At 38.3% G+C, this 142,724-nt stretch overlaps 8 protein-coding genes, 2 long non-coding RNA genes and 4 pseudogenes across 13 annotated transcripts; 9 read left to right on the top strand and 5 right to left on the bottom strand.

Annotated features, from left to right (window-relative positions):
• Positions 1-9,038: 9,038 nt before the first annotated feature.
• Positions 9,039-10,412, top strand: LOC121779511 (dnaJ homolog subfamily B member 6-like). Its single transcript, XM_042176847.1, has 4 exons — positions 9,039-9,206; positions 9,435-9,528; positions 9,839-9,915; positions 10,242-10,412. The coding sequence occupies exons 1-4, from the start codon at positions 9,102-9,104 to the stop codon at positions 10,293-10,295; spliced, it is 330 nt and encodes a 109-aa protein (XP_042032781.1). The 5' UTR covers positions 9,039-9,101; the 3' UTR covers positions 10,296-10,412.
• An 18,254-nt stretch (positions 10,413-28,666) lies between these two features.
• On the top strand, positions 28,667-29,643 carry LOC121780429. Its single transcript, XM_042178059.1, has 2 exons — positions 28,667-29,132; positions 29,236-29,643. Exons 1-2 carry the CDS (start codon positions 28,918-28,920, stop codon positions 29,354-29,356), a joined length of 336 nt encoding a protein of 111 aa, XP_042033993.1. The 5' UTR covers positions 28,667-28,917; the 3' UTR covers positions 29,357-29,643.
• Positions 29,644-35,217: 5,574 nt separating this feature from the next.
• LOC121778132 lies at positions 35,218-36,458 on the bottom strand. Its single transcript, XR_006045621.1, has 2 exons — positions 35,513-36,458; positions 35,218-35,427 (listed from the first exon to the last, which is right to left on the bottom strand). It is a non-coding gene; the product is annotated as an uncharacterized LOC121778132 (long non-coding RNA).
• On the top strand, positions 35,255-37,692 carry LOC121778131. Of its 2 annotated transcripts, XR_006045620.1 has the most exons (5): positions 35,255-35,394; positions 35,470-35,546; positions 36,487-36,915; positions 37,011-37,167; positions 37,341-37,692. It is a non-coding gene; the product is annotated as an uncharacterized LOC121778131 (long non-coding RNA). The 2 variants fall into 2 exon arrangements; XR_006045619.1 differs by having other exon boundaries at positions 37,011-37,692.
• Positions 37,693-55,650: 17,958 nt separating this feature from the next.
• Positions 55,651-56,124, bottom strand: LOC121778983. The gene has a single exon (XM_042176348.1). It carries the CDS (start codon positions 56,122-56,124, stop codon positions 55,651-55,653), a length of 474 nt encoding a protein of 157 aa, XP_042032282.1.
• Positions 56,125-59,591: 3,467 nt separating this feature from the next.
• On the top strand, positions 59,592-60,734 carry LOC121778982. The gene is made up of 3 exons (XM_042176347.1): positions 59,592-59,678; positions 60,063-60,144; positions 60,453-60,734. Exons 1-3 carry the CDS (start codon positions 59,592-59,594, stop codon positions 60,701-60,703), a joined length of 420 nt encoding a protein of 139 aa, XP_042032281.1. The 3' UTR covers positions 60,704-60,734.
• A 1,408-nt stretch (positions 60,735-62,142) lies between these two features.
• LOC121778130 lies at positions 62,143-64,072 on the top strand (annotated as a pseudogene).
• Positions 64,073-64,373: 301 nt separating this feature from the next.
• Positions 64,374-66,892, bottom strand: LOC121778981 (annotated as a pseudogene).
• An 18,678-nt stretch (positions 66,893-85,570) lies between these two features.
• LOC121778129 (mitogen-activated protein kinase kinase 5-like) lies at positions 85,571-86,799 on the bottom strand. Its single transcript, XM_042175437.1, has one exon. It carries the CDS (start codon positions 86,649-86,651, stop codon positions 85,719-85,721), a length of 933 nt encoding a protein of 310 aa, XP_042031371.1. The 5' UTR covers positions 86,652-86,799; the 3' UTR covers positions 85,571-85,718.
• Positions 86,800-89,747: 2,948 nt separating this feature from the next.
• On the top strand, positions 89,748-91,852 carry LOC121778127 ((R)-mandelonitrile lyase-like). The gene is made up of 3 exons (XM_042175436.1): positions 89,748-89,952; positions 90,038-91,547; positions 91,667-91,852. The coding sequence occupies exons 1-3, from the start codon at positions 89,871-89,873 to the stop codon at positions 91,707-91,709; spliced, it is 1,635 nt and encodes a 544-aa protein (XP_042031370.1). The 5' UTR covers positions 89,748-89,870; the 3' UTR covers positions 91,710-91,852.
• A 126-nt stretch (positions 91,853-91,978) lies between these two features.
• Positions 91,979-93,925, top strand: LOC121778128 (annotated as a pseudogene).
• Positions 93,921-100,239, bottom strand: LOC121778125 (ribonuclease E/G-like protein, chloroplastic). 2 transcript variants are annotated; one of them, XM_042175425.1, is made up of 12 exons: positions 100,053-100,239; positions 99,534-99,761; positions 98,186-99,447; positions 97,776-98,093; positions 97,595-97,636; positions 97,236-97,360; positions 96,043-96,190; positions 95,435-95,507; positions 94,991-95,103; positions 94,590-94,709; positions 94,313-94,468; positions 93,921-94,228 (listed from the first exon to the last, which is right to left on the bottom strand). In XM_042175425.1, the coding sequence occupies exons 2-12, from the start codon at positions 99,715-99,717 to the stop codon at positions 94,058-94,060; spliced, it is 2,712 nt and encodes a 903-aa protein (XP_042031359.1). In that variant the 5' UTR covers positions 99,718-99,761; positions 100,053-100,239; the 3' UTR covers positions 93,921-94,057. The 2 variants fall into 2 exon arrangements, with proteins under 2 accessions (XP_042031359.1, XP_042031360.1); XM_042175426.1 differs by lacking the exon at positions 100,053-100,239 and having other exon boundaries at positions 98,186-99,458; positions 99,534-99,709.
• Positions 100,240-103,352: 3,113 nt separating this feature from the next.
• LOC121778980 lies at positions 103,353-112,943 on the top strand (annotated as a pseudogene).
• Positions 112,944-119,615: 6,672 nt separating this feature from the next.
• On the top strand, positions 119,616-138,044 carry LOC121778124 (HEAT repeat-containing protein 6-like). 2 transcript variants are annotated; one of them, XM_042175423.1, is made up of 27 exons: positions 119,616-119,852; positions 119,937-120,044; positions 121,465-121,640; positions 122,322-122,565; positions 122,649-122,716; positions 122,801-122,870; positions 122,948-123,301; positions 124,433-124,512; positions 124,651-124,702; positions 124,904-125,057; positions 125,420-125,507; positions 126,010-126,112; positions 126,314-126,401; positions 128,380-128,474; positions 129,409-129,588; positions 130,352-130,603; positions 131,194-131,289; positions 131,769-131,863; positions 131,939-132,002; positions 134,015-134,105; positions 134,180-134,253; positions 134,784-135,029; positions 135,119-135,192; positions 136,504-136,610; positions 137,070-137,188; positions 137,397-137,474; positions 137,618-138,044. In XM_042175423.1, exons 1-27 carry the CDS (start codon positions 119,688-119,690, stop codon positions 137,825-137,827), a joined length of 3,531 nt encoding a protein of 1,176 aa, XP_042031357.1. In that variant the 5' UTR covers positions 119,616-119,687; the 3' UTR covers positions 137,828-138,044. The 2 variants fall into 2 exon arrangements, with proteins under 2 accessions (XP_042031357.1, XP_042031358.1); XM_042175424.1 differs by lacking the exons at positions 119,616-119,852; positions 119,937-120,044 and adding an exon at positions 121,711-121,987 and having other exon boundaries at positions 121,513-121,640.
• Positions 138,045-142,724: the final 4,680 nt, after the last annotated feature.

The raw sequence follows: 142,724 nt of genomic DNA, 5'->3' as shown, positions 1-142,724 counted from the left end.
GTGCCGGTCAAATATGTGATATTTAATGGCGGACGGAGGGAGTAGACATTTTTTGAAATACTACTTGTTTGTCACAAATAAGTTTAACTTGTAGGTATAGTCATCTTCATAAATTCCGACCATGGTTATGCTTGTATTCATGGGTATATTTACCGCCAAAAATTATCTAGGGACATTTGTATACTAAGTATTTCGACGATTTTAGCTTCTTTTTATGGTGCTTGACAAGTGTTTGGTATCATCGTAAACTACTCGATATGTTGGAGAAGATTACGGAGATCTCGTAGAATATTCTCCAAATTACCGAAGATATGCGGAATTATGTTATACCAAACATAGAAGATGCTAAATCAATGTAATTAAAGTCCTTACCTTGTATAGAAGATCATAGGCCTATATTATAGTACTCTATGTACAAGAATAATATGAATGAATATACAATCCCTTTTTGTACCGATTCCTTTAGACATGGCATCAGAGTCGGCTGCCTCTCGGCTCAGAGAGTTATCATCATAGCCGGAAAATATACCAATCCCGACCCTTATTAGCCAAGAACCAGAGCAACCAACCCTACATCCAAAATGTCAGAAACGAATGATACCAAAACCAACGATAACAAAATCAATCCAGAACCGACACTGAAGAATAGCAAGAATGTCACGGTGGCATTCAAACTCAACGGGAAAAATTACCCGTTATGGTCTCGACTTATGAAAGTCAAGATAGGAGGAAGGGGCGCTTACTCACACATCCGGGAAGAGCCCCCGGAACCCGGAAGCCGGGAGTATAACAATTGGGAAGAGGACGACTTGATAGTGTTCTCTTGGATCGTCGACAATATAGAGGACGAGATCATTGCTGATTTCGCCCATCATCAGACCTCGAAAGCACTTTGGGACAGCCTCGCTATCACTTTCGAGAACAAAGCGGACAAATACCTCATCTACGACCTGGAGGAGAAAATAATCACGATTAAACAGGGGAGTATGGACCTAGAAACGTATTACCGGAAGATCCACGGGCTGTGGATCAATGTCGACCAATGCCAAAAGCAGCCAGTCACGTGCTGTGACAAAGGTGTGAACCAATACCGAACCCACGCAAACGAGAAACGGCTATTCAAGTTTCTCGCCGGACTGAATCCAGAGTACGATTCCATCAAGCGCGACATTCTCAAGGAAGACCCTTACCCATCAGTTGAAGCCGCATACGGGTGGGTGAAGACGGAGGCGGCTCGACGTCTAGTCATGCCACCGGCATCGTCATCTCCTACCCGCGAGGCCATCGGCGGAGAAGCCGGGAACACATCATCTGGGGATGGAATTGGGAGCGGATTCGCGGCCCAGAGTCAGCGACCGCCATATCGGAACGGAGGACCGCCTCGCTCCACCGTCGCAACCAGCCGGTCGGGAGGACGACCGGACAAATCCGGCCTCTGGTGTACTCACTGCCAGAAATCAAAGCATACGTACGAGAGGTGCTTCAAACGCCTCGGATACCCGGAGTGGTGGGAAGAAAGGCAGAAGGCGAGGGCGGCACAGCAGCCGCAAGCGAAGATGGCGGTCGGAGTCACCGAGGAGGGTCAACCGCGAAATCAGAACGGAAATCGTGGGGGGACAACTAGTCACGGGTCAGGAGACAACCCAGAGGGTCCAACCGACGGCGGCCACGTCCGGGGAGCCGGCAATTTCGCCGGAAGAGAAGGAGCGGCGCCGACGCATGGAGGTATCGGGTTTGGTTTAAAACCGAACCCTAGACCCACTTTGTTTTCAATTAAAACCCCTAGAACCTGCATATTAGAATTTCAACAAGAATTCTAAATACAAATATCAACCCCATGTTTTGCAGAAAGACCCCCCAGAATGCTCAAATTCGATTTCTGACCCCCAACATGATAGAATTTCGAATAATAGCCCCCAATTGTGTGATTATGTGTCTAAAAATTCATTTGCTCCCCTTGAAAGAATTTCCGCTGCATTCAATGTGAATAAAAGGGCTAGTATATCGAAGGGTTGGATATTTGATTGTGGGGCAACGGATACTATGACCCCGGACAGGAATGATTTTATTAACATGAGTACGGTTACCAAGACTTATATTAAAACGGCTAGTGGGGAATTGATTACGGTAGAAGGGTCAGGTACTATTGAAATATCTACTACTCTGCGCCTTGAAAACTGCTTATATGTTCCGACTCTATCTCAACGGTTGATGTCTATCAGTCATGTAACACGGGAATTGAATTGTACACTTATGATGCACCCTGATTTCTGCATTTTACAGGATATTCGGACGAAGAGGATACTTGGGCGTGGCACTGAGAAATGTGGACTTTACTAGTTGAAAGAGATAGCTCAAACTGGTAGTGCGATGCTGGCTCACGGGTCCATGAAACAAGAAATTTGGCTGTGGCACCGAAGACTAGGACATCCTTCCCCTGGTTACTTTAAATTACTATTTCCAAAACTTTCTATTCCTCATGATTTCTTTTGTGAAACCTGTGTTTTGGCGAAAAGCCACCGACAGTCGTTTAAGCTTTCAAACACTCGTGTGAAATCTATTTTCTCTTTGGTTCATTCTGATGTGTGGGGTCCAGCACCTTTTATTGGGGGGAAGGGGTTTCGATATTTCGTTATATTTGTTGATGATTGCACTAGAATGACGTGGATCTATTTCATGAAACATAAATCTGAAGTGTTAGATAAGTTTATCTTGTTTTTTAACATGGTTCAAACCCAATTTCATACTTCAATCAAAACTCTTCGATCCGATAATGGGAGGGAATTTGTTAACAACCCTATGACAAAAAATTTTCAAGAAAAGGGGATGATCCATCAAACTTCCTGCGCCTATACACCTGAACAAAATGGGGTAGCCGAACGAAAAAATAGGACAATCCTAGAAATAGCCCGTGCCCTCATGATTGAATCCAAAGTTCCCCCGATATTTTTGGCCAGAAGCCATAGCCACATCCGTCTATCTCATGAACCGCCTGCCCATAAAAATCCTGAACAAAAAAACCCCACTTGACATCCTATCCTCTCTAACCCAAATTCCACAACATTTGAACCTTACACCCAAGATTTTTGGTTGCACAGTCTATGTCCATATTGACAAACACGAGAGAACCAAATTATCCCCATGTGCTACCAAGTGTGTTTTCGTTGGGTATGGGGTGAACCAGAAAGGCTATAGATGTTTTGATCCCACCACTCGGAAAATAACCACTACCATGAACTGTAACTTCTTGGAGACCGAATTCTTCTACCACACCCACCTTAGTAGTCAGGGGGAGAATGAGTCTAATACTTCTGTGGACTATCTAAGTTGGGTTGTGCCACTTCCAAATTCTTCGATTGAGGAGCCACCAGAACCAGTTGTCACTACCGCCGAGCATGTCTTGCTAAGTGAGTCCTCTCAACCGCAATCCTTCGATCCTGCTTCGCCGATATCCGAGGTAATATCTGAACCGAATGTCTATACGGTTGATACTGACCCGATAGATGCAGAAGTATTGGAGGAGAACAACACAGTTGATAGTGACACTGGAAGATATGTCCTTCCCCCCAGAAGCACGAGGGGAATTCCACCAAAAAGATACTCCCCGGAAAAGATTGGAAAGAAAAGTCGATACGAAGTAGCAAACTTCGTGCAAGGAAACCTGACGAAAATGGCAAGGGCATTTGAAGCTGCCCTATATGATGAAGAGGAAATTCCACAAACAGCCACAGAGGCGATGGAGCATAAACACTGGAGAGAGGCCATGCTGGCACTGAAAAGGAACAATACGTGGGTCAAAGATAGGTTGCCTGAAGGAGTTAGAACAGTTGGCTGCAGATGGGTATTTACAATAAAGAGGAAGCCAGACGGCACAATAGAAAGGTATAAAGCCAGACTTGTGGCAAAGGGATACACCCAAACCTATGGTGTCGATTACGCTGAGACTTTCTCACCGGTGGCAAAGATCAATACTGTACGGGTTCTCTTCTCAATTGCTGCTAACAAGGATTGGCCACTTCATCAGTTTGACGTGACTAATGCCTTCCTACATGGAGAGTTGACAAAACCAGTATTCATGGATCCCCCGCCCGGGTTCACTGACGAATTCCAGGGAGGAGAAGTATGTAGACTGCAGAAGACCCTTTACGGGTTAAAACAATCCCCGAGAGCCTGGTTCGGGAGGTTCTGTAAGAAGTATGGGTATAGACAAAGCAACTCTGATCACACGTTGTTTATCAAGCGAAGAGGGGAGAAAATCACGTGCCTGATTATATATGTGGACGACATGATTCTCACCGGGGATGATACAGAAGAAATGGCGGAGTTGAGGAAAAATCTGTTCAGCGAATTTGAGATGAAAGACTTAGGATCGTTGAAGTATTTCTTGGGTATAGAAGTGCTGCGGTCAAAAAAAGGAATCTTCATCAATCAGAAGAAGTATGTGCTGGATTTACTCGCTGAAGTTGGGATGATAGATTGTAAACCAGCAGATACTCCAATGGTCCAGAACCACGGTCTGCAGATAAAGGAAGGGGCAAAACAGACTGACAGAGGAAGGTACCAACGATTGGTCGAGAAGTTAATATATCTGTCACACACAAGACCATATATTGCATATGTTGTAGGGGTCGTGAGCCAGTTCATGCACGCACCCCAAGAGGAGCATTGGGAGGCAATTCTACGAATTGTACGGTACTTGAAGGGGATAGTCGAACACAGAATTCTTTTCGAGAAGCGTGGGCACCTACAGATACATGGATTCACTGATGCTGATTGGGCCGGGAATCCAAATGATAGAAAATCAATAGCGGGATACTTCACCTTTGTAGGAGGTAACCTTGTAACATGGAGGATCAAGAAACAGAAGGTCGTAGCACTTTCAAGTGCAGAAGCAGAATTCAGGGGTATTAAGAGTGGATTAACCGAACTCCTATGGCTTCGGAAACTTATGAAGGAACTAGATCTTTTCTCATCAGAACCGTGCAAGTTGTACTGCGATAACAAGGCGGCAATAAGCATTTCAGAGAATCCAGTTCAACACGATCGCATGAAACATGTGGAAGTCGACAGGCACTTCATAAAGGACAACATCGAAGCAAAGGTAGTTGAGATGCCTTATGTCAAATCTGAAGATCAGTTGGCAGACATATTGACTAAGGCGGTGAACTCGAAGTCCTTCCGAGAAGTATTGTGCAAGTTAAGTATCGGGAATCCCGTCACTTAACTTGAGGGGGAGTGTTGGAGAAGATTACGGAGATCTCGTAGAATATTCTCCAAATTACCGAAGATATGCGGAATTATGCTATACCAAACATAGAAGATGCTAAATCAATGTAATTAAAGTCCTTACCTTGTATAGAAGATCATAGGCCTATATTATAGTACTCTATGTACAAGAATAATATGAATGAATATACAATCCCTTTCTGTACCGATTCCTTTAGACACGATATGTAATTTCTAAGAAAACTTGTATATACTTACATGGTTGATGAGAGGCCAATTTTTAGTGATTATGGAATCCTAGAAACCATTTATTCTTGCTGCTTGAGTTTGAATCTTGGCTCCCAATGTCAAATTGTAAGTCCACAACTGTATGTATTCGTTATTGTTGCTCCGTAAAGCCTCCTTGTAAGTCCGAATCTGTAGTCTCCAAAATATATTAGTCCTCAATTTCTAGATTCATGTAAGAGTTACAAATAAATACTAAATGAAAAGCCCATAAGGGCAGTGCAGTTGATTCTGAAGGGGCAGAATTGCAAGAATGATCAAAGATCGATTCCCACTACTGCCATGTAGTTGCAACATCTATCAGACACAAAATGTGAGTCATTGGGAGGTGTCCTCCTGGCAGGACAGTGGGTTACGACCCACCTCTTAGCGGGCCACTGAGTACCCTGATTGAACACCCGTCACAATACTATCATGCCGGAATATGAGAACCCTTGAGGTTGGGGTTTTAACCATTTTGCCAGAATAAATACATGAAAAATCATGAATCCTCAAAGCTGCCCTTTCTTCTCCCACCTAATTGAGAAGCTTCTAGAGACTAGTCCATACATCGTCATTATGTGTCATAGTTTTCTATTTCAGCCTACCCCATACTAATTGTTCCACTTTATTTTTACCATATTTAGTAGTTGACTATATATTCTACTAACTCATTTTCAATTATATTTTATAAAATTAATTTATATAAGTAGGACCACATTCTATTAATTTTTCAATCCACTTTTTATTATATTTATTAAAATTGGTGTTCGGTCAAAGCGGGATATATATTAAAAGACGGAGGGAGTGCTATTTTTTTTTGACAACTTTTGAAAGTATTCAATGTTCCATCTCTCACTATTTTCAATATCTACTTTTGTGCAATTTATATATGAATAACCAATGCACGTATATATAAAAATAATTACGAAAATCACTCTTTCTGGAGGCTTCTAAGCGGAGAGGTTGTTGATCTCCTTCTAAAAAATAAAAGAGTGAACTAAATAAATCATCCCTAATGTTTCCATTTGTTTCATTCTAGGCCCCTGATGTTTAAAAATATCGCCACAAGTCTCTGGCGTTTAACATAATCACATATCATATATTTGTAGCCATTTTTCGGACCATAATACCCTTATGCCTTGCAGGGCATTTTAGACATATTACCAGTGTGTTGCAGGCATACTCTGCCCTAGGCTGGGTCTGCATCGCTGTCACATCAAATTTTGTCCATTTATTCTTCAGTAACTTCAGTTTAATCCAGAATACTCATGATTAGATAACATTCAACTATCACTTTTTTTTCGATTCCATTTGATTTGGTCACATATTTTGGTCTGCACTTAAATTACAGCGGAAATGGATAGCAAATTGAACAAAGCCGCTAGCCTTCCATGTCACCAAACGAGTAGACCAGACAACAACAGGTAGGGAAAAGTTTTGTGTTGTATTTCTTGTTTAGAAAAAATTGTTCCTATTTCTTGCTGAAAATCCCTTGTATCTGGTTGGTCACAGGGACGGACCTAGCGTATGCCAAGCCGCCGCTCCAGCGGGGGCTTGGCCGGTGCCGGTCGGTACCCACCAGGGCCGCCTCTGTCTGCAACTAAGCTACATCTTTTAAGTTTTTTTTACAGAAAGAATGAGGAATGAAGGAGAGGGAACAAAAGGGAAACGAAAGGGAATGAGAAGTAGTAATTATGAGCATTTAATTTACAGCTATGTAGGGGTCCACTTTTATTTTACCTTTACTTTTTTGTATATTTAAGTTTTTTAAAGAATACATATATGCTTATTAATCCAATTCATTTGGGAATAAATTGCAGATTTACAATACACTGATATAACCAAATTTGCGTCCTATTTACATGTGGAATACTACTACTACTATATGCTATTTTTTACATTTAAATGATAAAAAGTTAGTCAAAATCTAGTTAATTTATTTAAAAATATAATATTAAATTATGCTTTTAATTTTTTATTAGAATATATTTTTTTTCTGTTTCACTTATTTTAATAAAACATACTATCATTTTAAATATCATCAAAAGAAAACATTAAATTGAATGTTTATAATTTAATATTCTGATTTCAAACTTTATGAGATTGACCAAAATTTTATTGAGTCATTATTCTTTAATGAAAATTCAACATATCTCCAAATAAAAAAAGAAAATTCAATATTTTAGTGTTTGTTGGAGTAAATATCAATAGTCGGAAAAGTAAATTATAATGAATTCAATTACTACAATAATATTGTAAGTATTAATTTGCTTGCCATTGCACAATATATACCCAGAAAATAAATCATGTGTACTGAATGAAATGTTAGTGATTGATATTTAATTAATAAATTGTAGTAATTGAATTGATTATATAAACATAGAAAATTCAAACAACAATGACAAATCAAAAGAGAAATTAGAAAAGTGATAAGAAGAAGGTAAGAAACTTTTAGGCCGTCAAATCACGTCAAGGTTGCAGCAGCAACTGCAGAGTACAGGCTGCCACTGCAGAATATCATGTGGTATGACCATAATGCCCTTTTATGGCTGAAGGGTATTTTTGTCCGAAACCCGATATGTGATTATGTTAAACGCCATAGACTTGTGGCGATATTTTTAAACGTCAGGGGTGTGGAGTGAAACAAATGGAAACGTCAGGGATGGTTTATGTAGTTCACTCAAAATAAAAAAAAAACATCTTTTTAGGTCCATAAACTTTTGCCAAAGTATTATTTTAGGTCCATAGACTTTGAAAATATCATTTTAGGTCCGTCAACTACAAGTTAATATCATTTGAGGTATTTTGAACTTTTTCTGGACGAAAATGCCCTTAAGGCCTTCAAACGGCAATTTGGACAATTCTTTCGCCACTCATCTTGCACCAGAGACCTATAGTCCAACAATTTTTAACGGTAAATTTTTATATTTAAATTTAATTTGAATGGTAATTGATCTCATTTTGAAATTCATATAAATAATACTCCGAATGACAATCCAAATTAATAGCTATCCAATTTCAAAATAAATAAAGTAAATATAATTCACGAATCACCTATAGTAATTTCTTAAAATGCAGTTTAGATTTAAAAAATAAAATAAAGTATCTAAGTCCCAATTCACTATCCGTATATAATTGGTCATCTAATAATTGAAAAATGTACTATTTTTTACTGCAAATTTTAATTATATTTAAATTCAATTTGGATGGTAATTGAATTAAACAGTAGTAAAAAAAAATATTGGACTCCAAGTGTTTGACGCAAGATGAGTGGCGAAAGAATTTTCAAATTGCCCTTTGAAGGCCTTAAGGGCATTTTTGTCCGAAAAAAATTCAAAATACCTCAAATGATATTAACTTATAGTTGATGGATCTAAAATGATATTTTCAAAGTTCACGGACCTAAAATGATACTTCGACAAAGTTCGTGGACCTAAAAAGACGTTCCCTAAAAAAAAAGAAAAAACAATGTGGAGGTTTCGTTATGTTGTAATCTTGCACCCTTTGATGTAGTAGTAGTACTATATTTTGCAGATTGCCAGATATATTTTCTTAAAATTTGTCGACAAGATTGAATTTTTCTCGGATATTTCCTGTTGAGCTGAGAAATGGCAGCTGAGAAAGAGAAAAATAGTGATTTCTCTGGTGTTATGGGGCTGAAGAAAGAATGCACGCCAGCTGATCTGAGAAATGCCTACAAGAAACATGCAATGGTTAGAATTTGTAATTTAAATTTTCACGTGTTTTATTCTTAATACCAGTTGCAAGTTGAGAATGGGATTCTTGAAGCCTAAGGTAGAAATAAGTGAGGGATATTGGTTTCTATAAATGATTGCTACTTTTGGAAAAAAGGTCATGAATGAAGGTGAAGATCATGTTAAATTTAATTTTGCTGATTAAGACATGGAAAATTGAATTTTGTCTTGTTCTTTTCATGGTAGAAATGGCATCCGGATCGTTGCAGTGCTTCTGCAAATCAAAAGTTTGTCAAAGAGGCAAAGGAAAAATTTCAAGATATTCAGCAAGCTTATTCAGGTATTTGAAGCCTCCTCCTTTTTCTTGCTTTCTCTATCCTGCTTGCTACAAAATGGCATGTCTTGGAATAAATTGTGTTAAGTCTTTGGATGATGGGAACGAATTTCGGGAAAAAAGGATGAAATCCGGGGCTGAAATCTTTATTATTCTTCACTTGTATATTGAGAGAAAGGTGTTAATGCCAGTTTCAAATATTTTGATTAGTGATTGGTGATTTGCTGTTGATCATATGCTGAGACTGTAACATGATAGCAGCAAGTGTGCGTATTCTTGTACGATGCTTGGACTCATGAGATGCTTCTGTTGTTAGTTCTTTCGGATGCAAACAAAAGGTTTCTGTACGACGTAGGAATCTATAACAGCAATGATGATGATGATGAAGAAAATGTGAGTTGTAATTATGCTCCTCTTTAGTTAGTTTTTATCCCCAAAATCCCTTTCTTCTACCGATCATGCCTGCTTTTATAACATTTTTTCTTATTCACTTTGTTGCTGTTGCTGAAGTTTCCTTTAAACAGTTGATTAATGTGAACAAATTCTGGTCTTGGAATGTCGAAAGAAATGGTTGATTAAAAGAAACGGAAAAGGCGAAAATGCCAGTTGTAGCTTCTGCATTTGTTTTTACCAATTATTTCAATCTTGCAGTTGTTGAAATGAATATCTTTTCTTTCAATTGTTTAAAAATTGATTTATATTTTTGTATGTTGATGCAGGGTATGGGTGATTTCTTGAGTGAAATGGCAGGCAGCAATAATGAACCAAAATAATTCAAATGTGAATTCTTTTTACCAATCTTTGTGCATCTCTCAGCGGCGGCGATATTATAGCTCCGCCGCACATTTCGAGAATTGGTCTGCAATTTTTAAGTGATTGCTATAACAATGGAAATCGCGTTGATTAGAAAATCGAGATTTTGTTGAAAGAAGTGCTTCGGCATTTTATAAGAGCGAAGAGGCCTCGTATAAATTAACGGTTATGCCTTGGCCAATGAGGGTGTTTTAGTTATGGATGGAGGCCTGATTAGGCTATAAAATACCCTTCATTTTTTTTAAGAAATTTCATTTAAATGGCCTTTATTTCTGTATTATTTTATTCGTAATTTCTGATTATGACTGAACATTTATTTTGGGTATAGAATTAAAATAAAATTGGTGGTTAATGAGTTGTGGGGAAGAATAAAATATTTTGTCTATCCAAATCTATTATATCCATCCATTAAAAATTGGAAAATGAATAACATAAAAGATATTATTTCAAATAAATTGTAAAGTACTTATTTCGTTCCGCCTTAAGCGAGATATTTCTCTTGCACGAAATTTAAGAAAATAATGTTTATAGAATTAAAGTGGAGAGAGAATAAAATAGATCAATAAAGACAGAATAACATATGAGAAAAAATAAAGTAAGAGAGACTATTTGTTATATTTTGTCAAAATAAAATAGTTCACAACGTCCCAAAAAAGAATATGAATCACATATAGTGGGATGGGAGTCCTTTACATTATTATATGTCTTATTTTACTCTTTATCCATTTTTAACTATTTATTACAATCATTTTTCTAAAATTAGAGTTCAAACACGAAACACCTATACTACATCGGGACAGCGCGCGACAGAGGGAGTATTTGATAAGTTAGAGAGTGTAATTTCTATTTTTAGAAATGAGTGAACTACATAAATGGTACCTGATCTTTCACTTTCGCACATAAATGGTACCTGGTCTTTATTTTATATCGTTTTTGGTACCTATAAATCACATTTTTGGTACCTTATGTGATTTTCACCCCAAAATGCTCTCTAAACAAATACATTTTTCCATTTATGTCATAGAGGATAATTTGGGCATATACAAAACTAGTACCAAAATTGATATTATAATATTATCTTTCATTCTCCTCACTCTTTATACTATTATTATTAATCAATATTAATATTATTATTTTGATGTTATAAATTAATAATTAATTTATTTTTTAATATCATTCAAATATACTTAATTATAATTATGGTTATAATTATATTGAATTGTTATAATAATATTATTGATATAATACTAAAACTAGTAGTAATTAATAAATAATTATAGTATAATTATTTAAATTACGAATCATATAATATTATATAATAATAACTATTATTATTGTTATTATTTTATATTTAAATTAATAACTAACCAATATAGTCTTAATAAAAATATAAAATTGTGAATTGTATTCATAATGATATAAAGAGTTGAATATTTTTAGTTAGGTGTTTCTAACCCTAATTAATTTAATTAGGCATTTTTTTCTTGATTTATACTATGAATGCAATTAGATGTATGTATAAAACACTAAAAAGAAAGAAGAAAAAGAAGAGAAAAGAAAAAAGAGGTCACATAAACTAAGAAGAAAAAAGAAAGAATGGAAGATAAAATACTAAAGAAAGAAGAAAATGAAGAGAAAAGAAAGAAGAAAAAACTAAAGAAGAAAATAAGAAATAAGAAAAGAAGAAAAAAAAAACCACATGTTTGGTACCCATTTAATTGAATTTTCCAAAAATATCCTCCTTAACAAAAAAAATCACATGTTTGGTATCTAGGGTTGTTTTTGTCACGGAGTATCAAAAACGATATAAAATAAAGATCAAGTACCATTTATGTGCGAAAGTGAAAGATCATGTATCATTTATATAGTTCACTCTTTAGAAATACATCAATTGAAGTGAAATATTCCCAAAGTACTATCACTTTGAGTAAAAATAATCATCAACAATATATCCTAAAACATCTCCCACTACACTAATACTCCCTCTGTCCCACTACAAGTGATGTGTTTCTTTTTGGTCGTTGTTTTGCGAAGATGATAATAAATAGTTAGAGTGGAGAGAAAGTAAAGTAAGAGAGAGAATAATGTAGAAGAGAGTCGTATATACATTATTATCTTACTTACTTTACTTTATCTCTACTTTAACTATTTATTATTATTTTTGCAAAACAACTTCCGATTTGGAGAGCCTCACTTGTAGGGGGAGTATAAATTAACAAATGTACACTATTTAGAAAAATGAATACGAAATTTTTAACTCTTTCCCTCTTTTTTTTGTATTTCTTACATGTTCAATGTCTATTTTCATATATTTCTACTGTTAATCCCTGATTCTATCTGAAGATGTCATATGTCATTTATTTTGGGACTAAGAGAATATTTCCTGATATAATTATATTTATTCACTTTTACCACAATGTATCAAACTCCATTTATACACCATAATAATTTAGTTTTCTTTTCTACTCCACCTTTTTACTTTACTGAAGGAAATGGTTGAACCTATAATTAAGTTTTCTAGTACTACCTTTATCGTAATTTTGACATCTAACTGAAATTGCATATTTATTAAAATACATGTTAAATTATCATGTAAAGAGAGAACAATAAAGAAGTCTTACAATAATTTTTATGTTAACGTCATTTAAAGATAAAATAGGACTTACAACCTTTTTCTTTTTACACTCGCACAATTTAATGACAAAAATTCACAATATTATTTGGAAGGAAAAGAGAAAAAATATACAACCTCTCATTTCCATAGAGAAAAAGTGAAGAAACAAAAAGAAAATTAAATTAATGTTATAAATTAAAATTTCTTAATCCATTTATTATTTGGAAATGCCTACCAGATCTATGAATTTGGTAAAAGATTATTTATATAATTATCGGAGATTACAATATGATAATTTATTAATGTGAGATAATTGTTATACTCCTATATCGAAGCGTGTGGACTATACATTCAAAATGACGCCAACGATGTGGGGCTAAGCATGCACACGGTTCGAAAAGCGCCGGTTCCGAACCGGAACCGGCGGTTCACGGTTCAAGATTTCCTTGAACCTGAACCGGCCCGCCAAGGTCCCCGGCGGTTCCGGTTCCGGTGGCGGTTCGTAAATTTTTTTTCTTCTTCTCGTTTTAGTGTTTATTTCAACGAAACTACAAGTCACAACTTATAAGTTACAATTTACACTTAATGTTGGACTTGAGCCTTTGGGTTGAAAATAGAGTGTATTGGATGATTCCCTTTTATAGCTACATGTTCTTGGATGTGTTGCGCTTTCTTTCAATGTGGGATAAAACTCCTTATTTATAACTACATGATACATCTCCATCATCTTAGTTTATATTAGTTTATATCTTGACTATCTTCTATTATTATAACTTAACAACAAATATAATTACATAAAGTATTATTCTTTAATTCTTTATCATTATCGATTTGTTTGTGTGTAAGTTTATGTGTATGTTAACTAATAAATACTATTATACACATTAAGAGAATAATTATTATACAAATTGTATTAATCTAGCGATAACTTGTCACGACCGCACTTGCTAAGGATAACATAGTCGGGGAACCGTGACTAGGGACGGGGTATAAAAAGCGGGAAAAGAATTAAGGGGAAATAAAATCAAATATTGGTTGCGAGACATGACTAATCAAGTGCTGATACATAGAAGAAAAGATACTCGATCATGAAAACTCGAGTAATTGTTTGTAAAAATTTTAAAATATTAGAGTTTTGAACAAAATAGACTTGAGTCTTTTCAGATGCACAACGGAAGCAAATGAACGCGGTTCCATGTATGAAGACATGAACCCCCGAGAGTCAAAATCTGAATGAATTAAATGTCTTGTCTCAATAGCACTTCCTCCACCACTTCGCTGCTCAACCTGCACATTTAAAAATATATGCAGGGCTGAGTACAAAAGTACTCAATGAACACATTGCCGAAAAATACAAATATACATTTGAAAATATTGTCAAGCCATCATCACAGTAACACTCGGGGGGTTTATTGAAAAGACCCGAGCTTATGAAAATATTCACATTGGACTGCAGTCCCTTTTTCTTGTACTTAGCCATATCTGATCACATTGTGCCGTCGAGATGGTGTTCTCGCACGGTCACCTTCTCTGCCCATCATGTCAGAGGTTTCCATGTGCCGGGAAGGTGGCCACCTTCCACGGTCACCTTCTCTGCCGTTCACGGTCAGAGGTTTCTTGTGTACACTAGTCCAAGTAGGGACACCACCCTCATTAGGACCCGAATTCGATTCACATATATCATCATTCATAATTCACTTGGCCTTAGCCAACAGATAGGCATCATACAAAACATTTATGGAAAGACAACATCTTTAAAAATTACGAACATGTATTCGTGTTTTCACAAAATACGATTTGTATTTTTAGTATAAGAAAGCTCACCTTGATCGCTTAGTTTCCTTAACTTGAATCTTTCGTTTCGACTTTACTTGCGAACGAACCCTTTTGAATTTATCACAATAGGAAAATACTATTTTAGTTTTAAACTAATCTAATTAAATGAGAAAGAAAAACTCAAGGTTTAACCCTATTATTATTATTATTATTATTATTATTATTATTATTTTATGAACATTATTACTATTAGTATCATTATTATTATTAAGAAATTTCTAAAACTTACATTATCTATTACTAGTTCGTTTGCTATTTCGGCTTCAACTAAAAAAATTGGTGTTCTACACCTTACTTATTATTCTACAAAAATATAGCAACTTGGACTTTAACAAATCATTTTATCTTACTTAACCATTTTGATTTAAGCCCAGAAATGAATTAAATTCGAAATGGGCTTCACATACACTATGCATTGCAGCCTCAATTTATTTAGAAGTAGTTGGGCTCGAATTTATATTTGCATAGCCTAATTCTAATTAAATTAATGGCCAAAAACCATTTAATTCATTAGCCCAAGTAAAAAAAAACTAGCCCAACCCTTAAGCCCAATTAAAGAACCCTATGTTAAAAACCCAAGTCTTCTTCCTCCCTCATTCACCAAAATGAACAACAGCTTCCTTCCCCTCTCCCTCTCGTCGCCGCCGATCCGCCGCCCTGCCAGCGCCGCCGCTCCAGCGGCGTCCCTCTCCTCCCTCTCGTCTCTCTCCCTCTCCTCTCCCTCTCTCTCTCTCTCTCTCTCTTCTTCACCGTCGCGCCGCCACCCCCCTCCGTCTTTCTCCCGATCCGCCGCCGTCGCCGTGCATGCACAGGCGGAGGCTTCGTCGCCCTCCTCCCGGAAGTCCGCCGTCTGCACGCTCCCCCTCTCTCTCTCCCGGTCGGTCTCTCTCTCCCTCTCCAGCCTAACGCCGCCGCCGATTCCCGACAGGTAGGATGGTTGTTTTTGTTCATCCACTTCCTTTCTTTTCATTTGTTTATAAAGATTATAGTTTTTCTTTTTTTAATAAACTTTGTTAATTACATTAAAAATTTTCCAGATTCAAAGGAATGAAAAAGGACATAAGTGTTTTTGGAGCGTGGCTGTTATCGTCGGTGACAGAGTGCCAAGCTCGCTGCCGGAAGTTCTCCGGAAGATTTACATATTGCTTCAAGATAAGCTCCTATAATTACTTGGGAATCTGCCATTTTATGCTTAGATGTATCATAGTAACTATGTTCTTGATTAGCTATATTACCTATGTGCAACATTTGATACTATGGTTTGGGCAGAGACTAAGTTTACCTATATGTACTGTTTCAATATGTGGATAAGTGAGTCGTGGGTACTTACTTTTGTTTGATTGTGAAAGAGAGTTGTTGAATTTGTGCTTATTTGTGCTTTCGTCTGATTGTGATAAAGAGCAGCTGGATTTGCTTCCTCCTCTTGCCTCAGCTTTGTTGTGAGATTGATGTGGGGTAAATGTTTATGTGGGATTTGTGAAGGGAATTTAGGATATCTCATGGTGATGTGTTATGGTGAAAGAAAGTGATTTTCACAAATGTACCTATACATAAAAGATGTCAAGTGGCGTATCTTGCAATTATTCTATCAGAGAATGATCTCAATATGTGTAAGAGGATGATGGATGAGGATTTCTTTCCACAATTCATTAATGCAGCATTCTTTCTTTCTACAATTCATTAAGGCAGCATTAAATGCTGCAATGACAAATGATTCTTCTCTGATATGCCCATATTATATATATATTATTTTTTATATTTTATCAATTAATTATTTGAGTATTTGCTTACTTAATCATTTAATTTGGTGTAGGTATAATTGGTTCAAGTTCGTGGCCGTCCGCGTTGATGTATCCGCTTTCTTAAAACATATGATGTATAAATTAAATTTTGTCGTACTTTTGTTGGATGTATCGGACATTAAAATTTTGATTATGGGACTTTATTTATTTATTTAAATTTATTATATTCATATAAGTGTAATATATTTACGTGTTCTATTTACTTGCCTAAAGTCAAAACAAACAACAACGACAATCTATCGTAGCTCGGATTTAATCACATAAAAGTCACTTATATAGATAATCAAGCTAATAATATCTTTTTAGTGGGTCGTTACATAACTATAATATGAATAATTATTTATCTATATACAAATCATATTACTCAATAAGTGTTTATTCTTATCTATCAAGAATATATTCACAAATAATAATTTTATTTATATAAATTCTACTACATCTATTAGAATAACAACTATTATATAAAATCATACTATTAGTCTACTATTAATATATAAATATATAGACTATATTATACCATTAAACTAATCGTTCTTTAGTTATCTATTTTTATCATTATTATATCAATTATATTAATCATTATTTTTTTCACATTTTAATCAATATATTGAGAAAAATAAGCAACATACTTACATTTAAATCCAATAATTTGACCACGTCCACATTCTATAAATATACAAATTATTAGCAACATGCAACATTCAAATTTAATTAAACTATTCTAGTTGATGCTATTATTATCTATAAATTTGTCTTAGAAAAAGAATCATAACAAAAATAAAGATAAATTTAGTGAATAATAATATGTAGTAAAAAATAAAGAAACTTCAACATATTTTGTCCCACATTGAACGTGAAACAAAAAATATTCAAGGATGTCTCTATAAAAGAGAAACAACCTAGAATGGTTTCATAAATTCGCAAGCCCATCAAATATATATGAGCTATTATGAATTTCTTGTATTCATTTATTTGTAAAAAAAAATTTTAAATATAAAAATCAATTTTTATAAAAAAATATATTTTTTAAAATTTCGGTTGAACCGACGGTTTAACCGTTGAACCGGCGGTTCCGGTTTCGCATTTCGTTGAACCTGAACCGGACTGTGTGAATCGCCGAACCGTCCGGCGATTCGGAACCGCCGCGCCGGTTCCGGTTCCGAACCGGCGGTTAACTGTCGATCCGGTTCGGTTTGTGCATGCGTATGTGGGCCCCAGGCGCACGAGGAGGCCATGTTGTTTTTCGCCCACACCAAAATTTACGGCTCAGCCGATTTGTCAACAAGTGGGAGTGTGGGCCCAATGGCCCATACCATATCATTTCATCTCGTCTATGTACAGTACAATACAGGTGTACTATAACCATTACTCTTTAGATTATGATACTGATAACTCCATCCGTCCACCCTTAGAAGTCTCATTTTTAATGGCACGAGTTTTAGAAAATGTTAAAAAAATGGATGAAAAAAAATAGTGAAGTCTCACTTGTATATATTAGTTTTAAATTAAATATAAGTAAATGAGTTAGTGGAATATGAGATCCTATATTATCATTTATGATAAAAGTGAACTGGGACTCCTATTCGCGGAGGCAGAGAGTATTTAATATGAAGATGAGCTATTTTGATTTTATATTTTACATCTTTAAGTTTCTTAATTTTATATAAAATGTAAATAATAACAATATTCAAAATTAAAAAAAAGAGTAGTGTGAGTTTCTAGGACTATTAGCTTTTCTTGCGTTTTTAATTATCGAATAATTCTTCTTATAAATCTAATTATCATTTTTATTATTTTATTTATATACAAAATTACTACAAGATTACTACAAAATTACTACAAGATTATTGGTAGTCCTATTATAATAATAATAATTATTATTATTATTGTTGTTGTTATTATCTCATTTAGGTAAAACATTAATATATATTTTATTTATTAAAATTTATGTATTGTTGTTTAGTGTGTTAATTGGAAATAGAACAAAGTAAAAAGAATAATGTTTCATTTTTAGAAAATGTTCATTTTTGAATGAAAACAACGACAGAATATATTATAATTATATTATATTATTGCAAATCTTGATGTGATTTTTAAAATGATAGATAGTAGTACTATTTTATGCTGCGGTATCTTATAAAGTATTACTATTAATATTATTTTCTTAATTAATAATTAATTAGAAAATCTAATTACTTTGATAATTACGCCTATTATTTTGAACCAATATAAGATTAGAATATTAATATATTTATATTTGAAACAGAAAAGAGGTAATCAATTATCAATTATATTTCTAGAAACCATATTCCCGTAAATTATTTTCGCAAGCAATCAAATAAAGGAGCCCATCCGCAGTGGTGCTCTTGGGGAAGAGCACGCCTACGTGACGCCTCCTTATTGGGCTTGTTTTTATTCCGATAATTTTTTTTTCAATTCATTAAAAATAAAAAATAATCCGGAAAAAAGAAAAAAAAACTTTCGGATTCCCAAAAGTATAGCAATTTTTTTTACCGTTTTTTCAATTTTTTTTATTTTTTTTTAAAAAATTATCCCAAATTCATTTATAAATACCTACATTCATCATTCATTTTTTAGCCCATATCCATGCTCTTGGCAAGACATGAATGTTCTTAGATATTATGGGAGTACCCAACTTCAACTTTATCATGCCAATTTCTACTCCTTTTGTATTTTATTTTCTATTTTAGAAAAAGTTATACTACTACTAATTATAGTAACAGTTCAACGAAGTGGGAGTTATTAAAGTCAGCTATTCATATTATAATAAGAGCATCTCCAGTGGGCGGATGTCCCACTCAGACATCCACTAGGACATCCCGAAAACACCTCCTGCCACGTCACTAGGATTTCCCATCCCACTGCCACGTCACTAGGACATCCCCTGCACAATCCGCCCTTCCAATCGCCCTTCCCACTAGGACTTCCCGTAATAAAAAAATCACAAATTCACAAATAAAACAATTTACGTTTACGGAAATAAAATTTCAACACGAATACGAACGGGAAAAATTATCAACTTCATTAAAAAAACATACATGATTTGAAAAAAAAAATTACATAGTAATAAAACAAAAAAAAAGTAATAACATCAACGTCAACCCCTCCGCGTCCAAACCTCTTCGATAATATCGTTCTGAAGTCGAACATGGGCATCTGCTTGCCGCATGTCGGCAAATGCACGCATCCGCTCAACATCCCCATGAGGTACCCCCATATTCACATTCGCGACCTCCAATTCATTCTCACTATCACTAGACATTCTAGATAGACTTGAAATTAGAGATGTAGAGAGAGAAACTTGTTAACACAAGTGGTGCGAAAGAAATGAAGTTCAACGAGCCGTATATATAGAGTTTTAAAAAAAAAATATTTACCGGACGTCCGACCCACTCCACAATGGCGGACGTCCGCCCGCCCGTCGCCCGCACGTCCGAGGACACCCGACGTCCTCACGGGACGTCCGTATCCGACCTTCGACGCTCCAATGGCGGACGTCCCGGTCACCCGTCGCGGACGTCCGACCGGACGTCTGCCATTGGAGATGCTCTAACAACTGAACAAAGGTCTAATATCTTAGTATTTTTTCACAGCACAAGATTAATACATAGTAGTCACGAAGAATTGAATTATTTTCGAAAATATATTTTGACTTAAAATCTGCTTTGAAAAAGGTGAATGGTTCGCTGAAAATAGCAATATAATCGTTAGTGGCGGTGCTAGAATTTTAACATTGAACTTAAATTACTGTAAAAATTTATTGAGTATTTTCAATGTAAATTACGTGGAAACACTCGAAGTGAGCAACCGAGAGTTACACGAGAGAAATGATTAGAGAATGGGTAACAGAATAACAAATAGGAATGGATAAACCGTCTGATAAATCGTTGATGGAATGATTGACGCCACAAACGAATGTGAACGTTCGTTTGATAAGTTGGATAAAAGTCTCAATAAATTGAAAATTTAAGAGAGAATTCAAAAAAATGTATTTAAGTTATTATGTGGATCAATTGAAGTCGTTCTAAGAACTCATAATAACATATGATTATGCATTTATTCACATAATAAAGGAAAATATAGAACTAAATCTTGTTCAATAATTCCCTAAAGATTAACATTGCTAGCAACATCTCCATGTATCATGTATGTACTTGACCATGGATCTATAGAACCATTCCAAAACTCTAGATCAAATCTTCATGTGGATGAAGTTTATCAGAAATTTAAGCCTGGTCTTGAAGGGAACGATAGAAATTCAAAATCTAGAGAAGAGAAATTCCGATCCACTCTTCGTGCTATGGCGGCTTGGTGTTTTGCCTTTTTCCTTCAGTCTCCTATTTATAGAGTTGCGTTACTGGGTTATGTTAATTTTTAGGAATCTATGAAGGTCGGACAGAGCCTAACCTACTGGACTCCCACCAATTAAATTAACCCTTAATGTAATACAAGTCCAACATAATATTATCTTGTACCACCAAAGAAATTGATATTGATTGTGCGTTCAACACCAAATTATGAGTAATTCGGGTCTCCTCTTAATTAATACTCCCATTCGTCCGATAAAAATATGCGAACTTTCCATTTTCATCCGTCCCATAAAAATATGGGCATTTCTATTTATGGAAAGTTGTCTTTAAATCATTACCCATATACATAAATTTATTTACAACTTATACCACTTAAACACTAATAATAATATGGGTCTCATTATCCACTAACGCTACTTTCACTATTCTTCTCCTCTTCTCTCTTACTTTAACAATTGTGCATTAATTCCCGTGCCATTTCAAATGCCGATATTTTTATGGGGCGGAGGGAGTATATTTTCCGCGCTTAAGAAAGAAATAAAAATTAATCAATTCAAGTCTACTATGGACTAATAACTAATTAGTATCTTATCCAAACTAGTCGAGTTTCTGAATATTAAAACATTTTTTCAAAATCCTCTTGAAATATTATCAAATTGACTCTGACACATGATTTAGTGCAACAATAATATTAGCACCGCTAGAATTAGTTACCACAAATCTATATGCATCAATTTATTTACAACTTATACCACTTAAACACTAATATTATCAACTAACACTACTTTAATTACTATTCTCATCTTTTCTCTTTCTTTACCAATTGTGCATTAATTCTTATGCCATTTCAAATGCCTATATTTTATGGGACGGAGGGATTATATTTTCAGCACTTAAAGATAGAAATAACAATTAATCAATTCAAGTATGCTATGGACTAATAACTGATTAATAGCTTATCCAAACTAATTGAATTTCTAAATATTAAAACATTTTTTCGAACTCCTCTTGAAATATTATCAAATTGACTCTGACACATGATTTAGTGCACCAACAATATTATCACCGCTAGATATTAATTACCACTACCCAATATATCAGGTTTATTGGGTTTTAAAAAATCTGTATCTATTGAATAAGTAAAAATAGTGTATAAGTAATAACGAATGCTCAATGTTATATGCAAAGATTGAGAAATACTAATAATCAGATATTGTCTTTCGGTAGATTGCATTAAAGACTAGTCTCAACTTTAGATCGATTCAGTGTTATATTCCCTTTGTCCCATAAAAATAGGGATATTTGGACGGCAAGGAAATTAATGCATAATTGGTAAAGTAAGAGAGATGAGGAAAGTGATAGTTAAAATAGTGTTAGAGTATCTTCAATGAAAAGGGTAAATGAAAACGTAAAGGGAAATGACTACCGTATTTACCTCTTCTTCATAATATTTCATGCTCCAATGGAAAAGATATTTGAAGAGGTATTATACCTTCTTTCATTTTGAGAATGTATCTTTACCTCTTCTTGGTACAAAAGTTAAAAAATTAGTTATTTTTGTTTGCCCTTTTCATTTAACTTATTTCCTTGAAGTCCTTTACTCCCTTCGTTCACGAATAGGAGTCTCGTTTTTCCATTTTAGTCCGTCCACGAATAGAAGTCCCGGTTCACTTTTACCATAAATGGTAATAGGGTCCAACATTCCACTAACTTATTCCACTCACATTTCATTTAAAACTAATATATACAAGTGGGTCCCATATTCCACTAAGTTTTTCCCACTCACTTTACTTAACATTTTTAAAACCCGTGCTGCCAAGGAATGAGACTCCTAATGGCGGACAGAGGAAGTATTTTTTAAGAAGGTATAATTACCTTTTTGAGAATGTAAATGAGAAATATACCTTCTAAGTTTACCTTTTCCTCTTGGAGATGCTCTTAGTGGAAAGTAGAACCCACACTATTATTAGTAATGTTTAACGAAGGGTCATAGTGGTATAGATTGTAAATAAATTGATGTATATAGGTAATGTGTTGGAAAAAAATTCCATAAATGGAAATGAGTTATTTTTATGGGACGGGTGGAAAATGAAAGTGTCCCTATTTTTATTGGACGGAGGGAGTACCACACTAGTGTCGTTAGTTTCCTTAGGTAAGGAAAACTTGCAGACTAACATAGTAACCTTTCACGATAGGTTGTCACAACATATCTAGGTTGTGAAATCGTTTTACTTCTGTAAGGAATCGACTGAGTCACCTACTATGATGATATGTCCCACTACTCAGTCTACTTACAAGACTAGACTAATTTTACTTAAATACTCCCTCTATCCACCATTAGGAGTCCCATTTATTGGTGGCACGGATTTTAAGAAATGTTAAAAAAAGTGGGTGGAAAAAAGTTAATGGAATAAGAGTCTCACTTGTATATATTAGTTTTATATGAAATGTGAGTGGAATGAGTTAGTGGAAGGTGGGACCCTATTACCATTTATGGTAAAAGTGAACCGAGACTCCTATTCACGGTCAGACTAAAATGAAAAAACGAGACTCCTATTCGCGGACGGAGGGAGTACATTTTTAGTCATGAAACGAACATATACTAAGAAGTAAAATTCTATGATTACTGATAAGGCCAATTTCATGCATCGGTTATGGTGTTAAATACTATGATTTCTATGAACTAATACACGTTTTAAGTTTAGGTGCGTAGAGAATCTGCCAGGTCCAGGAAACTGAAGGAAAAATCTACCAAGCAGAGGAAACCGAAGGAAATGGAGTGAAGAAGCCAGCTGCAACCTGACCCAGGAGATTGCGGAAGCAGATGTGAGCGGAAAAGTATCTTTTTTGAAGGACTTTCTAGGAGGGCAAATTTGACAAATCATCAGAGAAATTACCCTAAATGTTCGAGTCTCAACTATAAATAGAGACACAACATGAAGAGAGGCATGATCACTAAACACATTCATTTTTTTCGCTCTTAGCTCATCACTTCACACACATATTTATCTGCACACTTAAGCAATTATGGGGTAAATTCTGGGAGTTCGTGGTAGCCTAGTCCAATTTCTGTGGTGTAACACCGTCCTCGTGAAGGGCGAAGATACAATTTACTGTTTTCTATCGTTTTGAGCCGATACTTCATCGTTTTAGAAGCTCGATATTTATCGTTTCTGTGTTAAACCTTCAATATCGTAGTTATGGAAGCTTATGTTTTCTATTTAACCGATTCTGATGTTTGATTGTTGGTATTTGCTGTTTTGGATGCTTTTCGCAATTGATGTTTGATTTGGAGTGGAGATCGGTTTGATCGGAGTTGAATTGTCGTTAAATCAGTTGAATCGGAGATGAGGAGTATGGTTTGACGTATTGGAGTTATTTTTGTGGTTGATCTGAGTTGAATTGTTGATTGGAGTCGTGGATCTGAGTCGTGATGTTCTGAATCTTGCATGGTTAAGGATGTTTACTACTTTCTGCTTGTTTTGCTCAGCCTAGTAGTTTAGATCTAATCATTTAATATTTGATCGTAATGTTTGAAGTCGGATTTGTGATTACTCTGTTTTGTGCGCTTGATGCTATGTTTCACCTCTGTTAAGTTAGATTGTTGGAGAAGATGAAGGTAGAAGTTAGTTAGGAGTCGGATCTGTTACTGGTGTTGTTACTTTCTGCAACTTTTCTGTCGACATAACTAATTCGGGAAAATGGTCCCCACTGCATGTTACGTATTGCCCGGCTATTTTTGGAAACTTGTTTACCTGGTCTAGTAGTTTAGTTGTTGAATATTTCTAGTTAAACTTCATTTCCATTACTCATGCATGCGCACGTACTTTTTCTATTCCCCAGGTCTAACAGATAGGATAGTCCTTTTTAATTTCCCTCAAGTCTAGTAGTTAAACAAGTCTTAACCCATGAGTTGCGTGACAACATCCAACCCCTTCCAAGTCCTCTGAACACTTGCTTACCCCGTCTATCTCTGTGGGATCGATCCTTACTACCCTGTACTAGCCAATAGTAAATGGGTTAAGGTTTTGATAGTAATTGAGAGTATCCCAACGACACAGTCAAATGAGTTTAGGGAGTTCCTAGGCCTAGCGGTTGAGTGAATCCTCTGGACCTGTTTGATCTGCACCTCGCACACATGCAATTTCTCGATATATCTCTTCCAATTTTCACTATCAAATACCTTTCGTGAAAGGTTGTGGTGTAAGTCCAAAAGTTTTTCTTACCAAAGAAATATAACAACACCAGTGTGGTACAACAATGAAGCGATCCAAGAAAGACAAATCTTTGATGCTATATGCTAAAAGATATCGTCTCGCCAGTTTGTATTTCTTAATAATGTATATAATACTGGTCATACGTTATTAGTCATGCACTACATTAACATATCAATAAGTGTATGTTTTTTTCAATCCAATAAACCTGTTATCTTGGGTAGTGGTAATTAATAGTTATAGGGTGCTAATGGTAGTTTTGTTATTGGGTTGAATTGTGTGTTAATGTTCTTATTTTTCACTTAGTTTTATATCTTTAGATCTAGATCACATCCTTGATATTTCTGCAATATTTTTCCACAAAAATGGTCGAATATGAGTATGGGAATAGAAAGAAGATCTAATATCGAGTATTGACATGACACATGGAGAGACACGAACCACGTTGATATTTTGGAGAATCAAGAGGTACAATTGATTATCCAATCAATTCAATTACGTTTAGTGTTTTTTAGTATGAATTAAATGTATATTTTCATGCGATCATTTCATGTGTGAATTAATTTTTTTTGGCACAAAAATATTAGTAGTGTTAGTAAGAAAGGGAAAGAGAGAATAAGCTAAGAAATAGAATAAAGTAAGAAAAAGAAAGATGGTAAAAAGTAATAGAGAGAATAAAGTGGGAGAGATAAGTGATTTAATTATTGCTAATAAAGGAAATGTCTCACTTAGATTGGGACATTTCAAAAAAGAAATACGTCTCATTGGGTTGTGACGGAGGAAGTATCCTAGTCCATTTCCACTGCATCCAACTCCATCTAACTAAGAAGGCTCTAGAAGTATTTTGAATCTTGAGCGGATTTGGGCTATCTAAATTTTCAAGTAAAATTTGAATCTTGAACCAATTGTGTATAACTTATTGAAGATTGGAAAGATTAAGGCTTTACAACTTTACAACTTGTGCTTTTGAAATATTATAATCTAACCAGTGCAAACAAGAAATATTTAAAATTTTTGAAACAACAATACTGAATACTAGAAAAATTCTATAAATACCTACATAGAGAGAAGAACACTTGGTCAATAATCGATGAAAATAAAGAATAAAGAATCTATTTATACATATATAGAAAGAAAGTTTTCACAAAATCCACCAAAATGCCAATTTAGCCAGTTTTGGTGGGAAAATGGGACCTGCATGAAGTGAGTGGGTGTCTTGCTTGCTATACTAATCTAACTTATACCCCCGGCCTTCCGTTCAATAAAAATTACACAACTTGACGCGACATGTATTTACTGTGCAATTGGTAAAATAATAGAGAGAAAAAAGAAAATATAGTAGAAGTGAAGTTATTGGATTGTGGAGTCTACCTCATTAGTAGTGTTTAGTTGTTCAAAAATTTACTTATTTAGAACTAGTCTAATTTTAAATAACATAATAAAATTGGCAAAACTACTCTATTTTTATGAAATAAGGGAGTAAAATGTATTGTAATTATCCATTGGTTACTCGAGCAATGTGCTTTATAATATATTGTTATCTAAAGACTTTTTATAATGTTGTTAAAAGCCTCCACCAAATATTAAATTTTAAGTCCAAATGCTAAATGTAATTTAAATCCTGGGCAGATTGTGTCTATTCAAATTCCAGTAAAATTTAAATCTTGAATCAAATGCCGATAACTTAGCGAAGCTTAGAAAGATTAAGATTTTACAACTTTACAGCTTATGCTTGAAAGATTTTAAAATATTATAATATTTGAAAAATAGTTAGCGTAAGAGACATTGTATTTAAGCAAAATCTTATAAATAACTATATAGTGAAGACAACTCAGTCAAAATGAGAGCAGCCAAAGTCATGAGTCATTTTATGTTACCTTTTGGCCATGTTTCATTTTATGTTACCTTTTGGCCATGTTTGGTCGCTCTCTGGAAAATAATCTAATTCCTTAAATTTTAAATTATTGTGTTTGTTTTGGTTTTTAATCAAACTTGAAGGCCATGTGTCACGACCGCATTTTCTAAGGATAGAAAACACGGTTGATCGCGACTAGGGGAGGATTAAAGAAGCGGGGAAGAAAGGGGAAAACACAAATCAACCATAGCTCGAAATAAATGGGAATAGCTCGAAATAAAATCAGAGTTATGAACAAAATAGACTTGAGTCTTTTAAGATGCACAACGGAAGCAAATGAACGCGGTTCCATGTATGAAGACATGAACCTCCGAGAGTCAAAATCTGACTGAATTAAATGTCTTGTCTCAATAGCACTTCCTCCACCACTTCGCTGCCCAACCTGCACATTTAGAAATATATGCAGGGCTGAGTACAAAAAGTACTCAGTGAACACATTGCCGAAAATTACACATATTCATTTGAAAATATTGTCAAGCCATCATCATAGTAACACTCGGGGGTGTTATTGAAAAGACCCGAGCTTACTAAAAATATCACATTGGGTTGCAACCCCTTTTCCTGTACTTTAGCCATATCTGATCACATTGTGCCGCTGAGATGGTGTTCTCATACGGTCACCTTCCCTGCCCAACACGTCAGAGGTATCCTTGTGCCTGGAAGGTGGCCACCTTCCACGGTCACTTTCTCTGCCGTTCACGGCCAGAGGTTCCAAGTAGGGACATCACCCTACCCGGACTAAAAATCGAATCGATTCACATATTTCATCATTCATAATTCACTTGGCTGTAGCCAACAGATAGACATCATAACAAAACATTTGTGGCAAGACAACATCATTAAAATCACGAACATGTGTTCGTGTTTTCATAAAATACGATTTGTATTTTAGTATAAGAAAGCTCACCTTGATCGTTTAGTTCCTTTAACTTGAATTTCTTACTCCGACCTTACTTGCGGAGATAGCCTTTTGAAAACAAACAACGTACTAATAAGACTCGAGAAATTCACATACTTATAGAAATGCATGCCCCTACTTTATTTCTTTTATCATTTGTTCAAGGTTAGAAAATTTTAGAAACTTGCATATTAATTAAATTAGGAAATTTAATTAATAGCACTTCTTTATTAAACTTAATTATTTCTGTGACTTGAGAACGTCGTCTCCCTCTTTCTTTCTATTTCCTTAGCGGCTGCCCGAGGCGTCGCGGGGCGATGCCGGCCGGCCACTCATGCCCATATTTTCACCTTTGACTCCTCGTATTTTCCTCCATGATATCGAATTAAAAAAAAACCCCAAAATTTATTTAAGCGCATAACTAAATTATCATAACTATTTCCCTTCGATAATATTTTTATTTCGGACTTAGGATAAAATTATTCATCCTCCGAAATATTCCGGGATTAATTAAATATTCCTCACTATTAAATTTGTTCATCGGCCCAAGGATTTAAATTAATCTGGCCCAATTAAATTTTATTCCCATCCCAACTAATAATTTAGTAGTTGGCCCAACCATTTTCCTCCTATTTAATTTAGGGTCCAAAACCAAAATAAAATGAACCCAAACTAACAAATCATCACTCTAATATAATAGGCCCAAAAAAAAAATTTAAGTGAGCCCACATGAGAGGAACCCACGTATGAAACATACCCTACCATTGTCTTCCTCCCTCATTTCACAGCCTCCATTCCCTCTCTCTCGTCGCCGTCGATCCGCCGCCCTGCGGCCAGCGCCGCCGCTCCGGCGGTGCCCCTCTCTCCCTCTCTTCTCTCCCTTCTCCCCCTCCTCTCTCTCTTCTTCTCTCAGCCTCACGCCTCCGTCATCCCCTCTCTCTCTCTCCCGATTAACTGCCGCCGCTACTGTGCATGCACAGGCGGCGGCTTCGCCTTCCTCCTCCCGGAAGTCCAGCCGTATCTGCGGCGGTCTGCATCTATCTCTCTCTCTCCCCGATTCTCCACACAGCCGCCGCTGCGGATCCTCCTCCGCCGCCGCCGCTGCTGCGAATCCGCCACCGTCGCGGATCCGCCTCCACCGCCGTCGCCGAGAACCTCCCCCAGCTGCCGACGCCGATTTCCGACAGGTAAGAAATACTCAATTTTTATCACCCCTTTTTTTTTGTTTTATTTTTAGGGACTTAAATCTTGAATTTCAAAGTTGGTGTTTTTTTTATTTATTTATTGTAGATCCGTCAAGGCTGCGATTTTAGTGATGGATTTGGGGTATTGGGCTGTCATTGTTAACGACGGGTTGCCGAGCTTGCTGCCGGAAGCTTCTCTGGTGGACTTCTATGCCCTTTCAAGCTAAGTTCCTATTATTATTTGGGAATTTGTCATTTTATGTTTTTGGGATGCTATAGCAACTATGTTCTTGTGGTGCTAAATTATCTATATGAAATACATATCGAATGCTAAATTGGTGTTTTACAATTTTGGATACTAAGTTTGTATTTTGGCAGAGACATGTTTTGCCTATATGTACTGTGTCAATATGTGGATAAGTGAGGTGTGGGTACTTACTTTTGTGTGATTGTGAAAAGGACTTGTTGGATTTGTCTCTTTTATGATATGCAAAAGTCCCGATGAATTACTTCATTCTCCTGCTTCGACTTTGTTGGAAGATGTTGTGGAATTAAATGGTGTTGTGATGTGTGTGTATGATTCGTATGTGTGTATGCTGTACATATACATCATAGATATGGATCTTGTGGAGATATCTTTCAAAATAAAGGATAAGGATGCAAGTGAAGATAAGGATACAAGTGGAGATATTATAATTCCTTCTGACATGCAATTAATGCATGCATTTATGGTGTATATGAAAAATTGATCCCTCCGGATCTGCTACCCTCTTTTTTTTTCTTTTTTTTTCCTTTTACTGGAAATATTCGTTCGAGAACGAAGCAACGATTATTTATAATTCCAAGATCAATTATTATACATGAAAATGACAGATTTCGAATACTACAACGATCACTTATTATTTATCTTTAGGATAATAATAATAATAATAATAATAATAATAATAAGGTACGAAAGTTCAGGTTGTTACACCATATTTGGTTGCCAGGATTCTGTCTAGGAAAGTAATCTGATTCCTTAAATTTTAAATTCATATGTTTGTTTCCGTTTTTAATCAAATTGGAAAAGTAATCAAAATCCTGAAACAAGGAAAGTTAGTACAACTTTCCAGGATTCTGAATCCTAACTTTTCTTAGTTATTCTTTTTCCCAGTTTTAGGATTCTTACATATTTAATGCAATATAGTATAGTTTTTATTATTATTATTATTATTATTATTATTATTATTATTATTATTATTATTATTATTATTATTATTATTATTATTATTATTATTATTATTATTATTATTATTATTATTATTATTATCATCATCATCATCATCGTCGTCGTCATCATTATTATTATTATTATTTATTACAATGTTTTAAAAATAAATTAAAAGTATAAACCATACTTAATTTCAGGATAATAAATAACTATAATTCAAATTATCATAATTATAACTATATTATTAATACTTATATTTAAATTTTATTATCATAATAATAATTTATTAAATAATTAAATATAATTATAATTATATAATAATTATTACTGTATAAATTAGTAATTAACAATAAAATTGTAGTAACATTTTAAATTATAAAATTTATTCAATTAAAATTTAGTAACTATAATAATAATAATAATAATAATAATAATAATAATCTTATTTATTATTATATTATTATATATTATGATGTATAATCCATATTTAAACTATCCATCATAATAATAAATAAAATAATATAATTATTATCATTTGTAATTAATAATTTATTAAATAATATGTATTATTATTTTTATAAATAAAAAATGATAAGTATATTTTTAGTTTAGTGTTTAAATCAATATAAACTTTAAAATCTTGATATTTTCCAAACACGAAAAAGTAAAGTTATTAGAAATCATATTCCCGAGATTCATTTTTCCAGGAATCATTTTCCTTACCAACTTTACTTTCCCGCCAACCAAACATGGCGGAAAAGTAATCAGAATCCGAGAATAAGGAAAGTTAGTACAACTTTTCAGGATTTTGAATCCTAACTTTTCTTAGGTATTCCTTTTCCCAGTTTTAGAATTCTTACATATTTAATGCAATATAATATAGTTTTATTATTATTATTATTAATATTATTATTAATTATAATATATTAAAAATAATTTAAAATTATAAATTATACATAATTTCAGTATAATAAATACCTATAATTAAAATTATCATAATTATAACTATATTTTATAATAATTCATAATAGAAAGTAATAATTTATTAAATAATTAAAATATAATTATATAATATAAATTGAATAATTAATATTAATTATTATATTTTATAAATTAATAATTAATCTAGTGAAATTTTAAATTATAAAATTTATTCAATTATAATATACATAAATATTATTTATAATAATAATATTAATAATAATCATATTTATTATTATAATAAATGAGTATAATATAGTATGTAATTATAATTACAATTATATTATTATATATTCCGATTATATTATTATATGTTCCGATGAAAAATTCATATTTCATAATAATAAATATAATAATATAATTATTATTATTTGTAATTAATAATATATTAAAAATTTCATATTATTATTCTTTTTTATAAATAAAAATAATAAGTATATTTTTATTTTCGGGTTTAAATTAAATATAAATTTAAAATCTTGATATTTTTCAAACACAAGAAAGTAAAGTTACTAGGAATCATATTCCCGGGATTCATTTTCTCATGAATCATTATCCTTGCCAACTTTACTTTCCCGTCAATCAAACATGGTTTTGTGATAAATATGTAGCCATCGGAATATTAGGGTCATCAAAGGTTTTAGGAGTTATTTCAAAGTTATTATAGATTCTTTTAATGAGTCTTAGTTTAAAATGTGCGAGGCCCTCAAAAGTCCATTCCAACCTATGAATAGGGCTGTAACTAGGGGTGGCAAAATGGGTAGCGGGTAATAGGTAATTCCCATCTCGACCCGCTACCCGCTACCCAACGATAACAGGAAATGGGGCGGGATCGGGTAGTGTGTTTTAGAGTTTTGCGGGTAGCGGATATACCTGTTAGTCCCGATAATACCCATTATTATTAGTAGTATTAGCCATATTCCATCTTTTAATACTCCTTCCGATCCATATTAATAGAGGTGTTTCAAATAGTTAAAGTGGAGAAAAATAAAGTGAATAGTTAAATAATAATAGCCATATACACACTCACTTTGAAAAATAAAAAATAAACAGTTAGAACGAAGAAAAAATAAAGAGAGATAATAATGTAGAAAAGAGTATTTATATTATTATTTTTCCAAAATTAGTGAAGAAAATGAAATGTCTCTACTAAGGCGGAATAGTGGGAGTATTTTATATATTTTTAGAGTTCTTTTAAAACATTTTTATATTCCAACGAACATACAATTGAAAACTCACCAGAACTAGCTATAGAGCGTCCCCTCACTTTTATTCCCAATCTATTCAACGTGTACCATCGATATTAATAAAGTAAATTAGGGATCATTGACGGTTATTATGGTTTTCTATTTTTTTTATTAGAATTTCGAGTCGCGTACGGGTACCAGCAATGTCGGGTACGGGATACCCGGAACGGGTATCGGGTAATTCCGGTATGTCATGGGGCGGGTATTGGGACAACAAATTTGGCTAAAATCAGGTACTAGTACCCGCGGGTAACCCGTTTTGCCACCCCTAGCTGTAAATAGACCTGCACAAATCGAACCGAACCGGCGGTTAACCACCGATTCGGAACCCAGAACTTAAACCGGTGCGGCAGTTTTGAACCGCCGGACGATTCTATGGTTCAGACGGTTCGGTTTAGATTCAAGATATTTGAGAAACCGGAAGCCGGTTTGCCGATTTGAATCGCTGGTTCAACGGCTCAAAGTAGGTTTCAGGCTAGGGTGTGGGCTTTTTAGGTGTAGTGTTGCAGAAATATGGTCAGAAACTGCAGTTTTTCATCAGAAACGGGCAGTTTCGGTCAGAAACCGTGGACTGAACCACCAGTTTAGCCCTAAACTGCTGGTTCCGGCGGTAAACTGGCCGAAATTTCATATTTCAATGTTAAATCTGATTTTCCCAATTTTTCTCCGATAAATACCCCCTTCCCCATCATTTCTACTCACCCCATTCTTGTGTTGACAAGAATTTCTCTTCTCAATCTTTATTTTTCACTTCCATTCTCATACTTCAATTTCAATTTGTCTTCTTATTGTGATGAGGACATGCCTCGCCCTCCTCCACCCATACTACAGAGTAGTAAAAAGTCTAAGTTATCATCAACTATGTCTATATTTGTTAAACATTACAAGGTCCTAATAGTGTCTAGTAGTCAGTGGCAGATCCATAAATGTTTTTCGGAGGGGGCTAAATTGTGTTCTCTTATACTTCGTTTGCCGTCTTCTCGTACATGTAAACGACAACTTCACTCATAATAATCGTCATATTTTCTTACTATATTTGAATACTCCCTCCGTCCATGATTAAATGTCTCATATCTGATCGGCACAGATTTTAAGAAAATGTTTGACTTTATAAAGTAAAGTGGGTAGAAAAAGTCAGTGGAATGTGAGACCTACTTTTACATATAGTTTTATACTAATAAAATGTGAGTGGAATGTAGAGTCCACTTACCAAATACAGTAAAAGTGAAATGAGACATCTATTGAAGGAAGGACGAAAAAGGAAAAATGAGACATTTAATAGCGGACAGAAGAGTATATCCAACAGACTAAAGTTTTAAATTGATTCCATATATTTTGCTCAAAAAAACTTTTAGTCATACACATTAAGTGTCTTAGCTTTTGTTCCAAATATTTATGGTTCGGTCAAAAATTAATAATTGATAATATGGTCGCTAAATTTTCTTTTGAAAACTCAAGTTGATGTTGGAACTAGTTTATAAAATTGTACAACAGTATAGCTTCAAATTTAAAGATATATTCCCTCCGTCCCGCACTACTCGCACTTATTTCCTTTTTGGGCGTCCCAAGTTACTTGCACTCTTTCCATTTTTAGTAAAAATTTTCACCTACAACCGTCATTTTTGACTTTTCTATACACTCATTCCTTAATCTCCGTGCCGAAAAGGAAAGGGGTGAGTAGCCCGGGACGGAGGGAGTATAAAATAAACTCTATTGATGCTTTAAAAATATAATCAAACTAATACTATTACTATTTAATATATGCCCATAATAATACGTCTAGTACTTATTTTTAAGAAATAACTCTCCTAAGAAGTGGAGTAATGATAGGGCTCGTTTCAGACATGGTTTTATAGGGATTTATTACACTAACATGGTTGACAATGTGCAAAAAAGTGGTGAATTTGAGTGTGCAGGAGCTATAAAGTGCAGAAGCGGCAAGTGCAGGAACAACTTGATCAACTCTGAAAAGAAGTGAAAAATGGCCAGAAATGAAGACAAGTTGGTCAGTTGCGTACAAGCAGTGAAGCCTGCCTAGCCGACAAGTTAATCAAGTGGAGTTCACCACATGAGGTGATGAGTCATAGGAGAGAGAAGAAAAGATGTCATCTCAAGGCCATAATTGTTAAGACATGATGGGCTTACCCTAGGGATTTGAGCCCAATGTCATCCTATAAATATGGAGAGAGTGCACACAGGAAGGGAGTTCGACACCATCATCACCTTCAGTCACCTCATTTTCACACTTCAGCATGGAGTAAGAAGTTAGCTGTAATACCCGTTTTTTTTTCCTTCTATCTTTTTAAGTTAAGATTTTGTTTTAAGAACGAGTGAGTGATAGACCTTGAATAAAATACCGTGTTGTTTCGATTGGTTGTGAATGCTTGAATTATTGTTGATTAATTGTATGGTGTAAGTTGTCGACGAGTTCGACATGAGAGTCGTCGATGGGAAAATTTGGGCGTTCGTTTACAATGTACTTGGAATAACACCAAAGTACTAAAATAATAAAACACCACAATTTAATCAATGTACTAAAATTATATATTTTTGGGCCTATCACTTTTATCTATTTTTTTAGCCCATTTATCCTTATTCAATTGGGCTATTTTTAATATAGCCATTTATTCCTAATTCCTCAGCCAACATAAATCTCTTCCTCTAAATCCTTCTTACACGTTTTCTTTATTCACCAAAACCTCTACTCCTAAAATCTCTCCACCACTCCTTAAAATTCTCCAACCAAATACTCTATTAACTCCCTTTATACATCTCCCACAATCTCAACAAATCGCCGTTCCTGCAGCTTTTCTTCCCTTCATTGAAGGTAATTTCTTCTTCTCCCATTGAGTTCAAAAATCTGCATATTGTTAGATTCCATAATCAAAATTTTTGAAATCAGAGTGTGGAGGAGAAACCTAGAGAATTGTGATCTTTTTCAATACCTTCTCTTCGGCAAGTTCTACTTCTTCCGTGAAGGTATATCCACTATTTTTTTTCTGAATCCTCTGCATCTCATTCCATGATTTAGCTTCACATAATCACACTCGGGAATAAATCCCTTTTGGAATTCTTGAAACTATTAAATGATGCTTCTTTCTAAAGCTTCGACCTTTAATGCTTAGAGGGGTGCCTTTTGTGTTTCTCTGCGATCCCAATTACTAAAATTCCCTTTTCTGCCCAAAAATATTAGAATCGAACATATTAGAAAAAAATAGAAATAAAAGGTTTAAAATTTGGGGAAAAGAGAGAGATGACCGGGGTACGAAATTGGTGCTTCGGTGAAGTAATTTTGGGAGCGAGCTTGATGTTTTGATGAATTGTTGAAAAAAGGCAGTAGGAGATAGAGAGAGGGAGGAAGAGCAGAGAGGGATTCGAGTGGAGAGAGATACAGTGATGGTTGGGAGTATATATTTTTTTTATTTCTTTCTCCTTTTGTACACGTAAGTGGTGTTGAGGGAGTATATTTAGTTTTTTTTTCTCTTTTATTCCTTAGTGAGTTGTCGGCAGAGAGAGTGTAGTATAGGCTTTAAAATTTTTGTTTTTTTCTTTTATCTCTAGTCTCAGTTATGTATTGGGCCTTTTTGATTTCATAAGTTGGGCCTCTAATTAATTTTAGTATTGTTTAATGCTTGACTTCTAGTTAAATATTGGCTAATTCAATTATTTGAATTGGGTCAGCAGTGAGAAGATTTTAGTGCTAAAATGGAAATACTTGTTGTTGAGTCGAGTTTTAATTGTTTTTGCTCAATTAATTAATTAATTCCTGAACTGATTATGGTCCGAGTTTCAAGTTAAAGAACTATGTTTTTCCCTAGGAAATGTCGAAGGATATTGTGAGCACACACGTAGGATGCATGCATTGTTAAATTTATTATTTTGCCAAGTCTAATTTTGCATATCATGATATTTCAAAAAGGGTGAACTTGTGCACGTTGTTGCGGTTGGAACACAAAGTGATTGGGGAGTTAAGCATTTGAGGTGGGCTTTCTTTTTAAATAAGGACTATGTCCTAAATATATTTTGGTGTGAAAAGGAGGTAAAAATGTTTGTCTTGCCATGTTTTGTGTTTTGAATGAACCTATCTGAAGTGGCTATGCCATGTATGTTTAATCGAATTCGGGTCCCAGTAGGGCCGCAAACCCTGCTCGGACTAGTGTACACCCCGTAGATCGTGTGCTATCTCTTTGGAGTTGGCCGGTCTAGTGACTTGGTTCGTGGCCACGTTCCTTGTCATGTATGTTCAGATATGGTGATGGTGAATGTGGATGGAAAATGGTTGGCCAACCGAACTTGTGAAATATATGTTTTTGGTGCACTTGGGTCTCTTTTAATTAAAACCCCCAAGGTAACTTGATTATGGCTTGACAAACTATGTTTTGGCATGTGTCCACTGAGTGCATCAAGTACTCAGCCCTGCATATTATTTTTCTTAATGTGCAGATTGAGTGGCGATGGACGTGGAGGATGTTGAGCAGAGTCCATGGATTGTTTTGTCATGGTTAATAATTGTTGGATTTGTCGTGTCTTCATACTTGGCATTTTCCGTGTCTTGAACGCTTCCGCTAAGAGTCCTTTTCTTTAGAATTGTTTATTCGTGGTGAGTCTAACTCGTTTGAAAAATTGTTTATTTTCCATTCTTTATTTTCTTAGAGTTGGTATTATTGTTAGGATAATTTTATGACGTTTCAAGGTTAATTCAGTTATTAAATTTTTTTGGTCAAATGTGTATGTTTTTCCCCTTTCTTCCCCGCTTCTTTAATCCTCCCCTAGTCGCGATCAACCGTGTTTTCTATCCTTAGAAAAAGCGGGCGTGACATTAGCAGCAGTCGGAGTCGTCGTTTCCACCTCTACTTTCATCTCTTCCTCCTCGCCAAGGAATGAGGGACCTGGATCTGCCTAGAAGTGTTCGTAGTTTGTATTTTTCTTACACCCCGAGGGGTCAAAACAATTTCCATTCTATTTTTAGTTCATCTTTTCCATAGCTTAGTTTTTTTTAATGTTTTTCTCCTAGTTGCTACTCTATTTATATTTTTGTTGTTGATCGCTCTTTAAATCCTTGTTTGGAATTCTGTTTTAGTTACATTCTTCGAAGATCGTTTATGAAATGGAGTTTTTAATGCAAGTTGTTTTGGATCTGATGCTCTCTGCTATAATTGCTTTCGTTAGTTTAAGTTTCGCCTTGTTTATGATTTTCTTGTAGGTAGATTTACGTTTTAGTTCGTCAACTTGCATGAGATTAGAGTAGAGGTTTTAGATCTGCTTTCTTTACGTCGATTTCATATGGATATGTGTTTAATTTGTTTGATTTCCGTTTTTATGTTTGTTGCTCTGTTTAGATCTGCTTTCGTTGTTTTTATTTAGCCGCTTAGCGAAGAAGAAGGTAGTAGTTTGTTAGAAATGTAGTCTCTGTCACCTTTTCGTTATTTACAGCTTTTTAGGTAGTGCGCTTATTTTGTGTCAGTGGTCCCTAGCTACTTTTACCTTTTTGTTCTTAGTTTAGTTGATCAAGTCACATGTTCCCTAGTTATGAGTCTGTTTAGTTTAGCTTGATCAGTTTAGTTTAGTCAGTTGAGCAGTTCCTATTCCTTAGTTTAAACTTAACCCACTGAAAAGCGTGGCCGCAGCCAAACCTCCCAAATGTCTCGAACACAACTCAACTCACCTCCGTCTCTGTGGGATTCGAAGCTTACTTCCATTTACTAAATCATAGTATTGTGGGTTAAGGTCTTGAAAGCCCTGAGTCTCTCCGTTCGCATACCCAGCGACCAGTAGTTGTTAGCCGACTTGAACCATCTATTGTCTGACTTGATCAAGTTGCGCAACTCTACCTGTTTTAATTTGCATGTTAACTCTGAGTACTTATGTGTAGATGTTTTCAAGTAATATATCTATTTAAAGTCTTCTATTAAATCAAAATTTATAATAAGCCTAATAAATAATAAGTCCACTAATTTTTTAAATTTGCCCAATTAATAGTAGGCCGAAATATGCAGCCCAATCACATGTCATCTTCTCTTCTTCCCTCCGTCCCCGCGCAGACCCCAATTCCGACGATAACTCCATTATTTTCGTATTCCAATAACTTTATCATCCCAACTCATCTTCCTTCTGATATTGGACAATTCTCCACTGCCGCTCAGTTGATGAGTCTTCTTCTCTCTCAATTTTTTTCTACGGAGGGGGCGACCATGGCTTTTTCCGGCCAAACCTTAGTAAAATTCGACTCTCTCGGCCGTCGGGGGAGGGGCGACCGCCCCCTGGATCTGCCAATGCTAGTAGTGTTGATTCTCTATCTCAAGAGATGACAACGGATTTTAATGTCATGTTGTAACTACTGTAACAAAGTCTACAAATTTAATAATGGTAGGGGAGATCGTACTCTCATCCGTCATATGAAGACAATTCATCCAATCGAATATGGGCATACCCCTACCACCACCTAGGTAAGTCAGGTAAAAGAACTACGTGGGCTTTGATTCCCCAATGCAATTGAGCATTGAGGATATGTAGGCACCTCAATTTAAATTTTAAATTTAAGTTGAGCTCAAGTCCTTTTTCCTTTATTATTTTTCATTTGTTTCAACGTTAAAAATATGCATAATTGTATTTGTATATACTCTAGTTGGTGAAGGAGACTTCTCTATAAGACTAAATCCGGGAAACTTTTGGCAATCCTACCATGATGGTTGATTGTTAGACTAAACTCAATATTTAATGTTGAATTGCTAGAAGTGTCATCAATTTAGTTATGTAGAAACATCTCCTTCACCGACTAAGAGTATATACTTATAAATTTATTATTCAAAACTTCAAGTACTTTTTGTAATTTGTAAATAGTTTCATTGTAGTCTCTTTGAAATTTACAAGTATATTTGAATTTATTGTTTAAGCCTTCAAATCTTTTGTAAATTGTAATCGTTATAAGTTGTAACTGGTAACTTGTAGTCTCGTTGAAATTGTAATTTTCATCCTTATTGTTTGAATTTTTTATGTGCCTTTTGTAGATAAATAAAAACTAAAAAGACAAAAAACAAGAACAGCCTAACCGGTCCGGAACCGCTGGTTTCGGCTAGGGGTGGTTCGTTACAGTATACCGTACCATGAGTGACATACTGTATATCGTACCGAATGTTACGGTATGACAAAACCCCATACCGATACCGTACCGAACTTTTCGGTATACCGGAGTTCGGTATACCAAAAATTCGGTAAGGTAGTTTTTGATACCATTACCATACCGTGTCTTCGGTATACAGAACTGCGGTTCGACATACCGTTATACCTGTTATACCGATAAAAAATCTATTATACCCAAAATATTCAAAAAAACAATTCTATTTTTTTATTTTCATATAATAGAGAATTCTATTTTTAAATTTTAGTATAAATATAACATATATATATATATATATATATATATATATATATATATATATATATATATATATATATATATATATATATATATATATATAGGGTTTTGATCTATGCAAAACTAGATTTAAATACAGAAACGCAGAACAATATCATAATTAGAGCACTTTTAGGTCATAATTAGGTAATTTTTAGGTCATGCTAACAAAGCATGACCTAAAACGATCTTAGCATGACATTAAACTCAAATATTATAATATGACCTAAAATTGTTTAGTTATGACCTTCCGTGTTTTTGGTTAATTATTGACCATTAGATCATCTAATCCTAGGGCCAAGATTTGGTCTGCATTTCTGGATTTAAACACATACTTATTTTGATCATCTCCCTATATATATATATATATATATATTATGTTATATATAATAATCAATCGGTATACCGGCATACCACGGTATACCGAAGTGTCGGTATATATCGGTGATTCGGTGTGACGGTATATACCGGTATACCTGAAGCAGCATATTTGACCGAAGATTCGTGTGTACTTTTATGCTGGGTCGAGCCCTCAGGTCCAGAGAATCTGCTAGATCACAAGGTCTAGGAACTAAGAGGATCCTGGAAGTCTCGGTCGTCGGACACACAAACCCCCCGCGCTTTCAAAAACCCTCAACCAGCTATACTATGGATTAGTATAGGGAAGCAGGGGTCGATCCCACGAAGATGGACGCGTAAGAAAGTATTTAGGAGACTCTAGGAAATTTTGGGTTGAGGTTTAACTACTACTAGACCTAAGAACGAAAATCAGACACTGGACCTAGGAAACTGAAAGCATCATGCTGACGCCGAACATCCTTATAACCACGAGATCTCAAACTAATTTCCTAAACCAAGTAAAGAACTTCCTAATATAGCTAGACAGAAAGCGAGTAAACAGTGGGGACCATTTTCCAGAAACAGAAAGTACGGAAGAAAAGCTGCAACTATCAAACTAAGAATTTAACTAAGAATGATGTGCATCTCATTACCTGAATCAAATGCGAACATGAAGAAAACAGAGCACAAATCCAGATTCAAACAAAATGTAAAAGTTCGGACGTCGGAAACTTGCAATTAGCCGGAAATAAAACAGATCTACATATACTAGACGGAATGAAACGAAAACACGAAAACTAGGCATCAAACTTTAACTACTCTATTTCAGATCCACACGTCGGATGCTCAATCCACTCCTGATCCAAGCATTCCGAACAAAACAACAAACAAAATCAACTCCATAACTTCCGATTCAACAAATCTGCCCCGATCTACACAAGCTTCCAACAATTCTACTCAAACTCAATAAACCAACGCGAGAAACAAACATCCAGTTCAGCAACTACGTCAACTCAAAACAATTTGCATCCATAATCGAAATCAACATCAGTAAAGTAAATACGGAAACAGAAAATGCATAGATAATGAGAATTCAACAGAAAACAGGGCCGAGCTTCGAACATCGAAGCTCGGTGAAATTCACGACGACAAATAAAATGAAAGCAAATAATTGTATCTTCACCCTACACAAGGACGGTGTTACCCAATATCAAACAGCAAATGAAATGACCCGAACCTGTACAAATTCCCGAACAGTCAGTTGGGTCATGAGCAAAGTGCCCAAAAAAAAGTTCTCCCCAAGTGTGTGGAAGTGAGTGAGCTAAGAGAACCAAGAGCAAAGTGCCCAAAAAAAAGTTCTCCTCCATTAGATTGTATGCTCTCTTCCTATAGGTGCGGGTTTGATCTTCTAGAAGCCTTCGCAGAAATCTCAATTATGCCCTTCAGCTTCGTGATCTCCTCCGTCTAGTCATTTTTATCCACAATGCTCACTTATTCCCCAGATTCCTTGGGTCATGCAATTGTCCTCTCTTCTTCCTGGATCTGACGAACTTTCTACACACCTGCTTTGTATCATTGTTTATATGCTTTCTTTTTATTTGTTTATTTATTTTTCAGTCTAGTTTAATAAAATCAAACAAAAAAAACATCTATGTCTTTAAATAGTATATGACGCTTAGTATATGATAGCCAGTTGCAATCTTATTCCTTGTGTTCGATATCCCGGTACTGACCTTTAGCTATAGTAGATCTACCCTGTAAACTTGCAGGTATTTTTAGTGCTAATAAATAGTGCATCAAGTTTTTGGCGGTGTCCGTCATTTAAATACACATTTATCTTTTTCTACTTTTAGTAAGTGGGCTCATACTCCACTAACTCATTTCACTCACATTCTACTGTAAAATTAATGTATAAAAATGGAATGCATATTCTTTTAACATTTTATGCTTTTTCTTTATAAAGTCAAATAATTTTCTTAAAATCTACACCGAGTCAAAATGCGTCTTTAATTGACGGATGGAGGAAAATTTTATTGTGAGTTAAATTCTCTCTATGGATTAGTAGAATGTGGGGTCCACTTGCCAAAACTAGTAAAACTTAAATTGGACTTTAATGTTGATTGGACGAAAATGACAAAATGAGATTACTATTAGGGATAGGAGGTACGCAATTTAAAATTTTTGAAACATTTAAAATATTATAATATTTGATAAATAGTTGGCATGCAATTCTATAAAAACCTACATAGTGAAGCCAACGCAGTAAACAATTGGATATTAATAAAGAATAAAGAATTTAACATAATACTATAATAGTTTTCCAAAAATCTACCAAAATGACATTTTAGCCAGTTTAATGAAAAAATGGGACCTGTATAAAGTGAGTGAGTATATTGATATATTGCATAATTTATAAAAATATATTGTTACTAAAGATCTATCTAAAGCCATTTGCTCTATACGTATTATGTTGTGTGAAGATTATTTACAAGTCTGTCAAAAACCTACAACGAATATTGAGTCTTGAGCCCAAATACTAAAAATATTTTGAATCTTGAGCACACTAAGACTATCTAAATTCTGCAACAAAATGTAAATCTTGAGCCAAATGTCGACAACTCGATGAATCTTGAGTTTAACATTAGAATTTGTATACTTTAAATCACCTGTGATTGACTATCGTAAAAACTCTCATTTTATTTTTCAATAAATAAAATATTTTTTTGACTTAATGTTGTTATGTTTTTACATTTAATTGTTGTTTTGCATATTTAAATTGATAAGAAACAAAACAAGTCGAAGTCTTTGTTTTAGTAAACCGATTGTGGGCATCGTTCACTTTAAGGTAACACGGTTAGCTCTAAACAAAGGAAAACAGTAGTATTTCACAACCTACTTAGGCTTTGACTATCTATCGTGAAAAGGTTGCAATATCAGTCCGTATATTTCCAAGTCTTAACAAAATAAGATGACATTGGTGTGGTATAACACTGAACGGATCTAATAGCAAAACAAGTCTTTATGTTATTTACTGAAAGATGAGGTCTTGATAAACTAATATTTCTTAATCAATATATTTAGCTTTGAGCATACATTATTGATTATGTATTACTTTGATTTATCAAACGGTACGGGTTTTTCGCAACCTAGGAATCCTAATATTTTGGGTTTTAAAATCTAGCGGTGCTAGGATTGCTATTATGTTGAATCGTGCCCAGGTAAGTCTAGTTTGATAAAGTCCTCAAGAGGAGCTTGGAATAAAGTTTTATTATTCGAAACCTAGCTGGTTAGAATTTTACTCCATGAATAATAAATAAACATTTCTTGTTAAGTCTACTCTTGGAGTAAATAAAATATTAGTAATTCATTAAGTTGATAGTAATTTTTAATATAATTTTTTTGTATTATATTTTGGTCAAAATATAATACAAAAAATCAAGTGAATTCGAACAACCGAACATAAACTAATTTTGTTTTATAATTGTGGTTTGTTCTAATGTAGTTTAAAATAAATTAGTAAGTAATTTATTTTAAATCAAGTTGGGTAATTTTGTATTCAATACATGTAAATTTATTAACAATTAAATCTCACTATAATATTTCATTTTATATAAATTTATTGATTTTAAGGTGTTTTGCTGTTCAATGTATTTATTAAATATTACTCCTTCCGTCCCTAAAGAGTACGAACTTTGAGTTCGGTACGAGTTTTAATGCATTATTGGTAAAATAAGATAGAGATAGATAGAGATAATTTTTTAAGTATTGTGTGTGGATAATGAATCCACCTCATTAGAGAGAATGCAGTTTTCAAAATTGAAAGTTCATACTCTTTTGGAACGAACGAAAAAGAAAATAGCATACTCTTCAGGGACGGGGGAGTATTTTGAGTTTGAATTTGATGTAGAAAATATATTTCGAGCTTGAATTTGAAGTACTCCCTCCGTCTCAAAATAAGCGAGTCGTATTCCTTTTTGAGATATCCCTCTATAAGTGAGTCATTTTCTTTTTAGCAAAAAAATCTCTTCTATTACTTTATTCTCTACCTAGTTAATTTTCTCGTCATAGCAATACATGTATAAATGGAGAATATAACATTATATCATCTATACATATATAATAAAGTTGGAAAAGTGGATAGATTTTTATGTAATGATTTAACCTCTTTATTCTTTCTCGCGATGTTCTTATGACAATCAAAATAATTCAATAAGAAAAAAAAACTATCGACAACCCTCTCTAGTTTATTTAAAAGATGAGTCCAAAAACTAAATGTTTCCTAAATAAAACTGAATATTTTCAAGTATATGAGAAAACAACTCTTTCTCTTGGCAGGTGGCGGCGGCGGGTGGTGTCGCAGCGGCCACGGCGGAAAGCGGAGACTATTCTCTGCGTGTTGGCCTCCATTTCTCTAGTCTCATCCATGTAAATCTGCCTCTCTCTGCACTCTACACTGCAAAACCCCAAATCCCCCTTATACATGTAGATGTCTTTATCAAAATCCAAGGGTTTGATGCAGAGATTGCACACTTTGAGGTAGCAATCATAGGATTTGGATTTGGAGATAGATTTGGATTTGGATTTGAGCAGGGAAATAGGTTTGACAACAACGTTGGAATTCGAGATTTCCAATTTTGTAAGAATTCTGAGGCCTTCATCTGCTTTGGCTTTGCTTGAGCTATCGATTGACAACTTATTCTTGCTCCAAATCGAGGAAAACATGATTATTTGAGAGAGAGAGAGAGACAGCGAAAGCTAGATGGAGAGAATATGAGGTTGAGGAATTAAGTTCGATATATAATTAGAGCATCTTCCTGACGGACTTGCTAAAAACACCTCATGTCACGTCATAAGGACATCTCACAACACTGTCACGTTATAAGGACATTCCACTGCACAATGACGGACATCCCCAAGGACATCCCGACGGACATCCACAATAATAAAAATTCACAAATTCACCAAATTAAACAATTTACAGAATTAAAATTTCGACACGAATACGGAGAAAATGCAACCACTTTATTTAAAACAAAAAAACATACATAATTATTAAAAAAATACATAGTTAAAAAAAACAACCTCAAGCTTCGATAAATGCGGCCCCCGTCTCACTTCTTGTCGTCCCCGCCGCCAGTCCCGTCGTGCCAGTGGCTGGTCCCGACATCACTCACTCGCAGGGATGGCATCCCCAAATCACGCCGCATACTTTCGATGACATCCTTCAGCTTCAACTTGTATAAGGGGTCAATCGCTGCATACCACTTTGAATGTGGGAGGAGAATAGCAAAAGTGCTCGTGCGTGCTTCTGGTGTTATGCTAGGTCGAGATGCCAAGTCCTATGAATCTACTAGATCACTTGGTCTAGGAACTCAAGAGAACACGGAATGCTCTGTCGTTGGGCACACTAAACTCCCCTTCAAAGATCCCTTAACCCGAATACTATGGATTAGTATAGAGAAGCAGGGGTCTATCCCACGAAGATGGACACGTAAGAAAGCATTTAGAAACTTTGGACAAGGGCGGTTGCTGCCATGCAAACTGGGTTGAGGTTTAACTACGACTAGACCTAGGCAAGAAATGTAAACACTAGACCTAGGAAACTGTAAACATGCTAAGACCAAACATCATCAAGACTACGGGATATTAAATTCCCTTCCTAGACCGTGTAAACGGCTACTCCGATCAACACCGAATTCAAACGATTCCAATCAACTCAGCTACGACACCGAATTCAAACCTCCGATTCAACCACCAACAAACTCTGATCAACCCGATCCAGTCATTACTCTGCACAGATTCAGTGAGCAATTGCGAAACGCATCCAACACAAGTAAACTAACTCAAACTCCAGAAAATCACAGTAGTGAAATCAGAAATCAACATCAAGACATAACAGAAAATTAAACTTGCATTAAACACAAAAATATTCGGTAAAAACAGAGAGCCGAGCTCCGAACAGCGAAGCTCGGTGAAATCCACAAAATACGAGGAATTAAAATGGAACTTGTTTCTTCGCCCTCGACAAGACGGTGTTACAACTCAACTGAAATGCGAGAAAGCGAAAAGTGAACCCAAAATGCAAACCCCCAGAATTTCCCTCTAAAGAACCCAAGTGTATAAAAGAAAAGTGAGCTACGAGCCACAAACTGTTAATGAGGCCTCCACCCCAGAAGGTTCTTTCCTCCCTCCCTTTTTTCAGAATGCATGCTTCTTTCCTTATATAGGCGCGGACATAATCTTCTAGAAGCCTTCGTAGAAATCTCCATTCTACCCTTCAGCCACGAGATTTCCTCCGTCTTGCAATTTTCCTCCACAATGCTCACTTCTTGGCCAGTTTCCTCGGACATGTGATTGTCCTCTTCTTTTCCTGGACCTGGCGAAATTCTTCTACACACCTGGCTTAAAACGTGTGTTAGACCCAGTAAATCCACGAATTTATCCCCTAGACCTATGCATGAAATTAGCCTTATCACACTTCTCCATGGTGTGTATCAGGGTCTCATCCTGCTGTATGCGGGCGGGTGAGGGGAGCTCGGGATCGATCTGGGAAGGAGCTGCCGATTGGACCTTGGGGGATCCGCTGGCGCTTCCCCTAGCCATCCGCATCGTGGTCTTTTTCCCAACCGTGCGACGGCGGCGGGAAGACGATTGAGGGGTCGGGAACTCTACCTCGGCATCAGGGAGTTCGTGGGAACCGGCACTGCTGCTGTACTCCCCGGAGGCGTTGATATTCGTCCGCTTCGGCCAGCCAGCTTCAACACCCCGAACTAAACTTGGCTGAAGTCTGCACCACAAGATAGACCTCCCAATATTTGAATTCCCCGAAACCCAATTCACTGTCGGGGAACTGCTGGTGAGACAGAAGTTTCACATCATCGGCGGACATGCCGTTGGTTGTCGTGCGGAGGTTGTTCTGGTAGATGCCGGCAAATCGGTTGAGCTGCCTCCTCAGCCGCTCCCATTGTTTCCGAGATTGCTCTCCATCGTGAGGCTTCCCACCTGGCGGTTTTAATTGGAGGTAGCTTTGGCTAATCCGCCACCACATTCTGTCAATATGCTGGTTAGCCCCGACGTAGGGATCCTCGACTACACTGATTCAGGCCTTCGCCAGCGCGACGCACTCCCCTATGCTCCAGATGGTCCTCTTTCTCCCGTCGGCTTCATCCCCCTCCTCCTCGGCCCCCGCCCCACCCACGTTCCCCGGACGCGAGGACGAGGTAGTGCCCTTGCCCTTCCCTCTCCCTTGCTTCCGCGTCCATCCTGCCACCGGTGGCATCTCAGTGGGAGACTCCCTGACCGGAGATAGCCTCAACTCCTCAAAAGAGAAAGTCTCAATGCCGGTGAACTGAGTCTCCAGAGGAGTACTCTGGGGGAATCACTAGACACAAAATCCATGTAGGGGCGATAGACATTGTCCCCATGTGATTGGGGGACCCCCTGCCTGCTCTCCCCCGCAGCAGCAGGCATGCCCTGCATCATCCGGGCATCATCATCCTAGGCATTTGGGGCATCATCCCCGTCATCGCGGCACTCATCCCGGGCATTTGGGGTATCATCCCACACCAAGGGGGTATATATTGTAGTACCCGGGCATCATCCCTACCATTTGGGGTTGGGGCATCATCGGCGCCATTCCGGGCATCATCCCGGACATCGGTGCACTTCCGTCGGCATTTCCCCCAACTCTAACGGGAAAAGTCGGCGTTTGTGACTCACTCATGGCGGGGGAATCACTATCGTAGTGCTCTATTTACCTTCAAAAGAAATGAAAGTAGAGAGAGAAACTCGTTAAACAAGTGGTGCGATTGAAATGAAGTTCAATGAGCCGTATATATAGAGTTTTTTTTAAATTAAAAATCGGGACGTCCGTCGTGGCACCGCAATGGCGGACGTCCCCGGAATGTCGCAGAACTCTGGTGTCCGCAAAGCACGTCCGTGTCCGTCTCCCTGCTGCCTAATGGCGGACGTCCCGCACGGACTTCCGACACTTCGATCTGGGAAGGAGCTGCCGATTGGACCTTGGGGGATCCGCTGGCGCTTCCCCTAGCCATCCGCATCGTGGTCTTTTTCCCAACCGTGCGACGGCGGCGGGAAGACGATTGAGGGGTCGGGAACTCTACCTCGGCATCAGGGAGTTCGTGGGAACCGTCACTGCTGCTCTACTCCCCGGAGGCGTTGATATTCGTCCGCTTCGGCCAGCCAGCTTCAACACCCCGAACTAAACTTGGCGGAAGTCTGCACCACAAGATAGACCTCCCAATATTTGAATTCCCCGAAACCCAATTCACTGTCGGGGAACTGCTGGTGAGACAGAAGTTTCACATCATCGGCGGACATGCCGTTGGTTGTCGTGCGGAGGTTGTTCTGGTAGATGCCGGCAAATCGGTTGAGCTGCCTCCTCAGCCGCTCCCATTGTTTCCGAGATTGCTCTCCATCGTGAGGCTTCCCACCTGGCGGTTTTAATTGGAGGTAGCTTTGGCTAATCCGCCACCACATTCTGTCAATATGCTGGTTAGCCCCGACGTAGGGATCCTCGACTACACTGATTCAGGCCTTCGCCAGCGCGACGCACTCCCCTATGCTCCAGATGGTCCTCTTTCTCCCGTCGGCTTCATCCCCCTCCTCCTCGGCCCCCGCCCCACCCACGTTCCCCGCACGCGAGGACGAGGTAGTGCCCTTGCCCTTCCCTCTCCCTTGCTTCCGCGTCCATCCTGCCACCGGTGGCATCTCAGTGGGAGACTCCCTGACCGGAGATAGCCTCAACTCCTCAAAAGAGAAAGTCTCAATGCCGGTGAACTGAGTCTCCAGAGGAGTACTCTGGGGGAATCACTAGACACAAAATCCATGTAGGGGCGATAGACATTGTCCCCATGTGATTGGGGGACCCCCTGCCTGCTCTCCCCCGCAGCAGCAGGCATGCCCTGCATCATCCGGGCATCATCATCCTAGGCATTTGGGGCATCATCCCCGTCATCGCGGCACTCATCCCGGGCATTTGGGGTATCATCCCACACCAAGGGGGTATATATTGTAGTACCCGGGCATCATCCCTGCCATTTGGGGTTGGGGCATCATCGGCGCCATTCCGGGCATCATCCCGGACATCGGTGCACTTCCGTCGGCATTTCCCCCAACTCTAACGGGAAAAGTCGGCGTTTGTGACTCACTCATGGCGGGGGAATCACTATCGTAGTGCTCTATTTACCTTCAAAAGAAATGAAAGTAGAGAGAGAAACTCGTTAAACAAGTGGTGCGATTGAAATGAAGTTCAATGAGCCGTATATATAGAGTTTTTTTTAAATTAAAAATCGGGACGTCCGTCGTGGCACCGCAATGGCGGACGTCCCCGGAATGTCGCAGAACTCTGGTGTCCGCAAAGCACGTCCGTGTCCGTCTCCCTGCTGCCTAATGGCGGACGTCCCGCACGGACTTCCGACACTTCGATCTGGGAAGGAGCTGCCGATTGGACCTTGGGGGATCCGCTGGCGCTTCCCCTAGCCATCCGCATCGTGGTCTTTTTCCCAACCGTGCGACGGCAGCGGGAAGACGATTGAGGGGTCGGGAACTCTACCTCGGCATCAGGGAGTTCGTGGGAACCGGCACTGCTGCTGTACTCCCCGGAGGCGTTGATATTCGTCCGCTTCGGCCAGCCAGCTTCAACACCCCGAACTAAACTTGGCGGAAGTCTGCACCACAAGATAGACCTCCCAATATTTGAATTCCCCGAAACCCAATTCACTGTCGGGGAACTGCTGGTGAGACAGAAGTTTCACATCATCGGCGGACATGCCGTTGGTTGTCGTGCGGAGGTTGTTCTGGTAGATGCCGGCAAATCGGTTGAGCTGCCTCCTCAGCCACTCCCATTGTTTCCGAGATTGCTCTCCATCGTGAGGCTTCCCACCTGGCGGTTTTAATTGGAGGTAGCTTTGGCTAATCCGCCACCACATTTTGTCAATATGCTGGTTAGCCCCGACGTAGGGATCCTCGACTACACTGATTCAGGCCTTCGCCAGCGCGACGCACTCCCCTATGCTCCAGATGGTCCTCTTTCTCCCGTCGGCTTCATCCCCCTCCTCCTCGGCCCCCGCCCCACCCACGTTCCCCGCACGCGAGGACGAGGTAGTGCCCTTGCCCTTCCCTCTCCCTTGCTTCCGCGTCCATCCTGCCACCGGTGGCATCTCAGTGGGAGACTCCCTGACCGGAGATAGCCTCAACTCCTCAAAAGAGAAAGTCTCAATGCCGGTGAACTGAGTCTCCAGAGGAGTACTCTGGGGGAATCACTAGACACAAAATCCATGTAGGGGCGATAGACATTGTCCCCATGTGATTGGGGGACCCCCTGCCTGCTCTCCCCCGCAGCAGCAGGCATGCCCTGCATCATCCGGGCATCATCATCCTAGGCATTTGGGGCATCATCCCCGTCATCGCGGCACTCATCCCGGGCATTTGGGGTATCATCCCACACCAAGGGGGTATATATTGTAGTACCCGGGCATCATCCCTGCCATTTGGGGTTGGGGCATCATCGGCGCCATTCCGGGCATCATCCCGGACATCGGTGCACTTCCGTCGGCATTTCCCCCAACTCTAACGGGAAAAGTCGGCGTTTGTGACTCACTCATGGCGGGGGAATCACTATCGTAGTGCTCTATTTACCTTCAAAAGAAATGAAAGTAGAGAGAGAAACTCGTTAAACAAGTGGTGCGATTGAAATGAAGTTCAATGAGCCGTATATATAGAGTTTTTTTTAAATTAAAAATCGGGACGTCCGTCGTGGCACCGCAATGGCGGACGTCCCCGGAATGTCGCAGAACTCTGGTGTCCGCAAAGCACGTCCGTGTCCGTCTCCCTGCTGCCTAATGGCGGACGTCCCGCACGGACTTCCGACACTTCGATCTGGGAAGGAGCTGCCGATTGGACCTTGGGGGATCCGCTGGCGCTTCCCCTAGCCATCCGCATCGTGGTCTTTTTCCCAACCGTGCGACGGCAGCGGGAAGACGATTGAGGGGTCGGGAACTCTACCTCGGCATCAGGGAGTTCGTGGGAACCGGCACTGCTGCTGTACTCCCCGGAGGCGTTGATATTCGTCCGCTTCGGCCAGCCAGCTTCAACACCCCGAACTAAACTTGGCGGAAGTCTGCACCACAAGATAGACCTTCCAATATTTGAATTCCCCGAAACCCAATTCACTGTCGGGGAACTGCTGGTGAGACAGAAGTTTCACATCATCGGCGGACATGCCGTTGGTTGTCGTGCGGAGGTTGTTCTGGTAGATGCCGGTAAATCGGTTGAGCTGCCTCCTCAGCCGCTCCCATTGTTTCCGAGATTGCTCTCCATCGTGAGGCTTCCCACCTGGCGGTTTTAATTGGAGGTAGCTTTGGCTAATCCGCCACCACATTTTGTCAATATGCTGGTTAGCCCCGACGTAGGGATCCTCGACTACACTGATTCAGGCCTTCGCCAGCGCGACGCACTCCCCTATGCTCCAGATGGTCCTCTTTCTCCCGTCGGCTTCATCCCCCTCCTCCTCGGCCCCCGCCCCACCCACGTTCCCCGCACGCGAGGACGAGGTAGTGCCCTTGCCCTTCCCTCTCCCTTGCTTCCGCGTCCATCCTGCCACCGGTGGCATCTCAGTGGGAGACTCCCTGACCGGAGATAGCCTCAACTCCTCAAAAGAGAAAGTCTCAATGCCGGTGAACTGAGTCTCCAGAGGAGTACTCTGGGGGAATCACTAGACACAAAATCCATGTAGGGGCGATAGACATTGTCCCCATGTGATTGGGGGACCCCCTGCCTGCTCTCCCCCGCAGCAGCAGGCATGCCCTGCATCATCCGTGCATCATCATCCTAGGCATTTGGGGCATCATCCCCGTCATCGCGGCACTCATCCCGGGCATTTGGGGTATCATCCCACACCAAGGGGGTATATATTGTAGTACCCGGGCATCATCCCTGCCATTTGGGGTTGGGGCATCATCGGCGCCATTCCGGGCATCATCCCGGACATCGGTGCACTTCCGTCGGCATTTCCCCCAACTCTAACGGGAAAAGTCGGCGTTTGTGACTCACTCATGGCGGGGGAATCACTATCGTAGTGCTCTATTTACCTTCAAAAGAAATGAAAGTAGAGAGAGAAACTCGTTAAACAAGTGGTGCGATTGAAATGAAGTTCAATGAGCCGTATATATAGAGTTTTTTTTAAATTAAAAATCGGGACGTCCGTCGTGGCACCGCAATGGCGGACGTCCCCGGAATGTCGCAGAACTTTGGTGTCCGCAAAGCACGTCCGTGTCCGTCTCCCTGCTGCCTAATGGCGGACGTCCCGCACGGACTTCCGACACTTCGGTCGGACGTCCACCGGGTTGGCCGCAGTTGCGGATGCTTTTAGTGAGGAATAGAATAGAATACACACGTTTGAATCAAAGGTGGAGCACGTGGTTTATGTGTATCATATAAAATACATAAGCACTTTTTCTTGTCCCACACCCGCAGACTTATTTCCTATACCTTTTCTTGTCCCACAGTTTTTTCCAAAATTTGGAGGACTATTTATAAAATTGATCGCAAAAGCTTTTTCCATGAAATCAGGTTCACAATTCTTTCGACCAAATTTAATGCTCCTAGGAATAGAAAGTAAGGCCAAAGTATATGATTTTGGGGACTAATAGGTATTATAGGTTTGTTTAGAATTTATTAATATTTCTCACACAAGAGTTCTTTAAACGATATCAATTTCATAGTATCTAATATTCTTGTTACGTGAAATATGTGAAATCAAATATTTTGTGTGGTACACTCTTTAAGATTTCTAATCCAAGTGATCGTATTCATTCATCTAATTAATAGTGCAAATATTTTAAAGAGAAGATTTAGTAAAATTAATTAGTCTCTGAAATCATAAAATTTGGTTTAATTTGATATATATTTCATTTAGAATTTTATCCGAAAAGTCATGAACTTATCAATTGTAATGAAATTCCCATAAATTGTGAAAAAGAACTGATTTTGTGGAAAATGCACTTCAAAGCTTAAAGATTTATGATTTTTGCTCCCAACTTTAAAGTTTGTGAAAATACCAAACTTCGCTCAAAGTTTATGATTTTATGGACAAATATCCTTTTTATATCTCACTAGTATTTCACTATTAAATTTATTATTTTAATATTATTATAAAAATTAAGTTATTAACTTAGAACCCCATTAATCAAATTTTCTTTTATGAAAAGAAAAGCTCAAACCAGATCATTGGTCATCTAGGAGTCTGTCAACTGAACAATCACAATCGCATCACGAAATACAAAAGCGAAGCAGCCTCTACAACTAATCTAAGCAGATTCAAAACGCAAAAATCACATAAGACTAGCTACACTACCACGTCAAGCTACGCCCACAAACCCAAGTACTTTCTCTCAACAAACAAAAATAAGCAAGTAAAAAGGTACCAACAAATCATACCACATTCAACAATCTCTACTTCTACTAGTCACTTCTAATCTCTTCCAGACTATCAATCATATGCGTCAATGACAATGAAGACACCAACCTTTAATCCATGTATCAATTTTCCACATGGTAATTATTTCTTCTCAAAATAGACCAAGAGATAATTAAAAATATGAATTTCCAAATTCGTCCTTTGATGTAAATTAATTAATAATCTATAACAAATGTAAATAAATGGTAAAGAGCGCGTAACTTCAGTATATTGAACTCTAATTAATTATTGTTAGGTTATACTAATGCACAAGTAAGTGTCATCTAATACACAAGTAAGAATATGACACACACTCAAATCGATTAGAGAATCACAAGTGAATCACCATTAATATTTGTTTCGTATTCCAAATCGAATAAAATCCTATTCTCTATAAAAATAAATAGATTTACAAATCCTATTTTCTATTATAAAATTAGAGTTCACAAAAGAGAAGGACCCAACAAATATTATAATGCAATTAGCCCTACACTTTATTCCCGATCAATTATTTCAAGAGAGAGTGGAATTGGTTAGGTGCGTTAAAAGTTTACCTTCACAACCTAAAGCCATGTGATTCTTGTTCATTGATGAAACGTGGAAGTCGTGGATATAACTTTATTATCAGGTAGTCACTCCTTTAGTTCCCAAGTTAATTCAACTATTTTATTCTATTATTGTTAGTAGTCTCCTGTTTTCAAATTATTTGAAATCATTTTAATAGTTCAGTTTGTTAAAGAAAATAATTATATGAGATAGTCTAGGATTTAATTATGAGATTATTTTATTTTAAAATGTGGATATAAATAATTATTACATGATTATACATCTTACATTGAGTTGGGAAATTCAATCTCATGAACATAAGTACATATTTAGTCCAGGGATATAATCTTGTAAATCGAACCCCCCATTAATCTAGTATACCACATTTTATTTCTAATTATTTTTATTATTCTTTGTTTTATTTTTTCTTCAGTTATGTATTATTTTATTTTTATTTTTATTTTATTATTTCTCTATTTAATTTATTAAATGTCATGCAAAACAAAGGTCTCAATTAATTTAAAAATGATGGAGTCTAGAACTTTTAATTCATTACTTCACTGCTTCATTTCAAACTAACTAGGGTGGTATACCACCCGTGCTATACACAGGCCAAACGATTTTCAAAAAATAAGAAAATATATTTAAAACAAATTAAATCAAAATAAAGAATATATAGAAAAAATGTAAATATTTATTAAAAATCAAGAATAGAAACTATTTAAATGTTGTATTCATAAGATTATAAAGATTTAAGAAACATACTTCTACTTCTACATCTATCAATCCACTGTAACGAAATGACATGAGGGAAAGAAATAGAAATATAATATGATATACAAACAAAAGATTGAGAAATACTAAATACCAATGTAAATAAATAAAATTATTTGAAAAAATAAATAGTTTATTATAAATTCGATCAACAAAACATAGAATTCAAACATGTTCTCAACAAAATCGTTACAAACATCTCTCTGACACCAATAATTCATACATTTTGAAAGACTTCTTTGTAAACAGCATTAAGAGTAGAATAACTTCTACTATCATTCTCATCCCCACAAACTAAAATCTTCAAACCTTCATGGCTTGTGACTCTAGATATAGCAACATAAAGTTGTCCAAGACGGAAGACCGGTTTTTTCAAAAATAATCCAACATGGGACATAGATTGGTCTTGACTTTTGTTAATGGTCATTGCATATGACACATCCAATGGAAATTGGCGTTGTTGGAATCTGAATGGTAGCCTTGGATCAGACGGTATCAAAGACATTCGCGGAATCAAAACCTTATGATCAATATTATGCCCCCCAAGACACGGGAGTTCCAACTTTCAACATCAATTCATGATTAGGTGTACCTGAACACTTCAAATTATTCAAAAATTCAACTGAATGTATCTCAACAGAACCATTCAATGTGGAATCTGAATTTAAAATGCTATCAAAGCTCAAATATACTTGACCCTGAGACTGATCCATCGAAATCATGAACTGGTTAACCACATCGACAACATCAAGCTTGGTAGCAAGTATAGTACGATTATGCAAACAATTGCTCAACTCTTTACGATTCATATAAGAAGGATAAATCTTCTCAACAATGGTTTTAAGAGGATCTCCAGCATTAGACAGTACAATGTCAGAGGGAAGAACAATAACGACTTCACCATCATTCGGACCACCAACAACTCCATCACCTATAGAAGCAACCCAAGCAGAAAATTCCTTCAACTTAGAAGCTTCAACAGAAGATTCGACACTCAAAAGTTTCATGTTTCTGGTCAACCTCAATATTGTACAACTACTCCAAAGATATGAAGAGGTATGGTGGCATTCACAACATTCTGTCGACTCCCTTCAGGAACAATAGGTAAAATTTGTCTAAAGTCACCACCAAAACTATAGTTTTTCCACCAAACGGTTTGTCCATACTGGACTCACTACACACACGAAGAATATCTCTAAAAGTCCTATCCACGGCTTCTATGCAATGTTTATGAACCATCGGAGCTTCATCCCATATGATAAGCTCGGCAAGATCTGTCCCTTGTTTTGTATTGCACATAGAATCTTCATTAACATTGATAGGAATCTTAAAGCGTGAGTGAGCGGTTCTATCTCCAGGTAACAATAAAGAGTGTATGCAACTGGATGCCACATTTAACACAATACCTTCCTTCGAACGTATCCCTGCTGACAACGACCTCCATATGAATGTTTTACCAGTACCTCCATAAGCATAAATAAAAAAACATTCTTCCTTCAGTTGAATTCACAGACGACATTATCGTATCATGAACATGAAGTTGCTCATTCGTGAACTTCGAAAGAAATTCCAAGTGTTCTCTTCCTAAAGCTTCACGATTATAATTGAACTCATCGGTAATCAATGTATTATGAAATATTTCAAAATACTGAGATTCTAGATACGGCATACCATGGTAATCATGCACACTTTTGCCAACATTCATTAACAATTTCTCAATATCCGCCAACACAAAATTCTTAATTTCATCATCATTTAGCACCAAACCTGGAGTAATAAATATATGTATTTAATTAGGCCGACATAAAAATTATTTAATAAATACAACAAAATGATTTCAATTCAACGTTACCTGGTTGATTCCTCGATTTTCTTTGGTTATAAACAACATCATCGGATAAATATTTCCAACACTTTTACCAAACCACATCCGGTCGAGAAACAAATTCCGATGACAACAAACTTACAGATAGAAATTTTATTGAATGGGCAGATAACCATAAAGAAGCCTCAACAATTCCATGAATATACTCCTTATCATCGTCCAATAATCCCAAAGCGAACCATGCATCTCGAAATGTATCATACTGAACACCATTAACAAATCTAAGATCTTCAAAGCATGTAGCTCCCTTAACGACATTCAACAAACATCTCAAGTTACCCTAATAAACATCCACGGTAACCATCACAATTCATGTGAATCAAGATCTAACAACAACATCATCAAAGATTCAAAATTCAAAATTATACAAGTCAGATGAAATTAAAATGTAATTAAGAAATGAAATTACATACCTCATACACTAATTATTAAGTATTAACTAAAATATAATTAAGAAATTAAATTACATTTAATTATAATAAAAATATAATTTATTAATTTTAAAAACAAATCGGATAATTCGGGTATACCGATCGGGTATCGGGTTACCGATACCCAGGTTACACTAAACCCGATACCCGATAATCCAAAATTTTAACTACCCAATCTCGATCCGATACCCGAAAAATCTGGTTCGGATATCTAATTATCCGACTTTTTCAGATTTGGATATCGGGCATTGGATACCCGATTTTCATTTTGATAGGCCTGGCCATTTTTTCTCTCTCCACTCCACCTTCATATTTCTTTTTCAAGAAATGTTTTTCATCAATCAAAAATTTACTGGACTAAGAGCATCCACAGCGGTGACACCACGCCGTCCGTCCGTCCTTGCCAGCGGCGCACCGCTGCTCGCCTCTGCGCTCTTGCCGCTGGCGCGGCGCTGCTCGATGCATCGAGCACGTCCGTGCCAGCGAGCAGCACACGTGTCAACACCTGATTGGCCAACGACAGTGCCGTTGGAATTTCCTTTTTTTAAAAAAGATCGGATTTTAATTAAAAAATCCGATTAAAAATAAAAAAATATTTTCCCACTTCCCCAAAAATTATATCCTTTTTCTCCTCACTTTTAATTTATTTTTCAATTTTTTTCCCCAAAAATTCACATTTTCATCTATAAATACCACCACTTCCACACAAAAAATTTCACACCACACTACACAATTCTCATCTAAATTCTCTCATTTCCATTCTTACAATTCTCAATCTTTCTTTCACTTTTACAACAAAAAAATATCCGGCTCCGGCGATCACCCCTCCGAGTCCCGCGGTTGGAACCACAAATGGTTCGGCTCGCAACCATTTCCTAGTCCGGAAATGGAATTTTCGGCCCCTCCTCAAACCCAATGTTCGCAAGCTCTGGGTGGCTATCGGCCTTACCCGGTGGACGACCAAGATGCTCCCGATTGGCAATACGGGTGGGCACCCGAACCACCCGTACCTAGAGCGGGAGGGAGCAGCAACTCTCAAACTCCTCATCTTCCTACTCGTGGTGTCCGCACCCCGTACAGTCCGAGGAGATGGATCAATTATTCAAAGCGTTTTTGTCTATCTCCGAAGATCCGGAGATTGGCACTAACCAATCGAGCACAACTAGAGTATGGTGCGCAATGCTATATACAGAGCCAACGAAGAAATCCAAAAGTTCCAGGGGTATTACCTCCAGGAAGAGCGGTCGGCGGGGAGCAGCAGAAGCGAGGTCGACATCATGAGTGCCGCGTTGGCGACCTACCACTTCCAACATTACAAACCGTTCAAGTACCTCAATGATTGGCAGGAGGTGCGTGTGCATCCTAAGTATAGGAGAGACGTATCATCCTCCTCTAGCTCCTCCAGCAAACGGTCGAGGTCGGTAACCCTATCCGACGCCGGCTCCGATGAGGTGTCCACCCGGCTCGCCGGAGCTAACTTGGGTAGCCCCGACGCCGGCCCGAGTAGTTCCCAACGCCGGCCGCAAGGAAGGAACAAGTCGACGACCAACCGCCGTCGCGCCGCGACTCCATCCGCCCCCGATCCCGCTCCCGCTCCCTTTGTGCCACCTCAACCCTCCACCAACTCGTTGTTGGGGGTTTTGGCCCAACTCAATTTGGCTGATAGGTCAACTATGACCCCTGAGCAACTTCGATCGCATGTGGCAATGATACGGGGTCTCCAAAGAACATTGGGGTAGAGCCGGATGAATAGTCTTCCACGGGGGTATTTTTAGCCTTTAATTATGTAATTTTTATTTTTTAGGAGTTTAATTATGTAATTTTTATTTTTTAGAAGTTTAATTATGTAATTTTTAATTTTTAAAATTTTAATTATGTAATTTTTAATTTTTAGAATTTTAATTATGTAATTTTTTTTTATAATTTGTAATAGTATTTCGGGTAATTTTAATTCATTTTAATATTGTGGAAATATTTTTATTTAAATTGAATAATAGAATGGTGGGACCCTTTAGCTTATTATTGAGGAAGAGCACGGATGTGGGTGTTGTGCTCTTGCCTACGGAGAAGGAGTAAAAGTGGGTCCGGGCCCACATCCGTGCTAGTTGGCAAGAGCCCGGATGGGGATGCTCTAACATTCAAATTGAATACTTCGAAAATGGCGCCGGAGCCCGAGGATCAGATGAACGACGAGAAGAATCCTAAGCCTCTCGATGAAGACGACATTGCTCTCCTCAAGACTTATGTACTCTTTCTAATTACTATGTTTTCCAAGCTGTTATTGTAGCTGAGGTTTCATTTCTTTTAGTTTATCTATCGCCTCCCTTTGTTTTTATTGATTCTGAATTGAGATCTCCGCTTTCAAAATTGACTAGGAGCTGCTTGTTTTTATGCTTTTGGGAACTGGAGTGAATGTAGATTGTGCATTTTCCTCTTACGATAATGTGTATGGTTGACTTATTAGATCTGAATAAAAAATTTTGGTCGAAATTTCAGAATTAACATTCTATCTTGTACTGTACTGTATTTGAAAATTCAACTGGTATAAACAGCTTTGATCAATGATTGAAAATTGAAATGCTGTCAAGTTTTTTGCTCACACTTAATTCTCGGGGCATGATATGGCCAGGGCCTGGGACCTTATTCTACAAGTATAAAGAAAGCTGAGAAGGAAATTAAGGAAATGGCAAAGAAGATTAATGACCTATGTGGTTTGTTTCCCATCCCAGCCCTTAGAGCATCTCCAATGGCGGCGTCGGCACCGGCACGCCGATTTTTCGCGGACGCCGGTGCTGACGCCGAACCATTGCGAGCGGCGTCGTCAAAATCGGCGTGCCCATGCCGATTCTTGGGCTGACGCCAATCCTCACGGTGCCATTGTAGGCCCCGGATCGGCGTCAGATTTTTAATTTATTTTTTTTTTAATTTTCCGAAACACTATATATACGCGCTTTGGACGTCATTTTCATTCGCACCGCTTGTTTTAACGAGTACTCTCTCTATCTTAATTTCTGTACAGACTCCCCCGGCTTCCGTGGTAGGTGGTTGGCCTCCGATGACCGGGTACTACAACATGTACCCGTTGCAGCAGATGATGCCACCGATGGCCGCCGGGTGAAGTGTGCCGGCTTGGCAGGGGGTACCGCCGATGCAACCCCCTATGCAGATGATGCCGGGGTGGGCACCTGGGATGCAGCCACCGGCGCAGCAGATGATGCAACCGCCGCAGGGGACGCCTGGTTTGGAAAACGTCTATCGGCCGTCTTTTGATTTTTTCACCGGTTCTTCGCACACATCGACCCCAACGGATGCACAGTACACACAGTATGAGACCTTCTCCTTAGAGGAGTTGGGTTTTGATATTAACGAGGTTCCGGAAACTCCCATTCAAAGCCGGGGAGTAGGGCGGGGTCGGAGCGCCCCTAAGAAGAAGGGCAAGGCCAAGAAGGTCGGCGAGTCGTCGCAGCCGGATGAGGATAGTCGGGTCCGGAGGAAGTGGACGGACGCGGAGAACGTTGCGCTGGCCAAGGCGTGGGTGAGTGTATGCGATGATCCTCTCGTTTCGAACAAACAGAGGATCGTCAACTTGTGGGCCAAGGAGACCGCACACCGGGGAGGAGTGCAGGAAGTGCTGGGACCGCATCAGGTCTGACGTCTCTCGATTTTTGGGTTTGTACGTCAACGCCCTCCGCATGCAGACCAGTGGCCAAACAGAGGAAGACTGCAGGAGGATTGCAGAGAGAGCCTACCCCGATACGCAGGGGAAGTACTTTGAGTTCACCTACTGGAACTGCTACCTTGTGCTCAACGAGTCGGAGAAATTCCGGGCAGGTGTCGACGCTGGCTGGCCGAAGAAGCAGAAACTGAACTATACCGGTGAGTATAGCGGCAGCAGCGGTGGTTCCCACGACCTCCCCGAGACGGCCCAGGAGATCCCGACCCCTCGTTCGTTCGGTCGCCGACCTCGCCCGGTTGGCCAAAGGCTGGCGCAACGGGATGCAAGGGGCGCACCCCGAGGTCCCAGGAGGTCCAGTCGGCATCCCCCTCGGCAGGTCCACCGAGGAGCTCAAATTCTTCGGGCGTCAACAAACGCGGGCTCAAATGGTGAAGACGTTAGCCGACTTCCGGACGGCGGTGGACCTCGAGGAGAAGGCTTATCTTCGCGTATTGCTCAGGAGCATGCGTGAAGAATTGGAGGGGTTTCAGAAGGATACCGGCGGGAGTAGCCGCGGCGTTGGTGACGACGGAGGCGGCGGCGGCGGCGTCGCCAAGGACGGCGGCGAGGAGTGATTTTTTATGTAATTTTTTTATTGTACTTTTTAATTTTTGTACTTTTTTTAAATTAATGTACTTTTTTAAATTTTAATAGTATTATTCAATTTTCTCGTATTTGTCTCGTAAATTAATATCCGTATGTTGCTACGATTGTAAATTAAATTATATAATTGTTATTAGTGATGTGGATAGGCTATGGGAAGGCTATGTGAGGGCTATTGGATGTCCAGTTGCATGTCCACATGATGTGGTAGGAGGATTTTAGTGCTGATGATGTGGCAGTGGGAAGGCTATGCGAGGACTATTGGATGTCCTCCACCATTGGAGATGCTCTTACCTTTTATTGCTTAGATATATATGCCTGAAAATGAGTGAAAGGTTATGCTATTGATTTTTGACATACATGCGTCGTGTGTAGCCTATCTAGCAATTAGTTGAATATAGGCTACCGTATGTAAATTGGTGTGCTGCTTTGTGCCTTTGTTCCTTGAAAGTTATGGCTTTCATTTAATTCCTATGTTAGGTATCAAGGAATCTGACACTGCTCCCAGCCAATGGGATCTCGTGTCTGATAAGCAAATGATGCAGGAGGAACAACCTCTACAGGTAGATTTTTTTCTTCTGTGATTGCTCAAGTTATTTCATTCCTCCTGTCTTGACTATATATACGTAGGCTATAATTGTTTGTAATGATTAGGTTGCTCGGTGTACAAAGACAATAAATCCAAACACTGAAGATGCAAAGTATGTTATCAATGTTAAGCAAATTGCGAAGGTATGCTTGTTTCCTGTTTGGTAGAACATATAAATTTTTAAATAGCAAGAGTGAAGGAAAGGAGGAAGGATTGAGGAGAGATAATATCTCTCCCATCAACTTGGCTCTGTTGTCTTTAGACACTGTGGTCAGGATGTTGAGGATTAGTTTTGTTCTTGCTAATCTCTTGCTATTTACTTGGGCAGTTTGTTGTTGGATTAGGTGATAAAGTGTCACCTACTGACATTGAAGAAGGCATGAGAGTAGGGTAAGTTTTTCCGTTCTTGGTTTATTTTTTGGAATGAGGATGAAGGAGTATTTATGTTTGTTGCAGGGGCTTAAGGATTTTTTGTGTTATTGTGCTCTCTCATAAACTGAATGCTGTGTTTGGTTAACCTCTGAAATATTTCGTTGTGTTGTTACGAAAACTGTTGAATTATGCACGTGTTTGAAACTGTAAAGGGCTGTTCATCTGCTGAGGAACTTGCAAATATTTGTTTCAGTTATAATTCTTTGAGCCTATTTTAGCTGACTGTAGTTGCCTTTATGAATTATTTTCTCTTTGATTTTTTTATGTGTAGGAGAGAGACACTTTCTAGATAAGCAGCTTAGGAGATTGAAATAGGTGTCTGCAGCTATCTTATTTTGGAAAACTATATAATGTGAACTTTGACTCTTATCTATTTTAACTGCAGCGTTGATCGGAATAAGTACCAAATTCAGATTCCCTTGCCTCCAAAAATTGATACTATGATGAGAGTTGAGGAAAAGCCAGATGTAACCTACAATGATGTTGGTGGATGTAAGGAGCAGATTGAGAAGATGCGAGAGGTGAGTCTGAGTCAGATATTAGTATACAAGCTGCTGTCAGTTCCAGTATTCCTTTAGTTTCCTTATTGTTGGACCAAATATTTATTTCTAATTAATTGTAAGAGTGGCTCTATAATGAGACTTCTAATTTTGTTAGGTTGTTGAGCTTCCCATGCTTCATCCTGAAAAATTTGTGAAGTTAGGTATCGATGTGTACTCTGCTATGGTCCTCCTGGGACTGGTAAAACTCTATTAGCCAGAGCTGTGTCAAACAGAACTGATGCATGCTTTATTCGAGTAATTGGAAGTGAGCTTGTTCAGAAGTACGTTGGTGGTTCGCGAACTGTTTCAGGTCTGATTTTCATAACATCCTGCTCATTGTGCATATCCCTCCAGTCCAGTATTGCTCCATTAATAATTTCTTATTCCCCAATGCAGATGGCTCGCTCGAAAAAGGCATGCATTGTATTTTTTGATGAAGTGGATGCCATTGGAGGTGCACGGTTTGATGACGGGGTTGGTGGAGACAATGAGGTCCAGCGCACAATGCTTGAAATTGTGAATCAGCTCGATCCGAGCTGACATAAGAAGTGTGTGCACTGAGGCGGGAATGTTCTCGATCGATCCGAGCAAGGAGGAAAACAGTGACAGAAAAAGATTTCCTAGACGCTGTGAATAAAGTGATCAAAGGGTATCAGAAATTCAGCGCAACTCCTAAGTATATGGTTTATAATTGATGACTGCTGCTCTTGTATTCATTTGATTTCATTTCAATGTTACGTTATTAAGTATTAACCACTATTTGTCTGCAATATTTGATGAAATTCTATAAGGGGCCGAATCTTTTGAAGTTGTAGATGAGGAATGTGGTTTGAATCTCCAAGCTTGTTTATTGTCTCAGAAATAAAATTCAAAAAGAGCCTGAATAAGGTTTATAGAGTGGATTTATTAGGATTTCACTACTTGTTTTAACAAATGGAAAGATCTCAAATTTACTTGCTTAAGTTTCATTAATTCAATTCCAGAGTAAAATTTGAACAGCAAGTACTACAAAATGTGATGTTATGTCACAACACAGGGAAACCATTCAAATACACCAATTTAATATGGATGAGTTTGGATATTTTTGTCCATCCAATCCGTGAGGACGAGCAATACATATAAAAGGAATGTTGATGCTAGAAATGATCATCAATGCTCGTAGCGCCCGTAAAAATCTCCAGATTATCGTATTGGCCCTCGATCTGTTTGTTCTACCTAAACCGACATGTGTGTTCACATCTTCAGTCGTCGCCTCTGCATCTTGTTTATGAACTTTTGATCGCATCACAGCGTTTCCCCTACACACGTCAGTTTACCAATGGAACGTCGTTTCACCTCTGGGCTGAGCTGCTCTCTTTCGGGACTGGAACCTTTTTCGTCTTCTTGATGAGGTGCATTGCCCCTTCTGCATCCCATATCTCCTCGTACTCCACATGCTCGTCTTCGTTCTTCTCTTTCGCAACATTGCTAAAGCTTTTAAACACATTTATTATAACAACCGTGAGACTACAAAGCTTTTGTGTTATATGGACTTCGTTCGTTGGCCAAAGCAGGATAACAACGACGGTCATTGCAACGAGAGACAAATACCTGAAACACATTCATTAGATTGAGAAAATATTAGATTGAGTCGACCACAAACACCAACGACCCGAGGAGATAATAGAACAATCTGTAGATGTGAGTTTGCATGGGGAGAAAGCAGAGATTGGTCATAAGAGCGTCTTCTGGCGTGATTCCATCCGAAACCGACGAATTCTTGGCAGACAGTAGCATAAAAGAAGGAGACAAGTTCCCTTGTTGCCAGCTTACAGGTCCTACAGTATGCTGCACACTTTGATGCCTTAAATGCAGACTTGGTTAAAAAATCGACCAAGGTAAGAAAAGTCGACTTCACCTCTATCGCGTGACCATTGTTATAGGCATGGGAAATGGTGCATTGATCATGATCATGACCAGAGATGAAGTGCCTGCAAAATCATCAATTAGTTCCCATCCTTTTTCAGTATTGATGAAGAAATGTAACACATACAGGTCTGATTAGCTCCAGTAGGGACTTTGTCGATTTTTCAGTGATATAATTCTGATACACGATCTCGCGATCATGATCAACGCGGTGAACGAGCTGGAGAGTGTATAAATCAAGCACAGTTAAGATGTAAATCTGAATGACATGGATGATAGCATATTAAAGTGTTTTTACTTGATTGATGATGGGCGAAGATCGGTGGGGGCCACAAGGAGTCCAGTCCGGCCGATACAAAGGGATGTGAGAGTCAACAAAACCAACCCTTCGGGTCGAAGATATATCTACAAAATACAAAGAATGTCAAGGGGAGAGATGCATATTTCCCTGAACATAATTGAATGATGTTTATACCTTTAGATACATTCGCTATGAAGCCCCGGGTATCCGATGTGAAGTTACCTCTACAAAAATATAAGATTAGTATTGTTCTGCTAACAACGGAACAAAGGTGTGGCGAAGTGAATTACCATCCAGAGTCTGTGCATCGATGGCAATGAAGTCCACCTCTCCGATTCTCACTTTAAAGTTGCGTGCACCAAATGCAGTCTCGTACCGTTTGCTGATCTGAGTAACATAGAAGATATTGTGAATAAGATAAAGACCAAGTGCTAATTTGTGGAGTAGCAAATAATGTATACCTCTGGTTTTTGGTAGTAGAAAGCTGAGTACCCGATGTCATGGTTTCCGGAAAGCTGAGTACCCGATGTCAAAACACGGCCAACTAACAGTTGTATGCATGACTCAAACTCGAAACATATATTAACCACTAGACCAACACACGCACACCAGTGAAATCTAATGTATACTACTTGTATCAAGATACCAAACTTACTCTTCATCTGACAAGCTGTTGCTTCCAACGAAATAATTACCCAAAAATAGAATGACGTCCGGATTGAAAGGCAATATAGACGAGAGGAATGCCCTACGCATGTATAAATCCGAATAGAACCGCACAACCTTCAGGGCAAGTGATTTTGGAGCAAGAGGAAGGGAAGTTCTATCCATGAGCTATCAACAAAGAAAGGATCAAAAAGACTCAACAAAGTGCATGGAACATAGATAATGCCACAACTCTTTTCCACATAAAGGTTACCTGACGGTCTGCTATAACACCGATTTTTATATAACTACTCGAATAATCAATTCCGTTCGGCTGAGATGTTCAGATACAGCACAGTCAAAATTCATGTATTTCCATTTTTATGCATGATAATAGTAATAAGCAACAGAAATCTTTCTTAACAGTAAACGATCAGTTTAATGCAAAATTGGTAAAGTAAGTATCTTGTTTACTTTTTTATGATAATATATCACTTTTTTCCATTTAAACACTAAAAAAACTAGACAAATTTTGATGGACAGACCAAAATGAAAAGAAAAACATGACTAGTTTTCGTTGATGATAATTGGAAATGGGGTTTACCGGAGAAGGGCGTTGGAGATGAGGCCAACAACATGTCGAATGCGAAGGAACCAAATACGCAAACCACTCTCCATACAGTAAATTCACTGCCCACAACAAGCTCAGAAACACTGTCAATTTCATATTTATCTATTCCACTACATCAATTTCTTCCTAATTTCTCACCTCATCTTATTATTTAGATCTACTCAATTAGTTGTATGTCCTTGGAATTAGCACATATGCTTTTAATCACGAGATATAATATCTCATTGTTTGGGATTCTAACGAAGAAAGTATCTGAATAATAGGAGAACCTTTTAGTAATTGTGTCATATTTTGTAGAAAACATTACATATTGGGGTTTTGAAATAATCATATAGCAATTTAGGATTTTGAAATACTTAAAAAGCGAACATGTATCTTAACTAACTAAATAAAAACATGGACGTATTATTACAAGCCCGAGCTTTAGATAGAAATTTCGTGCATATTGCAAGTGTAAAGGCGAGATCGTTGGTAAAATATAACCAACTTCTTATTGTGGAATAAATTCTAGTAGTACTTATAATAAGCATATAATAACCACTTTTTCATATAACTAATTATTTATAAATTTGAAATTGATTAATCATCCTCAAATTAGCTAAAGTGGCGGATGAAGAAATGAATATAAATAAGGGTTAAATTTTCAAATTTTTATATAAAAATAAAATTTTCAGGTAATTTAGATTATTAATACGGGCTTTTATATAAAACTATTTCCTTCCCAACTAAGTTGAGGCGTATTCTTTTTTGAGATGTCTCAACTAATTTGAGTCATTTTCTTTTTTGATAAAAAACAAAACATCTAATCACACCTAATTTATTTCATCACTTACTTTACTCTCTCTTTATATTTTCTACTTTATTTCTCTTTTTTATTTTTTAATACAATTTCTTCATCTCTGTGCCCAAAAGTTTTGGCTCAACTTAATTGGGACGGAATGAGTAATATTTATAAATTTTAAAACTTTATAATAGAAAAAAATTAAAAATTGGATTCATCAGGGGCTAAACCCAATCCCATTTACAAGTAGGTTCCTCCAACTCAACTTTAAGAAATTCAATATTTAAGAAATTTAAAAATTATTTTATAAAAATTAAAAAAGGTACATTAATTAAATATCTAAAGTTACATTAACTAAATACTAGAATTGCATAATTTAAATTGTTCGTAAAATTTAAGACAGATTGGTGTCAGGTATTTAATGAGAAATTGATTAAAAAAATCAAAAAGAACAAAAAGTAAAATATACTATATAGTAGTAGTAAAAAATAGTAACCGATGCTCCAAACCAAACCTCAACCACGAGCATCCCCATCCGTACTCTTGCCAACGAGCACGGATATTGGCCCGGACCCACTTTTACTCTCTGCTCTTAGGCAAGAGCACAACACCCACATCCATTCTCTTCCGCAAGGACAAGCTCAAGGGTCTCACCATTCTATTATTCAATTTAAATAAAAACATTTCCACAAAATTAAAATGCATTAAAAATATCCGGACTACTATTACAAATTACAAAAAAATAAAAATTACATAATTAAAATCCTAAAAATTAAAAATTACATAATTAAATTCATAAAATTAAAAAAATCCACTACTGGTGGCCGAATTTCTCCCAAATGTGTTTGATTAGGTCTTCTTGTAGCTCAATGTGGGTTCGGGTATCGCGCATTGTGTTCCTTGTTTTGATCCTCTCGCCCACCGTCGTATGCACACCTCGGCGTGGGGGAGACCTCGCGGTTGAGCTTCCGGCTTCATCCTCGTCGTAAAAGCTAGCCGCTATCGGTCCTTCGTCAGCTATAATCATGTTATGCAAGATAATACAAGTGTACACGATGTCAGCGATATTTTTCACGTACCACAGCCGAGACTGGGCCTTCACAATATTGAATCGGGCTTGAAGGACCCCAAAAGCTCTTTCGACGTTTTTCCGAGCGGACTCTTGACTCTGTGCAAAAAGAACCCTTCTCGGGTCTTGTGGGTTGCTGAGTGTCTTCACGAAAGTCGACCACCTTGGGTAGATACCATCGGCGAGATAGTAACCCATGTGGTATGCATTTCCGTTGACGGTGAAGTCGATCGCCAGTGCTACACCATTCAAAACATCATTGAAGAGTGGTGAAAAATAGAGCATGTTCAAGTCGTTGTTGGATCCGGAAACACCGAAATATGCATGCAAAATCCATAGGTGGTAGTCGGCGACCGCTTCAAGGATAAGTGTTTGGCCGCCGCCTTTGTGGCCGCTTAAGTGTTGCCCCCTCCAAACAGTTGGGCAATTCTTCCACCTCCAATGCATGCAGTCAATGTTGGAGGAAATCGGGTTTATAGGCTACTTTGCCTTTAAAATAACGTAAATGTACCAATTTTGTTATCTATTCCATAAATGGGAAAAACGCCACTCTCGTTGGCGTGTTTTAAGTGAAAACGCCACCCGTATTGGCATTTTACAACGTATGTGTCGTCGTATTGCATGTACGTTGAAAGACGCCGACGTGGTTGGCGTTTGAACGAAAAACGCCAATCCCACTGGCGTGTTTCAAAAAACGCCAATTCGGGTGGCGTTTTTCATGCCTTCCGCCGTGAAAAAAAGGCCAAAAATTATCCCAAGTTATACACGCCAATGGGATTGGCGTGTTTCAACCTTTCAAGGTAAACTTTCGTTCAGGCATTTCATCAAACACTTGGAGAGCATGTATGTGTAAATTAGGTAGTGATCATCTTTCTCTGTGTTTGGCGGCAGTTTTTGCTTTTTGAAAGTGATCTCTGTACTAGATATAGTGTAGAGCAGGTATGCATAGTGATGATGCTCATGGTTTCTAAACTGTCCGGTTCTGGTTCATAACCGCTGGTCCGGTTAAAACCGAGCACCACTAGGTATGCATAGGGATTGTTTGGCGTTTTCACTACTCCGCTTAGATCTTTCTGTGTTGAATTCTTCCATGGAAGCTAGGAGGCTTGAAAAGATTGCCTCTGCATTGTAGTCCTGTGATACTGTGACCCAAGCACGGATGTCAAAATGCTGCATCATAAGTGGATCATCGTAAGCACACTTTGCAAGAGTAGTTTTACCAATGCCCCCCATTCCAACGATTGAAATAACTTGTAAATTGGATGATTCTCCACAGAGTCGTGACTTTATTTCCACCAAACCTTCATGTAAACCAACCATATATTCAATCTTCGTAACTGGAGCAAGTCTAGAAGGCGAACCTGCTACGGAAGAATCACCATGTTGCGCTGCATCTGAGCTATTATTTTGAACCAACTGTTTGATGAAATGCCTGAACGAAATTTTGCCCTCCAAGTGTTTGATGAAATGCCTGAACGAAAGTTTGCCTTGAAAGGTTGAAACACGCCAATCCCATTGGCGTGTATAACTTGGGATAATTTTTGGCCTTTTTTTCACGGCGGAAGGCATGAAAAACGCCACCCGAATTGGCGTTTTTTGAAACACGCCAGTGGGATTGGCGTTTTTCGTTCAAACGCCAACCACGTCGGCGTCTTTCAACGTACATGCAATACGACGACACATACGTTGTAAAACGCCAATACGGGTGGCGTTTTCACTTAAAACACGCCAACGAGAGTGGCGTTTTTCCCATTTATGGAATAGATAACAAAATGGGTACATTTACGTTATTTTAAAGGCAAAGTAGCCTATAAACCCGATTTCCTCGTCAATGTTGCCAAGCATACCGGGAAAACCATGGACTGTTTCGTGAAGACGAAGCAACTGTTGGCAAAACTGGCCACTTTGCCAAGGACTGCCGCAGCAAGAAGAAGAAGCCGGCGGCCCACGTCGTTGAGAAGGAGTTCAAAGACTGGGATGAAAACGACCTCATTGCTGTGGTCATTGAAGAAGTTAACCTTGTTGATAACAAGGGTGGCTGGTACATCGACACCGGCGCTACTGCTCATGTCTGCTCAGATAAGAGTAAGTTTGCCTCTTACACAACGGTTGAAGGAAGGAAGATCAACATGGGGAATCAAGCATCTTCCGAAGTTCTCGGCATTGGCAACATGATTCTCATGATGACGTCTGGCGTCATTATCACTTTGAAGGATGTACTGCATGTCCCGGACATCAGCAAGAACCTAGTGTAAGGATCAATACTAGTTAATAAGGGGTTTAAACTTGTATTTGAGTCTGATAGGTTTGCATTGTACAAGTTTGGAAAGTCACTCGGAAAAGGTTATGTAACCGATGGACTTTTCAAGCTCAGTGTGGCAACTCGCAGTGTTGCAAAGTCGTTGGCTAATAATAATAATAAAGCATCTACTTCCTCTTACTTGACTGAGTGTTCAAATTTGTGGCATTGTAGATTGTGATATGTAAATTCAAAAGCCATTAAAAGATTAGTGTGCACACCCGAACTCCACATTAGTATGATATTGTCCGATTTGGGCAAAGCCCTCACGGTTTTGCTCTTGGGGTATTCCCCAAAAGGCCTCATACTAATGGAGTTGGGGGTAGCCCATTTATATGCTTGCAACTCTTGTTCATTCTCCGATGTGGGAAATGGTTTGCTTCACCACAATCCACCACAATCCTCCCCTCAAACCAAGACCACCAGACCAAGACCACATGTCTGTGCCCCCCATGTTACAGGTCACCAGGTCACCCCAGGTCTTGGTCGAGCTCACACAGAGACATCGGAGAACTTGCAAACACACCCACCGAACCCCGAGCCACACAGGCCCAGCCCGTGACCCAGGGCTCTGATACCACTGTTGGGTTCCCGGTGGTGCACACCCGAACTCCACATTAGTATGATATTGTCCGCTTTGGGCAAAGCCCTCACGGTTTTGCTCTTGGGGTATTCCCCAAAAGGCCTCATACTAATGGAGTTGGGGGTAGCCCATTATATGCTTGCAACTCTTATTCATTCTCCGATGTGGGATATGGTTTGCTTCACCACAATCCACCACAATAACCTAGCTAGTTGGAGTTTAATTACTCTATGAATAATAAATAAGAGTTTCTTGCTAAGTCCACTCTTGGAGAATAAAATATGTTAATTAATTAAGTCCATAGCAGACAATAATTAATTAATTGATGTTTCTATCTTAAGCACGGGAAATAAATTGAACGCGAATAAAGGAAACCCGGAATACTTGTAATTTCGAATTTGGAAAGGCAGTGCAATATTACTTCTGTAGTGGCTGCTTGTAATATTCCAATATAAGCTTATATTAAATTGTGGGTTCAATTTAATTAGTAAAAAGCTAATTGGGTGAGGCCTGATCCAAATTCTTCCTTAGATCCCTGACTGGACCCAATATGTGACTTATATAAATAGAAGAATAAAGGAGACAGAAAACACACCTTTTCCCACTCACAAATTTTCGTCCACTCCTTTGAGAGAGAGAAATCGAAAATTGCCTTCCTCCGTGAGCTGAGTTCTGTCTTCGTTATTCAAGTCCTAATACGTTGGTGAGATTTGCCCACACAAATATCGGCGTATAGTCCGGGACACCAGTCAGAAGATCTGAGGTCTTGTATTGAAGATCTTCACGTGGAGACGGAGCGAGCCATCATCGATTCTTGATTGAATCAATGAGGTAAATTGGCTAATTCCGTAGTAAGCATGTTTTAGGGATTTTATATGCTAAAGCATGTTTTAATTCAAGTTATGAGCATGATACGTGTGAAAATTGCGCGAATAGAATTTGTCTAAATAATCTGCTAAATAGATCAAATTCATGTGATCGGATATTGAACGCACACTTCCGCTGCCAACCCCTTCAATTGGTATCAGAGCCAGTCTTTGGCTCTGATTATTTGGATTTAAATTTCGCGAAATGCATGTATGCATGTGTTATTTGATTGCGAAGCATGTTCTTGGTGTTTTTGTTTAATTTTATGCATGATGAACTCAAGAACTATCGAATCAAAGAACTTGAATTGCTCGAAAGCACCACGTGTGATCGAGGTAGGGATGTCGAGACAGTGGGAGCCGAGAGCCGTGATCACGTGGCGACGCGCAGACGAGTGGGGGCTCGTACGCGCCGCCGGCCGAGACCACACGCGCCAGACGGAACCCGGGTCGAGGTCGACGTGGCGGTGACTGGCGCGGAGTGGTGGTTCGTCCGAGAACCACCAAGACACCGCGAGACACCAGGCCAACCCTAGGCAGAAGGCTTCCCGAGACGAAACTCCAGTCGTGGCCGAGACGTGTGCGCCATAAGGCGCGACGTGTGCCGAGACGAGAGGAGAATCCAGGCTCGTGAGGGACGAGACGAGCGATAGCAACTAGCCAAGAGCAGCGTCGCAGTCGTGCGCGTTGCAGGCTGAGAGTCGCGGGACCCGACGAGCCACGACACCGAGACGGACTTAGCGGCTGGCCGAGAGCTGAGGCGCATGTGCGCGTCTCGCTGGCTGAGAGCTGCCGAGACACCGACGAGCCGGTGGTCTAGCCAGGCGGCCGAGAGAATGTGCGCACTCGTGTGTTGCTGGCCGAGACGCTTCATGCGTCGTGATCCGATGACGAACTCGTCGGATTTTCGTCGTTCATCGTTCGTGCGAACCTCGTGCGATGAGACAACGATGAAGGATTATTTTAATGATTATTTGATTATTTTATTAAAAGATATCATTAAAATATTATTATTTAATGTAAATAAAATCTTTTTGGAAGATTTGTCTAGATTTTATGAATATTTTTATTATTATCTATATCTATGGAAATAAATAATATTATTTTATTCCTAGTTGATATAGATGTGAATAATTTAATAGTTTCCTAATATTTATCTAGATTTAAGGAATATTTTTATTATTATCTATATCTATGGAAATAAATAATGATTATTTTATTCCTAGATGATATGGATGAGAATAATTTAATAGTTTCCTAAAATTTATATATCTAAGATCCTAATAAGGATAGATATGTATGAATATATTAAATAATAAAATATCTCTTCCTAATCTTGAACAAGGAAATAATTTGAATTTATTTTTCATGTCTTATTAAGGATTAAATAATTTGTTTATTTTAGATATACCTTATAGTAGACATGAATAAGAATAAAATTCAAGATCAACAATTTTCTACAGGAAGATAACAACATTAATCTAAAGATTTAATTATCCAGTAGATTAAATACCAACAGAATTTAATTAAGCCTTAAACTGCCTCAAGGCTAAGGATAATTAAAGTAAAACCATAACCCAAAATATCTAAGCTATAATTACGAACTCAACGTTTGTATATGGTCTCCATCAATTGGTCTGCAATTTATGAAGCATTTTTCTAATATTATCGCCACCTGCTCTGTGGGGACAATAATCCTAAGAAAATAGCAAGTTCATGAGGGCTGACTTCTCAAATATAAATAGTATGAACTTGAATGTAGTTTCCAATATTATCGCCACCTGCTCTGTGGGGACAATAATCCTAAGAAACTGCGAGATTCAGAAGTTCACACAGGATTTATGAGATAGCTTGATATTGTTAGCAGCACATGAGCATTGTTATGGGAGTGTGTTGTAGAAATGAGACTCTGTAATGCTAAAGAGATGGTCTTGCTTAGGCAACATTAGGCGGCCATGCCACTTTGTGGTCTCTGGACTATTCGTCGGTGTTGTGACCAGTAAAATTGTAAGATTTTAATGCGTATTGACTTCCTCTGGAGAGTACAAAATTTTAATTTTACAGTTGTAAGATTTTGAAAAGTTTTATGGTTAATCTAATCAAACTTCTTACATAAGTTTATGACAATAGTAAAATACTTTGTTTTGTAGTGCAAATTAAATCGTCAATATGTCGTTTAATCCTCTTTCCGCAATTCTCAAAGAAAATAAACTCGAGGGCCAAAATTACATAGAATGGAAACAAAATTTGGACATCGTTCTCACAGCAGATGAGTACATCTTTGTGCTCACCACCCCGCGACCTCCAGTGCCGCCGGCTAACGCTGCGGCAGGAGTCAGAGATGCACACAGACGGTGGCATAAGGTGAATGAGATGGCTAAGTGCTACATGTTGGCTTCTATGTCTTCGGTACTCAAGCATCAGCATTCAGCCATGGAAACAGCCGCCGAGATTATGCAAAATCTCAAAAATCTTTTTGGTACTCAGAATCGAACGGCTAAATCTCAAGCCTTTCGGAGTATCATGTCGAAGACAATAAAGGAAGGCTCATCTGTGAGGGATCACGTCCTCGAGATGATGGGCAACCTCAACCAAATTGAGGTCTTGGGAGGGACCATCGATCCCGAGTCCCAGGTGACTATCATCCTTCAAAGTCTTCCCCCTAGCTACCAACAGTTCAAGCTCAACTTCGAGATGAACAAAAGGAATTACACCTTGGCAGAGCTGTTGACTGAACTTCAGTCGGCAGAGGACCTTATGGTCCAGGCTAAGGCGGCCATGATGATTTCGGCTCCTCGTTCCTCTGGCTTAAAGCCTAGCAAAGGAAAAATGCAGGCACCGAACTCAGGACCGACCAAGATAGCTAAGGGAAAGAAGAAGAAGAGGGCTAACAAGAAGCCCACGGGGAAGTGTTTCAAGTGTGGAGAGAAGGGGCATTGGAAGCCAGACTGTCCTAAACGGGGCAAGGCTACAGGTATGCACCAAGCTCTAGTAGTCGAGTCTTGTTTGACTTCGACATCAATCTGTACTTGGGTTATTGACACATGAGCCACTGATCATATTTGTTTTGATCCTGACTTAATGTAGGTGAAAAGACGGCTACATGATCGCGAGATCGAGGTCCAGCTGGGCGACGCTACCAAAGTGGCAGCCGTTGCAGTGGGAGACATTTATTTGCGTTTTAGTAGTGATAGATTTTTAATTTTGAAGAATGTTTTGTTGATACCTTCTTTTAGAAGAAATTTAATTTCAGTTTCTAAATTGGTTTATGATGGATATTCGATTTCTTTTAATGACAACTGCGTTATTAAGAAAGATGGTTCTTATATCTGTCGTGGTATCATGGAAAACAATCTGTACACAATCACTTCTACACAGTTTAATAATCGCAAATCAGAACTCAATACAACATCGAAAATTTCAAAGAAACGAAAGGAACCTTCAAGTTCAATGAACAAAACGTACTTGTGCACCTTAGACTTGGTCATGCCAATGAAAGGAGGATCCATTCTCTTGTTCAACAAGATCTTATCAAAGGTCTAGAGGAGGAACCTTTTCATAAGTGTGAGTCATGCTTAGAAGGCAAGATGACCAAGAGGCCTTTTAAGGCTAAGGGCAATAGGGCCAAGGAAGTACTTGAGCTTGTTCATTCCGATGTATGTGGACCAATGTCTACTGAGGCTAGAGGTGGTTTTCGATACTTCATCACATTTATTGATGACTTCTCAAAAAATGGATATGTCTATTTGATGCGTCACAAGTCAGAGTCTTTTGATAAGTTTAAAGACTTTAAGACTCTTGTGGAGAAGTATCATGGAAAGAATATCAAATGCCTACGATCTGATCGTGGAGGCGAATACCTCAGTGCCGAATTTTTAGACTACTTATCGGAGTCGGGAATTGAATCCCAACTGACTGCGCCAGGCACGCCCCAGCAGAACGGCGTGGCTGAAAGAAGGAATAGGACATTGTTAAACATGGTCCGTTCGATGATGAGTTTTGCACGGTTACCTATTTCGTTTTGGGGACATGCCTTGCTTTCTGCAAGTCACATTTTAGACAATTTACCATCAAAATCCGTACCTAAAACTCCATATGAGTTGTGGACTGGGCGTAAGCCCAATCTAGCACATCTCAAGGTTTGGGGTTGCCCGGCTCATGTATTGGAAAATGATCCAACTAAGCTAGGATCTAGGACGGAGGTATGTTTGTTTATAGGGTACCCTAGAGGGACGAAAGGCTATGAATTCTTTAGCCTCCGAGACAAGAAAGTCATTGTGAGTACTCACGCGACATTCTTAGAGGAAGACTATGTAATGAATCATAAACCCAGCAGTGAAGTGGCTCTTGATGAGCTAACTTCTGTCACAAGTTCCATTAACCAAGAACAAGTACCAAGTATACAAACAATTCCCGAAACTTCAACTTCTACTCAAAATATTATAGTGTCGCGCCGCGATGGGAGGGTCTCGCAAGAGCCCGACAGATACATTGGTTTGGGAGAATCTATGGATCACTCCTCGGACAGCAATGTATTAGATCCCTGGAACTTTGTGGAGGCGCAGGCAGATGTCGATCATTGCGAATGGGTGAAAGCAATGGATTCGGAACTACAATCTATGATAGACAAAGACGTCTACGATTTGTCCGTCCTACCCAAAGGCTGTACTGCCATTGGGAGCAAGTGGATATATAAACGTAAACGTGGACCCGATGGACGAGTTAAAGTCTTCAAAGCAAGACTAGTGGCCAAGGGGTATACCTAAAAGGAAGGCATCGATTATGATGAGACCTTCTCCCAGTGGCCATGCTCAAATCGATCTGGATACTGTTGTCTATTGCAGCTTATATGGATTGGGATGTATGGCAGATGGACGTTAAGACTGCGTTTCTAAACGGCAGTCTTGAGGAGACCATCTACATGGAACAACCCGAAGGATATGCCATAAAGGGCAAAGAACACATGGTTTGGAAGCTTAAGAAGGTCATTTATGGCCTCAAGCAAGCATCTAGATCGTGGAACTAATGTTTCGATCAAACTGTTTGCAAGTTTGGATTTGAAAAGTGCCCAAGTGAAAGCTGCGTGTATAAGAAAGTTGATAAGGAGAATGTAGTGTTCTTAGTTTTATATGTAGATGACATTCTTCTAATTGGAAACAATAAAAAGGTGTTGTCATCAGTTCGAACATGGTTATCAAACCAGTTCGAGATGAAGGATATGGGAGACGCGGGACACATCCTCGGGATCAAGGTTCTTCGGAATCGAGAGAAGAAGATGTTATGCTTATCTCAAGAATCTTACATCGAAACAGTACTTAGTCGTTTTAGCATGTAGGATGCCAAGAAAGGTTTCTTACCTTTTAGACATGGCATCCATTTATCTCAAGAGATGTGCCCTAAAACGCCGTCTAAGATACAGGAAATGAGAAGGATTTCATATGCTTCGGCAGTTGGAAGTCTCATGTATGCTATGCTTTGTACTAGACCTGATATTTGTTTTGCTGTTGGCATGGTGGCAAGATATCAGTCGAATCCGGGCCAAGGACATTGGACTACCGTAAAGAACATACTCAAGTACCTTAAACGGACTAAGGACTATGCTCTAGTTTACAATGCAGCCGAGTTCTGTCCTTTGGGATATACTAACTCAGACTTTCAAGCTGATCAGGACTCGAGAAAATCTGCTTCAGGATATGTGTTCACCATAGGAGGTGGAGCCGTAATTTGGAAGAGTGTGAAGCAGAAATGCATCGCGGACTCGACCATGGAAGCCGAGTATGTGGCCTCTTCGGAGGCTGCAAAAGAGGCTGTATGGTTCAAGAACTTCCTTATGGATTTAGGTGTGGTTTCGAATCTGCCCAAGAGCATCACCATTTATTGTGACAATTCTGGTGCTGTGGCAAACTCGAAAGAACCAAGAGCTCACAAAGCGAGCAAACACATAGAGCGGAAGTATCATATCATTAGAGATATAGTGCAGAGAAGAGACATAAAAGTGGTCAAGATTGCGTCAGAGAACAACCTGGCAGATCCTTTTACAAAGGCTTTGGCGGTGAAACCGTTCGACTGCCACGTTGAAGGGATGGGAGTTCGACTCATTCAAGACCTCAACCCGCTTTCAGTATAAGTGGGAGAAATTTAGACGTGTGCACTACCATTTTGTATACTCGAAAGTTGTTTTGAGTATAAGTGGGAGATTGTTAGGGTTTTGTATAAATCACCTTTCGAGTGATTGCATACTGTAAAACTCTAATGGTTATTTTCCAATAAATGCAACAGATTATTTTTGTCATAATGTTGTTATGTTTTACATTTAATGGTTGTTTATTGCATATTTAAATGTATAAGCAAACGTAACAAAGTCTAAGTCTTTGTTTTAGTAGACCGTTGTGGGCGTCGTCCAATTTAAGGTAACACGGTCAGTTCTAAACAAAGAAAAATAAGAATTTCACAACCTAGATAGGCCTAGACTACCTATCGCGAAAGGTTGCAATGTCAGTCCGATTATTTCTAAGCCTTATTGAAATAAGATGACGTTGGTGTGGTATAACACTGAATGGATCTAACAGCAAGACGAGTCTTTATGTTATCTACTGAAAGACGAGGTCTTGATAATTAATTTCTTAATCAATGTACGTTAGCATTGACAATATTGAGTATCCACTACTTTGACTTACCAAAGGTGCGGGTTTTTCGTATCCCAACGATCCAGGTATATTGGGTAGTGGTGATCATTATCTAGAGGTGCTAGGATTGCTATTATGTTGAAACGTGCGCGAGGAGAGTCTCGTTTGATAACATCCAAAAGAGGAGCTCGAAACAAGGTTTTATTATTCGGAACCTAGCTAGTTGGAGTTTAATTACTCTATGAATGATAAATAAGAGTTTCTTGCTAAGTCTACTCTTGGAGAATAAAATATGTTAATTAATTAAGTCCATAGCAGACAATAATTAATTAATGGATGTTTCTATCTTAAGCACGAGAAATAAATTGAACCCGAATAAAGGAAACCCGGAATACTTGTAATTTCGAATTTGGAAAGGCAGTGCAATATTACTTCTGTAGTGGCTGCTTGTAATATTCCAATATAAGCTTATATTAAATTGTGGGTTCAATTTAATTAGTAAAAAGCTAATTGGGTGAGGCCTGATCCAAATTCTTCCTTAGATCCCTGACTGGACCCAATATGTGACTTATATAAATAGAAGAATAAAGGAGACAGAAAACACACCTTTTCCCACTCACAAATTTTCGTCCACTCCTTTGAGAGAGAGAAATCGAAAATTGCCTTCCTCCGTGAGCTGAGTTCTGTCTTCGTTATTCAAGTCCTAATACGTTGGTGAGATTTGCCCACACAAATATCGGCGTATAGTCCGGGACACCAGTCAGAAGATCTGAGGTCTTGTATTGAAGATCTTCACGTGGAGACGGAGCGAGCCATCATCGATTCTTGATTGAATCAACGAGGTAAATTGGCTAATTCCGTAGTAAGCATGTTTTAGGGATTTTATATGCTAAAGCATGTTTTAATTCAAGTTATGAGCATGATACATGTGAAAATTGCGCGAATAGAATTTGTCTAAATAATCTGCTAAATAGATCAAATTCATGTGATCGGATATTGAACGCACGCTTCCGCTGCCAACCCCTTCATTTAAATTTACTAAAGGCTAATGAAGTGAATACCCAAGATAAATGTGAAATTTGTCTTGAAGCAAAAATGACTAAGTTGTCGTTTCACTCGGTTGAACGAAGTACAAAACCCCTTGAATTAATTCACACGGACGTATGCGATTTAAAGATGGTGCAAACTAGAGGTTGTAAAATCAAAACGATTCGAAGCGATAGAGGAGGCGAATATGTAGCTTCGTTTGAGGAATTATGCAACGCAAGTGGTATAATTCATCAAACAACTGCTCCCTATTCACCACAATCTAATGATGTTGCAGAACGCAAAAATCGAACTCTAAAAGAGATGATGAATTCACTGCTTCTGACTTCAGGATTACCATATAACATGTGGGGGAAGCTGTTTTGACAACCAACTATATCTTGAATAAAATCCCTCTCAAAGGAAAAGATGTTACTCCTTATGAGTTGTGGAAGGGAAGAAAGTCATCCTACAAATACCTCAAAGTGTGGGGGTGTTTGGCAAGGTGATGGTTCCTCCGCCCAAAGAAGTTACAATCGGACCTAAAACGGTTGATTGCATCTTCATTGGAAATGCACTTAATAGTAGTACATATCGATTTGTTGTTCACAAGTCTGAAATATCGACTATTACAGTAGGAACAACAATTAAGTCAAGGAATGATGTATTTCTCGAAAATACATTTCCTTGCAAACACAAGGAAAAAGTCTTAACCAATTCTGAGACAATAATTGAAGTAGAAGCCACTAGTTCTAAATCAGCGGACGAGGAACCTGAATCGCGCAAGCGTGCAAGGCTTGATCCAAAGGATACAGGACTAAGACGTGGTAGTAGGGTCAGAACACCAAAAACATTTGGTCCTGACTACATTGCTTTTATGTTAGATGAAGAACCGACATCTATAAAAGTAGCCTTCGATGGCCCAGATGAGCTACATTGGAGAGAAGCTGTTCAAAGTGAAATTAATTCAATTTTGCTAAACCACACTTGGGTGTTGGTAGATCTACCTGAATGTGCGAAACCTCTAGGTTGCAAATGAGTACTTAAAAGGAAATTTAAGGCCGATAGAACAGTGGATAAGTATAAAGCCCGACTAGTAGTAAAGGATTTTAAACAAAAGGAAGGACATGAATTCTTCGATACCTATTCACCTGTAACAAGAATTACATCTATCCGGGTGCTTCTCGCTATTGCTGCATTGCACAATCTTGAGATTCATCAAATGGATGTAAAGACCGCGTTTCTAAATGGTGAACTAGAAGATGAAATTTATATGGAGCAACCCGAAGGGTTTGTAGTACCTGGACAAGAGAAAAATGTATGCAAGCTCGTAAAGTCTCTATATGGATTGAAACAAGCGCCATTGCAATGTCACTTGAAGTTTGATAATGTGATGTTATCAAATGGATTTAAAATCAACGAGTGTGACAAATGTGTCTACATCAAGAGCACTAATAACAACAATATTACAGTGTGTCTATACGTTGATGATATGTTAATCTTGGGTAGCAACACTCAAGTAATTAACGATACAAAGGCCATGTTAAAGAGAAACTTGGACATGAAAGACATGGGTCTAGCCGATGTAATTCTTGGAATGAAGATTCTAAGAACGTCTGATGGAATCATCTTAACACAATCACATTATGTTAAGAAGATATTGAATAAATTCAAAGCCTATGATGGTGCGCCGGTTAAGACTCTAATTGAACTCGACGTTCACTTGAGCAAGAACAAAGATGAGCCCGTTGCACAAGAAGAGTATGCACGGGTCATCGGATGCATTATGTACTTGACTAATTGCACTCGACTTGACATTGCTTGTGCCGTGAACAAGTTGAGTCGTTACACAAGCAATCCAAGCAAGGAGAATTGGAGAGCTCTTGTGAGGGTTTTGAGATATTTAAAACATACTCAAAATCATGGGCTACACTTCTCGAGATACCCCCTGTACTTGAAGGGGGTATCCGACAATAGAGACTCACTTTCAACAAGTGGATACGTCTTTACTATTGGGGGTGGTGCTGTATCGTGGAAATCCACAAAACAGACATGTATAGCCCGATCAACAATGGAATCGGAGTTCATTGCCTTAGATAAGGCTGGTCAGGAAGCCGAGTGGCTTAAGAACTTCCTTGAAGATATTCCAAGTTGGTCTAAGCCAGTGCCACCAGTGCTGATCCCCTGCGATAGCCAAGCGGCTATTGGAAGGGCAAACAATGGCTTCTATAATGGTAAGTCTCGACATATACGTCGATGACATAACACCGTGAGACATTTGATCACAACATGGGTGATTACAATTGACTATGTGAAGTCAATAGACAATCTAGCGGATCCGCTAACCAAAGGGTTAAACAGTGATCAAATGAATAAGTTGCTAGAGGGAATGGGTTTGAAATCCACAAACTAAAGAATTATCATAGTGGTGACCCAACCATGATGACTGGAGATCCCAAGAACTTGGTTCAAAGGGACAACTAAGCTATGAGAGTTCATGAGAAACACTCAACTATATCTATTCCCTGAAGAGCAATAGAGTGTTGGAAAGCTTGCCTAGTGGTGAGGCTAAGTCTATGACATTTAATGACTCCTAAAGGATCTCTAGGAGATTGAGTTTTCAAGGAGACCGAGTAGGGCAAGATACTTGATTAGGAATCACCTATATAAGTGTGAAGTGAGGCCGCTTCAAATAACACACTTATGAACCCAAAGTGGTGTCCAAGGCCTCAAAGGACACAAAACGTGAGAACGGATGAGGTTGAGGTGTTTAAGTGTTAACACCATTGTCTCGGTGCACGCCGTGGGGGATTAGTTCAAAGCATCGCGCTACTAAGCCGCCTGTGTATCCGATAATATCGACTATGGAGGGTTCAAAGCCAACAACTACCTATCCTTATGCTTATATACCTCTCGAGGGTTGAGCTTGTGTCTGCATGCATGTGCATTTGGCTATTTCCACTCATGTGGGGGATTGTAGAAATCATGGAATAAAATATGTCCGGTCAATGGATTTTGACCAAATAATAAATGTGACGAGACATCTAATTTTGTGAAATTAAATGATATAGCGCCCATCTACATTTTACGCAGATAAATGTAGTATATTCACTTTCTCAAATCCGATTTCCGGTGAGTGAGAACTAGTGGATTAAAGTTGGGCATGATTAGCTTTTAATTAAAGCTTGGAGTTTGAGCTTAGGGAATAATTAACTAGTGTTAATTATCCCACATAGGAGAAGTGACACATCTTTTAATGTGCTTAAATTAAGTGACTTTATATTACTTAATAATTATAGTGGACCAAGATGGGTGAAAGAGCCCACACGCGTGCGCGCCGCCGCCGCCGCCGCCGCCTGCCCGAGCCCGTGGTCGCGGTCGCGGTCGCGGTTGGGGGCCTCGGGCCTCGGTCTCGGTCTTGATCTTGGACTTGGACTTGGACTTGGATCTTGGGGTGGTCTTTGGGCTCGGGTCTGGACCCGTAGTAATCTTTTTAGACCACCGCTGAGTCAGCAATCTAAGTGGCTTGACACATCGTCAAGCGTGGCACAGTCAAAGCCTACACGGCTGCCACATGAGAAATCCTCACGCTCCACACACGGAAGGCACACTCTTGCCACAAGCTTGTAACCGCCGACGGTTACGAATGAGCCATGATGAGCCTTCATGGCTTGGTTGACCCTGCATGGTGGCTTGGCCTATAAATAGGCTAGCCATTCCATTGCATTTTACACATTATTCACAAGCATAATAGCATAAGTTCTCTCCCTCTCTCTACATTGTTTTTCTGTCGAAAGCTCTGCCCTCTCCTCCATCCAGTTCGCCGGAGCTCTGTTGATTGCGGTGATGCTTCACCAGAGACGTAGCCGTTTTATCTTTGGGGATGACACGCCAAACCGAGAGCACTATCGGGGCTATCTCGTCTTGCGGAAAGAGGCCTCATCGACTCGGCTAAACCACTATTCACGGTTACTGTTTCGAATTTCTCAATTGTAATTTCATTTCAGTTTCCCCTTTTGTATTCCTTCTTTTGGGTTGTATTACGCCCGGTTGTATCTCTTGTAATCCCAGAAACCAACACCGCTTGATACAACGCGTGATAGTGAAGGCGACACAACGAAGATTTGCGTTTTATAGTATTATTTTTTGCATTTTAATTTAATTTATTTCATAACATATTAAAGATAGAAGTGTAAAAATATTAAAATAAAATAGTAATGATGTAGAAATGCGATGGGAAGTAGGATAGTTCTTGAGTTAGGCCCTTCCATTGCAGAAAGATAGACCCTATAGATAAAATACGGATGTGGAAATAGAAAATAAAAATAGGCACTTAAAATAAACCCTTCCATTGTTAATGTGATACATAGTAGCAACAAATCCAATTATTTATACGTGACTAAATTTGTATGATGACTTGTTCAATTAAACCGCATTTTGTTTACAGAAACTTGCATTGATATCATAGTATATATATGAATATTGATGACGTTGTAGTAATGATGCATCATTTACCGTTAATGATGATATATACTTTCTCCGGTTCTGATATAAGTGAGGCGTTTTAGGTGAGACGTCCTATAAAAAGAAAGTAACTCATTTATGATAGAATGGAAGAAATAGCTTACAATTATGAATTATCCATATATGAGTACTTGAAGTTGATTGAGTGACTTGTCCATTAAGCCACGTATTGTTTTACGGAAACTGAAGATAATACTCTCTTGATCCTACTTTAGGAGTCTCAGTTTACTATTTAGTCAGTCCCACTTTAGAAGTTTCAATTAGAATATTTCATAAACGGTAATAGGCTCTACATTCCACTATTATGAAATTAATATATAAAAATCGAATATATATTCAACTATCCTTTTTCATCAATTTTTTTTATATTTCTTAAAACCCGCGTATTATAACGAAGAAGGCATATAATCACATGTTGTGCCTAGAAAATTAATTTTTCCCGATTGGGATAAAGTAACAAGTTGGAGAAAGACAATATAGAATTGATAGGGTTTTGGAAAACAGCATCTTCCAAAACACAGAACAAGATGATGCTGCTAGATTTAATCCAAGTTGGATTAATCTCAAAGGATAAGGATTCATTCATTCCAGCACAGCCAAAAAGAATCTGCTTATTATCTTTTCTTTTGCTAAGACAAAGACAGCTAGATGCAATGAATTAAGTAAGATCATGTTACATAAAATAATAGCGAGATGTAATATGGATATGCCACGTTATATTAGTTGTAGGAATAAAGTGAGATTGGTTAATGACGAGATACTCCCTCCGTCCTGCACTACTCGCACCTTTTCTTTTGGGTACGGAGATTAAGGAATGAGTGATAGATAAAGTCAACAATTACGGCTGTGGGTATAAATTGTTACTAAAAATGAAAAGAGTACAAATAACTTGGGACGCCCAAAAAGGAAATAAGTGCAAGTAGTGCGAGACGGAGGGAGCAAAATTTAAAATAATAGTTAGATCTAACATGGGATACACCAGGTTAAATTAGTCTAGTCGTAGGAGTGAAATAAAATTAGTTAATCACGAAAAATACTACTATATAACAACCTTTACTCAAATAATCATGGCAACTGAACCGAACCTCGATATAACATTGTTGATCATGCTAAACAAGATCATTTCCATAAAATTAAGAGGTAAATTATTACTTAAATGAAGAATGATTGCTCACCGGAGCGATGAACGGATGCCTCAACAGCTGAGCCGCCGTCCACCGCCTCGCCGGATCCCTCTGCAGGCAGCAAGCGATGAAATCCCTAAATTCGCGGCTGGCGGTGGGCGGCGCCTCCGGCGGCTGAGACAAACAAATGGCGCACATTAGACTCGCCCAATCCCCATGCCTCCCGACGGAGAAGGGGAATTTCCCCAAATAGAATTCGAGAATGCTGACTCCCAAGCTCCAAATATCGCCGGCATAACCGTCGTATCTCCCGTGATTGAGATCGGTGTTGATCCGCTCGGGGCTCATGTAGGCGATCGTCCCCACCGACGAATTGCAGTTGTCCATGGTCTGCGCCAGGATCCGCGACACTCCGAAATCAGCGATTTTGACGATTGCTCGCGAATTGATGAGCAAATTGGAGGGTTTGATGTCGCGGTGGACGATTTTGCGGCGGTGGAGGTAGTGCAATCCGCATAAAATCTGGCGGGAGAGGTCGGAGAGGGGGGATTCGTTGGGGATGTGGCGGCTCTCGAGGGATCCGCGGTCCATGAACTCTAACAGCACTTGGATTTCGCCGTTGTGGTCGATTAGGTTGTGGCAGCGGACGACGTTAGGGTTGTCGACGTCGCGGAGGATCTGGATTTCGCGGCGCATCTGGTTGCGGACGGCGTCCTCGTGGTTGCCGTAGATGACTTTGAGGGCGTAGATTTTGGCGGTGGGGCGGTGGAGGACCTTGTACACCGTGCCGCCGGCGCCGCTGCCGATGCGGCTCACGCGCTCCAGCTCGGAGTGCTGTAATTGGAGAGGGGACGAGGCGCTAGGCGGGAGAGGGAGGGGGACGGCCAGCGAGGTGTCACGCTGCGGCATCGGCAGGGTTAGGTCGGAGCGCCGCCGTTGCCACGCCGCCGGCCTCATAACTGACGACGAAGAAGAAAGCTGAATCCAAATTTTGGATTTTAGTGTAAGGAGAGAAATTGAGATATTTTAGAATTAATCAGAAAGGGAAATATATGCTATGCATATATCTATTTGGTTTTGCTGATTAATTTTCGTAAATATATGTACCTACTTAAATACAACGAATTAAACTCTATTATAAGTGAATGCATCCAAACTATAATAATTGGATACTATGCATACAACTACATTTATTGTTTTTTTAAAAAAAAAGTTATATATGGAATATGTTTTGTCTTTTTAATTTGGAATATTAGAAATCGCAAATTTTAAAATTGGTGTCAATATTCCATGATAGATCATTCTTTGAGCCCGAGATATCTACGAGATATACCTAATCCTATTAAGCTTAGTATTCAACGCTCAATTCAATAATCACGGAGTCAAAATGGTGTTGTTTCATGTATAATCCAAACTAAGTCAAATTGATTTCACGACTAGCCATGTAGAATCAAAATCTGTCGAAATATTTTTATTTGTGGCAGACTAGAAAAATTGCACAATTTCTAACTTTCTAATTTATATGATCACTTAAAATATTGTAAATCATCCAAAATTTATTATTTTTAAAACCAATATTCCTTTTAATTCAAATATCTAATTTTAATCATAATGTAAAAGTTTATCCATAATTTTTTATTCAAATCCTTATATGAAAATCTTCTAGTGTGATAAGATTATAACAAAGCAAAGTGTTCACACTAGACGTATGTTGATAAGAAAACGAAATAATTAAAGATGTTCGTTAAGATTATCAATTGGATTCGTCGTCAATCCAACAAATGGACTTTGTATTTTACTTTCCCTATTTTCAAAGTTGAAAACTCATATGTTAATAAGTTTGATAAAACAAATTGAGATAATAATAATAATAATAATAATAATAATAATAATAATAATAATAATAATAATAATAATAATAATAATAATAATAATAATAATAATAATAATAATAAAATACGGCACACTGAAATAATTTTAAATACACATACCTCCCTATTTGTGTTCAAAATTTAAATAAATGCTTCAAAATAATTTCCTCTGTAATTTTAAATATACTACATCCCTCCCTATCTATGTTCAAATATTAAAAAAATGCTAGTACAAAAAATAATTTCCACTTCTATCAAACGGCATCAATTCTTTTGATTTGAATTCGATAATATGCCAAGTGACTAATAAATGGTCTTGACTCGTGGTAATAAATTACTTTAAATGTATAAATTTTTAAATTGACATTTAGTTTTCATGTATCTTGTTGAAATAATTAAAAGTAAAGTTTCAAAACTTTTTGAATTACATTATTACTAACATAGAAAATATGACAATTACAAATAACAATAATATCAATTGAAATATGAACTCAATCCAAAGTTATCGTGATCTTATCGTGTCAGCTCAATAAAAACACGAACACGATAAAGTCTGGTACTAGTCTGTTCATATTATGTTATCATGATGTATCAGATATTATCACTCTTAGCACTTAAATGTTTCATTACATTCATGCGAACTTAATAGGAAAGTAAATAGATTTTTAATTGAAAGATTAAAAATCTAAATTTCTATAATCCCTGTAATACACTAACACCAAAAATAAAGACTAATATCAATATATCATGACAAAAGGATTATGGCCGTTTGTTTAGCAGAATTCTAATTTTCAAAATTAATATACGATGATTCTTAATTTTTAAATTTATGTGTTATTTTGATTTTTTATCTAACAGGGTAATAAGAATGCTGAAAATAAGAAAAAAGGATACTATACAATTTTTTTTTATAATTTTTCATAGGCATTCTTAGTTCTAATTTTAGAATCCGTACAAATTTAAATTTTAATATTATATTATTAAAAATAATAATTTCATTAAAATTGTTACTCAAATAATTATGTCTATTAGTTAATTCAAATTTAAATAATTAACATAAATTCCAAATTTTAATAGATTTTCTTGATAGTTCTAAACACAAAATAAATAATCTGTAAAAAACTATATTTTGATTAATCATGTTTCTGTATAAAAAATCTATATATACTCACGACCATTAATTTATTTTAGTGATTCAAATCTCTAATTGGACAAAAAAATATTTACCATTAAGTTGTTCTTGCTCATTTGTGACAATGTTTCCAATATTTTGTTACGAAAATCATGGTGCACATATTACACGTATATTTATAAAGGAATTAAACAATTCTAAGCGAATATCATTCTGCCATAAGTGAGATACTATTAGTTTTGATAAGATTTCAGAAAAAGAATAACTATTTAATATATCCAGGGGAAAAGTGAATTAAAAATAAATTTTACTAAAAATTGAAATGACTCACTGAGACTGCCGAAGAAGAAATACGGTTCGTTTATAGTGGGACAAAGACATCAAAGAGTATAGTTTTAAAATTGATTGAGTGACGGTTTTGCTGGATTAATGTTGTCTTTGTCCTATTATTGTTGACTCGTATTTCATTTTAGAGTCGTTCCATTATAACTGTATCATTTTTCCTTTTCAGCAAAAACAAAAACAGAATTAATCTATCACTATTTAATTTTTTAATTATATCTATTTTTTATTCTCTCACGTACTACCTTCATCCATTTTATCTTGTTAGTGAATGAGGTGGGCTTTAATGCAAAATTGATAAAATAAAAAATAGATAGGGAGAGTGATTAAAATATTATTAGTGAAAAATAAATCTATCTTACCATAAAGAAATTTATCATAAAATATTTATTTATTAATCTTTATAGCCTAAAGAAATCTTTCAACACTAATGAGACAAAGAGAGTGCTAAAATGAACTATACCTCAAATTGCAATATCAATTTAATATGGAAATTCGAATTTCTAGATGTGTTTGAAGATGACTTAGAAAGAAAATTTTACTGCTACTATTTGTCAAATGAAGTTGGAAATTGAATACTGCATAAAAGAAAAATAAACTGAGAAGTTTTGAAAAATAATTGACGCAAGTTTATTTCTAAATTCACAGTAATAAAGAAATAGGGGCACAGTAGTTTCACTTTCACATAACCATTATTATAACTGAATTTCCCACCAAAACTCTCTCTACTTCTTCAGATTAACCGCAAATCACAACCATCAATCTCTTCCCCTCTCTCTCTTTCAAAGAAATCTCACCTAAAATCAAGAAAATCCAAGCTTGTTTACAGCAATGCCGGAAAGATTCTTCACATTTCTTATTCTCTCTGCAATCGCCGCTCTGATCTCTCTACCTTTCTCACAGTCTCAGCAAAGTAATCATCTCCACCTCCGATTATTTTATCGGATCAATTTTCTAATTTTTTCTGATTTCTTCGTTTTTGGTGCTGTTTGTTGCAGGTCCGGCGTATCTAGGGCTGGTATCGAACGCCACCGATTTTCCGTCGGAGGATTACTATGATTACATAATCGTAGGCGGCGGCACCGCCGGCTGCCCGCTGGCGGCGACGCTATCGGAGGGGTTTAGGGTTCTTGTGCTGGAAAGGGGGGGAATTCCGTTTGGGGTCCCGAATCTGATGAGTCGCGACGGTTTCCTCACGACATTGATGGAAGTCGACGCCCACGACTCCCCTGCTCAAGCCTTCACCTCCGAAGACGGAGTCCCCAACGCCAGAGGCAGAGTTCTCGGCGGCAGCAGCGCGATCAACGCCGGATTCTACAGCCGAGCCGATCCCCAATTTTACGCCAAATCGGGGATCGATTGGGATCTTAGGATGGTGAATCAGTCGTATGAGTGGGTGGAGAAGGCGATCGTGTTCAGGCCGGAGCTGAGGCTCTGGCAATCCGCGGTTCGCGACGCGTTGCTGGAGGCTGGGATCGATCCCTACCACGGCTTCAGCTTGGATCACACCACCGGCACCAAGATCGGCGGCTCCACCTTCGACAGCTCCGGCACAAGGCACAGCGCCGCTGACCTCCTCAGCTACGCCAATCCCCGCAATCTTAAAGTGGTGGTGCAAGCCAGCGTGGAGAGGATTCTGGTGGCGCCTAATCCATCCCTAACTCCGAAGCAGAGCGCAATCGGTGTCGTTTTCCGCGACAGAATTGGGGGTTTCCACCACGCAATGGTGCGTGAAAATGGCGAGGTGTTAGTCTGCGCAGGCGCTTTAGGCAGCCCTCAGCTCTTGCTTCTCAGCGGCATTGGGCCGAGGCCTTATCTCGCGTCGTGGGGGATCCCGGTCGTGCTCCATTCCCCTTATGTCGGCCGGTTCTTGTACGACAACCCAAGAAACGGGATCTCAATCGTTCCACCGGTGCCTTTAGACCATTCGTTAATTCAAGTTGTTGGCATCACGAATGCCGGGACCTATCTCGAAGCAGCATCCAACATCGTGCCCTTCCTCTCCCCTGCTCGCCCCGTCTTCATTAGGCCGGCTACCTCATCTTATGTCACGGTCGCCACTCTGATGGAGAAGATAGTCGGCCCCCTCTCCACCGGCTCGCTCAGATTGGCATCCACGGATGTTAGGACGAATCCTGTTGTCCGCTTCAACTACTTCAGCAACCCCACTGACCTTGAGCTCTGCATCAACGGGACGAGAAAGATTGGGAACGTGCTCAATACCCGGTCCATGGATGAGTTCAAGGTGCACCAGTGGTTCGGGGGGAGGGAGTTTAGGTACGTGGGGACGCCACTGCCGCGTGACCAGCTCAGTGACGCGGAGATGGGGGAGTTCTGCAGGCGGACCGTGAGCACGATATGGCACTACCATGGAGGCTGTCTGATGGGGAAGGTGGTCGACGAAAACCTCAGAGTCGTCGGGATTGGAGGCCTTAGAGTTGTCGATGGCTCCACGTTTTCCGTCTCACCCGGCACCAACCCTCAGGCTACTCTTCTCATGATGGGAAGGTAATCTAATCTCACCTCAACTCAACTCAACTCAACTAAACTCAACTAAACTCAACTCTTGTTTAGATATGCAAATATTGACTAATGATAATGGTTGGATTATGCTTGTTGTGTTGCAGGCATTTTGGCATGAAGCTGCTTAAAGAGAGAGACACATCATGAAACTGCAATCTTTTTGTTAGATAGGAAATTGAATGAGTTAAATCACTCATCTGTTTTTGTGCTTAGCTTCTGGTTTCCCAATTTTCTTGAATGTATTTTTTGTTCTTGGATATTCAACAAATGGATGATATTGTGTGCTTCAACTTTCAAGTCAAACATACCACTTAAAATTCATGTATAAACAATTTCTTTATTGTAAGATTTTAACTTCCAACTTGGCCAAAAAACTCCCCTAAAGAAAAAGAGACAAAAAAACTGGCTTTGTCGGTTTTCAGTTATTATAGTTACTGTTACAAGTAAATGAAGTCAAAATACTTAAAAATAAAATGAACTTGTTCTGTTTCATTTAGGAAAAAAATGGCAGCAGCAACCTCCATTTGGTGTGCCAGTTGTAATCTCAGCAGCCAAACACACAAGAAACAATCTTATCCCATCCTTCCCTCTCTCCACCAACTTGAGACGCATCTCCACCACTTTGAACTCAGCAGCAAATTCAAAATCCCCATGGCCCTCCATCTTAGCCTCCATCTGCTCCGTCAGTGCGGCCACGTGGAATGCCTCTACAATCTGTCTTTGGATGATTTATGCTCGAGGATCGGTGAGTTTGATGCGCTGGTTGTCCGTAGTGGGACCAAGGTCACGCGTCGTCTGTTTGAAGCCGCCAAAGGGAGGTTGAAGGTGGTGGGACGACAATGTGGATACGCAGGCAGCTACCGAGTTTGGGTGTTTGGTGGTGAATGCCCCCACGGCCAACACAATCGCGGCTGCTGAGCACGGGATTGCTCTGCTGACCACCATGGCGAGGAATGTGGCTCGGGCTGATGCATCCATGAAAGCTGGTATGTGTATATTTATAGACAAGACCTTAAAAATTGTATTGTCGATTTGTCATGTGTTTTTATAAATGTGATGATAGGAAAATGGGAACGTAGCAAGAATGTTGGTGTTAGTGTGGTTGGGAAGACTCTGGCAGTGATGGGCTTTGGTAGAGTTGGAAGTGAGGTTGCAAGGCGCGGTAAGGCGCTAGGAATGCGTGTTATTGCTCACGACCCTTACGCGCCTGCTGATACAGTGCGCGCCATTGGTGTGGATTTGGTCTCTTTTGATGAAGCTCTCTCCACTGCACATTTTGTGTCCCTGCATATGCCTCTTACCCCTTTGACTAACAGACTATTTGATGATCGAGCCTTTGCCAAGATGACCAAGGGAGTGCGCTTCATCAACGTTGCTCGTGGCGGCTTGTGGATGAGGATTCTTTGCTCAGAGCCCTTGATTCTGGAATTGTTGCTCAGGTCCTTCCTCTCCCATCTTGACACTGATTGTGATTGTGATTGATGTGGTGAAATTTGTTGGTATGGGTAGGCGGCCGTTGATGTGTTCTCGGAGGAGCCTTCATCGGGAGATGCCAGTCGACTGGCGCAGCATGAGAATGTGATAAGCACGCCTCACCTCAGAGCTAGCACGAAGGAAGCACAGGAACAAGTTGCCGTGGAGATAGCAGAGGCTGTTGTTGGTGCATTAAGAGGGGAGCTTTCTGCTACTGCACTCAATGCTCCCATCATTTCTCCTCAGGTCACCACTACCGACGTGCCTTCTCCTCTTACGCAAACTCTTTCCCCATTGCCATTCATTCGTGCTTGCTTTCTTACCAGGTCATGTCCTCGTTGGGTCCTTAGGTTGCTCTAGCCGAGAAGCTGGGCAGAATAGCAGTGCAGTTGGTTGCCGGAGGAACTGAAATCCAATCGGTCAAGGTTCCCTATGCTTCACCTCGAGATCCAGACGACTTGGACACTAGGATACTACGAGCCATGATCACGAAGGGAATCATCGAGCCTATCTCCGATGCTCATGTCAACCTCGTGAATGCAGACTTCATAGCCAAGCAGAAGCACCTCAGGATTAGTGAGGAAAAGGTAGCTACAAGCTCTCCAGTGGACCAACGCGTGGAGTCGATTCAGCTACAGATAAGTGGTGCCGAGTCAAGATTTGAGAGCACGTTGTTGGACAACGGAAGGATTAGCATCCAAGGGAGTGTGAAGCAGGGGGTGCCTCATTTGACGCGTGTGGGAGCCTTCAGCGTGAACGTGAGCTTGGAGGGGAACGTTATACTGTGTCATCAATGGCTATTGGGGTGGATGAAGAACCTGATGAAGCTACCCTCAAAAAAAATAGGAGAGGTGCCTGCAATTTATGAGTGTGTCTACCTTCATCTTTGAAGAGCTAATCACATTCACAAGCTCTCAAGTAAATGTTCAAGATTGATAGTAAATGCTCAAAATCATTTACATGAAACCTGCTGCTAAATAATGTCATGTACAAAACTGCGATTCATCGAGCTATGTTTCGTTTCATTTCCTACCTGTCTTCCAGTTTTTTATGGGGAAAAGGGTTACTCTTGGGGGGGAAACTTCTTTCGGCCGCAATACTGAGATTGCAGCACTGTCGCGTTGGCCCTTGTCTGGGGCTTCATCGGTCAGAAGTTTCAGCTCGAATGCCCCTCGGTTGAGCCCTCTAGCCACCTGCAGATATAGATAACCACTCAAATATAAGTTATACAGCCATTAAACACTAGTTTGACTAGAGATGAATGATGTTTTGCATACCTTTAGGAGAATCCAAACTTTGAGAGAACTACTTAAAACCGCTAGTCGTGTCCTCTTTCCTGAGGTCAGATAGTTACACATATGTCGATCCACCCTTAAGATAAATCGTGGCCAAGATTTGGGTTTCTCGAGATCTGCTTTCTGGTCCATTGTTGACTGACCAAATAAAAAGACATCCGTTAGAGCACAGTGAAACATAAGACATCAAAACGTGAAGTAGGCAAGTTTATTTACGTTGTGAACAAACAACTTATACAGCAGAAGGAAAACCACTTACCAAAAGTCGACATATTTCATGTTCAATCTTGGAAAATGACGTCTCCAAAGCTTCCACTCTGCCAGTTGCCTGGCAGCAGATGCATGGTTCACTGATCATGAATGTAACACTCGGTCGAACCTATCAAGCATTACCATAGAAAAGGTATCAGCAGCTAATAGTGTGTGCAATAAGAGATGCAGTAATTTCTAGGTTCTCATGAATAATTTTATACTTAAAATTAGGAAAATGTTATATAATTTCTAGGTTCACCCTGCTCAAAATCAAACAAATAGAGAGGGAGAAGCCCATAATTCACTGAAAATCTACAGAGTGTGATATTTACTACCACATACAACTGTACAATTGCCTCTTTACTAAATATATCTACTTGTCAAGAAATCTTGAAAATATCAACATACCCGCTTTCGAGTTATTTCCATAAGCCCATTCCTGGACAATTCGGATACTTTCACGGTTGATCTGTCCCTCTCAACAGCTTTCTTAACTTCTTCATAAACGAGCCTCTTATTCGCTGCACCATCAAAGAAAAATGTTAAAATAGAGGCGTAGGACATTGATACATTAGACTTCTGAGCTTCTCCGTTCCTAATAGAAGTCCGCTCCTCCTTACTAAGTTGTAACATTTTCTCAAATAGATATTCGTCATTAGCCTTCCCTTTACAAACAGCTTGAGCCTTATTTATAAGATGTATAGAGGATGTGGGTAAAGGATGGGCTTGGAGCTAGAGAAAGGAGGAAGCACAATAAGCATGCCAAATCCCAAGCCTCGTATAAATCTTACTAAATACAGAGTAATCATAAAACGAAGCTATAGGAAGAAAGAAAAAAGCTCTTATACTTACAATCATCTACCATATCAATGAAATCCACAACAATAATTCCACCAATATCTCTGAGCCTTGATTCTCTGGCAATCTGCAAGGAAGAAACATGTTCAGCATAAATCACAAGTTCATTTATACAACAATACTAAGCATAGTTAACTACATAAAATTAATGAACAATATCACTCCAGCATGCTACTTATAGCATAGAAAATGACAAATTTATATAGCTTCTAAGTTCTAACTAGTGTAAGAGATTTTTTTTTAACCAGTGAGGATGTTCTAAATCAAGCATGTTCATCCACAGCACATATCTACATCTAGAAATGGCTCTATAAAGAATCTCATCATTCAAAGTATTCCTGTATAAGACATGTTAAAGGGTCTTGCTTACAGACCACATACCACTACCTCCGTCCCACTAATATTGTCTCAAAATCAATTTTGGATTGTACCATGTATAATGTCTCAAATCCAAAGAAGTGCCTTAACCAGTGGGTCCCTTTAATTTATAAACACAAAAACTGCATTCATTAATATGTGTGTCCACAGTTTCGAGACATTATTAGTGGGACAGAGAAAGTAGAACATAGACAGGGAAAGCAAATCTAACTGAATCTGAATACCTGTTTGGCTGCTGCAAGATTCACTTCAAGAATAGCTTTCTCTTGTGAAGTCCCTTGACCTAGCATACAATGGCCCCCGTTTACATCAATAGATACCAATGCCTCAGTTTGTTCAATCACTAGATAACCACCATTAGCCAGAGGAACCCTAAAAAAGTAAATGAGATTCTTCTCAGGCAGAAATAACTTGACTTGCAAATTAATAAATACATATATGAGACCAAGTTGAGTGATAATGAACGCGAGTCATGCAACTGAATTCAACAGAAAAGATAGCACTAAAGAATATGAATGAAGTTAGCAGCACTTTTAACATATCAGACATTTAACCTCAATCATATGAGATATGTTTTCGTTGTATAGAATAAAACCTTGCACTTTGTTTCATTTTTCTGTCCTTGATGGCAAGAAAATTTTCTAACCCTATCGCTTCAGATAGAAACTTTCTTCTCATTCCAAGAATTTTTTAAAAATGAGATAAAAGCAAGAAAGCAGAGAAAAGACCTCCGGAATTTAATCGTGAAAAATTATCTCAATTTAATCGTGAATAATTATCTCGGAAAGGTAACCTACGGACCAACATAGAGCCACACAGTTCCCATCAACGAGTGGATATTGAAAGATTTAATATTTGAATTAAAACGAGGAATGTCTAATATCATAGTAAAGTTAACTAAACCCATCATATCATAGTAAAGTTAACTAAACCCATCACTTTCATATGCTTCAAGAGTGTGACCTAATTAAAGCATTCAGTGGTGATTTTCTTTTGCCCCCGGTAAAAAATATGCTTCATTCTAGTTGCTATAAGTTTCAACCAGTTGTTGGTGCTGAACCCCATTTCAACCATCCATCAGATTGATAAAGAAAGAGGATACTATGATGATTTTTTAGGGTAGGAGTATAAAATTGCAACTTTACAATATTAGAGCTGACTAAAAGCATAATGTTCATGGGGCGTTTACTTTTCATGATTGATTGATACGATCACACGATAGAGGATTGAAGAATTTTATCCCCATTATTATTATTATTTTTCTAATTCCAGCTTTCCAGTGGGATAAGAATCAATTCAATCCCTCATAGTAAACAAGCATTAACCTATACTATTTCTATCTATTTAGGCTAATCCACAAAAGTAAACGCTTTCTTAAAGTACATGAAGGAAAACAGATCAAAAGAACAAGACTAACCTTTTGGTAAGAATGCTATTGATTTCTTCCTCAATATTGTATTTATCAAAGAGGGGGGTCCTTTCGCTGTATAAATCAACTCGGTCGCAAAGGTCCGGAGCTATATCTTGAAGATAGTTGGTGACCTAATACATAACAAAGAAGTCAATAACTTGTATTTGGAACTAAAAGAAGCATATATATTGCTTTAATACAACCATATTGGTTCCTTTTTGGTTTAATAGAAAATAACTTGTCGAAACATGTAATCCTTTCAGATGGTAAGGGCTAATTAAACAGTTCAGACTAATATCTAATCCTCTCAGATGCACAACTAGAATGGTAACTAGGATGTTGCAAATAGCAACCAGCTTTCATACCTCATGGTAAGTACGTGGAGAATCAACTACCATGCTTTCCACCTAAAGAAACAAAGAGTCAAAGTGATCAGATGCATTGACTTGTGACTTTGATTCACAATTAAAAAGTAGTGCTACAAAACAATAAAACTCAACGAAGGAGTGAAACTTTGATCGAGAGAAAAAAATTCAATGCAGTCACCTTCTCATTAAAATAGTCTTGAACTACTGAAAGTGTTTGGCCCATTGCCCTATGTAGCATAACAGGAACAGCTCCTTCAACACCTTCATCTGCAGCAAGAGCAGCAGATTTTCCATCATCAACTATGTTTTTCCACGTTGATAGGAGGCCTTCCAAATCTCTCTGCAATTCCTCCAGTGAATGACCAGAAGCAACTGTCCTTACAGTGAGCCCAAACCCAGGTGGTTGCAAAGTTTTGGCTATAAGTCGTAATCGTGTTCGCTCAACACCAGAAATTTTCTTCGAAATTCCTATTGTTTTGCAGCAAGTCATCAGTACCTACAACATTAAAGACAATCTGAGAAACTTGATCTAATATGTAAATCCTGGAGCATTTAGCATAGAAGTTGAGGTCACTAAGTATTAGATACCCAGAATCTGCTTCGTAGCTTTGGATAAGCTGTTAACGTGGGGCCTTTTGTACCCAATCCTTCCTTAATAACTTGTACAATTATCTTAGAGCCCCTTTTAACTTGTTCCCATTTATTCTCTTTAATCTTAATGCTGGCATCCTGGGGTTGGCTTCTACTCTGCAGCTGCTCAGCCTCTCCATTCAGATGTTTTACAAACTTGGGTTTTTCAACGTCAACTCCATGCTCGACTATGCTACCATTCAAATTTTCCTTTAAGATATCTAACACATCAAAATTAGTCTGATTCCCATGATGTTCAAACTCGTCATTGACCAATTCATCTTCGCTTTGGTCGTCATCCTCCTCATCTAGCTCTTCTACTGCACTAGATAAGGCTCCATTCTCAGGAAAATCAACATGCTCTTCAGGTTTATCAGATGTGGAGCTTATTACCTCTGTTTCCTCCATAGGGCCACAGAATGAAGGAAATACAAATGGTCCTTTATTGGGCCTTATATCCATGAAAGATGGCCTTGGACTGCCAATATTTACAAATGCACCACCCATATGAGGTACGAGTTTTGTCACTACTCCTAGATATACACTATCACACTGAACATTGTTTTTCACAGGCTCCAACAATAGTTCAACAAGTTTATTATTTTCTAGTACAGCAATCCTTTGAACGGTACATATCGAAGAATTGATCAATATGACAGTGGAAACAGAGTCCTCCTTTGTCGTCTCGTTATTTTCTTCCTCATGCACCAGATTCTCAGGTGTTTTGGGCTGATGCGGTTCACTGAGTGCAATCTGAGTAAACTCATCATTACCCAACTCGCTCCTGAGCATGGCTGAAGCCTCCTTGACACTAGAGCATACAGATTCAAAAATCCATGGCTCCTCAACCATATAATTCGTTAATAAAGAATCAGACTGTTCCAAGAAATCCATTCCATTCACATTATAATTATACTTACTGGAATCCTCACCATGGCTGGATTTATTTAACGTTTCCGAGTTCTGAACACTACCATTCGAGCAGTTCAATTTCTCACTCTCATTACCAATATCACTTGAAGTACATGTATCATCAAAATGGTGAGAGACAAGGGACGGCTGCATTAGCCAAGGTTCCTCCACAACCTCGTCTCTTACTTGGAAAGCTTCAGTAATGTGTGAATTCCTTGGAATACGAGAGGGAGAGATATGGCAATCACCGAAGAACAAGTTGGACGCCAAGTAGTAACTTGCAGAACATCTTGCAATCTTCTCATCATCTGTGAAACCACTGGACACATTTGAGTGTTCAGTAACATATTGGAGCAAAATCTGACTCTAATGACAACAAGGATACAGGAAATACCTCTTCGTAAAGCAGGAAGGAGGAACCATCGAGTTCTATCCCCCATCCATGGCTGAAACACTGGCTTTCTCCTGTTTCGAGGTTTGGACTTTCCCGTACATTTTCTACATTGCTGGCTTGGCGAAAATGGCAGCACAGAATATTGAATTCTGGTTCCCCACAAGACATCAGAAGATGCCCACATGTCTTGGTTTAGAAAAGAATTAGACTTGATTCACTTCAAGGTGCCTTCATAATGGAAAATCAATTCACATTAATTCTCAAGACTTATTTGCCAATTACTTTGGCTATTAAGAAGTACTTATCATAGAAATTTGAAAGCTTTATTTCCTTCAGTTCAAGAAAGTCCTTGCCTTTTTTGTCAACAATCAATACAGAGAAGACCAGCTAATCAATTTATTGCAATCAGATAGAGTCGTGAAGGTAAATACAAGTTAGGCACAAACAGCATATAATTAAAAGTTGGGCAAGCAAAATTGGGGTGGGGAAGAAGTGATGCGAAGAAGAAAGTGCATTTACCTCTGAGAAGTTGGACGAAAACCCATTAACAGACGCGCAAAAAGGCCACGGCTTTGAATGCGAGGGAGCAGGAGCGGGAGCAGGAGCAGGAGCAGGAACAGCAGCTCACCTCGACCTTTAAGCCTGCTAAAATCGTTATCTACTTTCTTACAAAATGTTTCTACTTTTAAGACAATTCCACTTTGCCCCTCTTATCATCATTTTCTGCAGAAGTAGGTTTTTTCTTTGATATTCTTTTTCCCAAATTTAGATTTTAAGATTCTAGATTATTATATTATTTATTGTTGTATATAACTATATTTATAATAATTATTTTTATTATATAATAAATTCATGATTAACTAAGAAAATTTTAATACTTCATATTTTTAAATTATAATTAACTATATATGTAATGTTACTTGTGGCGTTTCAAAGTTGTGTTTGATGAGTTAAATAAAAATAAAATAAAACCATAGGATAAAGTACTCATGAGAAAGAAAACCATAGGATAAAGTACTCATGAGAAAGAAGAGAGTGAAATAAGAAAGAGAATAAAGTAAATGAGACTATATATTTTGTTTTTAGCAATAAATGAGAATAACACAAGTAATTTGGCACATTTCAAAATAGAATATAACTCATGTAACTTGAGACAGGTGAAGATGAAGTACTAAATTATACTCCATCCGTCCCCTATTAGGAGTCACTCTTTGACCGGGCACGAGTTTTAAGAAATGTAAAGAAAAATTGGTTGAAAAAATTAGTGGAATGTGAGACCTACTTTTTTATATTGATTTTATAATAAAATGTGAGTGAAGTGAGTTAGTGGAATGTGAGACATACTACCATTTATGGTAAAAATGAAGAGTGACTCTTAATGGGGGACGACCCAAAATGGAAAAGAGTGACTCTTAATCGGGGACGGAGGGAGTACTATAATACAATAATTATAATTATAATAAACATAATGATAAGAAAATTTTAATACTTCATATTTTTAAATTATAATTAACTCTATCTGTAATGTTACTTGTGGCGTTTCAAAGTTGTGTTTGATGAGTTAAATAGAAATAAAATAAAATCATAGGATAAAGTACTCATGAGAAAGAAAACCATAGGATAAAGTACTCGTGAGAAAGAAGAGAGTGAAATAAGAAAGAGAATAAAGTAAATGAGACTATATATTTTGTTTTTAGCAATAAATGGGAATAACATAAGTAATTTGACACATTTCAAAATAGAATATAACTCAAGTAACTTGAGACAGATGAAGATGAAGTACTAAAGTACTATAATACAATAATTATAATTATAATAAACATAATGATAAGAAGATTTTATTATTATTATTATTATATGTTAAGATGACTTTAATATAACCATTTAAATCATAATAGTACTATACAATTATTATCATTACAATTGTTAATATTTTATTATAAATTTTAAATAACTAATTAAGTAAGATTTAATACAATTTTAAAATTCTAAATCATACTTCGATTATAATACTAATAAATTATTATTATTATTATTAACATTATTAATTTTTAATTATACTATAATTTATAATAGAATAACTTTTGTCGGTCTCAATAACAAATGTATTTATGATATATTTCTGAACTTTCAGTGATGTTAGTTTGAGATTAAGCATTTTTAGTACGACAACATTTATATCTCATTATTACAAGAAGAAATAATTTTCAAGAGCTCAAAAAATTATCCAAATTTAAGAATTCTTTAGACTCATAATTGTTTTTTTGAGAAAGAGACTTCAATGTATTAAGCTTTATAAATTGAAATCTGACATGCTAATCTACACATATGATGATTATTTGTATGATCTACAACAACTTCTTATCCTTCAGTTCTTGCAATATATTGAAATTCGCCTGAAAAAAAAGACATCTTGTCTATTTCTAGAGTTTTGATAAAAGAGAGTAAGAATAAGCACATAGTACCTCCTTTATAATACTATTTCCATCCACTTTTGAGGAAATTTATGCCTACATGGTTGACATGTACTAAGCTCAATTTCCAATAATCCTAAGGTCGACCAATGATAGATGGGTCCTTTCTACATACATATATATATTCACATAATCATAATTACGAAGCATATTGAATCAGAATTAATGAGATTAATTCCTCTTTCACCCTAGGCGAGTAGGCGTGGCTTTTCTTCCCCACTCTTGCTTTTGTTAACTCTTATCCACAGTTTTCCTAATAAAAACAGAGAACAGAGAGTGGGAGTTTCTGTACAACTTTGGATGACCAAGTATTCAAACAATTCCTCCCTCGAGAAATATCTCTTCTCCTTCAGCATCTTCACATACAAATTTAGCATTAATTCAAGCAACAAATCCTACCCATGTTTAATTGTTTGGGTTGAAATAAATTGATGCTTTTGGGAGCCCATCTCCTTTTATTAAAGTCTAGATGCTAATTAGTTGCCTAATAATCCAACTGTATTAGATTAAATTAGTTTATTGAACCCGGATGGATTGATCTCTCTGAAATAAAATCTTTGGATTAAATTAGAAAATAAAATGTGATTTTTCGAGATGGTTAAGGAAGAAATCGGACAAGAATAAAATAATTCCTTGAACCCGTTTTAATTGATAAATGAAATCTCTAATTTAATTATAGCGTAAAGTTAAGAAAAGATATAATATAGAATGCATATCACCAAGTATCTCTCTCGAAGCTAAATTTTGCATGGGAATATGTTTCTAAAAAGGTATGACCACGATGAAAGTAATGTTGAAAAACGGAAGGAGGTGAAACTATTCTATCCTGCATAATAATATGTATAAAAATATAAATATTTTAAAATAATATTTATTTAAGCAAATGATGTTGTCTTGACATAAATAATTTGTTTTATGTACATGAAGCCTATTAGTTTTGGTTGGAACTTAAAAATCGAATTCATATCCGAGTAAGGCTGGTATCCATATTCGGATTAGTGTACACAAGTGACTGTGAAAGGTGGTCATCTTCCATGGCACAAAGATGATATAGTGGAGGCCGTTGGGAGGGCCCATCTCCCAAGCTGGAGAAAGATGTAGGTGACTGTGGGAGAGCACCATCTCCACGGCACTTGGTGTTCAAAGTATAGAAAGAACTTAGAGTGATAGTCGAACATTAGCTCACAAGAATTTAATAAGCTCGGGCCTTTTAAGAGAGAACTCTCGAGTGTTGTTGTGATGGCATGACAATATTCTCAACGTATATGTGTATATTTCGGCAATGTGTTCACTGAGTACCTTTGTTAGCCCTGTATGTATTTCTAAATGTGCAGGTTGAGCAGTGATGGTGGAGAATGTTGAGCAAAGTTCAATAAGTTGATGATTTCCTTTTTATTTTAAGTAGAAGCTCTCGAAGGTGCATGTCTTCTTCATACATGTGACATGTTCATTCTGCTGCGTACTAATGTTCTAGACAACAACATCGATTGTTCTCCTATACTCTGATAAATATTTATTGAGAGTAAGATTTCCATTCAAGTTCTTGTGACCAAGAGTTAAATTGAAAACTTTTCCCCGTTATTTCTAAGTAAATTTTTTGTAATTGTTTATCCCCTTTTTTGTTCCCCTTTTCTTATTCCCCACCCCTAGTCACGATTCCTCGGCTTTGCTATCCCTAACGATGTGCGGTCGTGACAGAAACCCAAGTTATCAAGTCAGAGCAGCCATGGCGGCATCATCAACTTGCAAATTCCATCCCTTCGCAGAGCAACATTAAGGTTATTATATAAACTTAATTACTTGAGTTAGGCATATATTTAACTATTAATAAAAGAAATCTAAGAATTTGGAGTTAGGTGATCATAAATGGGGCGGCAAAGGAAATTGGTAGGGCAGCTGTGATTGCTGTGACAAATGCAAGAGGGATGGAGATTGTTGGTGCTGTTGATTCTCACCTTGTTGGACAAGACATAGGAAAGGTTATACATATTTACTTGTTTCCCATTTATTTATAAGTTTGAAATTGAGTTTTTTGGTTCATAATTTTGTTGTTAGGTTTGTGGCAAATAGCCATATTAAATGACATTACTATGGTATTAGGGGTTCCATTTCACAGGTGAGAAGAAGAATCAATTTTACTGTAGTAATCAAGAATATGTATATAAGTTCTCAAAGTGAATACTATAGCAGTTGAAAGCAAATACAGTTGTGGTGGATTTTACAGATGCTTGCTCGGTTTACGACAATGTGAAACAGGTTGGTTTAATTACATATGTAGTGAAATGAATTAAGTCATTAAACAAGTTGCTAGGATGGATAACTCCTACTCCTGTATGTTCTTATCATGGTTTGTCTTGCCTATATTCCCTACCAAACAAATGTAAACAGGCGACGGCATTTGGAATGAAAACCGTAGTTTATGTGCCTCGAATCAATATGGAGACGGTTTCTGCATTATCAGCATTTTGTGAAAAAGCCACAACGGTCAGATCAGATTCAGATTCACACACCTCAATCTCTTCAAATTCCTTCACATTTCACAAAATTAATACTAGTTAATACATTACTTACAGGGTTGCCTAGTAGCACCAACTCTTTCCATTACTACTGCAGCAAGCTGCAATTTCAGCATCTTTTCACTACAACAACGTTGAGATTGTTGAATCAAAAGCCACTGCCGGGCTGGGGTACGTCTATCGACCCACCGACTATTATGACATTCGAGATGATGCTTGCTAGTTGCTAATGTACTAGTTTGATTTTCATGCGAACATGACTTACCGTCACAGGAGGCGATACAAATAGCAAACAACATGACCAACCTGGGGCAGATGTACAATAGAGAAGATAGATGCATCGACTGACATTTTGGTAAGAAGAAATGTAAACTCTCTCATCTTAATTACTCAACTACTATATATGTGGATTCCCATAGGGGTCAAATTGTCGGAGAGGACGGAGTGCGGGTGCATAGTTTACTTCTTCCAGGGCTCCCCTCGAGTACAACAGTCCACTTTTCCCGGCCCGGTGAGGTGAGGTACATTCAATATATCTATTTCACTGGATACAACATAACAAACAATTCATATTATTCTTGGAACAGGTTTACACCGTCAAACATGATATCACCAACGTCCATTCTCTCATGCCAGGCTTGCTTCTAGCCATCAGAAAAGTCGTGCGTCTTAAGGTAATTCTAACTTCATCTCAGATTAGGAATGCATCCAATGACTAATATATTTATGAATTTGTTGTTGGAAACGTGTGACATTTGAAAGGTTTCAAACCTTCCACTTTCATGTCCTTTGGTGTTTCATGTTCTTGTGTTAATTTTGTGGTTTATGGTGGTTAATTCCATGACCTTCCATGTCCACATTTGATGCCTATAAAAGGCACGGAGTTGTAGAGAGACGAACACCAATAACAAACATCATCATCTTTTCTCTCTAAGGTCTCTACATCATAGTGTGCATCTTAGGAGCATTGTCTAGCTCGATTCTCGGAACTCCATCAAGTTCGCCGGTGCCTAGCGGGTTTGAGGTGCTTCTACACGCTAGGAGGAAGTCGTTTTATCTTTGGGGGCAATACGCCATTCCGTGAGCACTAGCCGGGGCGTAATTTGTCTTGCGGAAAGAGGGCTTTCCTCGACTCGACTTATAAATTTGGTTTGCTTTATTTCCGTTGTAATTTTCATTCCTCTTTGTTGCAAGTTTCCTTTTGATTGTAATAGTTAGAGTACCGCCTGTACACGGCTTGAGAATTTCTTCCCATTATTTCTAACAATCGCAAGACAAATTGGTGTACTCTTCTAAGACAGGATTATACCAATTGAAGTTGGAAGAAACATGAGCACCAAAGCTGGAATGAAGAAACGAACAGTACCAATGTTCATGAGCTACGAAATGGTTAATTCCTTGAGATCTATTCTCTTGAGAATTGTGTTTATCGTTTGTCAGTTGACAAGCAAGACCAATTTTGACTTGGTAGTAATAATTGGGATGCATGGGTTGTTGAATATACCAATGCACATATGGTTCAATATAATTGTGTACTTATTGTTGGAGACAATATTGTGCAAATTATTTGAACGTGTTGTTATAAACAACAAAGATCACGAGGTGATCGCAATGGTCTCCGATGTGAACCATGGTAACAATCCAAATGAATGGTTTGTTGATACAGGTGCCACATGTCATGTGTGCTCCGAAAGAAGCGCTTTTTCTACCTACAAATCTGTTGGAGGTAGAAAAGTACGTATGGGAAACCAAGCCTCATCTAAGGTGGTTGGTGTGGGTAATGTATTCCTAAAATTAGGATCTGGAAAAGTTCTTACCCTTAGGGATGTACTGCATGTCCCAGACATCCGAAATAATTTGGTGTCAGGCTCACTTCTAGTAAATCATGGATTTTCACTAGAATTTGAGTGTGAAAAGGTTATATTGACCAAGTATGAAAAGTTCATAGGTGAAGGTCACCTAGTGAATGGGCTTTTTGAGCTGAATGTTACGGTCATTCACCGTGGAAAAGAAATAAGCAATAAGGAAAATGACACATCCTCTTATTTGCTTGAAAGCTCTGACTTATGGCACAATAGATTGGGACATGTAAATCTAAATGCTATAAAAAGATTAGTAAATCTTAATTTACTAAAAGTAGATAAGTTTAACTCACAAGAAAGATGTGAAGTGTGTGTTGAAGCCAAAATGGCTAAACTGCCGTTCCATTCGGTAGAGCGAAGCACAAAACCTCTTGAATTGATCCATACAGACGTATGTGATTTGAAATTTGTGCAAACAAGAGGTGGAAAAAAGTACTTCATCACTTTTATAGATGATTGCACAAGGTATTGTTACCTTTACTTATTAAGAAGTAAAGATGAGGCAATTGAAGCGTTTAAAGACTTCAAAAATGAAGCCGAAAATCAACTTAATTATCGAATTAAGTGTGTTCGAAGTGATAGAGGTGGTGAGTATGTAGCTCCGTTTGCAGAATTATGTCATGCAAGTGGTATAATTCACCAAACCACAGCTCCATATTCTCCTCAATCAAATGGTGTTGCTGAACGCAAAAATCGAACACTAAAAGAGATGATGAATGCTTTGTTGATTAATTCAGGATTACCCCAGAACATGTGGGGGGAGGCTGTGTTAACAGCGAATCATATCCTGAACAAAATTCCACTAAAAAATAGGGATGTAACTCCTTATGAGTTGTGGAAAGGGAAGAAACCTTCGTATTCATACCTCAAAGTGTGGGGGTGTTTAGCGAAGGTAGAAGTGCCACCTCCGAAACAAGTTGCAATAGGCCATAAAACAGTCGATTGCATCTTTATTGGCCATGCACTTAATAGTAGTGCCTATCGTTTCCTAGTCCATAGGTCAGCTGTGCCTGGCGTGGCTGAAGGAACAACGATTGAGTCAAGGAATGCTATATTCTTTGAGAATGTTTACCCTTGTAAGAGGCAAGAGGATCGTTCTAGTGAAAGAATGATGGATGAATCCACTAGTTCTAATCCTCCAAAAAGGACGAGGTCAAGTCCTGAGGATGTTGAACCAAGACGTGGTAAAAGAGTTAAAGTTGCTAAGACATTTGGTCCCGACTTCATAACTTTTATGTTGGATGACGAACCAAAGTCAGTGGCAGAAGCTTTGTCTGGCCCAGACGCAGCGTGGTGGCAAGAAGCTATCAACAGTGAGATTGAATCCATCATGAGAAATAACACCTGGGTGTTAGTAGACTTGCCTGAAGGCTGTAAGACTTTAGGGTGCAAGTGGATTCTGAAAAGGAAATATAAGCCCGATGGTACTATAGATAAGTACAAAGCTCGCCTAGTTGTCCAAGGCTTTAAGCAGAAAGAAGGGCATGACTTTTTTGATACCTATTCACCTGTTACGAGAATCACTTCCATTCGGGTGCTTCTTGCGATTGCTGCTTTGCACAATCTTGAGATTCACCAAATGGATGTGAAAACTGCGTTTCTGAATGGTGATCTGGAAGAAGAAATATATATGGAACAACCCGAAGGGTTTGTTGTGCCTGGGCAAGAGCGTAAAGTATGCAAACTGGTAAAGTCGTTATATGGGTTGAAGCAAGCACCATTACAATGGCATTTAAAATTTGACAACGTGATGTTGGCAAATGGTTTCACTATCAATGAGTGCGATAAGTGTGTTTACATTAGGAACACAGATAACGGTTTCGTTATTGTGTGTCTTTATGTAGATGATATGTTGATTACGGGCAGCAATAGTGCCATTATCAATGAAACCAAAAACATGTTGAAGAGAAATTTCGACATGAAAGATATGGGTTTAGCTGATGTGATTCTCGGAATCAAAATTAAAAGGAATCATGAGGGAATTGCTCTGACACAATCTAATTATATTGAGAAAGTGCTAAAGAAATTTCACTCATTCGATTGTGAGCCAGCTAAGACTCCATTGGAACCCAACGTGCATTTGAGTAAGCACACGGGTGAGCCTGTAGCTCAAGAAGAATATGCAAGGATCATAGGGAGTTTGATGTTTATCACAAACTGCACCCGACCAGATCTTGCGTGTACGGTGAATAAGCTGAGCCGATTTACGAGCAACCCAAGCAAGGAACATTGGAAAGCTCTGCGTAGGGTTTTGAGATACTTGAAGTATACTCTTAACTTTGAGCTGCTGTACACAAGATATCCCCAAGTACTTGAAGGGTATTGTGATGCAAATAGGATCTCTGATTCAAAAGACTCGTTCTCGACGAGTGGTTATGTGTTCATTGTTGGGGGTGGTGCTGTTTCGTGGAAATCAACGAAACAGACGTGTATTGCTCGTTCCACCATGGAATCTGAGTTTATTGCATTGGATAAAGCAGGGGAAGAAGCCGAGTGGCTCAGAAATTTCCTAGAATGTATTCCATGTTGGAAGAAGCCAGTGCCGACAGTAGTGATATACTGTGATAGCCAAGCAGCTATAGGGAGAGCACATAGTGGCTTATACAACGGTAAGTCTCGACATATTCGTCGGCGACATAATACCATCAGGCAATTGATCACAAGTGGTGTTATCACAGTTGACTATGTAAGGTCAGTTGATAACTTAGCGGATCCGTTAACAAAAGGTTTAAACCGTGATCAAATGCATAAATTGCTAAAAGGAATGGGACTGAAAACCACATCTTAAAAGATGATTATAGTGGTAACCCAACCATATGATTGGAGATCCCATGGGCTTGGTTCAATGGGAAAACGAAGCTATATGAATCTAGTTGTAACACTCGGAAGATTTTTTATCTTCGCCCATTCTTTAGAAAGCATTGAGTGTTGTAACCTGCTTGTGGTAAGAGGCTAAGTTTTGACTTTTAATGATTCTTAGAAACCTCGAGGAGGTGGGTATTGCAGGATGCCTAGAAAAGAATCACCTATGTAAGTGAAGAAGTGTGGGCCGCTTCAACATGTGAATCACTTATGAATCCAAAGTGGTGTTCCATGGCCAGTAAAGGACACAAACGTGAGAACTGATGAGTTTGTAAATAATATTGTGTCAATATTATTGTCTCGGTATACACCAAGGAGGAATGGTTCAAGGCATCACGTCCACCAGGCCGCCGGTATGCCCGATAGTGTTGACTATGGAAAGTTCAAAGCCCCAAGCTACTATTCCAAATGCAATATTGTTTCTCGAGAATTGAGCAAAGAGTCTGCATGCATGCATACACGTCTTGTGTTGGTTTGAGCTTGCAATGCTCTAACCAATGTGGGGGATTGTTGGAAACGTGTGACATTTGAAAGGTTTCAAACCTTTCACTTTCATGTCCTTTGGTGTTTCATGTTCTTGTGTTAATTTTGTGGTTTATGGTGCTAAACCCTCTAAACCCTAAACCCTAAACCCACTAATTTGTCTTGCGATTGTTAGAAATAATGGGAAGAAATTCTCAAGCCGTGTACAGGCGGTACTCTAACTATTACAATCAAAAGGAAACTTGCAACAAAAAGAGGAATGAAGAAACGAACAGTACCAATGTTCATGAGCTACGAAATGGTTAATTCCTTGAGATCTATTCTCTTGAGAATTGTGTTTATCGTTTGTCAGTTGACAAGCAAGACCAATTTTGACTTGGTAGTAATAATTGGGATGCATGGGTTGTTGAATATACCAATGCACATATGGTTCAATATAATAGTGTACTTATTGTTGGAGACAATATTGTGCAAATTATTTGAACGTGTTGTTATAAACAACAAAGATCACGAGGTGATCGCAATGGTCTCCGATGTGAACCATGGTAACAATCCAAATGAATGGTTTGTTGATACAGGTGCCACATGTCATGTGTGCTCCGAAAGAAGCGTTTTTTCTACCTACAAATCTGTTGAAGGTAGAAAAGTACACATGGGAAACCAAGCCTCTTCTAAGGTGGTTGGTGTGGGTAATGTGTTCCTAAAATTAGGATCAGGAAAGGTTCTTACCCTTAAGGATGTGCTGCATGTCCCAGACATCCGAAATAATTTGGTGTCAGGCTCACTTCTAGTAAATCATGGATTTTCACTAGAATTTGAGTGTGAAAAGGTTATACTGACCAAGTATGAAAAGTTCATAGGTGAAGGTCACCTAGTGAATGGGCTTTTTGAGCTGAATGTTACAATCATTCACCGTGGAAAAGGAATAAGCAATAAGGAAGATGACACATCCTCTTATTTGCTTGAAAACTCTGATTTATGGCATAATAGATTGGGACATGTAAATCTAAATGCTATAAAAAGATTAGTAAATCTTAATTTACTAAAAGTAGATAAGTTTAACTCACAAGAAAAATGTGAAGTCTGTGTTGAAGCAAAAATGACCAAGCTACCGTTTCGCTCGGTAGAACGGAGCACAAAACCTCTAGAGTTAATCCATACAGACGTATGTGATTTAAAATTTGTGCAAACTAGAGGTGGTAAAAAGTACTTCATCACATTTATAGATGACTGCACAAGGTATTGTTACATTTACTTATTAAGAAGTAAAGATGAGGCAATTGAAGCGTTTAAAGACTTCAAAAATGAAGCCGAAAATCAACTTAATTGTCGAATTAAGTGTGTTCGAAGTGATAGAGGTGGTGAGTACGTAGCCCCGTTTGCAGAATTATGTCATGCAAGTGGTATAATTCACCAAACAACGGCTCCATATTCTCCCCAGTCAAATGGAGTTGCTGAACGAAAAAATCGAACACTTAAAGAGATGATGAATGCTCTGTTGATTAATTCTGGTTTATCCCAGAACATGTAGGGGGAGGCTGTGTTAACAGCGAATCATATCCTGAACAAAATTCCACTAAAAAATAGGGATGTGACTCCTTATGAGTTATGGAAAGGGAAGAAACCTTCTTTTCCGTACCTCAAAGTGTGGGGGTGTTTAGCGAAGGTAGAAGTGCCACCTCCAAAACAAGTTGTAATAGGCCCTAAAACAGTCGATTGCATCTTTACTGGCCATGGAACACCACTTTGGATTCATAAGTGATTCACATGTTGAAGCGGCCCACACTTCTTCACTTACATAGGTGATTCTTTTCTAGGTATCCTGCAATACCCACCTCCTCGAGGTTTCTAAGAATCATTAAAAGTCAAAACTTAGCCTCTTACCACAAGCATGTTACAACACTCAATGCTTTCTAAAGAATGGGCGAAGATAAAAAATCTTCCGAGTGTTACAACTAGATTCATATAGCTTCGTTTTCCCATTGAACCAAGCCCATGGGATCTCCAATCGTATGGTTGGGTTACCACTATAATCATCTTTTAAGATGTGGTTTTCAGTCCCATTCCTTTTAGCAATTTATGCATTTGATCACGGTTTAAACCTTTTGTTAACGGATCCGCTAAGTTATCAACTGACCTTACATAGTCAACTGTGATAACACCACTTGTGATCAATTGCCTGATGGTATTATGTCGCCGACGAATATGTCGAGACTTACCGTTGTATAAGCCACTATGTGCTCTCCCTATAGCTGCTTGGCTATCACAGTATATCACTACTGTCGGCACTGGCTTCTTCCAACATGGAATACATTCTAGGAAACACTTATGAATCCAAAGTGGTGTTCCATGGCCAGTAAAGGACACAAACGTGAGAACTGATGAGTTTGTAAATAATATTGTGTCAATATTATTGTCTCGGTATACACCAAGGAGGAATGGTTCAAGGCATCACGTCCACCAGGCCGCTGGTATGCCCGATAGTGTTGACTATGGAAAGTTCAAAGCCTCAAGCTACTATTCCAAATGCAATATTGTTTCTCGAGAATTGAGCAAAGAGTCAGCATGCATGCATACACGTCTTGTGTTGATTTGAGCTTGCAATGCTCTAACCAATGTGGGGGATTGTTGGAAACGTGTGACATTTGAAAGGTTTCAAACCTTTCACTTTCATGTCCTTTGGTGTTTCGTGTTCTTGTGTTAATTTTGTGGTTTATGGTGGTTAATTCCATGACCTTCCATGTCCACATTTGATGCCTATAAAAGGCACGGAGTTGTAGAGAGACGAACACCAACAACAAACATCATCATCTTTTCTCTCTAAGGTCTCTACATCATAGTGTGCATCTTAGGAGCATTGTCTAGCTCGATTCTCGGAACTCCATCAAGTTCGCCGGTGCCTAGCGGGTTTGAGGTGCTTCTACACGCTAGGAGGAAGTCGTTTTATCTTTGGGGGCAATACGCCATTCCGTGAGCACTAGCCGGGGCGTAATTTGTCTTGCGAAAAGAGGGCTTTCCTCGACTCGACTTATAAATTTGGTTTGCTTTATTTCCGTTGTAATTTTCATTCCTCTTTTTGTTGCAAGTTTCCTTTTGATTGTAATAATTAGAGTACCGCCTGTACACGGCTTGAGAATTTCTTCCCATTATTTCTAACATTTGTGACCTATGTTTATGCAGAATCTGGTCTATGGTTTGGAGAAGTTCCTGTAGCTTCAGCAACACCTTCCACATTAGCTGGAGACACCACCATACATAGAAGCGAATGATTTATCACATCATTTCTTTTTCTGAGTTCTCACCAATCTTTTTTGAAAATTCAGTGATAACCCTATTAATGCTCACACCATTTTGTTGTTACTACTATATGTTTACATTTTTGTTTCTTTTCTGTATTCACGCGATCAAGGCACTGTAAACATCTTTACATGCTCTTACTCGAGACTATAATAGGTGAAAAGCTGTGTTTTGAATACAATTATTGTGTTTTGCATTCTTTTGATGGAAGCATATATATAAGAAGAATATAATCCACCATGAAGCAAGTCAACAATGCTTTCCATATACATTGTCTCTCTCATTTGTGGAAGCAGTTCAGCATGAGCTCATCTGTGGCAGCTTGCCTTCGACCAGCAACATCAGCAACTGAATCTTGTTTTTTAGCCTCCACATTGCTCCACTGTAAGCCTCTGGATGGTCTGATAAAATATATGATGAAGATAAATAATATATCAGCCAGGCATTAAGGAAATCAAATACACCATTGTCATGGATATAACAATACAACACTTATGCCTACTCTCCCGCATAAACACAAAATGACTCATAAAACCCTAATCACAAATTTATCCATCTCATGTTCTTTACCCAAGGGATTTTAACTTCATTGGCATAAAGTCTACTAATAGCCACACTAAATATTTAAATTTCCGGCTTGTTGATTTGATCTGTTTAAGGAAGCACGGATAGAATACTAACATGAGCTTGACTTAAAAGACTTCACAAGACTATGCTTCGCAAATAGGTCACATTCACACAAGTAATGTCAAATAGCAAGACTTGCACCATTCTGTCTCAAGTAAAGATCCCCTCAAAGTGAATAATTATGCCAAGGGAGAGGGATGGAGATTGGAGATAAGATAATGTGCATTCTAATGCGAGGATAAGCAGAAATACATTTCTAGGATTGTTTTCATATAGTTCACAATGCAAAGAAAATGAAATCACCTTTCCTAAGTTTCTCAGCATAGTCCTTGCCACGCTGGAAAAAGTCTGCACTGAAACTTGCAGGAATGTTGGACTCTACATTTTTGCGACTCACATGCCTTCTCTCCTATAAGAGCTTTTTTGCAACCTCTGTTTCCTCAATATTTTTTAGCTTGTATTTGCAAGCCCAACAGCAGTTAATCTACAAGTAACAGTATGTCGATATTAGCACTTTCAAAAAGAAGAAACATTTTTTGGAACCAAGCATCTGATCATTTCTAACTCTTATACAATGCTGAAATAAATATCATCATATAGCTAATCCACATAGTGTGATGAAGCTTATCAGTAACTATTGCTGTCGTTCTCATCTGACAACCTTTCTCCTTATGTATTATTGACAAAGAAGAGGTGTCTATAGTATTCCATAGTCACTATTGATTAAAATATTACGTCTAACACAAAAGAAAAGAGAAAAAAAAAAGCATACTCTGTGGGATGCTGAATTTCGGCAATCCCCGTTGTGCACTGAGTAGATTGCTCTTCTGAGCTTCGCTTCTTCACCTGATAAAAAAATACTGGAGTATGTAATATTGTGTTTATATTTTAGAATGCCATAAAGTTTTTGTGATGGATTGTGAACTTTGTGAAAGTTGTAACATAAACAAGGACCCATTGACACCATTCTTTAAGTCAAATAACCACTAATGTAGGCAACAACTTTATGTAGAAGCAATGCAAACAATATATCTATGGCAAAGAGAAATCAAGATATTCTGCAATCTACACCAATAATATAAGCATGCATGTCAATATGAATATTAACACAAATGATATATCTGATGGGGATGAAGGGTTTTTTCTTTTTTTATTCTAGACCACGGATAACATTCCTCGAGTGTACTGGACTTTTTTTTATTCCGCCTTTGGGAGAGACGCATGACCCTCATGCGTCTCCTTTTAATGAAACGCATGACGGAGATGCGTCTTTTATAGAGATGCATGAGGGACATGCGTCGTTAAATTTTTATTTTTTTTCATTATTTTTTTGAAAGACGCATAAGCGTCATGCGTCTTTCATTTTTTTATTTTTTTGTATTTTTTTATTTTATTTTTTTTAATAGTATCTTTAAGTTACATATGAAATGAAAGATAGCTGACAAATTTAATTTGAGGTGTGCATACCCGTCGAATAAAAAAAGAAAAAAACCCATTTGATGGAGGAAAGATAGCTGACAAAATTCACACCTGTTCCGCCAGATCAATTAATTTGATATCAAAGCAGCCGAAGACCACCTTAAAGAAAGGAATTATACGAAGAGTAGAGTGCGTCAATGAAGGTTGCTATATAAATAAAAATAAATAAAATAAAATAAAAATAAAAATAAAAAATGAAAGACGCATGACGCTTATGCGTCTTTGCCTGTGACGCATGACGCTTATGCGTCTTTCAAAAAAAATAAAGAAAAAAAATAAAAATTTAACGACGCATGTCCCTCATGCGTCTCTATAAAAGACGCATCTCCGTCATGCGTTTCATTAAAAGAAAAAACCCTGGGGATGAAGGTTCAAACAACATAATCGACAACATAGTCACTTTTCAGGACAAATTAGAAGTCAGAACCTAGGAGAGTTGGAAGAGATAAAGTAGTTGGAAAATTCTGTTACGGTAGAAATTTCTTTGAGTTAATAACATCTTGGTGGGTATATGATACGACCCTACGTCGTATCTCGTTTCACCGGCGTCCTAACGAAGGATCGGCGGTAGCAAGAACCGGCTGTGCGCGGGAATTCCTCTCCGTCGGGCAGCGCGAGATCTTAGTAAAAGATAATTCTCAACTCGTCGTTGGGCAAAAGATTAATATTGTATTTCGTTGATTTCCTCAAATGATCACATTCTTCCCTATTTATAACACTTAATCATAACTTATTGAACAAGAAACAAATATATGTAAAGATATGCAAAATCTTAATAAATCTAAACTAATTAAGTGAAGACTCGTATCAACTCTCCCCCGGTTGAAATCCACCTTGTCCTCAAGGTGGAAATTACGAAGCAACAACGATAGCTGGTAGCAGAAGTTTTGGTGAGGCGTCTCCTCCTGGATCGAACACATGCCAAATAGGCAAACGTCTCCCGACATAGTAATCCCCATCAAAGTCCTGAACATTCGTGAAGACAACTGGTTTTGCCGGCATGTTTAGCCCGATGTTAAATGTCTTTGTGGCTAGCGAGCACTTCATAACTCCTCCATGTGGCAGCTCCTTATCATCATCCGACAGCATATTCAAAGCATTCCAAAGAACATTGTCAATGTGCAGTTCCTCATCTTCATCTCCATCAGTCCCAAACTACAGATCAACATCCTCGGCATCATAATACTCCTCACCAAATGCTTCATTCATCTTTTTATCATGTGCTTCAGGATCAAATTCAGCCTCCAAATCATCCTTATCTAGAAAGATTCCTTTAGTCCCAGCCACCTCCCTAATCTTCTCTAACTTTACCTTTATCTCTTTCTTCTTCAGACTCTCTTTAACCTCTTCAGCTCCTCCTCTGAAATGTTTACATCCACATCGCCATGCCCTTTACTTTTCCCTTCCTCCAGAGATTTCACATTCTGCTTCCTCAGCTCCTCCTGATCTTGCGAATAACTCTTGAACTTATTATTCTCTCCATCATCCCCACTTCCATCCTCTCCAGCGTAGCACAATAAATGTTGTTTGCATACATGACCTATCACCCATTTGTCGGGACAGTAATATCACAGGCCCATCCTAGCCCGTTCCGCTTTCTCCGCCTGCGAAACCCGAACCATTAGGGGTCTCATCTGAACAGTCGGCCGGCCTGAACCTCCCTGGGTTTGAATCACAGCACCTGATGCCTGGGGCGGCTGCTGCCCGGGGGGGACTCCCGTCGGACCCCTACCGTCCCTGTTCTGACAGGGGCGACGAGTCGCCGTCGGCTGCGGTGGCTGGTGCCAGCAGTCAGCCTGCGTATCTGCGAGCTCCAGTGCTAGAGCCATAGCAGCTACCAAGGACGATGGTCTGTGCAGCTGCAGCCGTTCCTGCATGTCGGGTTTAAGGCCCGCGACGAACAATGTAAACAGATCTGATTCCGGCACCCCTTTCACCCGATTCATATATTTTTCGAACGTGTCATGGTACTCCAGTACCGTCCCTGTTTGTGTCAACTTTGCTATCAAGCCGTAGAAATTTCTGAAGCTTTGACGATCAAAACGATGACTTACATCCTCCAGGAATTCCTGCCACGTCACGAATTCATTATTCGAGCAGTAATTGAACACCCATTCCGCCGCCGGTTGGTCGAACAACATGACCGCATAGTTCAATCGCTGGGCCTCGGGCATCATCAGGTGATTGAAGTAAAATTGGACCTTCGAAATCCAAGTCGTTGCATCGGTCCCGTCAAAGCGAGGGGGCTGCATTTTAACACGTTCTGGCTTGTCGTAGCCCGCAGCCTGGAACCCCTGGGGCGGGTCCCAGCAAGATGGCGGGCGCTCCCCAGGCGGGACATACCTGTAAGATTGGTCTCCTCGGAATCCCGCACAACTTCTGTTATCTCGACGGCCACGATTATCCCTCCCACCCCCACGATTGCCGGGTGGAAAATTCCGAGATCGGATCCCTCTATCCCCCGAATTTCGCCAGCGATTTCCATCGTCCTCCCACTCGTCTCCGTCCGCAAACCCCGGCGGTGGCTCAGCCTCGCGTGAAAGGTACAGTTCAATATTCTCAAACCGGCGGTGCGTTTCATCCTTCCATATATCAAACTTGTCGAATCGTTCCAGTATACGGTCTAGTTTGACACTGACCGGATCCTCCGTGGGCGAATCATCCACCAATCTCGCCTCGAAATCACTAGTTTCCATACCTGGCCGCTGAAATCCACCTTGATCGCGGCGGCCCCCCATCATCGGAACACGTCCACCAAACCTGTTTGGTGGATAAGAATCTTGACGGCCTGAGCCCCACACGACCTTGCCGTTGTTGTTGTATCGCTTCATGAGCTCTGGATGAAAGCACCAGTTGATACGACCCTACGTCGTATCCCGTTTCACCGGCGTCCTAACGAAGGATCGGCAGTAGCAAGAACCGGCTGTGCGCGGGAATTCCTCTCCGTCGGGCAGCGCGAGATCTTAGTAAAAGATAATTCTCAACTCGTCGTTGGGCAAAAGATTAATATTGTATTTCGTTGATTTCCTCAAATGATCACATTCTTCCCTATTTATAACACTTAATCCTAACTTATTGAACAAGAAACAAATATATGTAAAGATATGCAAAATCTTAATAAATCTAAACTAATTAAGTGAAGACTCGTATCAACTCCCATTTGATAGGATAAACCTCCTATCGGGCTGATCGGCGTCCGTAGATCGGCGATCGATAAATGTTTGTCGCGGGCGAGTGCCCGTCGAGCACGACGGTTTTCTCACTTGGAGAAGAGAATGAACGATAATATTGATATTCTTGATTCCTTTCTCAAATGATTACAATAACTCCTATTTATAATGCTAATAACTAACTTACTTAACAAGAAAACAAAGATATGGAAAAGATACGCAAATAAACAAAGATGTGGGAAAGATATGCAAATCTCTAATTTAACTAACTAAATAATGCTCCTATCAGTATAGTATTTTAGGTGTCATTGACAGCGGTATCTCACTTGGAACCAGGGGTTTAAATATTTGGGAAATCATAACAAGGAGTAGTAATTCATAAAGGAATTCATGAACTTTCTGTGTTCTTGTTTTGCATTCATTCAATTCTAAAATCTTTTGGTTTTTAAGTGTGCTTGTGAGCTTATTCATTCTTTACATTAATACCCTTGACTCGATAACCAACCATCATATTCATAAAACCACCATATTCAATTTTGTACAACCATATCATGCCACATCACCTAGTTTCCACACAACCCGGGCTCCACCTTTCATGGAGTAGTCACTAGTCGGCGAAGATGTTGTTCTCTTCGGCACGCCATTTCTAGCTTTAGTCCCACCACTAAATTTGGGGCTTCTCTCATCGAAGGACCTTTTCTCATCCGTGAAGAACACCTCGTTTGTCTTCTTGGATATGTTGGCGCTACATTTTTTCGGGCGTTGCCTTACATGTCGCCTCACTTTATACCATCTTTTTGCCCGTCGGCCTTCGAGTGTTGTACTTCTCAACAACCCGGTCCAGAACATCCGGAATTTCTGTTTGTACTTCGGGTGTTTACTTTTTCGGCTCGACCTCGCTGTCTTCGTGCCCTCCCTATTTTCCCTTGTCGTGGATGCTCTAAGAACCAGATAATTTTGGGTTAGGGTCGGATAACCCATTAAAATTATTTTAAAAATATTATGCTTTAATATTATCATTTAAATGTTGCGTAATACAAGTTTTAATCGTATAATATTATGTTCGATCATTATATAGTCGTGACAGCTCGAATTGAATCGGTAGAGCTGAAAATTTTTGACACGACTCTAAACCTGAAATGAATACGTATGAAGTCAATGAGTTTGGAATAAACCTTATTTAATCTTAATTCGAGTCTATATCAAAACTTATTAAAAATCTAATAATTTTTGGATTTAATTTGGATTCGACCGGATTGATATCGACTTGACATCATATTTATTTCTCTTTTTTTTTTGGATTTATTTTTCTCTTTTTTTTTGGAATTTGGGTATGAATGGTGTAGTAGTGAAACTGTAAACGAGGTAAAGAAACAGTGTTTTGATGTCGTCGTCGGCGGTGAAGTCATGGAGAACGGCGTTTCTGACTCTCAGGGACGAAAACTCGGCCTCGCCTCCTCGCGCCACCGTCGTCCGCCTCCTTGACAAATTAATTTTATCCCAATCCCACTCTCTCGTTGCTGCTGCGCCGCAGTTGTCCCCGCACGAGGTACTCTGCAACTTCCGATCCCACAAAATCTGATTTCATCCAACATTTTTCCTGCCGATTCATAATCTGTACTTGCACTCGCAGCTCACATCCGACTTTATGCTATTGCTGGAGTTGGTTCGCGACCACCTCTCTTATTATCAACAAGGAATTGAAGATGCTACTCACAACTTCGTTAAATTATCTGCACTGGTACATCTTTCATTGTAGTTGTGGATTGGATTTTCATACCGTGCTTTACTTTTGATGTTGTTATGAGGATTAGAGTGATGAAGAACAACTTATTGACTCTCAGCCTCTCGTTTCCACTTTCCCCTTTCTTACCAAATTAGGGATTTGAACTCACTTTATACAAGTTGTTGAATTAAAAATCAGTATAATACAAGAGGTATAACACAAAAGCACCTCTCAGATCTATTTAGCAGCCAAAGCAACATGAATGATCTCCTGGAGGTAGGTTTATTATTGGAATGATCAAGGATAAGTATCATAATGAGAAGCAAATGTAAACCTTGTGTTTGTCATTAAGTACGTTCAAATCAGTCACCTAAATCGCTCTACTTTATTACCTAAGCTATTCTCGACCACCTTGCGTATGTAGGATCGTAAAATATTCTGTGGCTATTGTGTATAATTGAACTAGGTACCACAAGTAAGTATTTCTCTGCTCGCCTTGTAGATTAAGAAATGTCTTCTTCTAGTCTAATGAGTTAGAATCTGAAGATGCGTGACTGGCTTCTATAATAAAAATATTATCTTTGAAAATGTGATGTTGGACGCAGCCAACCGAAAGTCATATCAAAATTAACACTTGGAACCAAGTCACCAACTACTAGTGAACATCCTAATCAGCTACCGTATCCTGTGCAGCCTCCATCGCAGTCTGGTCCCTCATGTTCACCCATTGTTGGTAAATTCCAATGTTATCAATCTCGTATGGCGGCTTATGGAGGTTTGCCTAAAAACCGCCACAGGGATATGGTGTATACTAATGGCGGATATGGCGGTCAAAAATTAAATAAATAAAATAATACTTATATAGTTATATATACTTCAAAAATTAAAAAAATATTAAAAATATAACATCTAAAACACTTCAAACAATTAATAAAGGATAATATACCACTAACCACCGTGTTTCTTGCATAATGCCCTATTCCTAAGTGCAGTACACACACAATGTTGTCAAATGTCGGATATGGCGGTGCTATGGCGTTTCCACCACCGAACGCCATGCCATAGCGCCACGGCGCCGCCATATCCGCTATTTGATAACATTGGTAAATTCTCATTTAATGATTTCCTATCGATTCCTCTCCGTTCAGAACAACTTCGTCTCGAGGCTGAAGTTAGAAAATTGACCCTCAACATTCACTTCATTTGCCCAAGTAGCATTGCTGTGATGAGTTTAGCTAAAACGGCACTGTTTTGTCAAGTATTATCATATGAACTTGCATAACTAATTTTTGAAGTTAAGAAACAATTTTATGTTCTTATCCCAATAAAAGAAAATGAGACAGGTTATGAGCTTGTATTACAAAAATTAATTGGCCATCATGATTTTTCAAACAAGTTTATGACATTTGCAACTGAATTTTTTCATTTGTTGCAGATCCATGGAATCAGTCATTCCTCTTCGCTCGAAATGAATTCAACAATGTGGGCCCTTGTGTTTGACTCTTTCAAGAGGATAGTGCAGGTTTTCCTTGGCAATGTTGAAACAGAGATGGCTATTGTCAGAAATGCTGCTCTAATCAAACCCACCAAGGATTGCTTAGAAAGTTTAAGGTGTGGTAATTTTTCTTCCTCTCTCTATGTCCTCCCTCCCCTTCTTCTTTCCATAATGTTGTAGTTTCAGGGCACACGAGAGGAAGAGTTGCTCCTAGACCTGTAGAGCATGAATAAAACGGAGAACACAAAACGGGACAATGTTACCCCCCAACTAGATCAATGATATTGTCCCTCAGCTAAGCTGATTACAGATTTATTTCCTGCATACCATCTTTATAGATATATTTCTAAATATGTATTTGTCCGTGCTCAATTTAGGCTGCTTTGAATCCGCTCCCCTTCAATTGCCAACCCTTTCCTCGATTCATCTTTTGACACGAGTAAACAACCCGTGGCCAATACTGGTGTAGTTTTTCGTTCCTATCACATATCCCCTGAAATGTTTCTTTCACATGCTTAGATGATGTAATTAGCATAGTCATACTAAAGGATGCTTGTTTTCTTGGCACAATGTTTCATTTCTGGGAATGCTTGCTGCTAGTTCTTTGTCTTAGCATTAGCTTAAAGCTGCTTAAGTTTATTACATTAACTTCCTTTTGAACTTTAAAACTTCACTTTCTCTTATTCCTTTAGTTCACAAAATTTTCTGACTTGGGCTTGCATCGACTGCACTTTTTGCTGATAAATTAGTACATACATCACCTATAGCTAACAAACTGTTAATTATTCAATTTTCAGGTCACTTTTCATTTTATATAAGACATCTGCTTCACTCTCTGAAAATGGGCAACTGCTGAATTTTGTTCTTGAAGTGGTTGAGTATTTTCAAGGAGACTCAAAGCATTCTACATATTTTAATGACAACTATTCAGTATCTAGAGGTGCGTGCGAAGTCCTAACAGTTACATTTGCCATGGTTGGTGAAGTATACTCCAGAGTAGGAGCTTCTTTGCCAGTTGAAATCTGGAAGTCAACAGTTGTGGTATGTATCCATTGTAGTTCACTTGAAAACACTGGCTAAAAATAGCAACACAGGATTTATTTAATTGTTTAGCGATTTTGTAGGTCCTGAGAAAGGTTATGGACAGTTTGGCTTCTAAGAGTCTTTTGATGGAGGATAATACTGTTGCCAAGTAATTTTCTCTTCCTTTCTAATCATATTTTTTGTTTGAAGAATTTGTTCTTGAGAAATCAAATGGTGTTAACATATTGATCAGGTTTTATGTTGAGCTTCTCCAGTGTCTGCACTTAGTTCTTGCAGAGCCTAGAGGATATCTAGCAGAACATGTAAGAGACTATGGCATACATTGGTTGCATGTTTGGAAAAGATGCTTTGCAATAATCCTTCTGTTAAATTGTTTTAGGTGGCTGGCTTTGTGGCATCATTGAGAATCTTCTTCCGCTGTGGCCTTGTAAACAAGCCACCCGTTATGAATCAACAAACTAATCACATGAAGGGAGTTGGGTCGACTAGCCAAAACATGCCTTTTGAAGTATCAAATCAACCTAAAAGTAGGCCAAGCAGCCCTTATAGGCCTCCACACTTACGAAAAAAGGTTGCTGGAAATCAACAGAGTAGACATGAGGAGAGCCTAGCTTCTTCTAGACATGAATTTATTTCGTCTGATTCAGATTGCAGTGATAATGATGGATCAGTGATCGATAACAGCAAAGCATATTTAGCCAAGGCAAGATTAGCTGCAATTATTTGTGTTCAGGTTAGTTCATTTTCTCTTCATTGTTTTTTTCCTATGCTTCTTTAGTTGTGCTTGATAAATTTTATGGCCATGTAGATCATTTCCTTTTCTAATATTGTTTAGAAACACCATCATCTTTCTAGTGTCAACATGATCAGTCAAACTACCAAATTAGAAAGTTCTAGCATTTGATCATGGATTGTAAGCCAAGCTCATTTTCGACTAGGTTCCAGCCTGAACAGTTTTTCCAGAGAAAGCTTAAGACACATGCTCTGTTTATTAAACAATATAAGTTGGAATACCATGCAACCTTATTATTTCACAACAAAACACATCAAGACCGATTCAGCTATTTAGATTGAATTAGAATAACAAAGCCCAAAAAATGTTTGAATTACCATCGCCAGAGGAGGGGCTGGCAGATGATGTAACCCCATCTTTTATGAACTAATAAATAATCAATTGAACCTAGCTTGGTTGAGGATTGTGTACTTGATGTTTTTGAAAAAGAATACATTCATTGTTGATACCATGTGCAACTGAACATAGCTTGAGGGAAAAGAACCATACCCCTTTCATTGTCAATGGAAATTCATCTGCACATGTTTCTTGAACATGCTTGTTGCAAGCATGGTTTCTTGAAACCTCCAATTGAGGATCCTATACTTGCTCAGCTCTTTGTCTTTCACCAATAAGATGAGTGCCAAATAAACCATCTGACTGCAATCTTAATCTCAATCTGTATATTTAGTTGCAGCTGCTGCATTGTTGTCTTCTCAAGCCATTATTTCAAATAACTGATCCACTCTGAATCTGACTTGATGCAAACTAGGAATATTACGGTGGACTTAGGATAAAGCCCTCCGAACACCATCACGGCTAAAATTTCTGATGGGCGAATTGAACAAAGTAGAGAACTTCAATTGAGACCGTTAGATCTGTAATTATGTGACAACACTACTACTTAAATTGTAATAGTTCCATATTTTCTAGACAAATAAAAAATACTACACTTTATTTTGTAGATTACTCTTCTCAAAATTAACCTTCATTAATTCCAAGTCAAGAATTTGTATCAGCAAAACTTATTTGTTTAAATTGGCAATCTGTGTTATCTATTTGTTTCCTCTAACCCTTGAATTTCGCTCGAAGGATCTCAGCCGAGCTGATCCGAAATTGTTTACAGCCCAGTGGACAATGCTTTTGCCATCCAATGATGTGCTACAACACAGGTGAAGATGCTCTCATCCATCTCTTGTTTATGATATGCTATGGTATATGAATCATTCATGGGTTTGGGTTCACTAAAGATTTCTTGTCCTACTTCTTGTTTTGTTCTTATAATTTATTTACTCTTTATCTTTATGTAGGAAATATGACACTACTTTGATGAGCTGCTTTCTTTCCGACCCTTCGTTAAAGGTTTCATTATATTGACTGCTGTTGTCAATCAAACGAACCATTCCTCTGCTCTTTTTATTTTTATATATCTTTTGTAAATATCTATGCAACAATCTCTGTATTTTATTCATCCAAGCACTCTGGTCATATAGGGTAAATTGTGTTCATCTTTCCTTATTTGAGTTTCTGTACTAACTACTAAGGCTGTAAACTTTTTCTTAGGTACGGATTGCAGCTGCTTCTACTATTATGGCAATGTTGGATGGGCCTGCTTCTGTTTCCCTACAGGTAGCAGAACTTAAGGAGCACTCAAGGCATGGGTCATTTACCACACTTTCAAGCTCTCTTGGGCATATCTTGATGCAACTTCATTCAGGTACTGGATCTAAAAGTTCGTTTGCTTGGTACTTTTGTCTTGTCACTTTATGCATGACTTTAGCAAGTAGTTGCAATTTTGCCAACTCCAACAATAGAATTCAGCGACGTGACGACACATCAGATGTCTTTGCTACGTAAAAGTGAAATTTAGTCAAATTTTGTGAATTATGGTATAAGGTTAGGTTACATATTAAGGCATGATTAATGATTTGGTTCTGATCAAATTCACAAATTGTCCAATTTGCAAAGAATTTTCAACATCTCGAGTATATCTTATTTTTCTCCCTACTAAGCCTTTCTAGAACTATGATGCTCTAAGAGCCACAGTATGATTGACGGAATATTCTCTATATTGAGCAGGTACATTGTATGTAATCAAACATGAAACCAGCGATAGATTGCTGGCATTGTCATTTAAAATCCTAATGCTTTTGATAGCATCCACACCGTAAGTTTTAGCTTCAGAACTTTTAAATTTTTTCCCACCTGCTTCTATTGTTTTTGTCCCTTTTTTTCGATTAACCATATTAGGTTGAATATGTGAAGAAACAATGAGTTTACCAGTTCGTAGGAAGCCTCTACAATTAGTGAAGGCTTTAAGCTCCTATTTTTATGTTCTATCACAACTTGTTCTTTGTTCATGCCTTCTTGGGTGTTCAGTAAATAAATTTTGTAGTCTTGTATACAATATACAATGAAGGCCTAAGTTCATTGTGCTTGACTTGTGTTTAGCTTTTATCCTTATTGAACCACGATTTTGGTAGAAAATTTGTTACATTATTCTGTATTCTTGCTTTTCTGGAAAGAAGACATGGGGGTCCTAAGTCACTTAATGGAGAGTTGACAGAAGTAGAACCTCTTATTAGAATTACTTGCATTAGCATTTAGTGGTGATTCACAAATGCATCAATTAAATGTTCAAATGGGTCTATCTGTTCTTCAATCTATAGATATTCAAGAATGCCTCCTGAGCTGCTCTCTAGGGTTATCTCTTCACTCCAGTCAACAGTTGAAGAGGGGTTTCCATATCATAATGATCGGAATAGCTTACTGGTAAGTATCAAGCTCCATTTTCTGGCTTCTTTTGGGTTGTGGAGTTTGTTTCTTTGTCATGTGTGCAAATTTCAGTCAATTTCTCAAAGATTGTATATGGAGCATAAATTTATGCTGGAGAATTTCTCCAATTGATGAGCAGTTTCCTGTTCTATACTCACTGCCTTGAATTGAAATCTTTGCTTGGTTCCAATTTGGCAGGCTGCGGCAATTATTTGCTTAACCAGGGCTCTTTCTGTGTCTCCCTCAATGCATGTAAACAATATGCTGCTAGGAGAAATTTCAGCAGGTTTGTTGCATGTCACCATAATTCAACACCTACCATGTCGCATTTCCTTGTTCCTTGGTTGATTACTTGTTTTGTCCTTGATATGAATGGGCTTGTAGCTGTCCGCTATTCTCAAATTATGACCGCCTCCTCAAGAAAAATAAGTTGAGGAGAGACAGCAATGATTAAATTTATCATTATTACAAAACTGCATACATATAGTCTCAGGGTTGTCTATCTATGATGGAAATGCCAACAAGAAAAGGAATAATACTTGGTTCTAGTTACAAATAGAATTGACTGGTAATAGACTACTAATTGTACATGTAACACCATCATGTTTGATGGATCTTTTCTGGTACAATATGGTTGAGTATGTAGTTCCACGAGCCTTGTAGTTTAGTGGCAATCCTCACTATATAAAGTTCGATTCCTAGTTCCCCCTCCCCAAACTCAGTTAAAGATGAAAGGACTGAAAAGTTTGGGTAGAATTAGAATACTCAAAATACTATTGGAACCAAATGTGATTTTATAGGATAACTTTCTTTGTAGACTTATCTTTTCATTACAAAGAAATTTGATTAGAAACACAATGTAGAAATTATAAAGGGATGAGTAAGAATTGAGGCCCACCTATGACTATACAACTTAGTAATAACATCTCACTAGAGCTATGTGAGAGCATGCCCTGGCAGGCTATACCTCTTAATAAAGCAGTGGTAGTAACCTTTTAGACCCACATACTACTTCAACCGTTGTATGAAACAGCTAACGTGAGATAGTTGAAACCTTTCTGTACACTGCCAGTTGATACAATATGATCCAGAACTGTGTAACGTAGTGACTCATAATAGCACACAAGTGGCACACATGGTCCTCCAATAACAACTATAGACCAGAATACTATAAAATAACCTCGAGCACAATACGTAGGCGTGGACGTAAATGTCATTCATGGCAGACCCGAAATATTTCCAATGCAGTATTTAAGCCATATAACTTAAATAAAAACTTGAAATGGACGAAATGAGTTTCAAATGCTAAGTGATGTCCTCAGGTTCAATAGGTGCAACTCAGATATGATGATAGCCCAAACATTAATCAAGCTTGGTGAACCACTTTGCACTGTGAAGCTCGTCCAACATCTCTTGGATGCTTGGAATCGGGTACCTGTCCGGAACGGTTTTCTTGTTAATCTCTTTGCACTCAACTACGAATTTACAACTAACATCCATCTTTGGAACTACCAATGTCAATGTCGAAGGACGGCGAAACCTTAGGGATTTTTAAGCCCATTACCAAATCTTCAAAAGCCCTCTGTTGCGCATGACTATGAATTTGTATGTTGGCAACTTGGTGACAAATTTTGAAGGCGAAGCCTAAATTCGAGCATGCATTGATGTTTCTCCTCAAAATTGGCCATGTCGCCTCGGTGAATGGATGTTGTCAATTGACCAACCACGTCAAGGCGACCAAGATGGAGCCGGTGGCCAAATCTATCAATTTTTTTGTAAAATAAAAAATAAATTAATAATGTGTAAAATAATACTCCCCTTGTCCTGCCTCACTTGAGGTATTTCTTTTGAGCATGAGAATTAGGAAAATGGTGTTCAATGAGGAAGTGGAGAGAGAATAAAGTAGAATAGATAATAAAGTAGATAAGTGAGGAGAGAATAAAATAGGAGAGATAATGAAATAGATAATTAGAAAAAGAGTAAAGTAGGACAAAGAATTAAGTAAGACATATTAAATGTATTGTTTTTTGTCTTAAAAGGGAAATGACCCAAATAGTGTGGGACAATTCAAAATGGAGTAGGACTTAAGTAACATGGGACGAATGGAGTAGTATTTAGTTAAACATCGTAAAATTGTCATATGTACTTTATATACACCTTCACCTTGTTTAGATCTTCTTTTATCATCTGTACTTTTTTTGATTAAGGAATTGTAATGTTACTTCTGGGTTAATTGATTTATTTGCATGATAATATTTGACCAGGATGTTTTGAAGGCCAGAGTTCTGGAGTTCTGTGTACCTTGTTTCGATATTCCGAACAATTATCAACCCCGTCAATAAGCTTAGAAGCACTTCAGGTGACATTTTTCTCTGCTGAATAAACTAACATCGATTTCTATTTTTCAGGAGGTGCACATGGCATGTAGCATTATGTTCTATCATGCCCAACTCTCAATTTTCCGGAAAATGCACTTATGCATACTGGTGACAACTTGTGGACATGAAACTTAGTTATTTGAACTAATCTGTTAGTGAACAGAAGCAAATGGAAATTTATATTGAACTCTTCGGAAGTGAAATGCAAAATACAATAACTATAAAGATAACTCCTTCTAAAGAAGGCCCTCTTCCCTTATCGGAAAGCCACGGCGAAGCCGTACAATACTCTAATCCCCCCTCTCCTTCTAACCTTAGGACACTATATATAATGGAACAATAATTAAGACACAACAAATGATAATTAAGACTAATAAACTAGACAATAACTGACAACAGCCACTCTCTCATCATGGGTTCTGTAACTGCCATCCACTAATTCTAAGGCATGTAACTGATGTGTATCATAATCATTGTGAACGACCATGAACATGAATGATTGTTGCTATTACTTTTCTTCGTCTATGCCTCTCCTTTACTTTCTATTGATCCCCGGATATAAAATGGAGTGCTTGCCATTGCCTGATTATACTGAGTTTCAACCATGCTTGCTCTATACCACGACTAAGTCTTTAGTAGCCCATTTTCCTTTTTTTATGGGCACACATGCCGTACACCTTCAGCTCTCTAGTTTTTTTCTTGTTCTATCACTGGCCGTCCTCTACCATCCTCTATGTCTATGGATGCTTCTACATTTTTGCATTCTGTGCTTAACTACAATAACGGCATATGCACCCACTTACGCTGACTTTTGAAATGTAGAGCTGAATAATTTTAGTGTGAAGTATCCACTGTTTCTTTGGTTCAGATTTTGTCAGATAATTATAATGTTTTAATTGTTTGCTCTTGCTGCAGGCTCTTAAATCTTTGTCTCATAATTATCCCAATGTAATGACCTTATGCTGTGAACAAATTTCCTCAATCATTTATGGAGTATTGGGTTCCTTTCCTGATGAGTCTTCAAGACTATGGAGAGGTAATGTTGAGCAGACCGCTGCACCATTGAAGGAGAGAGTCATTACTGCTTCTGTCAAGGTGGATTTGTTTCCTTTCGACATTGATGCCGTATTTTCTCTTAGCATCTTCTATTATCTCAGCACATTTAAATGATCCAACAACCTCCTCAATGTCTCTAATGCTTTTAGTTCCTCGCTTGGTATCTGATGTTCCTCTTACTGTGTCAGTCAATTTTTGTTCCTCGCTCGGTATTCCTCATCTCTTGGGTACACTTTACCTTTGTAGTTAATAAGAATTTTCAGGTTCATATCTTAAAGCTACCCTGTACATCATCAAGGGAGGATACTTGTTTCTCCATTAGGGAAATACAACTGTCATTTAGAAAATCCTCAAAGAGAACAAAGCACAAGTTTCGCATAGATGAAGTACTATATAATAATTGGCTATTTAATTAAGATTGGTGCGGTGACATAACAATGTTGAATACTCTAGTTAATCGAATGACATTTTGTGCAATCTTTTCCTTTTTTCTTTATACAAAATTGCTTTATCTCCTATGTTCTGTATTTCCATTTAAACGTCTCAACTGAGCCAAATCACGTATTATGTGCTTTTGTTGTCATTATTCAATCAATTTCTCACATGCAGAGTGTTCCGTGCTAATTTATTAGTTCACGAGGTATTAGTTTAAATTTTTTAACTAGAGCTTGGTGTGGCAGCTAGGTCTTTGTCCTGTCTTTTTTATATTTTTTACGCTGCATTGGCAAAAGTCAGTATTTGCTAGTTTTTTTGTATCTCTGATGAAAAGTGACTTTCTAGAGTCTTGTTAACCTTCGTGCAGGTTTTGGATGAAAGTCTTCGGGCTATTTCTGGCTTTAAAGGAACTGAGGATCTTTCAACTGATAAATCACTTGATAGTCCATTTATGTCTGACTACGTGAAAACGAAGGCAATCTCATCAGCTCCATCATACAGTTTAGAGATCCCTGTTTCAACTATTGATGATTCTAAAACATATGTCTTAGCAAGTGAGAGGTGGCTGGAAGCAACAATCAAGCATATGCCTCTCGTTATTAATCATTCTTCCGCGATGGTTAGTCGAAAGAAGATTCATTTTCTTCCAGTCTTTATCTGTGGCCATGTTTTTCATTAAAAATAAAGTAAATAATGGTATAAATACCTCTTAAGCAAATGAGCTCCTAGAGATTTATTTCTAATTAGTAGAATGCATAATGTTAAATTAAACTAAACAGTATAAAAAATAAATTACTCCCTACTTTTTTGCAATTTTCTGTGGATGGATATTTGTGGTTCGTTATATTGCAAAATGAGACATTGCAAATTCAAAATAACAAATAAATATAAAATGCATTAAATATCTACAAGTAAATTTAGTAATGACAGTATTAAGAAAAAAAAAATTAGTTGGACATGTCGATTTATTTGAGAACTACCTTGCTACCTTTTTCTGATAGTTTCTATGAGGATTTTGTATTTCTCCTTTTTTTTCTTTATTTTCCATTCATACAATATGAGGTAAATGTACTCTTGTTAGCTTCTTGATTCACTGAATGCATGAGTGTTTGGTGTTGAGCTGCATATCATGATGTATGCAACTCATTATATGAATCACAAACTCCTTAAGTTATGCAAGTGGATCTCATTTTTCCTTTTCTTTGATAGGTAAGAGCTGCATCAGTGACCTGTTTTGCTGGAATGACTTCTCCTGTTTTCATTTCCCTTCCAGAGGACAAACAGGAATACATAATTGTATCTTCAGTAAGTCTGTTGTAATTTGTAAACTTGTAGGCTGTAGCTACCTGTTCTTCCTGCTCTCAAGAACTCCTGGATTCTTTGACATATCTACCAAAATTTGTTCCATTTGCTTAAATCTTACTCCCTCCATCCATGAAAAAATGCCTACTGTTCCATTTTCTCCTGTCCACAAAAAAATATGCCTAATCTATTTTAGGACACTACCCAATCTCCTTCATTATCAACCTCAATTCATTCATATATTTACCTAAGTACCACTATTAAGCAGGTTTTTTGTGGATGGAGTACTTTTTATCTTTTGCTATATTTTTAAATTCTAATGCTGAGACAGAATTGTACTTGTGACTAACCATTAAACTACATAAACATGTTTGTCTGATGGCAGTAAATCCACAAAATTTCAGCCATCAACTGACTTATGCACAGCAAGTTAGGACAGGGCTGATTAAACTCATATGTATTCTTGCATTTATTCTTTGCAGATTAATGCTGCACTAAATGACGAGGTTCCTTCAGTTCGGTCAGCTGCTTGCCGAGCCATTGGTGTTATTGGATGTTTCCCACAAATATACCATAGGTAAACAAAAGCTGGTAAGTCTCATAGTTTCCTGTGCTGGTAACCTGAGATATACTCAAGTTCATTCTTTTGCAGAGCGGATGTCCTGGAAAAGTTCATCTTAGCTGCTGAGCGCAACACTCGTCATTCACTGGTCTCTGTAAGTTCTAATGCCTCTGACCCTAGTTCCTTTTCTTGCCTAGGTTTATCTTTTGACTTATCCTCTCTCTCTCACACACAAACACACACAGAAACACATATACGCAACACGTACACACATAATTAGTCCAACTCCAGAGTCATGATCAGTTTTCACATACTCCCTCCGTCCCACTCAAGAGGACCCACTTTCCTTTTTGGTTTGTCCCAACCAAGATACCGATTACTAAAATTGGAATCACCTTTATCTCTACTTTATTCACTCTCTCTTACTTTACTCTCTCCACTGAACACACAAAATAAAACTGCATAAAATCCCGTGGCCCAAGGAAGGGGTCATCTACCCCTTCCTTGGGACGGAGGGAGTAGTAAACAAAGATACTATTTGTTCTGAGGGTTAAGTTCTAAGTGCAGAGAACATGGAAGAGATGCTTAGACTCTTTAACAAAACATGATATACTAAAATTTCTATTTACCATCATTAATATACGTGATATACTTCCAACTTTGACATTTCACCAAATGGCTTGTAGCTAAATCTTTTTTATCACCTTTTTTTATGGTGAGCGGGGTTCAATCAACAACCTAAAAAAAGAAGAAGAAAAGAACCATGAGATTTTGTTCCCTTTTATAGTTTTTGTTAGATAGTTTTTGCACATGCAGGATGTCCCATCTCCATTGGCGGATGCCCAATGCTTGCTCCTGACGCAGTTCCCAGATGGGCTTTTGTTACCTTCTTTACGATGGAATGACCCTCTGTATGTGCCGAGCCCTTTTCACGCAGTAACAGTTTCATTGTACATTGTGGCTTTTCTACGACACCAAACAATTCATCAATTAACTCAGCCCCCCTTTCTTCATTCCCCATAGCCGCAAACGATCAGAAGAGATTCTCTTATGTCCAAGCGTTAGTTGCGGACTTCTCCTCAAAGATAAATCCTAGACAAGTCCTCGTCATGAGTCCTACTAAGATACTACTAATCTTATCATATCTATTGAAGTTGGAAAAAGAAATTCATAGCATTTAACTAAATATAATTTGATTAAAATGATAATAACTATTCCCTCTGTACGTCATTTATAGGCCCGTTTTGACTCTCCACGGGTTTTAAGAAATTGTTTGACTTCATGAAGAAAATGGGGAAAAAAGTGAGTGGAATGTAGGCCCCACTTTTGTATGTTGGTTTTATAATAGAATGTGAATGTAATGATTTAGTTGGATGTAGGGTCCATTTACCCAAAATGCAAAAAAGTAAATAGGACTTAAAATCGCGGATGTACCAAAATGGTGAAGTGGGGCATTTTTTCGCAGACAGAGGGAATAATAAACTAGATTAGTAAAAAGCAAAGTGTCGGGCATGGCCACACTTGCACCTTTGACCTTTCCCCTTCTGGTATAACTTTATGTGTAACATGTAGTCATGCAATCTCCAACACTTCTGTTGACATGCTTCTTATATCTTGCATATGTTTTCTCGGTTAGTTTACTTGATTTCATACACCAAATGAAAGAAATGAGTAGGTTGCTACCACATACACTTTTTCAGTATAACCTTTACCAGGCTCTTTTCCTTAAACAAATGTAGGAAATTTTGGCTTTTCAATAGTGGCTTTGTACGTTTCCGGAGTGACCCTGACTGAATTAAGCACTAATTAAGCACTGACATAGTTTCTCCAAGCATCAGTTCATGAATTCTGTAGTTTCATTTAGCACATCATTATTGTAAGAACAATGTAGAACATCAAATGTGATAGCTTTTGGTCCTAGACAATATGTTTTTTTTTGGGGTAAATATGTGAGACCAATTTTGGACTTTAGCCTATTTTAAAACCCACTTTCTCTTGACTTTTGAAGTTGATGTCTTAGTTCTATTATATTGTTGAATTATCTTGGTTGTCATCTCTTCGCATGAATTAAAAATTGAATTCTGAATGAGGGAGTTTCCTTTTCTCGTTTGAAATTTCTTTCTTTATGTTTTCTAATCAAATGAATGTATTAATTGTAATTTCCAGGTTCGTATTACGGCTTCATGGGCGCTAGCGAACATATGTGATTCTCTTAGTCATTGCTTGGATGCACTTTATGCTGGAAGAGGTTCAATTGGTGGGCATTGTTGAAGTTCTACCAATTCACTGAAATTATTGATTTTTTTCCAATCTAATGTCATACCTTGACAGGATCTACAAAATATTCTGAATCCACATCACTGCTAGTAGATAGTATGTTGCGACTGGCCAGGGACAATGACAAGGTACAGAGCCAAGTGCAACATTTTTCTAAGAGGCTGAAATCTTAATCACTTTAATGATTGAATGAAGCCTCAACTAACTTAGGGAAATTAAAAGTTTCTCTTTTTCCTATCTGATTAGCAAGCCTTACGATGCATCTAATGGAGCTGATTCTGTCTGGTTACTTATGTGCTCTTGCTATAGTATGTCCCAACTAGTGCTCTCTTCTTTTGCATGTCCCAACCTGTGTGAGTTTATGATGGCCTTTACATGCTCTTTCTTTCTAATGTCTCATCTATTGTGAGTTCATGATCTCCTTAACCAAAAGATCTACATTCTTCGTCAACATAAATATCATCGTTCTTATTCTCAGGAGCAGTCAAAACTATATAATAAATGTGCATAGACCACAGGTGTATGATGTTTTAATATGCTCATTAGTGGCAGTTGTAATGTGGTTTTAATATCTCAAAGCATAAATTTGCCCAGCACCTGTTCCCGGTGCATCTCTTGCCCTGTTTTGTAATCATGTTTTAATTTATATGTGGTACAGGTAAAAGCAAATGCTGTTAGGGGTCTAGGAAATCTTGCAAGATCTATCCAATTTACAAAGCATTTACCTGTTGATGGAGATCCACTGGATTCCATGCATTCTAAAATTAAATACCATGGCACACAAGGATTCAAGGATCATATAAAAGAAAGGTCACAATCAGTTCGAAGTTCCTCAGGGAGTTTTGATTGGCTTGATCAGATGGTGCAGGCTTTTCTTTCTTGTGTCACAACTGGAAACGTTAAGGTTAAGTGAAATCTGTGAATAGTATTGTGTTCTTTTTTATCTTCAGCATATTTTGTATCATTGTTCTTGAAACTGAGCACTGTTAACAGGTTCAATGGAACGTATGTCATGCATTGAGCAATTTATTTCTGAACAAGTCTTTAAAGCTGCAAGACATGGATTGGTGAGTGATCTGTTATTGTAGTTGTTTTATTGGAGATGATGGAAAGACTCGAGTTACATGCTGTGCATGAAATTGGAAGTTTAGTCGACGAGGAAGAACTAAAATTCTTTCAGTTTATCGAGTATGCATCATATTACTGTAATTCAACTTCAGTGATTAGGGGGGTTGAAATGAGTTGCTGAAGAAATCATTAAAGTTAGGGCCTCTACTAAAGTTTGTTTGAATTCTATATTTGCTAAATGCTAGATCATGATTCTCAAAGTTGTAGACATGTAGTGTGACTTCATTGCTGCTTTGGATATACTTAGAATTGAATGCTGACAGGAATGCCATTTGTATTCCACCTTGCTTAGTGTAGAAAGTTTATCACCACCTGCTAATGTGTGTATCCTTTCACTCTTATTTGTTATATTCTTTATGCTTTTCTTTTCTAGTCCCCAAACTTCCTTTCTTGATATGTACACTTTTGCAAGTTATGCAGTCGTCTTGATTTGATTTCTATCAGTGCATTGTCTTGTGCAACTTATTGTTGTAAAACTATTCTCTAGTGTGGCTATTGAATGAGCTTTTCTTTAATCAATTACTTTTTCTCCATTTGTCATAAACCATAATCATACTAATATTGCAGATAATCCAGAAATGTCCTGACTCTAATGTCTGTTGGGTTTCTCTAGTGTGGCTATTGAATGAGCTTTTCTTTAATCTATTACTTTTTCTCCATTTGTCATAAATCATAATCATACTAATATTGCAGATAATCCAGATATGTCCTGACTCTAATGTCTGTTGGGTTTCATGGCACATATCTAATGTCATGATCTTGTCTTGTTTTGAAAATTACGTACTACTCCCTCCGTCCCACAATAAGAGTCCTGTTTTGCCATTTCGGTCCGTCCCACAATAAGAGTCCTATTTCACTTTTACCATAAATGGTAAGTAGGCCCTACATTCCACCAACTTATTCCACTCACATTTTGTTATAAAACTAATATATATAAGTGGGTCTTGTATTCAACTCACTTTTCTTTACATTTCTTAAAACCCGTGCCATAACTAAATTGGACTCCTATTCCGGGACGGAGGGAGTAATAAAAACTCATTGTCTTACTTCCCAAATATAGCAAGTGTCAACATGCCTTTGCAGACTGTTTTGCTTTGATAACTAATTTGTGGTGAACCTTGTTGCTTGCAATAACTTTAGAAGCATCTGGGGCAGACTTCGTAGGCATCTAATTGAGTTATTAATTTGGATGGCTCATCCATTCTGATTTGCGATTGCATATTCTAAAACTTCAATTGCATATTTTGCAGGTCCTCATCTGTATTCAGTATCCTTTTGTTGCTACTTCGGGATTCTTCGAATTTTAAGATAAGGATACAAGCTGTCTCTGCCTTGGCTGTACCAGAAACTATAAATGGTGAAGTATTAGTAGTTATATACTATTAACTAGATGAATCTACGTTAATAATATTTCCCTCTTTCCAACTCCTTTACCCTTTCTTTTATTGTAGTATTTGTTTTCATGAAGCATTTTTTCCTGTAATACTAATTAGCGAAAATTGTATTAAAGAAAATTGTTTGTTTTCTGGATCTACCATAAAACAAAGGGAATGAGCTGGTAGTTTTTATTTACACTATTTTTTGGGTTAAATCTGAGACCAGCTCAGCATGGCCTGTTAAACCATACCTCAAATGATTTGAAGCTTAATTACTTTTTTGCTTAATTTTTTTTCTTCTAGCAACTTATAGAGCATGTCTTGAGTGATGTTTAGTATCATGAGATTCAGTCTCTCTTTTCAGTGGATCTTTGATCCTTATCTTGATCTGGTTGTATTTTCATTTGTAAGTTTTTTCTTATGTTATATTGATTTTGCAGATTATGGAAAATCATATTATGATGTTGTAAAAAGTGTGCAGCATGTTCTTGAGAATTTTAAATCAGATCAGATATCAGAACCTTCTAACTTCAAATACCGGATTGCCCTGGAAAAGCAGGTCAGCGTGACAAATTCTTATCAACTTTGTTTTTTTCTCTGAGTTATTAATATGAATGTACTTAAATTTGCTGAAGGATAATATCTGTTGTTAACATTTAGATTGTCCACAGGCCATAGTTGGCCATCAGTAACTTGTATGCTTTTCAAAATACACGGATATATTTGTGCTTACAATATTTGTATTGGTGTTTATTTGTCTGTTGCAGTTAACTTCAACTATGCTGCATCTACTGGGTCTTTCTTCAAAATGTGATCAACAGGCTATGCAAGATTTACTTGTCAAAGTAAGACGAGTGACGTTTTCTGCTGTACAAATATGGTCATGTTTCATAGAACTGCCTGCTTAAGTGCACATTCTTTTTATTTGAAAGGTGTCTTTCGTTTGTTTTGAACCAATTACAAGTGTTTCATTATCTGTTTCATACAGAAAACATCATTCCTTGAGATTTGGATTGAAGACCTGTGCTCGTCTGTTGGGGATACAAGTAATTCCGTTGATGAGGCGAAGAATGCGTCTGTAGACCAGAAAAAGGATGTTATACGTGGAACAATTCAGTCACTGATTAAGGTATATGAGAGCAGTAATCACCATCTCATTGCTCATAGATTTGAAAAATTGGCCACAAGGTTGGTCTAAGTGAGAGTTGTGTATAGTTAGCATTTTGCTTTTTTACATTCTCACATTCTTGTTTTCTTAACTCAAATATATGGTGTACTCTTTTCACATGTTTTATGATTTTGTAGCATTACACATATAATAAATAAATGAAGTGTGAGTTGGTGATAACAATGCGAACAAAAATATTGTAAGGTTTACGGAAGATGAGTCATTTGTCCTTGAGGGTTCAACATTAGTCCTCTCACGCCTACTAATTGATGGAACCGAGATGCATTTTCTCTAGCTCATGTTAGTGAAATTACTTCCTCAGTCCTATTAAAAATGAAACGTTTTATTTTTTATATTATCCTATTAAAAATGAAACATTTCTTAAAATGGAAATAACAATATCTCTACTTTTTCAGTTCTGTTACTTTATTTTCTTTTCATTAACTCACAAAATAAAACTGTATAAAATTTCGTACTAAATCAAATGCTTTATATTTATTATGGTAGTATCAAGAAGTTCAAGGGCAATAAGTAGGGCTGGAAAAAAATACCGAAATGTTGAAATACTGTTCTTATCGTACTGAAAAAATATTGAAAATACTGAACTTCTGGTATACCGTGATTTTCGGTACGGTATGATACCTTACCGAAATATTTCGGTAAGGTAAAGGTATGGATTTTTATATACCGAGGTATACCGTGGCATACCGAAATTCGGTATATACCGTAAAATATTAATATAATTATATATAAAATTGATTTTATATATTTTTTAATTATAAAATCTATTGTGAAATATAAATATAATATGAATAAAATATAGTATTTAATATATTATTTAAATTATAAAATATAAATAGTATTCTAAAAACTCAAACATACAATTTTCATTGATGTTGAAAGTAAGGTATACCGCAAAAGTATGATATACCGAACATTGGTACGGCATACCGAAAATGAGGTACGGTATCGGTATGAAAATTCTCCATACCGAAAATAAGGTATACCAAAGTTCGGTATACCGAAAATTTTGGTAAGGTAAAGATATGATTTTTTCGCATACCGAATTTACGGTAAGGTATACGGTATGATGGTTTCGGTAAGGTATACCGTACCTACCCACCCCAATAAGAGTTAAAGCAAGGCCAAAAACCCTAAACCTAAGATTGTCCACAATGGTGGCCCGGCCACCATTCGTGGCTCTCATGTGGCCTCCGCAATGGCCCTCTATAAAAAAAATTAATTTGTTTTCTTTTTTTAATGTTATTTTTAATTTAACTATATTACATTTTATTAGACTTTAAATTTATGATATTTTTAAATTTAATTAAAATAAAATAATTTGGATTGTAAATAAAAAAATTCACAACCTAAAACCAAAATGTAACAAGAACTTCGTTGTATTATATTAAAATAGGAAAATTATACAACGAAAGTTTTCTAATTTAAAAACAACAACCCGAAAACCCATATCACTCTGCGGCGCCCCTTCTACGGTTCCAGACCTCTTCAACCATATCAGCCTGCAGTGATGTATGCGATATTTGGCTTCGCATATCGGTGTACCGCTGGATCAAGTATTCATTACTACGTGGTACACCCATCTGCAGGGGCTCCATGGCAATACCCGAGCTCGAACTAGCACCATCTTCCGGTGTCCATCGCTCTGCAGCAACTCCTTCGTCATCTATTATCATAATGTGCAATATGATACATGCAGTCATGATGTATGCGACATCATTTTCGTGCCATTGTCGAGCCGGGCACCGTATAATGGCCCATCGCGCTTGGAGTACACCAAAAGCTCGCTCAACATCCTTCCTAGCACCCTCTTGTTTTTTCGCGAAGTAGGTTTGCTTCGGCCCAACGGGTTGTCGGATCGTCTTCACAAACACGGGCCAGCGAGGGTATATCCCATCGGCCAAATAGTACCCCATGTTGTACTGAGTGCCGTTGGCCATGAATCTAACTTACGGACCCTTACCCCGGCTCTCGTCATTGAACAGGTGTGACGATCGTAGAACGTTGATGTCGTTGTTCGATCCAGCGACCCCAAAATACGCATGCCAGATTCGCAAGCGGTAATCAGCAATGGCTTCCAGAATCATCGTGAGATGTCTGCCTTTGAAACCAGAAGTGAACTGTCCCTTCCAAGCCACCGGACAGTTCCTCCACTCCCATTGCATGCAATCGATGCTCCCCAACATCCCTGGAAAATGATGTGCAATCCCGTGCATATCAATCAATCTCTGGCAATCATCGGCCGATGGCTTCCGTAGATACTCCCCTTTGAAGATATCCTTAATGGCCCTGCAAAACCGCCTCAACGTCTGTAGGGCAGTCGTTTCGCCCATCTATAGGTATTCGTCGAACATGTCAGCGGGCCCGGCATAGGCAAGCTGCCTAATTGCCATCGTACACTTCTGGTATGTCGACAAGCCGGGTCGACCGGTGGCATCATATCGCAAGTTGAAGCACTTGAACCGCTGCGCCAAACACGTCGCTATATGGACGAAGAGATTTTGCGACATTCTGAATCGCCTACGGAAAACCTCTGGCGGATAACGGGCGTTCTCATTGAAGTAGTCTTCCATCAACCGGCGGTCAGCCCCGGCATGATCACGGTCGAAATACTGCCGATGATAGAATGGCCGAGGGACTGCCACCGCCGCCGCCTCCTCAGCCGCCGCCTCTGCCGCATCTTCCGCCTCGTCGGCTTCACGTTGCACCGCTGTAACAAGGTTTTGGAACTCCAGATCTACCGCTTGTTGGAATTGTTCATCGTCGGAATCTATAGTTGCAAGGTTGAATCGAAATTGGAAGGAAATATTGGAAAGATTGGAGGAAAATGGAAGTAAATACCGTTGCATGCATATCATTTACTTGCAACTGATCACGTCTTTCTTTTCTATGTCTTAAGAATGAGGGAAACCTCATTTATATAGAAATCTATACACCTCTTCGAGAAGACGTGACTATCCATAATATGCATTTAAATGAATAGACATGCCTTTTGATTATGGAAGTTAATTAAAACATTAACTCCTTTTCCTAATCAAACTAAAAAACTCACGGCAGTTGCATATAATATCAGATAGAGAATTTCATTCTCCTATCTAAAAGTCAACCATCTTATCACCTTAAGAGCATCGCAGCGGTGAGGAATTAACGTTCGTCTGTCCGTGCCAGCGGCAAGGCACCCGCTGTTCGCCGCTGCGCTCTCGCCTCTGGCACTGCGTTGCTCGATGCATCGAGCACGTCCGTGCCAGCGAGCAGCTGACGTGGCTCGTTCTGACTGGCCAAAGGATTTATCCGTTGGAAATTCAATTTTTTTTAAAAAAAATCGAAAATAATACAAAAAAATTTTAAAAAAATATTTTCAGATTCCAAAAAATATGGCCGTTTTATTACCGTTTTTTGAAATTTTTTTGATTTTTTTACTCCAAAAATCATCTACAAATACACACATTCATCATCCATTTTTCACATCAAATCATCTCACATTCATATTTTTTCATACAATTTATCTACATCTTCCTCTCTCACTCAAACTCTCAAATGGATTTCACCAATCTCATTGCTGAAGCGGAGCGCGAAGAACAAGAATACTATGAACAACATCGTGCCGCCTATGAAGCCTATGTCGCCGCGACTACCCCCGCCCCTCCTCCTCGACCAACTAGATCAACTCGCCGCTATATCCATCGTGACCGGGAGGGAGCCAACGAAAGGCTCGTTGCCAACTATTTTTCCGACCACCCTAAGTTTCCGGAAGATTACTTTCGACGCCGTTTTCGCATGTCAAAACGGTTGTTTATGCGTATTGTCAACACATTGTCCGCCCGTGTTGAATACTTTCAAACAAGTAGAGGCGCAGCCAGCCGGCAAAGTATCTCGGCGTTGCAGAAGTGTACATGTGCCATCCGACAACTTGCTACTGGGCAAACGGCTGACCTCTTCGACGAGTATTTGCATGTCGGTGAGTCAACTGGAATCCTTTGCTTTAAAAATTTTTGCGACGGCGTTCGTTCTGCTTTCGGTGAGGAATTCCTTCGGGCACCCACCACCGATGATTGTCAACGGTTGCTTCGTCTTCACGTAACAGTCCACGGTTTTCCCGGTATACTTGGTAGCATTGACTGCATGCATTGGAAGTGGAAGAATTGCCCGACTGCTTGGAGGGGGCAACACTTAAGCGGCCACAAAGGAGACGGCCCAACACTTATCCTTGAAGCGGTCGCCGACTACCGTCTATGGACTAGGCATGCATATTTCGGTGTTCCCGGATCCAACAACTTATCCTTGAACGTGCTCTATTCTTCATCACTCTTCAATGATGTGTTGAATGGTGTAGCACCGGCGATCGACTTCACCGTCAACGGAAATGCGTACCACATGGCTTACTATCTCGCCGATGGTATCTACCCAAGGTGGTCGACTTTCATGAAGACGCTCAGCAATCCGCAAGACCCGAGACGGGTTCTTTTTGCGCAGCGTCAAGAGTCTGCTCGGAAAGACGTCAAAAGAGCTTTTGGGGTCCTTCAAGGCCGATTCAACATTGTGAAGGCCCCGTCTCGGCTGTGGTACGTTAACAATATCGCCGACATCTTGTACACGTGTATTATCTTGCACAACATGATTATAGCTGAAGAAGGACCGATGACGGCTAACATTTACGACGAGGATGAAGCCGGAAGCTCAACCGCGAGGTCTCCCCCACGCCGAGGTGTGCATACTACGGTGGGCGAGAGTATCGAAACAAGAAACACAATGCGCGATACCCGAGCTCACATTGAGCTACAAGAAGACCTAATCAAACACATTTGGGGGAAATTCAGCCACGAGTATTAGGTTTTTTAAATTTTTAGGATTTTAATTATGTAATTTTTAATTTTTAGGATTTTAATTATGTAATTTTTATTTTTTT

The sequence above is a fragment of the Salvia splendens genome, chromosome 19 (genome assembly GCF_004379255.2).
Source record: "Salvia splendens isolate huo1 chromosome 19, SspV2, whole genome shotgun sequence".
NCBI classification, from domain to species: Eukaryota; Viridiplantae; Streptophyta; class Magnoliopsida; order Lamiales; family Lamiaceae; genus Salvia; species Salvia splendens.
The sequence above is the reverse complement of the archived record's forward strand: the minus strand, read 5'-3'. Positions and strand labels throughout refer to the sequence as shown.

Coding starts and splice junctions, on each gene's coding strand:
- LOC121778982 (XM_042176347.1), top strand. CDS start 59,592: ATGGCGCCGGAGCCCGAGGATCAGATGAACGACGAGAAGAATCCTAAG. Junction 59,679..60,062: donor TTGCTCTCCTCAAGACTTAT/GTACTCTTTCTA, acceptor TGATATGGCCAG/GGCCTGGGACCTTATTCTAC. Junction 60,145..60,452: donor GAAGATTAATGACCTATGTG/GTTTGTTTCCCA, acceptor ATTTCTGTACAG/ACTCCCCCGGCTTCCGTGGT.
- LOC121778129 (XM_042175437.1), bottom strand. CDS start 86,651: ATGAGGCCGGCGGCGTGGCAACGGCGGCGCTCCGACCTAACCCTGCCG.
- LOC121778124 (XM_042175423.1), top strand. CDS start 119,688: ATGTCGTCGTCGGCGGTGAAGTCATGGAGAACGGCGTTTCTGACTCTC. Junction 132,003..134,014: donor CTCGTCATTCACTGGTCTCT/GTAAGTTCTAAT, acceptor TGTAATTTCCAG/GTTCGTATTACGGCTTCATG. Junction 137,189..137,396: donor GGATTGCCCTGGAAAAGCAG/GTCAGCGTGACA, acceptor TGTCTGTTGCAG/TTAACTTCAACTATGCTGCA.
- LOC121780429 (XM_042178059.1), top strand. CDS start 28,918: ATGCACAGGCGGCGGCTTCGCCTTCCTCCTCCCGGAAGTCCAGCCGTA. Junction 29,133..29,235: donor CCGACGCCGATTTCCGACAG/GTAAGAAATACT, acceptor TATTTATTGTAG/ATCCGTCAAGGCTGCGATTT.
- LOC121778127 (XM_042175436.1), top strand. CDS start 89,871: ATGCCGGAAAGATTCTTCACATTTCTTATTCTCTCTGCAATCGCCGCT. Junction 89,953..90,037: donor TTTCTCACAGTCTCAGCAAA/GTAATCATCTCC, acceptor TGTTTGTTGCAG/GTCCGGCGTATCTAGGGCTG. Junction 91,548..91,666: donor ACTCTTCTCATGATGGGAAG/GTAATCTAATCT, acceptor GTTGTGTTGCAG/GCATTTTGGCATGAAGCTGC.
- LOC121779511 (XM_042176847.1), top strand. CDS start 9,102: ATGGCAGCTGAGAAAGAGAAAAATAGTGATTTCTCTGGTGTTATGGGG. Junction 9,207..9,434: donor CCTACAAGAAACATGCAATG/GTTAGAATTTGT, acceptor TTTTCATGGTAG/AAATGGCATCCGGATCGTTG. Junction 9,529..9,838: donor TATTCAGCAAGCTTATTCAG/GTATTTGAAGCC, acceptor TTCTGTTGTTAG/TTCTTTCGGATGCAAACAAA.
- LOC121778983 (XM_042176348.1), bottom strand. CDS start 56,124: ATGAAACTTTTGAGTGTCGAATCTTCTGTTGAAGCTTCTAAGTTGAAG.
- LOC121778125 (XM_042175425.1), bottom strand. CDS start 99,717: ATGTGGGCATCTTCTGATGTCTTGTGGGGAACCAGAATTCAATATTCT. Junction 95,104..95,434: donor CATTGATATGGTAGATGATT/GTAAGTATAAGA, acceptor TTGATGGTGCAG/CGAATAAGAGGCTCGTTTAT. Junction 94,710..94,990: donor TGGAAATAACTCGAAAGCGG/GTATGTTGATAT, acceptor AATGCTTGATAG/GTTCGACCGAGTGTTACATT.